Source organism: Tachyglossus aculeatus, chromosome 11, assembly GCF_015852505.1.
Source record: "Tachyglossus aculeatus isolate mTacAcu1 chromosome 11, mTacAcu1.pri, whole genome shotgun sequence".
In the NCBI taxonomy this organism is placed as follows: domain Eukaryota; kingdom Metazoa; phylum Chordata; class Mammalia; order Monotremata; family Tachyglossidae; genus Tachyglossus; species Tachyglossus aculeatus.
In genome coordinates, this window is record NC_052076.1 from 5,827,981 (window position 1) to 5,972,159 (window position 144,179).

Below are 144,179 nucleotides of genomic sequence, written 5' to 3' on the forward strand. Positions count from 1 at the left end.
ACACAGAGCCCACTGGGAAAATTCATTCCTTACAGCAGGCTGCCCAGAGAGAATATCTATCAACCCCACACAAGCAGGTCTTCTTGGGTGTGTGGGGACAGTTGTGGGTGTGTTCCTCTTTGCCTTTAAATCGTTTCCACAACTGTTCCCCATTAGCCAGAACGATTAGCGGCTTCTACATCTCCAGCTGCTCAGAGGACTGGAGGGAAAGGAGAGGTCTTTTGTGATTTCAAAGGCTGCTTTCTGGCCCGAGTTGGATTTCACTCACAGATGATCATACACTTACAATGGGTTACAGGTGATTATACTTCTTGTCCCAGGGCTCTGGTCAGGTTCCTGACAAAGCTTCAGTTTAAAAGCTTTCTCTTTCCATGAAGTTTGTTCCTAAAGAGTCCTGGCCCACCACCTGGAGAAGGAAGGCTACGTAATAATGGAGTCTATATGGTTTGGAACAGTCTTTTGGTTCACTTTTGGTTTACTCCACCTTCAGAGAGACTTCCTACACTGGACAAGAGATGCTGTGTGTTTAAAAAACACCCACCGAGAAGCAGTATAGGCTGGGAGTTGGAGGATCTGGGTTCTAATCCTGGCTCTGTTGCTTGCCTGCTGTGGGACTTGGGGCACAACTTCTCTGAGTCAGTTTTCTCACCTGAAAATGGGGCTCTGATATATCTTCTCCCTCCTACTTAGAAGTATGAGGCTCATAAGGGACAGGGGCTGTGTCTAAATGTGATTATCTACACCAGAGCTTAGTATGGTGTTTGACACCTATTAAACACCTTAGCAAATACCACAGCTATTATTATTTTTCCCATGCTGCAAAACCAACTCAAGTATGTGTCCTATTTGAGATAGGACAAACTTTCTCTTAACTATTGGGGTCTGAGCAATGCATCCTTGAGTGTCAAGGAGTCTGAAATATGCCTGACTATATTTGCAAGGACCAAGTATTCAAGAGATTCTCTCTCTCAAAAACTTAAAGATGTAGAATAATTTACAAATAGGTGGAACAGCCAATTTCTGGGACCTAGTTTGCAGTGGGTTGTTGGGGAGAGATGCCACCCCATCCTTATGTCATTGGAAGTCACTGCCAAGTGATGGCTGGAGGATGCAGGGAGGTTAAGAGAAGGCCTTTTTTGATATGGGAGAGACTTGAGCACAATAATAATAATAATTATGGCATTTGTTAAGTGCTTACTATGTGCCGCCCACTGTTCAAAGCACTGCGGTAGATACAAGCAAATCAGGTTGGACATAGTCCCTGTCCCATATGGGGTTCACAGTCTCAATCCCCATTTTACAGATGAGGTAACTGGGGCCCAGATAAGTGAAGTGACTTACCCAAGGTCACACAGCAGACAAGTGGAAAAATGAGATTAGAACCCATGATCTTCTGACTCCCGGGCTAATGCTCTATCCACAACACTATGACCAGGGCTCACAGTCTTAATCTCTATTTTAAAGGTGATGTAATTGAGGCATAGAGAAGTGAAACGACTTGCCCAAGGTCCCACAGCAGATAAGTGGCAGAACCGGGGTTAGAACCCAGATTATCTGATTCCCAGATCTGTGTCTTGTCCACCAGACCACACTGATGACTAGTGAGCTCCACTCACTGCTAATGATTTCCATTTTTTTTTAAATGCCTTTTTTGAGCGCTTACTATGGGCCAGGCACCATACAAAGCACTGGGGAAGATACAAGTTAATCGGGTTGGTCATGAGGCTCACAAAACTGCCATTTTACAGATGAGGTGACTGAGACACAGAGAAGTGAAATGGCTTGATTTTGTCAACAAACTAGCCTGTGAGATTGTGTGAGAAAGAGTAGAGGAGTGGAAGGGTTCTGGGGCTTCAGGAGGACGTTAACAGGCTGGAATAATTGGTGGGGCAGGGGCCATGAGAGTCCACAAGGGAGGAGAAATAATATTGCTGAGCGGAAGCCAGAACAGAGTTCTAGCAAGGAAGGTTGAATCGGAAAAGGCCAAACTGGGCCTGGTGCCTGGATTTCTGCGAACAGCTCTGGGCCAGAGGAGTGTAGGAAAAGAGGAAGAGTCCTTTTGGAGGATCCAGGGCTGGGGCATAGCTGGTACTAAATGGGCAGAGTGGCAGAAGGAATGGTACTCAGTAGAGAAGGTGGAGTACAGGCAAGGGTTTGTGCAAAGTCAGAAGGGAGGTTTGAAAAAAACACATTTTCTTTCCATCTCAGCTCTCAGGGAAAAATCCTGAGGGCTTAAGTGGGTGTCAATGCCTGCTGCTTGTGTTTACCAGAACACTGTTCTTTGGAAACAATTAAAGCACAAAGTTTGTGTTTTAATTATCTCTCTCTAATTTGGGGGGGGGGGGGGGGGGAGGTGGCTTTCCTGAGAGCAAGTTGTCAATCAGATGGTAAAGATCCAAAGAGATTAGATGAAGTTTGAGAAGGTTCATTTCATTAAACCTTTCTCCCTGAAGCAAAATACATTGGGGAACACTTTAAAAGGAAAATGCATTCAGCAAAATCCCTCCAGGGAAAAAAGAGTTAGAAGTCAGTGGCTTGGGTTCAGATCGCTTTGGAATGGATTTACTTCATCAATTCTCGCCTTAAGTCTTTGCTAAAGTAGAATGTGTTTTCCAGTTGACTTCTCTCTGAGCGAACCACACCCCGATTCCTTTCTCCCCCCTTTCCCAAAAGAGAGTTGTCTCCAAACTACGTGGGATTCCAGCCTGGGCGCGTTCAGTCAGTTGCCACGTTAAGGAACAAGATGTTTCAGGAAGATTTCCAGAGCTTCAGCTCGTGTGCCTGTAGTTTGAACGAGGATAATCAAGCAATGGTATTTACTGAGCGCCTACTGTGTGCAGAGCACTCTACTAAGTGCTTGTAGTCAGAGTTGCTTCTGCAGTTGCCCTGGTCAGCATCCTGGAGCTATAGATCGTCCCCTCTAGAAACTGTAAGCTCCTTGAAGGCAGGGATCAGATCTACCAACTTTATTGTATTTGCGTTCTTAACACTTTTCATCACCTATAATATTAATAATAATTATGGTATTTGTTAAGCACTTATTATGTGCCAAGCACTGTTCTAAGCATTGGGATAGACACAAGGTAATCAGGTTGTCCCATGTGGGGCTCCCAGTCTTAATCCTCATTTTACAGATGAGGTAACTGAGGCACAGAGAAGTTAAGTGACTTGCCCAAGGTCACACAGCAGACAAGTGGCAGAGTCAGGATTAGAGCCCACATCCACTGGCTCCTGAGCCTGTGTTCTTTCCACTAAGCCATGCTGCTTCTCCCTATGCACCTATGCACTAAAATCCTCACCTCAAGCATTCAGTTTCCCACTACAACCCTCTCCCCCATCATTATATTTATGTATGGCCCTTTCAGTTCTGCGACTTGCCCCTTCCTCTAATTTATTTTGGTGTTGGTCTCCCCTATTCGATTATGGATACAAATAAATTGGGTTGGACACAGCCCCTGTCCCACGTGGGACTCAATGTCTCAATATTCATTTTACAGATGAGGTAACTGAGGCACAGAGAACTGATTTGCCCGTCACATGGCAGACAAGTGGCGGAAGAGGGATTAGAACCCAAGACCTTCGGACTCCCAGGCCTGTGCTCAATCCTCTACGTCATGCTGCTGTGAAGGAGCACGCTCTCCACCCAGATTCTCCTGCTGCCACACCCCACCTTCATTTATTATTATTATTGTTAATAATAATAATAACAATAACAATGGTATTTGTGAAGCGCTTACTATATGCCAAACCCTATACTAAGAGCTGGAGTCGATAAAAGATAATCAGGTCCCACATGGAGCTGTCAAAGAAAACCTCACAGACTCCGCATTACATTTAAGGGAGAGGGCAGAGACAAGTTTATTTCAACTAGCGCTAGTAGGGAGCAGTGGTTGACGGTTTCCTCTGTATTGCCAAAACCAGCTCAATTCACATAAAACAGAGTTCTTTTATATACAGCTGGTACAAAATCCGAGCTTTGCACATGATCGGAAAGCACGATGCAAGGTGTATACTCCTAAGACAGCCGGTGGTAAAGTTTTTCTTGGGGTAGCTGGCCAGGAGTCCTGACCTCTCTAAGGGAGGAACGACTCCTTCCTGTCTCCAGACCTTGGCACGCCAAGCCCCCAGATAAGGCAGGCGTTTGGACAGGATGAAAGAAAGGAGAGGAGGATATGTGATGTGCCTGCTTTGAGGAAATGGCGGTGTGGCCAGACAAAATGGAGTCCAGGCCTACAGGCCCATCACATTCCATCTGTTGGTATTCTACCACTCCTAGGGACTCTAGTCACTAGAGTTACTCTAGTTCGCTTAAACCAGATTGTTAGGAGACAATCAAGTAGGCCTAGAGGCCAAACAGCTCAGAGGGGACGGTCCGAAAAGAGGAGAGGCAAATTCAAGGCCCAGACCACTGCCTTTCCAAAAGGCTCAAAGTCTAAGTTGGAGGGAAGACAGGTATCGAATCCTCATTTTGCAGATGGGGGAACTCAAGCACAGAGCAGTGAAGTGGCTTGCCCAAGTTCACACAGCTGACACGTGGCAGAGCCAGGAAGTCAATCGTGTTTATTGAGTGTTTATGCAGAGCACTGTCCTAAGTACGTGGGAGAGTACGATATAACAATAAACAGACACATTCCCTGCCCACAATGAGCTTACGGTCTAGAGGGAGAGACAGACATTAATATAAATAGATTACAGAGCTAGTATTAGAACCCAAGTCCTCTGTTTTCCAAGTTCGGGCTCTATCTACTAGGCACGCTGCTTCCCCCACGCTCCCCTCACCCCCACATCTAGAACTATTTTCTCACTGCAACCCCCAGCTTGAGCTAGAAAGATAATACCAGTGACCGATCGCTCCACAGATACTTAGTCCAGAAGCCTCAGCCATCTGAACTGAGAAGCAGTGTGGTTCAGCGGGTAGAGCACAGGCCTGGGACTCAGAAGGACCTGGGTTCTAATCCTGGCTCCGCCACATGTCTGCGATGAGGGGGAGTCCTCTCCCCCTCGTCCCCCTCTCCATCCCCCCATCTTACCTCCTTCCCTTCCCCACAGCACCTGTATATATGTACGTTTGTACATATTTATTACTCTATTTATTTATTTATTTATTTTACTTGTACATATCTATTCTATTTGTTTTATTTTGTTAGTATGTTTGGTTTTGATCTCTGTCTCCCCCTTTTAGACTGTGAGCCCACTGTTGGGTAGGGACTGTCTCTATATGTTGCCAATTTGTACTTCCCAAGCGCTTAGTACAGTGCTCTGCACATAGTAAGCACTCAATAAATACGATTGATGATGATGATGCTCTGTGACCTCTCATTCAATCGTCTTTATTGAGCACTTACTGTGTGCAGAACACTCTACTAAGCACTTGGGAAAGTACAACACAGCAGTAATGGGCAAGTCACTTCACTTCTCTGTGCCTTGGTTACCTCATCTGTAAAATGGGGATGAAGAGTGTGAGCCGTATGCGGGAAAGGGACTGTGCCCACCTGATTAATTTGTACCTACCACAATGTGCCCACCTGATTAATTTGTATCTACCACTCTATGGATACACTACCAGAATGATTGCAGATGGAGGTGGGGTGTTCTGGGAGAGATGTGCCCAGGGAGTTGCTAGGGGTCAGAGACGGCGACAGCATAAGACAAGACCCCAGTGCTTAGAACAGTGCTTGGCACACAGTAAGTGCTTAACAAGTACCATAATTCATGAATTAACTGTGTCTAGATGGGAGCAGCTGGGTAACAGGAATCTGAATCACCAAGTGTTTCTGTGGGCGTTAGGCTGACGAGGAGAGTCTCGGTTGCCCAGTAGGCCGCTGTAAATGCTGATGGCGGGTTGCCCTGCATGGCATTTGGCCAGTCTCTCTGAGGGAGGGAGCCACATATTCTTTGTACAATGATCCAATACAGAGGCAGCCATGCCACAGCCTTGCTCTCTGTTGTTCAAACCACCCTCCCTGTGTCTCTCCAGACCCAGAGTCTATTCCTACTCTAGCCTGACTTCAGGGCCGCTCTCGGGTCGCCCAGGGCCGCCCAAGGTGGTTGAAGACCCCCTCTTCCTCTGGTCTGGCCCTGGGAGCCCAATCCCTTCCAAGAACTCTACTCGTTCCCACTGCCAAGGCCTTGCCTGGGAACAGCCAGGCTGTGGCCCCTCCCTCCATCTCTCACTAATTCATTCATTATTTCATTCATTCAATTGTATTTATCGAGTGCTTACTGTGTGCAAAGCACTGTAGTAAGCACTTGGGGGAGTACAATATAACAATAAACACATTCCCTGCCCAGAATGAACTTACAATTCTGCACCATGGTTACCCTCCCGGGAGAGGAGGAGAAGCCCTGCGTTGAGAAGCAGCTTGGCGTAGTGGACAGAGCACAGTCATGGGTCTAGGATCATCATCATCAATCGTATTTATTGAGGGCTTACTATGTGCAGAGCACTGTACTAAGCGCTTGGGAAGTACAAATTGGCAACATATAGAGACAGTCCCTACCCAACAGTGGGCTCACAGTCTAAAAAGGGAAGACAGAGAACAAAACCAAACATACCAACAAAATAAAATAAATAGAATAGATATGTACAAGTAAAATAAATAAATAGAGTAATAAATATGTACAAACATATATCCATATATACAGGTGCTGTGGGGAAGGGAAGGAGGTAAGAAGGGGGGGATGGAGAGGGGGACGAGGGGGAGAGGAAGGAAGGGGCTCAAGGATCCGTTCTGTCTCCAGCAGTGGTATCCAACGATCTCCTGATGGAGTCTCCTATCTAGAACAGAGGACAAGTTTTGGTAAAAATGATGGGAGCTTCTTGTTGTCATTGTTCCAGGCCATTTCTGATGGTCCAGTGCAAAAGATTTCTGTTTCTCAGGATTCTGCAGATTTGGGAGTGAGGACAAAACCCTTGTGATGCCCCTGTCATAGATTGCCATCCAGTGCCCCCTAGAGGCTAGAAGAGAAAAATGCTTCCACAATGTCTCGTGTACCCCAGAAGTGACTCATTCATTCATTCATTCATTCACTCATTCACTCATTCATTCAATCATCATCATCATCAATCGTATTTATTGAGCGCTTACTATGTGCAGAGCACTGTACTAAGCGCTTGGGAAGTACAAATTGGCAACATATAGAGACAGTCCCTACCCAACAACAGGCTCACAGTCTAGAAGGGGGAGACAGGCAACAAAACAAGTAGACAGATGTCAATACCATCAGAATAAATCGAATTATAGCTATATATACATCATTAATAAAATAGAGTAATAAATATGTACAAATTAGAGTAGTAAATATGTACAATCAATCAATCGTATTTATTGAGCGCTAACTGTGTGCAGAGCACTGTACTAAGCGCTTGGGAAGTACAAGTTGGCAACATAGAGACAGTCCCATCAATCAATCGATCAATCAATCGTATTTATTGAGTGCTTACTGTGTGCAGAGCACTGTACTAAGAGCTTGGGACAAGTTGGCAACATACAGAGACAGTCCCTACCCAACAGTGGGCTCACAGTCTAAAAGGGGGAGACGGAGAACAAAACCAAACATACTAACAAAATAAAATAAATAGAATAGATATGTACAAGTAAAATAGAGTAATAAATATGTACAAACATATATACATATATACAGGTGCTGTGGGGAAGGGAAGGAGGTAAGATGAGGGGGATGGAGAGGGGGACCAGGGGGAGAGGGAGGAAGGGGCTCGGTGTGGGAAGGCCTCCTGGAGGAGGTGAGCTCTCAGTAGGGCTCTGAAGGGAGGATGAGAGCTAGTTCGGCGGATGTGTGGAGGGAGGGCATTCCAGGCCAGGGGAAGGACGTGGGCCGGGAGTCGACGGCAGGACAGGCGAGAACGAGGTTCAGTGAGGAGGTTAGCGGCAGAGGAGCAGAGGGTGCGGGCTGGGCTGTAGAAGGAGAAAAGGGAGGTGAGGTAGGAGGGGTGGAGAGCATGGAGAGCCTTGAAGCCGAGAGTGAGGAGTGTTTGCTTGATGCATAGGTTGACTGGTAGCCACTGGAGATTTTTGAGGAGGGGAGTAACATGCCCAGAGCGCTTCTGCACAAAGATGATCCAGGCAGCAGCGTGAAGTATAGACTGAAGTGGGGAGAGACAGGAGGATGGGAGATCAGAAAGGAGGCTGATGCAAATATCATACTTATTGAGTGGTTACTGTGTGCAGATCACTATAATAAGTGCCTTGGGAGAGTACAATATAACAGAGTTGGTAGACAAGTTCCCTGTCCATCAAGAGCTTACAGTCTAGAGGGGGAGACAAACATTAATATGAATAAATTACAGATATGTACATAAGTGCTCTGGGGCTGAGTCGGGGTGGGAATAAAGGATGCAAATCCAAGTGCAAGGGAGACGCAGAAGGGAATGGGAGAAAAAGGAAATGAGGTCTTAGGGAAGGCATCTTGGAGGAGATGTGTCTTCAATAAGGCTTTGAAGGTGAGGAATTAGGTGGATGAACCCTACCTAATTGTCAATCACTCATATTTACTGAGTGCTATGTGCTAAGCACTGTACGAAGCACGTGAAAGAGTACAACAGAGTAAGCAGACACATTCCCTGCCCACAACAAGCTTACAGTGTAGTACTGCAGTTGGTCATGAACTGATTAACCTCCCTTTCACAACCATCCAGATCCACTCGGGAGGTGTATGTTTCTATGTGCGTAAATATATTATATAATATTATAGCTGTTTATCGGATTCAAATATAAGATCACTGAGGGTGAAGGTGACAAGCTTTGCTCCAGCAAATCAGTCCATCATCAATGGTATTTATTGAGTGCTGTGTGTAGAGGACTGTACTACACGCTTGGGAATGTACAACACATGCGAGTTGATAGAGGTGGTCCCTTCCCACAAGGAGCTTATAGCCTACCGACAAATCAACGCCGATCCTCTTGTAGCTTCAGAGTTTCTATCACTCAACCAATGATATTTATTGAGCACATACTATGTGCAGAGCATTGTACTAAGTGCTTGGGAGAGCACAATAAAACATTTTGTCTCATGAGTTTGTCAACTCCCTGAGAGGAGCAAGGGTAAAGGTTATCGGATGATCAGATAACACTCGGGAATCCTTGATCTTTGGTATCTCCACAGTGGCAGTTCTGGTTGGATACTGGAATACTGTCTTTGTGGGCAGAGAACGTGCCGAGCACCTCTATTGTACTGCACTTTCCCAAGTTCTTAGTTGAGTGTTCTGTCCTCAGTAAGCACTCAAATACCACTGATTTACTGATAGTAACATTCAACATTCACACTACAAATAAAGGGTTTTTTTTTTTTACTTCGCTATGCTTGAATTTTTTGGTTTAGATATCTTCAGAGCTCATATATTCCTCTACACTGTAAGCTCCTCCTCTAGACTGTAAACTCATTGAGGCAGGAAACGCACTAGACATACAGTTCAGTGCACACCATACGCATTTAATAAATATGACTGATCATAAACAGTAACTTATTCCTCCTCAAACTGTTTTTAAAAACATTGTACATTTAGCTGGTTTTAATGAAATTTAACTCCTAATTTTGGATACTGTGGTGGGGAGGAGAAAGTCTTGGAGAAATCTGTTAAAACTGCTAAAAAAAAAATGAATCTCCGATCTTGTAAGGATCCTGATGGATCACAACTCGCTATGCAATCATACTAGCAGAGAGGAAACTTTGGGATTAATTACTGCTTGCATTTCATTAGAATAAAATCATTTTTGACATATCATAAAGGCTGAAATGCAAACAAAAAAATGATTCATCACATGTACAAATACACAACACTTATTCTGACCAACACGTTGAAGAGGCATATTAAATTTCAAGACAAATGGAGAAAGTGGAATTACAAAAAAACACTCACACAATGATTTCATATAGCAAGCGTGTTTATTCAGTAACAGAATAATAAAATGGCAACATGAAAATCCCACTGACAGGTGATTAAAGGAACTAAATAGCATAAGTATTGTTTTGTAAAAAGAGGACACCAATTGCACAAAACCCAGAAAATCCATGCTCTGCAATAGCTTCAATTAAAAAATCTTCAATCCTTCAGGATTTATAAGACTAATAGTTAAGTTTTATGAGATAAACGAAAACAATTACTGGATCTGAGTAAATCGAATAATTTTCAGCTGCTCATGGCAGACGCTCTTATGAGAATCTACTCTCTTAATTACTCAAATGATGAATTTCAGCTCATTTAATGGTTTTGTCCAAATACCTTGGAGGAGGGAAAAATCCAATGATGACTAATTTTTTAAGGATGACAGTTTCGGATATTCATTATCCAAATGTGCATTTAATTATGTGGGAAATGAGGACATTTACGACTTAATGTGTAAAATTAGCTTAAAAATCGCTCTCACTTGCCAAAAAAAAAAAATCCTATCGGCATCATGAATGTGCCTCTTTTCCCTCAGGATGGCCTACATGTTGAATGCTGCGTTAAGCGGCTCTCTCTAGTGCAAACTGTCATTATCTTCTGAATAAAGGGAAAGGATTTATTCAATAGTTCAAAAGTTAGAACTTTGCTCTATACAACAGAAAGTGCCCTTTCAAATTTTGAAATATGCAGGGCTCTGAAGTAAGCTGTATATACTGAGAGACCAAATTCTGCTGAATTTAAGAGCAAGATTGCTGATTAAAGGGAAAGGACCACAGTTTCTTTATCACCCTCCTCCTCCTCCTGGACCACTGAACTAGTCACCATTGGACTGTGTGGTCGGACGTGTTGCATGATGAGATGGACCTTCTTCCCCAGAGATGAGTGCGTGGGGTGTTCGGTCTAGGGAGTTCTCTCACTTGCTGCCCTAAAGTTTCCTCGTCAGGGGTGCGGCCTGCCTTCCATCTCAAGTGTGTGACAGCTAAAACAGGGCCTGCTCTTACCCCCCTGCCCTGGAGCCCGTGACGGGCAAGTATCCCTTTGGCTCTCTGCTGCTGTTGCTGATGGTGAGCAAAACCAACAGCACCGCCTCCGTGACGTTCAGTCCATCACCACCCAGGATGGGTAAAAATGGCTCCCGAAACATAGCCTTTTTCCCCACTTCTGTGAGTCCCTGAGTTTTTGAGGTCTCGATATTTTGATCACAGTTTTGGAGCCCCGTGCTTCTTTTTAAGACGTTAATCTCTGATCACCTTCAACTTCAAAAGGTCGGTCGTTTATGCCTTCAATTTGGAGAGCACTTATTTTTTTTCCAAAGCATCGCCCCGTCAATGACCTCAAAGCGAAATCCCATTTGGATAGCTGGCTTAGGGGAGAACAGGTGAGTGTTACATTGTACTCTCCCAAGTGCGGTGTTTAGTACAGTGCTTTGCACACAGTAAGCACTCAATAAATATGATTGAAGGAATTAATATTTTGATTGGGTTTTTGATTAACCGCTTTGGCCATTTGGCAATCACCCCACCCACAGCGTCACAGTTATTAAATTCACATCTATAAATTATTTATTTATATTAATGACTGTCTTCCCCTCTATACTGTAAGCTTGTTGTGGGCAAGGAACATGTCTACCAACTCTGTTGTATTGGACTCTCCCAAGCACTTAATAGAGCGCTCGGCACACAGCAAGCACTCAGTAAATACCACTGATGGATTAATCTCTTGCACCTCTATTGTCTTATTTAAATAAAACTCAGCTCTTCTGGATGCAACCCGTCACTGATTTTGCCATTCCCAGCCGGCCTTAAGTGAGGGCGTTATATTCACAAAATTCTGCCAGCTTGGTAGGTTTGATGATTTCTTATCTAAAAAATGGAGCTGTTTTTGCCGATACACTAAAGTTGCCCTTCCCAGGCAATGTCTATCACCCACAAAGCCCACAGATAGTAACACAGTAAACTCCGGGTTTCTGCAGGCAGGTTCAGACCTGGCTCGGCACTCCATACTTTGCAAATTTTGGAGTTCAGAACCCACCCCTTCCCTTCCCCCCACAAATAAAATTAGCAAGGTGACGCCAAAAGTCATTTCTAGCTTTGTCAATAGTTATATTTTTACATCTACAAACACAGTGGTCTTCCCCGCGGTAACAAACGAAGCCACAAAACAGCAGGAAGCTTAGAGAGGAAAACAGTTTGCCGCATGCAGATTCAAAAGTCATAAAGCCCAGGGATGCCTTCTTCCCTCATAGCTCCATAGTGCGGAACAACCTGGAGAGGAGAATGAGTTTCCTTAATACCCTCCGGGATTCTCCATACAAGCCATGATCATGCCCAGTTCAAGAGGGATGCACCCACTACCAATCTCCCTTGGGCAGTTCCTGGAGGTGGGCAGGGGAGCCGTGCGTGGTTTGCCCATGCCTGGGGCCTTGGCCCTGACACTACCATCGTTTGGATACCCAGATGACGATGATGGCATTTGTTAAGCGCTTACTATGTGCCAAGGACTGTTCTAAGTGCTGGGGTAGATACAAGGTAATCAGGTTGTCCCACGAGGGGCTCACAGTCTTAACCCCCATTTTACAGATGAGGTAACTGAGGCACGGAGAAGTTAAGTGACTTGCCCAAAGTCACACAGCTGATAAGTGGCAGGGCCAGAATTAGAATCCATGACCTCTGACTCCCAAGCCTGTGCTCTTTCCACTAAGCCATGCTGCTTCTACTATGACGTATCGTTTCTCCAGCGAGATCCCTTATGGGCTTCCGCCTCTCTGCTCCGAGGCCTGGAGAGTCAGGCCGAGCCCTCCTTACCCAAGCAAAGCGTGTTAAATCTGAAGTTTCCTCAGGTCTCTGCAAGCACACTTTTACTACTACCGATAAATGCCTACGTTGCTTAAATGAAAGCTGAATTTTGTCCCAGTGGAAGCAATTGCTTTCAGGCGTCCTTTTTGCCCGTGGCAGAGTCTTCGGTATTTTCAGGGCTCACTTGATTAGTTGCCACTGGGAAGGTTTCTTCAACGTCTTTGGGCATTGAAAACACATGGCACGCCTGGAGCTCGAGGTACGCTGTGAACAACTTGGCGTATTCTGGATGTTGTAAGGCAAAACTCTTAAACTCCTCTAGAAGAAGAAAAACAGAAAACAAAACACCTTCCAAGTTTTACTAAGCTCAAGATGAATACCCCACAGGGAGACGATAACGGATCCGATTTCTAGGACTGCGGGTTGCTGCTTGGTGACTTTGCTGTCTGACACGGGGACCGAAACTCAACAGAAGTATAATTTCATTTTGAGTGTGGCAATTTTAGGGGGATGAGGATTGAAAGTGGATGGGCTTGTCTCCCCACTTCTAGAGTGTGAGCCTGTGGTTGGGAAGGGATCGTCTCTGCTGCCGAATTGTACTTTTCGAGCACTTAGTACAGTGCTCTGCACATAGCAAGCGCTCAATAAATACGATCGAATGAATGAATGAATTCCAAGAGTCATCAATAATAATAGCAATGAAAACTGTGGCATTTGTTAAGCGTTTACCAGATGCCAAGCATCATGCTGAGGTAGATACAAGATCATCAGGTCAGACACAGTCCCTGTCTGACATGGGGCTCGCACTCTAAGTAGGAGGGAGGAGAGGCTTTGAATCCTCATTTTACGGATGAGGAAACGGGGGCCCAAAGAAGTGACTCGCTTCTAAGATCACACAAGAGGCGAGTGGCAGATCTGGTCACCACTTTCGGCCCTGACTGGAAACTCTCAGGCCTGGACACAGACCTGGGATGAGTAAAGTCTGAAAAGTCCAGCTCAAAATGCCGCAGGGCCCACCGCCCCCAACCAGGCGGGGCTCCAGCCTCCAAAGTGAATTTCCTACCCATTAGAGACTCTTGAGAAGGACTGAGATGGCGTGAGCCCTGCTTTCTATGACAGATGTTAAGCTCCCAGACTCTGGTGCATAATAATCACATCACAAAGTTCCCTGATGGGAAATAACCGACCACCCCTTTCACATCCAGACTGAGACTCGTGGCAGAGGGGATGGAAGTCTGGCTCTATTAAGCATTCGTGTTTGAGTGTTCACACTCTGCCATCCACACTCTGCCAAGCCGGGCTTCCAAGCTCAGCAGATGGGCATGGCCCAGCCCGCCGCTGTCAGCCTCTATTTGACTGGTGGGATGCTAAGGATCCCCAGAAGCAGAGGGGTGAGCTAGCCCCACCTCTACTTAAACATGGAGATTTCTTCCAATGCCCTTGGCCACAAACTTCCTGGAAGGAATTGTATGATAAAGTCTGGGAGAGCCACGACTATTTGGGCCTCGCTGCCACTTCTGAGTGGCACTGAAGTTGGGGGATAGGAGCTCAGTCAATCAGATTTAGTGAATGATTACTTGGTGCAGAGCACTGTACTAATCGCTTGGGAGAATATGACAGAGTAAGCAGACAAAATTCCTGCTCCCCACCTGTGAAACAGGGACCGTGCCTGACTCCAGGATTCTTGTTTCTACCCCAACATTTAGTATGGTCCTTGGTACATAGTAAATGCTTAGCAAACGCCACAGTTATTAGTTATTATTACTGCCTTCCACAAGCATAAAGATATGCACGCAAGTGCTGTGGGGCTGGAAGGTGAGGGAACTAAGTGCTTGGCAGATGGGGATATGGGGTTTGTGTGACTTCTGCAGCAGAGCTAAAAGTTGTTTCTTGGCAATCTTTCATTGGTCTGTGGGAAGAATCTCCGAGAAACAACTTTAACAAGAAAAAGGCTCTCAGAACCCTGGGCTTTTCCTGCTGGATGAACCGATCGCATTCCATGAATGCAGATGGTGCGCGTTGGATTTTCCACATGGCTTTTCCACCTGTTCCCCCCCTAAAATGGGCCTCTAGCCCTTTACTACATCCTTTATCTGTAATCTATTTTATTGTCTGTCTCCCCGCTGTAGACTGTAAGCTCCTTCTGGGCAGGGATCACGTTTAGCACTTCTACTATATTGTATGTTCTTTCCTAAGAGCTTAGTGCAGTGATCTGCACAGAGTAAGCACTCAATAAATACCACTGAATGACTCTCATGAAACAGACTGGTGTCCCCCCGCCTCCCCACCCCACCCCACCCCCTCTGCAGTCAATCAATCATATTTAGTAAACAGTTACTGTGTGCAGAGCACTGTACTAAGCACTTGGGAGAATACAATGTAGGCGATATAAACTACACATTCCCTGCCCACAATGAGCTTACAGTCTAGAGTGGGAGACAGACATTAAAACAGATTATGGATAAAGGATATATTAAGCCCTAAGCCCTTCTCCTCTCTTCTCCCACTCCCTTCTGCGCTGCTCTTACTTGCTCCTTCATTCGCCCTCCTTCCCATCCCCACAGCTCATATGTATATATGCTATTTTTTTATTTACTTATTTGTCTATTTGTTTATATTAATTGTCTGTCTCCTCCTCTAGATTGTAAGCTTGTGTGGGCAGGAATGTGACTGTTGTTATAGTGTACCAAGCGCTTTGCACACAGTAAATTCTCAATGAATATGATTGAATGAATGAATATGGACATATTATGTAGATATGGACATAAGAGCTGTGGGGCTGGGAGGGAGGATAAATAAAAGGAGCAAGTCAGGGTGACGTGAAAGGGAGTGGGAGGGTGAAGCCTCCCAGTTTTGCCACCCAAAAGTGGCAGCGAGGCCCAAATAGTCGTGGCTCTCCCAGACTTTATCAGACAATTCTTTCCAGGAAGTTTGTGGCCAAGGGCATTGGAACAAATCTCCACGCTTAAGTAGAGGTGGGGCTAGCAACGTGCTCACCCCTCTGCTCTGGGGATCCTTAGCGTCCCACCAATCAAACAGAGGCTGAGGGTCGGGGTAGTACCCCAACCCACCATTCATTTATTCATTCTTATTTAGTGAGTACTCACTGTGTGCAAAGCACTGTACTAAGTGCTTGGGAGAATACAATATAACAATGAACAGGCATATTCCCTGCCCACAGTGATGATTTGAACAACTCTGGGTTTGGCTGTGGGGCCGAACCTCCCGGGGACGATCTCTTTGGGGTCCCTCCAGGCCCACTCACCGTAGGAGACGTGCTCTGAGTCCCCTTTGGCTATTTCTTGGAAGAGGCTGCAGACATCCAGGTCTGGCACGCCAAGGGAAGACCGCAGGATCGATGTGAACTCATCCTCTGTGATGTAGCCGTCCTCGTCCACATCAAAAAGCTGAAGAGGGAAGTCGGGGGGTGTCAGTCTCAGAGAGCAACCTCCAGGGACCACTGTGGTGCTTGTTAAGTGCTCACTATGTCAGAAGGATCTGGGTTCTACTTTCAGCTCTGCCACTTGTCTGCTGTGTGACCCTGGGCAAGTCACTTAACTTCTCTGTGCTTCGGTTACCCCATCCGTAAAACGGGGATTAAGACTGTGAGCCACATGTGGGACAGGGGCCATGAATAATCTGACAAACTTGTATCTACCCCAGCGCTTAGACCAGCGCTTGGCACATAGTAAGTACATAATAAACACCACAATTATGCACTGTATGATCAGGTCAGAGATTGTCCCTGGCCCACTCAGGGCTCACAGTCTAAGGAGGAGGGAGAATAGGGAGACGCAGCATGGCTTAGTGGAAAGAGCATGGCCCTGGGAGTCAGAGGATCTGGGTTCTTGTCCTGGTTCTGTCAAATGTTTGCTGTGTGATCTTTGGCAAGTTACTTAGCTTGTCTGTGCCTTACTTCTCCTGTTCTCCCTCCTATTTACTCTGTGAGCCCTATGTGGGACAGGGAACCGTGTCCAACTTAATTAAAGTGTACTTACCCCAGTGCTTAAAACAGTGTTTGACACATTAGTAAGTGCTTAACAAATATCATAACCCCCCCTAACCCCAGAAAAACAAAAAAAAAAAAACCCAGGTCTATTGAGTTCCCCATTTTACAGATGAGGAAACTGAGGCACGGGGAAGTTAAGTGACTTGCCTAAGGTCACACAACCCTCAAGTGGCAGAGCCAAGACTAGAACTAATATTTGCTGTCTCCCAGGATGGTGTTCTTTCCCCTAAGTTAAATTGAGCCATTTTAGAGATGCTTAGAAATGCTCCCTTCTATTCAAGGAAATAGAGACATTTTTCAAACAAGAAGAGTATAAGAGTTAAAGAGCTGATTGTAATTCCCCAGACAGGTAGACAAATACTCTAACTGGGGTTAGAGTAACCCTACGCTATGATGAGAAAAATGGAATCGAAATCCACTCTCTCCAACGTCCAAAGAAAGCCCCAACTCTGCTGAAGTGTTTAGACTTAGCCAGTCCAGGAGCGCCAAGATGTGATGAATCCCTATGGGAGAGAGTGTATTCCTTCTGATGACCTGTACATCATCAGTTTGGAAAAGATGACTTTTCCTGATCTCATCCTCAGGGAAGGAGGATTTTCTTTCAGGTCTGCTTACTCAACCATGGCTCTTGGCTGAAACTGCTTGGCAAGCACTGAATCTGTGTGTGTAAGCCACTGACCCCTGCGAACCTGAGGCTGGGATCCATGAGAGAGACAGAGAGAGAGAGAAAGAGAGAGGGAGAGAGAGAGAGATATTTTGTGAGTGAGATATTTTTTGTGTGTAGAGAGTGTGTGTTTGTACTTCCCAAGCGCTTAGTACAGTGCTCTGCACACAGTAAGTGCTCAATAAATATGATTGAATGAATGAATATATATATATAAACCATGGATCCCTGCAATCTTGAGGCTGGGAATCCATGGCTCCCTCAAACCAACTTGAATACCACCAATGATAACAATAATAATAATAATGGCATTTATTAAGCGCTTACTATGTGCAAAGCACTGTTCTAAGCGCTGGGGAGGTTACAAGGTGATCAGGTTGTCCCATTTGGGGCTCACAGTCTTCATCCCTATTTTCCAGATGAGGTAACTGAGGCCCAGAGAAGTTAAGTGACTTGCCCAAAGTCACAGAGCTGACAATTGGCAGAGCTGGGATTTGAACCCATGACCTCTGACTCCAAAGCCCGAGCTCTTTCCACTGAGCCACGCTGCACCCATGCGTCACTGCGTCTTCCTTGCTCTTAGGTGGTTGCCTGTCAAGGATACCTCACTGCTCCACCTACTACCCCCAAAACCCACATCACTCTACATGTTCATTCATAAATCATATTTTGGATTCTCCAGATGAGGGGGCAACTGGCAGCTGGACAGTGAAGTAGTTTTCCCTATGAATTTTACTTGCTCTTGGGTTGTGACTGTCGCTGTGTTGCCATCAAAGAGCTGCCTGACAAAACTGACACCTGCAAGTTCTCCCTTCTAAATGTCAACAAAGCTAATGGCATTATTCCTTCATTACTTGTCGCAATGGATCTACAAACTCACGAAGCAGGTTGATGGATTTCAAAATAACAAATGGACGGTCAAAACTAATTTGTGAGGCTAGCAAATCTTACTGTACCTTAAATGCCACCTGTATAATTTCTTCAGTGTTGGCAGGGTTACAAAGGACGGCTAGACCGATTACATACTCCCTGAAGTCTATGGTGCCATCATTATTCTGTGGAAGAGGCAAAAATCAATGATTAGATTGAATAGTTGAATCGTTGCTCGCGGCGTTTTGTGTGACCAAAGAGATTGAGCTAGGCCATGCAGATTAACAATGACTTCATGCACTTGGGTTATTGTGGACGAAGAGGGTTTACATTGTGTTAGAACAGCAAACAACCTTTCTGTTCCCAATCCTGGAGGAAGAAAGCAATCAGCTAGAAGTTTATGTCTTTTTCTTGCAAATACGGGAAATCAGACAGATTCCTTCTGTGTTGAGTGACTTTCCTGTTCTTTGTTTACAGGAACAGTCCAAAAATCAGTGAGCGACAGAATTGCTTTGTGCCAGGCAGTCTCTGGGGTCCTGTCTTGGTGCATATTTGTGTTGGGGAGTGCAGGGGCAGGAAGGATGGTCCAATGGCAAAAACCTGAAGCCAGGAAATAGCAAAATTCAGGGCATAGCCCATTCAGGCTCTTATTCCTTTGGAGTTCTGTTGTGGCTGGGCCTGCATTTTTACAGCTATACACATGGTACTCCATGGAATCTCCCAACAGCGAACAGTTTTGGTATGCAAGGAAACCTCCCCTAGGCTCTCATTTCCTCTTCTCCCACTCCCTTCTGCATCGCCCTTGCACTTGGATTTGCTCCCATTATCCACTCCTCCTTTAATCCCACATCACTTATGTCCATAGTTGTAATTTATGTACTTATCCTAATGTCTGTCTCCCCCTCCTGACTGGAAGCTCCTTGTGGGCACGGAATGTGTCTAGCAACTGTTATATTGTACCCTCTCAAGTGCTTAGTACGGTGCTCTGAACACAGAAAGCTCTCAATAAATAATAATAATAATGATGGCATTTATTAAGCCCTTACTATGTGCAAAGCACTGTTCTAAGCGCTGGGGAGGTTACAAGGTGATCAGGTTGTCCCATGGGGGGCTCACAGTCTTAATCCCCATTTTACAGATGAGGTACCAGGCACAGAGAAGTGAAGTGACTTGCCCAAAGTCACACAGCTGACAGTTGGTGGAGTCGGAATTTGAATCCATGACCTCTGACTCCAAAGCCCATGCTCTTTCCACTGAGCCACGCTGTTTTTCTATGACTGATTGATTGAGGGTTGCAGGGGTCCGTGGTGGAAAGCTAAGTGCAGATTTCACTGTTTTCTCCTGTTTTGTTTTTAATCCCAAAGAGGCTTGGAACGTCAAAAGAGAAAAGATATTTAATAGGCATTTGACCCCCTTCGTCCGGATGAACGTCCAGCCTGCAGCAGAAACCTGGCAGCAGTCGATTGGAAGCCGTCAGAAGTTGTCCAAACCTGGCTGGCTTGGTGCCGGTCCCATTGTAGGGGTTGACATCTCCTCCAAGAGGCCTTCCCTGACTAAGCCCTCATTTCCTCTTTTCCCACTCCCTTCTACACCACCCTGACTTGCTCCCTTTATTCAACCCTCCCTCCCCAAACCCACAGCACTTATGTACATAACCACAATTTATTTATATTGTCTGTCTCTCCCTTTAGACTGCAAGTTCGTTGTGGACAGGGAGTGTGTCTGTTATATTGTTGTGTTGTCCTCACCCAAGCGCTTAGTACAGTGCCCTGAACACAGTATGCACTCAGTAAATATGACTGATTGATAGTAATGGAGCCCCGTCTCCATATCTGACAGATCGCCACTCTCCCCACTTTCAAATCACATTTCCTCCAAGAGACCTTCCCTAAGTTCTTATTTCAATCAGTCAATCAATCAATCGTATTTATTGAGAGCTTACTGTGTGCAAAGCACTGTACTAAGCGCTTGGGAAGTACAAGTTGGCAACATATAGAGACAGTCCCTACCCAACAGTGGGCTCACAGTCTAAACGGGGGAGACCGAGAACAAAACCAAACATATTAACAAAATGAAATAAATAAATAGAATAGATATGTAGATAGATAGATTTCCCCCATTTACCTTCCCTCTTGCATCACCTAAGCACTCAGATCTGTACCCCTTAAGCACCTGGAATTCACTCTATGTCCAACCCCATAGCACTCATGTACATAGCCCTATAGTCTTCCATTTCCCCCGTCCGTAATTTATTTTAATTTCTGTCTCCTCCTCCTGACTGAAACCTCCTTGAGGTTAGGGATGAGGGTCTACTGGACTCTCCCAAGCGTTAGCATAGCGCTCTGCACACTGCCAGTGTTCAATAGGCTTTCTACATCTTTACTCTGGGTCTCTCTCCTTCAGGCAACTTGGAGAGGAGACCTGGGGCAAGAGTAGAGACACAACACTCCAACCTAGGGGCCTGGCCTTCCCGTTCTGTTAACGGGAGTTTCCCTGTTGTATCTCGTGACCCAGGATACAGGTCCTGATGCGGTCTGATTCAACCCGGCTCTTAGGACCCCCATGCAACTCCTTCAGGTAACTAGAAGCTTTTACTGGAAGCAACCCTTGGAAATGGCCTGGAAACCTACTATCAATCAATCACTACTTTTGCATGGGGATGATACACACCCAACAGAAATTCCTCACAGTTGGCTTTAAATCACCTTGTCCCCTCCTGTTACAACCCAGCCCGCACACTTCACTCTAATGCCAATCTTCTCACTTACCTCGATTTCATCTATCTCGCCCCTGACTTCTCACCCACATCCTGCTCCTGGCCCGGAATGCTCTCCCTCTTCATATCCGACAGATGATCACTCTCCCTCTTCATATCCAACAGATGATCACTCTCCCAACCTTCAAACCCTTATTAAAAGAATACCTCCTCCTAGAGGTCTTCCCTGATGCGCCCCTCATTTCCTCTTCTCCCACTCCCTTCTGTTTAGTCTTGACTTGCTCCCTTTATTCACCCCCTCCCCTAGACTCAGAGCATTTATGTGCTCATCCATAAAACATTTATTTACATTAATTGTACATATTTACTATTCTATTTATTTCGTTAATGATGTGCATTTTTAGCTTTAATTCTATTTGTTCTGACAACCTGACACCTGTCCACATGTTTCGTTTTGCTGTCTGCCTCCCCTTTCTAGACTGTGAGCCCAATGTTGGGTAGGGACCACTGTATATGTTGCCAACTTATACTTTCCAAGCACTTGGTACAGTGCTCTGCACACAGTAAGCACTCAATATGATTGAATGAATGAATGAATTAATTAATGTCTGACTCCCCCTCTAGACTGTAAGCTCATTGTGGTCAGGGAATGTGTCTGTTCACTGTCATATTGTGCTTTCCCAAGCACTTAGTACAGTGCTCTGCATACAGTAAGCACTCAATCAATACAATTGACTGAGGATTTAATTTTTAACTTTTTTTTTCAAATCTATCTATCACTTTGGGCACTTAGGGAATGACAGCTACATAAATCCCAATTTGCTTTGACAGCATACCTCCATGATGAATTCCTAGGCTCACCCTGAAATACGATCAATGAAATGCGTATGGTATTTGAAAAACTACCAGTCAAAGCTTGGCAATCAATCTACCCAGGATTTCTCCAGTGCCCACAGGGTACAGCTGAGTGAGCCAGGAATTGGAGAAATTACTGTGAACTGTAGCAGACCCAATCCTTGCACCCTCTCCACCTGCTCTATTAGGGGTAGAGGGAGAAGCAGCATGGCTTAATGGAAAGAGCATGGGCTTGGGAGTTGGAGGTCACGGGTTCTAATCCAAGCACCACCACTTGTCAGCTGGGTGACTTTGGGCAAGTCACTTCACTTCTTTGGCCTCAGTTACCTCATCTGGAAAATGGGGATTAAGACTGTGAGCCCCACCTGGGGCAACCTGATTACCTTGTATCTACCCCACCACTTAGAACAGTGCTTGGCACATAGTCAGTGCTTAACAAATAACACCATCATTATTACTACTCCCCATTCCAAGACGTGGGCCAGGGCTAAGGACTTTCTTCAGGGGTATCCAGGGAAGGGCTCTGCCGAGGCTTCCTACAAGGTAAAGACCCTGGAGCCAGAGTTGCTGTTCGGGCACCACAGGGATCACAAGGGAAGCAGCATGACCTAATGGAAAGAGTCAGGGCCTGAAAGTCAGAAGGACATGGGTTCTAATCCTGGCTCCGCTGCTTATCCATTGCATGACCATGGGCAAGTTCATGCTCTGTGCCAGAGTTCCCTCATCTGCAAAATGGGGATGCAGTACCTGTTCTCCCTCCTACTTAGGTTGTGAGCCCCATATGCTCACATGATTATCTTGCATCTATCCCAGTGCTTAGTATGGCGCTTGGCATAGTAAAGCACTTAAATACACAATTACAATCAATCAATCAATCGTATTTATTGAGCGCTTACTGTGTGCAGAGCACTGTACAAGGAAGGGGGGGACTAGATAAGGACCCTCCCATCATAGAGAAGCCCGCGTGGCTCAGTGGAAAGAGCATGGGCTTTGGAGTCAGAGGTCAGGGGTTCAAATCCCGGCTCCACCAGTTGCCAGCTGTGTGACTTTAGGCAAGTCACTTAACTTCTCTGTGCCTCAGTTACCTCATCTGTAAAATGGGGATGAAGACTGTGAGCCCCCCGTGGGACAATCTGATCACCTTGTAACCTCCCCAGTGCTTAGAACAGTGCTTTGTACATAGTAAGCGCTTAATAAATGCCATCATCATCATCATTATTATTATTATTATTATTATTACAGAGCCGGTAGGCCTGAAGGGCAAGCAAACCACTAAGCCAAGGTAGAGCTTAACTTTTACTAACAGCTCCCCTCACTTCTGATCTCTCAACTCCTAAATGACTTTTCCATAGGAGATTAAGCAGAAAGGGGGTAAACTCTAGTGGGAAACATTGGTGACTTTCTCTGTATAGGGTCCTCCGATTGTGTCGCTGACTTTCCCCCCTCCCACACGGGCTTATGATAAATGATTCCATTTACCCATCTCACATGGAATCTGACTCTCTAACATGAAAAGAGAAGTTCTGGAAATGCCTAGAGAGAGCTGGATCACACATGGGTCATGGGAGAAGAGGGGATGTGTACTGGGGAGGGAAGTGGTCCTTAGGTGTAGTGAATAGAGCCCAGGCCTAGGAGTCATGGTCATGGGTTCTAATCCCACCTCCACCACTTGTCTGCTGTGTGACCTTAGGCAAGTCACTTCACTTCTCTGAGCCTCAGTTACCTCATCTGTAATAGGAGGATTGAGACTGTGAGCCCCATGTGGGACAAGGACTGTGTCCAACTCAAATTGCTTGTATCCCTGTCAGAGCTTAGTACGGTGCCTGGAACATAGTAAGTGCTTAACAAATTCCCTTATTATTATTATTATTACTTCCAGAGATAGAAGGACTCAGGAGTCTCCTCCGTCCCGGCAATGCAAAACTGTCTTCAAACCCAAGATGTCAGGGTCCTGTGATTCACGACCCTTAACTGCACCCCAACTGACTCCCTTCCTAGCTAGCGCACACGTAATTCAATCCTGGAACAAGGCCAACCACTCAGTTAGGTAAATGGAACCCTGCTGTCATTTTAGACAGATGTACAACTTCCTGTTCATTTACAGCTTTGAGACACCACCTATCATCATCCTAATATAGTCGAGGCTGGGGTGGCGTCCCTTGAGTAAAATCCTAGAATGAGCCTACCCATCCCCTGGTTATTTTAACCCCTTCCCAGCAGATCGCATGCCTTTCTGAGGGAGGTCCGGTGCCTCATATGGAAGGAAGGGGCTGTCACCTCCACTGTCTTGACTCCCATTCAATCAATCAATTAATCAATCATATTTATTGAGTTATTGCGTGCAGAACACTGTATTAAGGGCTTGGGAAAATACAATATAACAATTAAACAGACACATTCCTTGCCCACAATGAGCTCACCGGAAAGGCCAACCTGGAAGGCTCTGACCGGCCCCTTGCTAATTGCCACATCTCATCAAGGTATTCTGCCAAGGTGGCACAGCAGAAGCACTGCTGGTGTGACAAACAATAGAAAACTCTGCCCATTCTGTGGACACTTGTGCCTATATTCTCTCAGGATTTAGACTGAGATAACCCTTGGTGATGGAAAAAAATCCCTTCATTTTCCTTGAAAAATATAAAGTGATCCCGCAAATAAATGTCCTTCAAAAGTAAAGGGAAGGTAATAATAATTTTAACAATTACCATACTTGTTAAGTGCTTAATATGAGCCAAGAACTGTTCTAAGCACTGGGGTAGATACAAGTTGGTAGATACAAGTTAATCAGGTTGGACACAGTCCCTGTCCCACAAGGGGCTCACACTCTTAATCCCCATTTTACAGATGAGGAAACTGAGGCCCACAGAAGTCAAGTGACTTGCCTATGGTCACAGTGCTGACCTGTGGCAGAGCAGGGATTAGAACTCAGGTCCTTCTGACCTCCAGGCCTGGCCTCTATCCGCTAAGCCACGTCATTTCTCTAGAACAGCCCACTAGAGCAGAAAGTTATAGTTCTGAAAGCCGTTAAAGCAGCTTCCTAAGGAGACCGATTCGAGCTGTCCTGCAGATGGCCTGGCCTTGTCCATGCAGAATAAGGGAGCTTCCAAAGCAGATTTGGGGCACACCTCCCCATCCCCTAGAGGAAATGAAGCCAGGAATGCCGCCAAAGAACAGCTACATGTTTTCCCACATCGGTTTTTCTCTCTCCCCGCCCAGCCCTCCAGGTTGAAGTGTGAGAAGAAAGAATGCAGGCTCCATGCTACACTACGAGCTAAGTGGTTCCATGAGGAAAAATTCTCCTTTTCTCCTGCTTCCTCTCGAGAGCTGGAGAGGAGCAAGCTGTGAGTTACATCCTTGCAGACTAACCTCAGCCAACTTTTACAGACTCCCCAAGGCACTGACGAGATCCTCACGGGAGAGAACCAGGCTGGTTTCTGACACTGTGTTTGGCTCTTCCCCGCCTCCTTTCTCCTTGTAGTCTACAGAGGAACAAAAATATTTTCTCTGCTCTGAGGCAGGACAAGACCTAACAAGTGCTATAATCAACTAGGCAAACCTGGTTTTGTATGAAGAACTTGTAAGAGTGATCATTTTGATTCATTAAGACAGCCAGGAACATTCTATTCCTTGCCACTTCTGACCCTTTTAAAAATCAAAACAAACATAAACCACCTGTTTGATGCTTTTCTCCTGAGGTGAACAAAGGTAAAGAACTGAGAACGACAAATGCAAAAGATGCGACAAATCCTCAATATGTAATTCCTGATTTTTACATACAGCTCACTCTCTGACCAGCCTCCATTTCACTATTCACTGTGTGTCCCTCCATACTCCAATACTGCTTCCTTGAAACTCTTCACTTTCAGACGGTTCTGGCTACCTGACAGAAAGATCATACGGGAAATAAAAGAGGAAGAGACGCGAATCTTCCCTCTCTCCTGTCTTTTAAAAAGAAGAAAAATTCATCTGATATTTAACTGATCTTTTAGATTTTCTCATGGCACAATTTTAATACTTGACACTATTACACACAAACTATAATATACTATCTATATACTATCTCCAGCATTATTAAAATGTATATATGATAAATTATATACATTTATGTAATAAACCAAGAAATTGCTGCAAACTCCTTTTAAGCCTTCCCCACAAACACATTCTTCTGCTTCCCTTAGGCAGACCATCGCAAAGTGCACACTTAAAAAGTCTCACAGAAGTGAAAAACTCATGACACAGCCCAAAGAGAAACTACTCAAAACACCGTGCCGCAAAAACCCATTTTAATGAAGAAGTAAAGACCCGATTAAGCTTGCAGAAACTCACAGGCCCGACAGAGCCCGCCCGGAAAACCACAATCGTCCCTGCGGGTCATCCTACGTCGTCGGCCTGGAGGCCAAAGCGGTCCCCGTCTTTCCCGGGGAACCGCGGGGTTTCCGATTTCTCCTCGGCCCCGTTCCTTAGGAGTACATGGTCAGCTGCAGCCACTCCTGAATGTTCACCCGAACCTGTCCATTGGCATCTTGGTCCAGAGCCTTGAAGGCACGGAACATGGCATCCAGGCGCACGAGGCAGCTGATGAAGTTGTTGAAATCCATGCTCCCATCTTCGTCGGAATACCTGCGGATGATCATCAGATAGAGCTGCTCGTTCAGCTGGAAGCCAGCGGCCTGCAGCGCCCCGGGTAGCTGGGTCCTTCCCAGGGTCCCCACGTGGTCAACGTCATATTGCTTGTACACGCACTGCCACTTTTTGATGTTGTTCCACAGATACTTGAATTCTTCAAAGCCCAGCTTGCCGGTGGTGTCACTGTCCATGACGGACACTATGCTCCGGCACGTGTCGAGGCTAAAGCCGTCGGTCTTCAGGTCTTTATGCTTGGAGAGAACCTTGTTCAGAATGTTCATCAGGTCGGTGGCCCCCACCTCCATGCCATCTCCGGCCAGCTGGGCAAAGAGGTGCCGGAACTGCCGAACCTCTTCGCTCTCGTTGGCATCCGCGTTCGCCAGGTGGCTGTGCTGCGGGGGCGGAGGTTCGGGAGTATACTGAGCCGCGGCTGCCTCGCTGATAAGGTTCACGATGCCTCCGACGATCCCGCCGAGGTTTCCCCCTCCCCTGTGTCCTCCTCCGCCAAGGAGTCCTCCCAGTGCTTCTCCGAGACCCCCTCTCTCCGCGCCTTCCAACAGAGCCTTTGCCAGAAACATCCTGTCCTCCTGAGGCGAGGGAAGCGAAAATGGCCAGAGCCTTGGAGGAAAGTCTACCAGCCGAAATGGAGTTTGAGCAGGACTGGAGGTGGAAAAACCGGCTTATCTGTGTCTGCTTTGACTTCACCACACCCAGTCATGTCTCACCAAGCCTGTGTGTGGGTCTAGCTGACTGAATTCCATGAAGTTCTAGCACCTGCCATCTTGCATGGTGGGTTTCATACATCTTTTCCCATCCCTCTGGCCAAGGCATTATTCTGTAGAAGTTTCATTAGCTTTTCGCTGGGTGAGAAAGAGTAATCTACAACTGTGGAGTGCCAAGGGCACTCTGATATTCACTGAAAGATTGCCTCTCTGGAGAAATTTCAGGAGGACATGAACGTTCTTGACAGGCCTGCGAGAGCTGGCGGTGGCGGTATTTTCTTCTCTGAAGCTACAATGGGCCATGAGAGTCTCTTTCTCACTACAAAGCCAACGATCAAAGTTTTCCAAAGAAAATTCCCCAATCTCCCTCGATTCTCATCTTTTGAGGAAGATGTCTAGCTTGGAGGCAGGAAGTTGGCCTAAGTAGCAACTTGACCTGGCCACCAAGAGGGCTCCATGGTTAATCGGCCTCAAACTTCCCTTTCCTCTATCTTGCCACCAACCTCTCGCCCACGTCCTGTCTCCAGGACTTCAAAGCCTTATTGAAGGCGCATCTCCTCCAAAAGGCCTTCCTTTACTAAGCCCTCCCTCCCTCTCTTCTCCCACTCCTTTATGTGTTGCCCTGACTTGCTCCCTTTATTCATCCCCCTCCCAGCCCCACAGCACTTATGTGCATATCTATCATTTATTTATATTAATGTCTGCCTCCCCCTCTAGGTGGTAAGCTCAATGTGGACAAGGAATGTGTCTGTTATATTTTACTCTTTCAAAGTGCTTAGTACAGGGCTCTGCACACACTAAGCACTCAATAGATAATAATAGTAATAATGATGATGGCATTTATTAAGCACTTACTATGTGCAAAGCACTGTTCTAAGCACTGGGGAGGTTACAAGGTGATCAGGTTGTCCCACGGGGGCTCACAGTCTTAATCTCCATTTTACAGATGAGGTCACTGAGGCCCAGAGAAGTTAAGTGACTTGCCCAAAGTCACACAGCTGACACCTGGCGGAGCCGGGATTTGAACCCATGACCTCTGACTCCAAAGCCCGTGCTCTTTTCACTGAGCCACGCTGCTTCTCAGATGTGATTGACTGACTGAGATCCAAATGTTTGGCAATACTGCTTGACTGATGTTACCTTCCTCGCATTGCTTCCTCATGGCTTGTTGACAGGGAGGTGGGAGACGAAAAGTAGCAGCAAGGGCACTACCAATCCCCTGAGAAGCAACGTTGCCTGGTGGATAGAGCACGGGTCTGGGTTTCAGAAGGACCTGGGTTCTAATCCTGGCTCTGCCACTTGTCTGCTGTGTGGCCTTGAGCAAGTTGCTTAACTTCTCTGGGCCTCAGTTACCTCATCTGTAAAATGGGGATTAAGACTGTGAGCCCCATGCAAGACAGGGGCTGTGTCCACCCCATTTGTGTGTATCCACCTCAGTGCTTAATACAGTGCTGGCACAAAGCAAGCACTTTGTAAATACCATAATAATAATTATTACTATTCATGACGTACCCCAGTGCTTAGAACAGTGCCTGGCACAAAGCAAGCACTTTATAAATACCATAATAATAATTATTATTATTCATTACCTACGCTGCTGCTTAGAAAAGTGCCTGGTATATAGTAAGCGCTTAACAAATATTATAAAAAGAAAAAAAATATGGTAGAGTCGACTGGACACCGCTTGCTACGGAGCTCCTGGCTCAACCCTTCCCCACAAAGTCAATGTGCTCTACATTTCCACCACTGGTACTTTCCACTTTTCCAGTGTACAGACAACCGGAGGTCCTAAACATGAAGACCAAATTATTTTTACCTAGTCCCCCAAAGCCGGACAGTGATGGCTCTCCACTCACCTACCTCAGAGAAGCAGCATGGCCTAGTGGAAAGAGCACAGGCCTGGGACACAGAGGACCTGGGTTCTAATCCTGACTCTGCCATTCGCCTGCCGGGTGGCCTTGAACAAGTCACTTCACTTCTTGGGGCCCCAGCTGCCTCATCTGCAAAAATGGGAATTAAGACTGGCAGCCCCATGTGAGACGGGGGCTGTGTCCAACCTGATCAGTTTGTATCGACCTCAGTCCTCAGTGCTTAGTTCATTTTCTGGCACATAGTAAGCACTTCAATACCATTGAGAAGCAGCGTGGCTCAGTGAAAAGAGCCCGGGCTTTGGAGTCAGAGGTCATGGGTTCAAATCCTGGCTCCGCCAATTGTCAGCTGTGTGACTTTGGGTAAGTCACTTCACTTCTCTGGGCCTCAGTTACTTCATCTGTAAAATGGGGATTAAGACTGTGAGCCCCCTGTGGGACAACCTGATCACCTTGTAACCTCCCCAGTGCTTAGAACAGTGCTTTGCACATAGTAAGCACTTAATAAATGCCATCATTATTATTATTATTTAAAAAACCCAACAAAAAACAAAGGTCTTGCCAGCTTCCAAAGTTCCTGTCACTGAACTACCTATTACAAATGACTGCGGATCCAATTATTAAAGATCACCAGGAAGACAGATTCCAGACGCTCCCTTGGTTAACTGTCCATTATGTTCATATTCTTTCAGTAAGGAGGAATTTTTTTTATGAAACTTAAACAAGTTCTCTCCCTGCAAAGAAAACCTAATGCCTCATGTCCTGACCTCTGTGGGAGAGTGAACAACTAGTTAGGGCTTCCTTCAAAGATTTATGGGAAGCAGGGAGGCCTGGTGGAAAGGAGCTGGGAGTCAGAGGACCTGGGTTCTAATCACGGCTCCACCCCATGCCTGCTTGTGGTGACACTGGGCAAGTCACTGAACATCTGTCTCTGTTACCTCATCTGTAAAATGAGGGTAAAATATCTGTTCTCCCTCCCTCTTGGACAGTGAGACAGGATCTTTGTGTAATCTACTTTTCAATCAATCAAACATTCTACCTACCCCAGTGAGCTTAGCACATAAGCGTTTAAATACTAAAGATGATATTCTATGCACTAAATTCTCCCCTATGAATTGACACCTTATCGTGGCAGGAGAGTTTGTGAACACTGATGAAGCTTAGAGTTCTGCCATAGGGCTAACAGCATTTATTTATTAATCGCTAAGTGCAAAGCACTGTTCTAAGTGCTGGGGAGGTTACAAGGTGATCAGGTTGTCCCACGGGGGGCTCAGAGTCTTAATCCCCAATTTACAGATGAGGTAACTGAGGTGCAGAGAAGTTAAGTGACTTGCCCAGGGTCACACAGCTGACAAGCGGCAGAGTCGGGATTTGAACCCATGGCCTCTGACTCCAAAGCCTGGGCTCTTTCCACTGAGCCACGCTACTAACCATAATGGAAAAGTCTAAGACCAAGCACTAAAGTCAATTCAACTCTGCTGGACTGCAGAGGCCTGGGAAAGAGTCAAAGGCAGATGTTCAAGTGATTGAAACATTGATCAAACACAACGGCAGGGACTCAAGTTTTTACCGCGTGGAAGAAGGCAATGTATCTTTACCACTGAGCTGGTATTTTTTTATGGTATTTGTTGAACACTTGCTATGTGTCAGACACATTTCTAGGCACTGGGATAGATACTCGTGTCCTCCCTCTGGCCTGAAATACCCTCCCTCTTCACATCTGACAGACGATCACTCTCCCCACCTTCCAAGCACATCTCCTCCAAGAGACTTTCCATCTAGACTGTAAGCTCATTGTTGGCAAGGAACATGTCTACCAACACTGTTATGTTGAACTCGCCCAAGCACTCAGTACAGTGCTTTGCACGTAGTGTCTAATAAATATACCTGAGTATTTGATTGATTCTATGTAAATTCACCAACATACCACAACTGAACTAAACTCTCTCAAAAGGACCGATTTGATTGTATTGCATCTATCCCAGTGCTTGGCACATAGTAAGCACTCAGCAAACAGGACTATTGTTATTAGTCTAATCCCGGCTCTGCCACTTGTGTGACTTTGGGCAAGTCACTTAACTTCTCTGTGCCTCAGTTACCTCATCTGTAAAATGGGGATTAAGAATGTGAGCCCCACATGGGACAACCTGATAACCTTGTACCCTCCCCAGCGCTTAGAACAGTGCTTTGCACACAGTAAGCGCTTAACAAACACCAAAATTATTATTATTACTTTGAGACTCTGAAAGTATGGCAGCTCAGCAAGATCCACCTAGACTGTGAGCCTATTGTTGGGTAGGGAGCGTCTCTATAGGTTGACAACTTGTACTTCCCAAGCGCTTAGTACAGTGCTCTGCACACAGTAAGCACTCAATAAATACGATTGAATGAATGAATGAATCCACCACACTGCGCAATCTGCGTCTTTCAAATTCAAACTTTCGCACTACTTGGTCTACAGACCAGAAGGAAGCAAGCCAGAAGAGCAGACTGTTTTTGAAAGAGAGAATGGATTAAATGGCCAAGATACAGAACAGGCAGCTATCCGATCTTCTGTCTCTACTCCATCAAATCCTCCCCCTGCAAATCACAGAGTTAAGCCATATATCATAGGCGGACATGCGTATCTGATGTGCTAACAGGCCTCTCTGTTGTATTATTCAGACTTCACGAGCAGAGCAAACTTTCACATGCCATGCTCAGGTATGGAAAAACAACAGCCTCCCCAGTCATAAATAAGCAGAGCTGCCCGGGCCAGCCAGAAGGGTGAATGACTGAATTGTTCAAAGACTCACCAAGCGCTGTACCCTAGGGGCAGTTCTGTTTCTCTAGAGGAGAATGAAGCCAACAGGCTGGAGAGAGAGGTTTGCTATTGCCACATCCCTTGGTGTAGCTAGTACGTGAAATTGAGGACTTCAGTCTTCAAAAGGCAACCCAGCTGGGACGTCTGAGTTCTCATCCAGAGCATTTCATAGAGCTTTGAGGGACGGGTGATCTGAATTTCCAAACCTGCAGACGTTTCCCGAACTTATTTATGCACGGTCTTGATCGCCTTGTAGATTTCCATTGCTCTCTGGGATACTGTCATTGGGGTTAAGAATTTATGCAAAGAAACGGAGGTCACCAGATTCCCCATCAAGTTGGGGAATCACGTACGGAATCCTCAAACACTTTCCCTCTGATTTCAGAGCTGGTTGCGAACTGAGGCAACTAGTGATGCCAACACACCCTCTGCTTCTGGTAAGAATTTCTAGCAAACTTTGGCTACATGCTTGGAGGATCTGCTAGAATGTCAGTTTCCTTCCCTCAGATGTGTATTCTAGCTTCACGTCAAAGCTTTATATCACGGGAAGGAACTGAGCCCCAGAACCCAGTTCCGATGCTGTTAGTGTATTTATGCTCTAACTCAAATGTTAACTTCCGCTTTAAGCTGGCATTCTTATTCAGTTTAGTCAAACAATTGTTGGGCACTGTAGCTGTGCCCTGAAAAGCATGCTGGGAGAGCACAGGGATAAAGACTGCATTTCAGCAGCTTTAGAAAAATTAATATTTATACTGTCTATATTCACTAAGGTATCTTCCTAGACACATTAGGGTGTACTTAGCTACAACAACCCTCTGAAGTATGTAGTTTCTGCCCTCAGGACCTGAAAGAATGCCATTTCTCAAAATATTTTTCTTGGCTAAGAAAAGAGTGAACAAAAGTCTTCTGATGTAATTTTGAATATGGAACCTCTTTAGAATACAACTTTGCACTGTAGCCAATTGAAGGTACAAAAATAACTCAACTCACATCTGATCTTTTGTCCTTTTTTATCTATGTAATAGAGAACATTTTAAATGCTATGGTTAGTTTCGCAATTTTGTGCCTTCCCTAAATGGATTCTGAGACAGAGAGCGTCTTTATGAAAATCATTTTTGGAAGTTCTCAACTTCCAGAAAGTGGATAAGACTGTCCAAGAAAAGATTAGACACTGAACTGCAAAACTATGGATTGTCGGTTATTTTGATGAACATTTCAAAACCCTAGCCCTTTTTATCTATTGGTCATAAACTGTTGTCCAAATTCTATTTTAACATATTACCAGTTTCTTTAATTCAAAAATACAAATGACAGTACGTTAAACATCTTTCAGTCCTGGTATGTTGTAGATGGTAAAATATATTTTTAAAAATAAGTAGGTTTGTGCTCGTTATGGGCAGGGAACATGTCTGCTAATTCTGTTGCATTGTACTCTCCCAAGTTCTGAGTACAGTGCTCTGCACAAAGTAAAGGACTGCTAATTCCATTGTATTGTACTCCCCAAATGCTTAGTGCAGTGCTCTGCACATAGTAACCACTCAATAAAAAATACTGACTGATTGATTGATCACAATTCAGAGAATAAAACGGCAGCTTACCCTGTCAAAGAGGGCGAAAAGATCCTTGAGGACATCTGAAATGGGCAGTTTTAAATAATCGGCAAACTCTTCGATTCCGATCCTTCCTCCTTTGGAGGAGGATGCAATGGCAGCGTAGGCGTCCAAATGTTTTCGGACCCCATCCCAATTTAATCTGAACAAACAAGAGGAGACTGAGATTAGAAAATTAAACCAGAGGGAGTGAAGAAGGGAAAGAGGATTCACAAAGATTTGCAAAGCAAAATGTGTTAATGGGCGTGAGTTCGTTTTCATTTTAAAAGAACGGGCATTTGAATGCAGCGACCAGTTACAGCACAAACCAGTTACAACACGTGAATGGAAGAGAAGTAAGGGAAGGCAATTAACTGTTCACTGGGAATCCTGGTGTGAAGTGTTTTTTTAATGATATTTGTTAAGTGCTTACTATGTGCCAGGCACTGAACTAAGTGCTGGGGTGGATACAAGTTAATCAGGTTGGACAAAGTCCCTCTCTGACATAGAGCTCACAGTCTTAATCTCCATTTTACAGGTGAGGTCACTGAGGCACAGAGATGTTAAGAGACTTGCCCAAGGTCACACAGCAGCAGGTGACAGAGCTGGGATTAGAAACCAGGTCCTTCAGACTCCCAGGCCTGTGTTCGTTCCACTAGGTCTTGCTGCTTCTCTATCATGCAAGTAAAACAGAATTCAGACAACAGGACCAAATTAGAACTTAGGCCCATTAGAAGGCATTTACTCTCCCAAAAGTTGGTTGATGGAACCCTGCTTCTCTCCTTTCCCTCCCCCACAAAACACCACTAGGACAATGTAATAGTCAAGAGTAATAATGATAGCATTTATTAAGCGCTTACTATGTGCAAAGCACTGTTCTAAGCGCTGGGGAGGTTACAAGGTGATCAGGTTGTCCCACGGGGGGCTCACAGTCTTAATCTCCATTTTACAGATGAGGTAACTGAGGCACAGAGAAGTTAAGCGACTTGCCCAAAGTCACACAGCTGGCAAGAGTGCAACTGAAGGACAAATTCTGCCTTTGTCTCAAACAGGAATAATAATTGGGGTATGTATTAAGCACTTTCTGTTTGCCAAGCACTGTACTAAACAATGGGATCAATACAAGGTGATCCGGTCAGACACAGTCCATGTCCCTCATCGGGCTCAGAGTCTAAGTAGAGGGGAGAACAAGTACTTCATCCCCATTTTACAGATGAAGAAATTGAGTCATTGAGAAGTTAACTGACTTGCCCAAGATCATACAGCAGGCAAGTGGCAGTACAATGCTCTGCACACAGTAGGCACTCAATAAATATGAATGAATGAATGAAGTGGCAGTGTGGGGATTAGAAGCCAGGTCCTCTGACTTCTCAGCCTGTGCTCTTTCTTCTAGATTACACTACTTCTCTTGAAGCAATGAAACATACGCTCCAATGTGGTTTTTTCATAATTCTATAATTCTCTGACCTTTCCAAGCCTACATGAGTGCTATGAACTTGAACATCAAAATACTCTCCAGCTAGGTTTGTTCCTAGCTGGGAAGCCCAAGTTCCCAGCTAGGAGCTAACACTGTAAGCCCCATGTGGGGCACAGACTGTATCTAATCTGATTATCTTGTATCTGGCCCTACAGTTTAGTACAGTTCTGGGCACATAGTAAGTACTTAACTACCACAACTATTGTAATTACTATTATTAAGACCCTGGGTAAAAATTATAGTCCAAGCGCTCTTTGATAATACAGCTGCCCTAGGGAGGACACCCAATGCTTTTTAAATCAGCGTTGTTTATCTTCTTTTTGTGGGTCAGGGTAAACCTCTTGCTTCTCTTTAATTGCGGTATTTGTTAGGCAATTTATTGTACTTTCCCAAGCACTTAGTAGGGTGATCTGCACACAGTAAGTGCTCAATAAATATGATTGAATGAACGAATGAATAAGCACTTTCTTTGTGTTAAGCACTACAGTAAGCACTGGGGTAAGTACAGGATAATTAAGTCCCAATTAGGGCTCACAGCATAAGTAGGAGGGAGAGCAGGTACTGAATCCCCAGTTTGCAGAGATCAAAATGAGTAAAGCAAAGGAAATAAAAGGATTCCACCTAACTTTCCCGAAGCAGCTCTTCCAGTTTCTACCAGACCTTTCGTCTTTTAAAGTGTGGGGCCGGCCCTTTAAAATTGCACTTACTTCAATTTCTGGCTGATTTTGGTAAATTCCACCAAGCCAGCCTCCATGGGCAATGTCAGCTTCCCTGCTGAGATCATCAGCCTGCAGTCTTCATAAGTATGGTCCGTAACGGGCACGTTCAGAACACTAACGAAAAGAAAAATAAGTGAATGAAAACACTTTGAAACCTCATTAAAAAAAATGCTCCTATTTGGTTATACTAGATTAAGTGGCCCAGCTACAACTATGAGTGGAAAAAGCTTCTATCTTCATCTGTGCCTCTCCCACAAAGACCATGCCTCAGTTCCAAATGCCACAGCAGGTCATGCACCAATCTTAAAACATGATTGAGAGAAGAGTTAAAAGGTTGTCCCTGCCTCCAGGGACAAGGAAGTTGTCCAGGGAAGTCATCCTTACTTCCTCTGCTGCTTTATGACTGACAGAATTGAGTCATTTGCTTTACACAAACTTTTGAAGAGGACGATTTTTCAGGAACTCTGTTATTTGAATCCAGCAGGTATGAACCCAACAATGTCAAATCTATGGAGGAAGCCAAGAAGTGGGCAGCAGGGTTCTGATCCATTAGATTGTAAGTTCTACAATGGCAGGAATCGGATCTGCCAACCCTACTGCACTTCCCCATGTGCTCAGTACAGTATTCTGTGTACAGTAATGCTCGATAAATACCTTTGATTGATGGATTGACCTGGATCTTCCTAGGAGAGTGGCAAACTAAATTCTAAAATAATAATAATAATGGCATTTATTAAGCACTTACTACGTGCAAAGCACTATTCTAAGCACTGGGGCGGTTACAAAGTGCTCAGGTTGTCCCACCGGGGGCACACAGTCTTAATCCCCATTTTCCAGATGAGGGAACTGAGGCACAGAGAAGTTAAGTGACTTGCCCAAAGTCACACAGCGAACAATTGGCAGAGTCAGGATTTGAACCCATGACCTCTGACTCTACAGCCCGTGCTCTTTCCACTGAGTCACGCTGCTTCTCATTCAGTCCCACCTGGCCTTAGGGAACTGAATGAACCGTTAGGAAAATAAAATCACAAAAAAAATACAGAGCACTGGTTCTCAGAAGACTTAAGGCTACATGAAAAGTTATTTTCATCAAATGATGTATTATTGCTGTGGCTCTTATCATGGGAAAGGAATTCTTGTTCTAAGTCTGACTTCCTTCCCCATCTTCCATTTCACAAAAATAAATATTTAGTGGATTAAAAAACTGCTGCAAGAATATAAATGACATCACTATTTGGGGAGCTGATATTTTACAACATAGAGAATAAAATCTACGAAACATAAGGGTAAGCTCCCTTCTCTACTATGAAAGAAAATGAGAAATGGAAAGATAATAGACAGGTGGTAAATTTTCCACTCAGATTATAGGATTAGATCAACTTCATCGATTACCTCCAAATTTTGTATGTCAAAGTTTGGGCGCATAGAGGCAAGTGAAAAGAAAATTGATATCAATTCAACAAGACTATCAGAATGGAGCCACAACAAAAGAGTATCAGAATGGAGCCAGCTTGGCATGGTCTTCGTCACTGTAGAACAAAGGATGTTTGAAGATGCCTGGTGTCTGGTCACCTAGAAAGCCATTAGCAATGTGAGCGGTTAACTTTCTCTTCTCCTAATCCATCTTGGGTTTTATATACTGAACGCTTCCTGAGTCTCCTAACAACTCCAACTTCTTCTCACAATATATTTCAATCTTTAGTTAATGACGCCATCCAAATCCTTTCTGACTCTTCAAATGCAGGACCAAATGCTCTCCCAGGTGCAAGTTATTATTATTGTACATCAATCAATTATATTTATTGAATGATTACTATGTGCAGAATGCTACATGGAGAGCTAGGGAAAGTACAATACAACCATATGACAGACACATTTCATGCTCACCATGAGTTTATAGTCTTATTAAGCACTATGTGTCAAGCACTGTCCTAAGAACTGGGCTAGATGCAAGATATTTGGGTTGGATACAGTCCCTGCCGCACATGGGGCTCACAGTCTAAGCAGGAGGAGTAGGATTGAATCCCCATTTTACAGAAGGGGAAACTGAAGCACAGAAATATTAAGTGACTTGCCCAATGTCTCATAGCAGAAAAGTGGTGGAGCTGAGACTTGATTATTTATTTTTATTAATAATGTGTTTAGATCTATAATTCTATTTATTTATAATAATGTTACTGATGCCTGTTTACTTGTTTTGATGTCTGTTTCCCCCCTTCTAGACTGTGAGCCCATTGTGGGCAGGGATTGTTTCTATCTGTTGGTGAACTGTACTTCCCAAGGGCTAAGCACAGTGCTCTGCACACAGTAAGCACTCAATAAATATGGTTGAATGAATTGAATGAGTGAACCCAAGTCACCTGACTCCACTCCCACAAGTTACTCCGCCAGGTTGGTGATGCTCTCTCTGCTGGGAGGAATTATCCCTGTGTCACTAGCCGGTATGTGACGGACAATGAAACTGCAGAAAGCGTTAAAAATATCTGAAGAAAGAGAAACACTGCAATCTGTCTGCAAGACTGACGTCCCCTCTTCCCTCATAATATAAAGAGGGTAGATAATATAAAGTTTAAGTGGCAGAGAAGCGATAAAACTGCAATTTATCATTACTTCACAAGTCCTCCAGAGTTCACAGCCCCTGTGAATACTTACGTTGCCATGGTGTTCCGGACTCCGTTGGCAAAGAGTATGGGGTCACTTTTTTCTTCATCAGTAGGGACGTAGACAGGTAGAAACTGAAAGACGGACTATATCTCAGTAATGAAATTCCATAGGCATAAACCCAATCACTGCAAACCATCCAGTTCTTTCCCATTTTGCCTTGAGAGATGGGGCTACTTCAATACGTTTTCCACTCCTTCTGAGTTGCTGATATTTTTACCTCTCTACTACTCTTCTCTCTAGCCTACCGACCCTATATTTTTTGGTATTCAAATGTTAATCTTCCTCTAGTCCTCTAACTCCTGGTCTGGCATCACATAACTTCGCTCCTTTCATCAATGATGATGATGATTAACATAATAATAGTAGCAATATTGTGGTATTTGTTAATCAATTTGTTAAGTGCTTTCTATGGGCCGAGTCATGGGCAATAAAAGCAGATTGGACACAGCCCCTGTCCCATATGGAACTCACAGTCTAAGTGGGAGGGGTATTTAATCCCCATTTTACAGATCAGGAAACTGAGGCACCAAAAGGGAAGTGGCTTGTCCAAAGTCACACAGTAGGCAAGTGGCAGAGCAGGAATTAGAATCCATATCTCTTGACTCTCATGCCCATGCTCTTTCTGTTAGGCCATACCTCCTATGCTGTGTGGCTCAATGGAAAGAGCCCGGGCTTTGGAGTCCAAGGTCATGAGTTCAAATCCCGGCTCTGCCACTTGTCAGCTGTGTGACTTTGGGCAAGTCACTTCACTTCTCTGGACCTCAGTTCCCTCATCTGTAAAATGGGGATTAAGACTGTGAGCCCCACATGGGACAACCCGATCACCTTGTATCCCCCCAGTGCTTAGAACAGTGCTTTGCACATAGTAAGCGCTTAACAAATACCATTATTATTATTATTATTATTATTATTATGTCCATACCGGTTTTACTGTTTTTCTTTTAGTACTCGCAGTGGTGATCACAGTTTAACAATCTCTTGCTTTTCATTCCTTTTCTACCTCTTCTGTTGTTTTCACCTTCTCTCAGTGTGGTAACATATTGTACTATGACTATTTTATGTTTGTGCTGGTCTAGAGAAGCAGCGTGGCTCAGTGGAAAGAGCCCAGGCTTTGGAATCAGAGGGCATGGGTTCGAATCCCGACTCCGCCACATGTCTGCTGTGTGATCTTGGGCAAGTCACTTAACTTCTCTGGGCCTCAGTTACCTCATCTGTAAAATGGGGATTAAGACTGTGAGCCCCACGTGGGACAACCTGATCACCCTGTATCCTCCCCAGCGCTTAGAACAGTGCTTTGCACATAGTAAGCGCTTAATAAATGCCAATTATTATTATTATTATTATTATTAGAACACTTCCCCATTTTCACCTAGGGCAAGAGGCTCTAAGATATATTAGCACTGCACTTGGGTTTTTATTTTCCGATTTTTTAAAGCCTATCTCTATTCTACTGAATTGATAATACATCTCCAAGTCTTTCTGTGTTCTGAGTCTGATCTGATTATCTTGTATCCACCCGAGTGCTTAGTACCTTACCTGGCACATAATAAGTGCTTAACAAGTGCTACTATTATTATGGCATAGTGGATGGAGCCTGGGCTTGGGAGTCAGAATGTCATGGGGTCTAATCTCAGGACTGCTGTGTGACTTTAGGCAAGTCACTTCACCACTCTGTGCCTCAGTAACCTCATCTGTAAAATGGGGAATGAAAAACTGTGAACCCTATGCGGGACAGGGACTGGGTCCACCCCAGCACTTGGTACAGTGCCTGGCACACAGTAAGCGCTTAACAAATTCCCAGTGGAAGGAGCACGGGCTTTGGAGTCAGAAGTCATGGGTTCGGATCCCGCCTCCACCACATGTCTGCTGTGTGACCTTGGGCAAGTCACTTAACTTCTCGGAGCCTCAGTTACCTCATCTGTAAAATGGGGATTAAGACTGTGAGCCCCACGTGGGACAACCTGATCACTTTGTATCCCCTCAGCGCTTAGAACAGTGCTTTGCACATAGTAAGCGCTTAACAAATGCCAACATTATTATTATTATTATTATTATGTGGCATTACTGCCCAGTGTTGTGCTGTACTTTACTTCCAGAGTAGAAAAATACACTGAGCCACTAGAGGTCTCCGTATCCTCAATATACAGTAACAAGTTTTACTTTGAATTTTTCCTAGCCACCCTAGCACTATTTTCTTATGACTGAAACAGTCAGATCTGCCCATCCCATCACTGTGAAACCCTATGCTTCAGTTTCCTCAGCTATAGAAGTGGGGATAAAATACTCACTCTTTCTCCCGCTCACCCTGTGAGCTACATGTGGGACAGAAACTGTGCCCAATCTGCTTATTTTGTATCTACCCAACGCTTAGTACAGTGCTTGGCACACGGCAAGCGCTCACCACTTAGCACGACATTTTTATGGTATCTCTTAAGCACTTTACTATGTGTCAAGCACTGTTCTAAGCACTGGGATAGACATAAGTGTATTGGATTGGTCACAGCCCTTTCCCACATAGGGCTCCCAGTCTAAGTTGGAGGGAGTAAAGAATTAATCCCCATTTTACAGTTGAGGAAACGGAGGAAAAGATAAGTTAAGTTACTGGCCCATGGTTAAGCAATTGGCAGAGCCGGGATTAGAACCCAGGTCCTCTGACACTCAGGCCCATGCTCTTTCCACTAGGCCACGCTGCTTCTCTGTTATAATTATCCACTTATTAACAATTAGAATTATTACACTAGTTACCCAGCTGTCCATATATATATATATATATACCCAGCTGCATTTATTCATTCATTCACTAATATTTATTGAGTGTTTACTGTGTGTAGAGCTCTGAACTGAGTGCTTGGGAGAGTACAGTAAAACAAGAAACAGACCTTCCCTGCCCACAGCGAGCTTATGGTTGGGTAGCTAGAGTAGCAATATATAAGATGTGGTGATTATATATTATCTATTTCTCTCTCTGTAGAGTACAGTGCTCTGCACACAGGAAGAGCTCAATAAATACGAGTGATTGATTGATATTTACTCAGATTTTGGCACCCTCCCCTGGGGACAGAGGCAGTGCCTAATTCCCACCTTTGTATTTTCTCTCAATGCTTAGCATATTGCTCTGCACAGAGTAAGCACTTAATAAATTCCATTACTTCTGCACCCTGTAACCTAGCTGTTCAGTTACTTGAACTCACCTTTTTTTGTCCCTGGCTCTGCACTTTGGTTTAATTTTATGTGCATCTGTATTTATCCTGTCTCTCTTGTTTGATTCTAAATCCCTTGAGAGCAGAAACCATAGCTAATTCTCTTGTAATCCTGCTCTGCTCAAAGTAGGTTCTTAATAAATATTCTTCCAAACCATCTGTATGGGTAATGTTTTCCCCATGCTTGCCTAGTATTTTATTCATGGAAGAAAAACCCATTCTCTCGAGCTTATAAAAATAATTACCAACTGGATTTGTGTTTATCTGCCTTCCTGCATTCAGTGCTCCTCTGATGAGAAAATACAGTCAAGTCTTAAGCCAACCAAACAATGGTACTTATTGAAACCGCTTACTATGTACAGAGGACTGAACTAAGCACCTGGGTGAGTCCAATATAGTTGACAGATGTGGCTGCCCACAAGGAGATTATTATCTATCTAATGGCCATGAGAAAATCCATGCTGGATTAATTAGACTGATGATCTGTCTGGTCCCATGTTGCCAGGTTTCCTATGATATGTGTCAAGTGCTTACCTTGCATTAAGTGCTTACTAAGTGCTGGGGAAGGTAAAAGTTAATTAGATTGGAAACAGTCCCTGTCCCATATGGAGCTCACGGTCTATGTAGGAGAGAACAGTTATCCCCATTTCACTGTAGAGGAAACTGAGGCAAAAACTTGCCTAAAGTCACACAGCAAGCAATTGGAAGAGCCAGGATTAGAACCCAGGTCATTCTGACTCCCAGGGCCATGCTCTCTCTATTAGGCCACGGTGTTTCTCCTAGAATGCGTTCCTGCGAAATACCATTTTAAGAAAAACTTTCTTTGCACTTTAATTTATATTTTCTGGTGATAATCTCCATCTCCCTCTCTCTTCTCTCCCTTTCCCCCTCCCAATAGAAGTTAACCAGACATCTATGCAGCTCTTGCTTTCCCAAAGACTGTAGCTGTGAGAAAGTCAGCTAGAATGATACCCTTGGCAACTGCCTCTCTCTTCCCCCAAAGACAGATCAATCCGTCCACTAGCACATTCCCACTCTTAGCTCACACAACAGAGGGTTCTACCTTGAGGGCATTTAAATAAAATACTTGTTGACTGATTCACAATGTCCTTCAAGACCGGTACAAAATTCTGCCATCTTTCAGAAGAGGTAAGAGTTCAACCCAACCAATCTCTGGGTTCGTGATGGAAGGGCTATCATGAGATCAGGTCTAGGTCATAAAGCAATACTGAATTCTGGAAGTCACACTGCACTAAAGAAAGACCAGTTGAAGAACTTGAGCCACCCCTAAGTAATTAGCACTTTAAGGATTTTCAAAGTATAGCATTTTTGAAGTTGGTTATTCAATATTCCCCTCCCTAAGCCATAAATTCTTGGGTCTGGTTGAGAGAACAGTCACTCAATGACAAAATGCTTGTATTTCTTCAGGTGATGAAAGGTCCCTTTCCCTGCCCTCCAAACATCTTAGCCCTATTATCTCCCACATTATTAAACACACACTGTTCCCTTTGTTAGGGGGCAGCTGAGAGGATTTGAGTCTACATTTACGCATAAACAGATGAGTCCAAAATACATTTAAACTAAATTGAGCTTTGAAGACAATGGGCCTTGGATGCCATCTAAACAGAAAATAAAAACAGTTGTAGACTAAGCCCCCCTTTTTTAATCAATCGTATTTATTGAGTGCACACTGTGTGCAGAATGCTGTACTAAGCACTTGAGAGAGCACCACACATTACGAAAGACATAATCCCTGCCCACAATGAGCCTATGGTCTTTCCCCGTCTGCCCTCCCCCTGGGGTCAACTATGAATTGGCTGTGTACCCCTTAAGCACTTTAATACTCACCCCAGTCATAATACTTAAGTAAATATTCTTATACTTTACTATTTCCCCTCTCCTTAATCCACTTTAATGTCTGTCTCCCCGGTTAGACCGTAAGGTTTCTGTGGGTAGGGGATGTGTCTACCAACTCTGTTGTTCTGTACTCTCCCAAATGCTTAGTACAGTGTTCTGCCCACAGTAAGTGCTTAATAAATACCACTGACTGACTGATTGGGTTCTAATCCCCAGATTCACGCTTGCCTGCTGTGTGACCTCGGGCAAGTCACTTTACTTCTCAGTGCTTCCGTTTCCTCATCTCTAAAATGGGAATTAAATACCAGTTCTCCCTCCCTCTTTGACTGTGATCCTTTCTTGGGGTGGTGACTGTGACAGTCAGCAGTATTTACTGAGTGCTTACAGTGTGCAGAGCACTGTACTGGGCACTAGGAAGCGTACAATATAACAGAAAACAGACACATTCCCAGACCACAAGGAGTCCAGAGAACGAGTTGTGTCTGATCTGATGGCACCTACAGCAGCACTTAGCACAGTGCTTGGCACATACTGAGCACTTAATATTAATAATAACAATAATAGTTGTGGTATTTGCTATGATTGACTGGCAGAACTGGATCTTCCAATACCAAAGCCCAATTTCTATTCACATTTTATAATAATAATACTAATAATGATGGCATTTATTAAGCGCTTACTATGTGCAAAGCACTGTTCTAAGCGCTGGGGGGGGGGATACAGGATGATCAGGCTGTCCCACATGGGGCTCACAGTCTTCATCCCCATTTTACAGATGAGGTAACTGAGGCTCCAAGAAGTTAAGTGACTTTCATTCATTCATTCAATCGTATTTATTGAGCGCTTACTGTGTGCAAAGCACTGTACTAAGTGCTTGGGAAGTACAAGTTGGCAACATATAGAGACAGCCCCTACCCAACAGCGGGTTCACAGTCTAGAGGGGGACATGTGGCGGAGCCAGAATTCGAACCCATGACCTCTGACTCCAAAGCCCGTGCTCTTTCCACTGAGCCACACTGCTTCTCTAAAGCTGCCTCTGCCCTCTCTTCCCCTCTGCCTCTTGAAAGCTGCCTCTGCCTCTCTTCCCCTTCCACTCTGCTGCGTCTGGATCTCCCTTCCTCCTCCACTGCCAGCAGTCCCCACTTCCAGCCCACCCCTTCGGTCCCCTTTCCCACTGCCAACAATAACCCCTGCAAACACAACCATAATACTGATCCAAAAAGGGCTTGGATAAAACTGGAGCTCTCTACAGGCGGGAACCGACAAAATACAGCTGTGCTGCAAAAAGGGCTTAAAAACGGAATCGGAAACTTTTAAAAATTCATCCGGAGAATGAGACTAAAGGGAAAACATAATGGAAAATGAGGTGCAAGAATCAAGTGGATCTAAGAAATTCATCTTTCACCAAGAAAACCTGAACTGCTAGACCACCTCAGCAAATCACCAAGATGGAGGCATAGAAACAGCCTGTAGTAATCTCCCTCCAGCAAACCCCATTGATGGAAGACAACTTACAGGGAATGTGTCTGTTTATTGTTATACTGTACTCTCCCAAGTGCTTCGTACAGTGCTTTGCACACAGTGTGTGCTCAATAATATGAATGAACAAATGCCATGTGCCTCTCCATCGGGCCCCATCTTTCTCTCCAACGAGACGGAGAGCGAAGAAGTGGCAAACTGAGGCCTTCTGAAATTTTACAATGTTGGGGTTGGAGTTCTTGGGCAGAGCCAGGATACCACAGGAGTGGAGTTGGGGGCTGGGAAGGTGCAAATAATAGCAACCATGGTAATTATTAAAACTTACTAAGTACTGAGGAGCAGCATGGTCTAGTGGATAGAGCATAAATTTGGGAGTCAGAAGGTCCTGGGTTCCAATCCCTATTCTGCCACTGGTCTGCTGTGACCTTCTCTGTGCCTCAGTTACCTCATCTATAAAATGGGGATTAAGACCCATGTGAGCCCCATGTGGGACATGGACTGCGTCCAACCTGATTAGCTCATATCTACTCCAGAATTTAGTACAGCATTTGGCCCGTAGTTGGTTCTAAAATACTATGAAAAAGAAAGAAAATTAAACAAACAAAAAGGTCCTGCTTAGGTGGTGAAAAACATGAAACAAATTCCCACGATATACATTCTTATCTTTGTCTTTATAGGTTGTTTTTTCTTGTTATTTCACAACTTCTGGTGAGTCTATCACCAGTCCCCCCTGCCCGCTGACTCAGACTGCAAGTGCTTTAAGGTCAGGGAGCTTGCCTAATTTTCAGCTGTGAAATTTTTCCCACCGCATAGCACAACATTTTTGCCCACAGTAGATGCTTAATAAATACTATTACTAATAATTAAGCCAGGACCTGGCAAGCTGGACTGAGGCTACTAGGAACTTTAATAATGAGCAAGATTTAACATTCAACCTGAGGCGCTGATGCCAAACGTCACTGGTGACACAGAAAGGAAGGAAAACTCGGTGGGGAGATGAGAGATTAGTCAGGGAAGGTTTCCTGGAAGAGATATGATTTCACCAGGGCTTTGAAGATGGGGAGATGGGTGGTCTGTCAGATATGAAGGGGGAGGGAGTTTAAGCGAAGAGAGGTGGTGCCAAGAGGCTGATGCTGAGAGAGATGGGAGGAAGGCACAGTGATTAGGCTGGCACAGTGATTAGGTTGGCACAGTGATTAGGTTGGCACAGTGAGGGGAGGAATTGTGTCTACCAACTCTATTGTTTTGTAACCCACCCGGTGCTTCATACAGTGCCCTACTCACAGTAAGCTCAAGAAATAGAATTGATAAGTGCTCAATAAATAAGGTTGACTGAAAATGAAATGTGTGAGTTGGGTTGTAGAGGGAGGGGGCAAGGATGGCTTGGGGGAAAGAGCTGATTGTCTGCCTTAAGGCCACTGGCCAAGCTTCTGCCTGTTGCTAAGGTGGTTGGGCAACCACTGGAGGTTTATTGAGGAGTGGGGAGACATGTGTAGAATGACTATCTTAGTTGCTCCATCCTCTGCCTCCACATTCCAATATGGTCTGTCAGATTACAATGGTCGAGATCCATCCAGATTGGCAGAAACCAATTTGCCATGAATGGATGGGGAAATCATTTTCTGCTCCAAAAAATATGACCCAAGAAGCAATGTAGTCTGGGTCCAGCTTGAGGATGCAAATATTTTAATGTAAAAAAAAAAAGAAAAGAAAAAAATGGCTATGACACAGAGGAAATGTGGTAAGAATGGTTAGTGCAAGAAATGAGGAATTTGCTTACTTCTCTTACTTTCCCGGCTCCTCCACTCACATGCGTCCTGAGTCACTACTGGCCAAGACTCTCCCATTTCTCCACTGGTTCCCGGAGGGTTTTCATAAGAACACCAGCAGGGCCACTACTGGGTCAGGCCACAGGCCCACCTGGCCCAAAATTCTGTCTCTGACAGTGGCACTAGGGAGGCCTGAAGGAACTGCGTTTTGCTTAAGGATTTAGTGGCCTCTGCCGACTCCAACCCCATTTCCCCACTGCCATGTGGCTAAACACTGGCCCTGGAGGAGTGGCTGCCAATAAAACACTGCCCCCATTTTAAATCCTGTAGTCCCAACTCCATATTATGGACTGTGAGCCCACTGTTGGGTAGGGACTGTCTCTATGTGTTGCCAACTTGTACTTCCCAAGCGCTTGGTACAGTGCTCTGCACACAGTAAGCGCTCAATAAATACGATTGATGATGATATTATCCCCAGAGGAGTGGGAGGAAGTGAAAGAAAATGTTGGGGAAAGTTTTCTGCTGAACTGGAGGGAAGGGATGAGGATAAGAGATGATCAATCTGGCTAAGCAGAACTTATTTAACTGTTTCTCTCCACTAGCTTGTAAACCCCTTGTGGACAGTCTGTTTCTTTGATTTTCTACATATCTCACAAGCACCTAGTTCAACTTCACCCATGTCCTTTGCCCTCGCCAGTTGTTCCAGATGCTTAACTCCCTCCTCAAACCCCCTGTCTCCCCTCTTCCCCCATCTCTTGGCACCACTGACCTGGTCACCTACTTTATTGAGAAAATTGAAACTATCAAGCGTGATCTCCCTAAAATCTCCCCTGCTCCCTCTGTCCCTCCCTCCTCCTGCCCCTTCTTCAACTCTCCCATCTTTTGCAGTGGTATCTCAAGAGATCACCTGCCTTCTCTCACAATCCACCCCCTTAACCTGAGCATTCGACCTCATCCCTTGGCACCTTATCAAAGCGACTGCTCCTCCCTTCTCCCCTCCCTAACCATCATCTTCAACTGTTCACTCTCCAATGGCTTCTTCCCCTCTGCTTTCAAACATGCCCATGTTTCCCCATCCTAAAAAAACCCTCCCTAGATCCCACAGCTCCTTCCAGTTATTGCCCCACTTTGCTCCCATCATTCCTCTCCAAACTCCTTGAGCGAGTTGTCTACACCCACTGTCTCAAATTCCTCACCTCCAATTCTCTCCTTGACCCCCTTCAATCTGGCTTCTGCCCCTTTCACTCCCCAGAAACTGCCCTCTCAAACTGATCTCCTTCTTGCCAAATCCAAGGGCCTCTACTCCATCCTAATCCTTCTCGGCCTCTCAGCTGCCTTAAACACTGTAGACCATCCCCTTTTCCTGGAAACACAGCTCAACCTCAGCCTGACACTGTCCTCTCCTGGTTCTCCTTCTATCTCTCTGGCAGCTCATTCTTGGTCTCTTTCATGGACTCTTCCTCTGCCTCCTCACCCTACCTGTGAGTGTCCCTCAAGTTCAGTTCTGGGTCCCCTTCTATTCTCCATCTACACCACTCCCTTGGAGAACTCATTCGCTCCCATGGTTTCAACTACTGCTTCTATGCAGATGATTCCCAAATCTACATTTCCAGCCCTGATCTTTCTCCCTCTCTGCAGTCTCACATTTCCTCCTGTCTTCAAGACATCTCTACTTGGATGTCCTGCTGTCACCTGAAAATTATGTGAAAAGCAGGACTCCTTATCTTCCCACCCAAACCCTGTTCTTCCCCTGACTTTCCCATCACTGTAGATAGCACCACCATCCATCCTTCCCATTTTACAATCCCGTAAACTTGGCATTATCCTGGATTTTTCTCTCATTCAACCCACATAATCAGTCCTTCACTACATCCTGTCAGTTCAACCTTCGCAACATTGCTAAAATTCACCCTTTTCTCTACAGCCAAACTGCTACCATGTTAATCCAAGCACTTATCCTATCCGGCTTTGATTACCGAACTGGCCTCCTTGCCTATCTCCCTGACTCCTGTCTCTTCCCACTACAGTCCATACTTCACTCTGCTGCCTGATTCACTTTTCTACAAAAACATTCAGGCCATCTTTCCCCACTTCTCAAGAACTTCCAGTGGTTACCCATCCACATCTGCATCAAACAGAAACTCCTTCCCATTGACTTTAAAGCCGTCAATAGCCTTGCTAATCTCCTCCCGCAACCCAGAAGGTACATTTCGCACCTCTGATGCCTACCTACTCACTCCATCTCGATTTCATCTACCTCGCCACTAACCTCTCACCCACATCCTGCCTCTGCCCTGGAACGCCCTTCCTCTTCATATCCAACAATTACTCTCCCCATCTTTAAAGCCTTACTGAAAACATCTTCCAGAGGCCTTCCCTGACTAAGCTCTCTTTTCCTTTTCTTCCACTCCCTTCTGCATTGCCCTGACTCGCTCCTCTTTTTCATCCCCTCTCCCAGCTCCACAGCACTTACATCCATCTCCGTAATTTATTTATTTACATTAATGTCTGTCTCCCCCTCTAGATTGTAAACTCGATGTGGGCAGGGGCTGTGTCTGTGATGGTTATTCTGTACTCTCCCAAGCGCTTAGTACAATGCTCTGCACACAGTAAGTGCTCAATAAATAAGACTGACTGGTCACCTTAAATAATAATAATTTGGCATTTAAGTGCTTAATATGTGCCAAGCACTGGGGTAGACACAAGGTAATCAGGTTGGACACAGCCCTGTCTCGCATGGGGCTCATTTACCCCACCAATATTTCAGACACAGTCAAGCCATGGTTTTACATAGTGGTAAAACTACACCTTTCCCCCCCCCCCCCACCCCGATCCTCTTCCTGATGATGCTCAACTTTTGTCTGTTTTTGTTGGCTACTGCTGTACAACAGACCAGCGATTTACCAAACATGCAGTGCTGACGTCGGCTGAGGGTCAAGGACCTTTAAGTGCCTCCACCCCAGTCTGAGATTTGAAAGGCAATTCCCATGCATGCACCCTCCTTGCCCAAGAGAGTTCAACTCTGTTGCAATTATCTTCTCAACTTACAACTGGAGGTGGACTTTAAAGAGATGAATGGGGAAGGAGGGTCAGACCCCTAAGCATGCTATCATCCTCATCAATGGTATTTATTTAGCCCGAGCTTGGGAGACTACAATGCAATAACACTGCAGATACGTTCTCTGCCTACAAGCTATTACACACTATTATGAGAGTCAGTATTCTCCACGGTGGAAAGTGCTTAGCTGATAGTCTGGAAAGTCCGAGTTTCACTTCCATCAGTCACTGACCCTGGACAAGTCACTTAACCTCTCAGTGCTTTTATTTCCCAAGGTGTCAAATGGCAACCGCTTCCTGATCCGACCTCCCTTAGATGTTAAGAGGTTGGCCTGGCAGAAGCCAACATTCACAAGGACAAAAGCTGAGCCCTTTCACAGCATGGTATATAGAGAGAAGTGTCAATAAAGGCCAGTTTCAACCTGCTAGTTCCAATTCTACACTGTCCCCACTCTTATGAGCCGGGAACGTGTCTGCTAATTCTGCTGTATCGTACTCTCCCAAGCACTTAGTACAGTACTACAGCTCTGGAGTAGATATAAGCCAATCAGGTTGGACACAGTCCCTGTCTCAAATGGGGCTCACAGTCTTAATCCCCATTTTCCAGATGAGGTAACTGAGGCACGGAGAAGTTATTATTATCAATAATAATAATAATGACATTTGTTAAGCGCTTAATACATGCAAAGCACTGTTCTAAGCGCTGGGGAGGTTACAAGGTAATCAGGTTGTCCCTCGTGGGACTCACAGTGTTAATCCCCATTTTCCAGATGAGGTAACTGAGGCACAGAGAAGTTAAGGGACTTGCCAAGGACACACAGCAGACAAGCGAAGGAGCTGGGATTAGAACCCAGGTCCTTCTGACTCCCCGGCCCATGCTCTATCCACTAGGCCACACTTCTTAACATCTGGATTAATTTCTAGGGAAATACACAAAAAGACAAAATATTTTATGGCTAAGTTCTGGTCGAGCCTCACCTCAATTTCCACCTTTGTGAAGACCTGGCAAAAAGTCATCGTGCAAAGCTGAATGCTGGAGAAAAAAAAAAGACAATGGCAAATTTAAATAAAGCTGCAGAAATACAATGTTAGTCATAATTCCTTTAATTTCGACTGTATCAATGCTTTAAATTTCAACATATATCATTTTTTGCCAAAATTCTCATAGTGCAACTACCCCACATGTAGGTTGGTATAAGCTAGACTGTAAGCTCCTTGTGGGCAGGGACCTTTGCCTACTAACTCTAGTGTACTGTACTCTCCCAAGCATTTAGTACAGCACTTTGCACACAGTGAGTGATCCATAAATATTACGGAATTACAGTTATTGCTAAATAAAGATTAAATATCAAATTAGAAAACTGACAATACCTATAAAGATTCAAATTATTTTCTGCTCAACATTAAAAAAAAAAAAACAAACCCATGGATTTTTTAACCAAAAGAAGAGCCTGCTTTGGTCTGTATCTACCACATCATCATTACTTACCCAGTAAAACTAGTAAACAGCCTGGGGGTGGGCAAGTAAATCATGTGACTACTGATAAGGCTTTTTTAAAAAAAGAACTCTTGGGAAAGCAAACTTGCCAAAACCACGTAATGCTAGACTTTCGGAGCCCAGTTGATTCCTCGAGCAATGTGTGGAGGGGTTATTCCTTCTTTTTTTATATATAAAAAAGGTATTTGTGAGGTGCTTAATACGTGCCAGACTCTGTACTAAGTCTTGGGGTTGATATAAGCTAATCAGGTTGGACACAGTCCATATCCCACATGAGGCTCACGGTCGGAATCCCCATTTTTACAAGGAATGAGGAAACTGAGGTCAAGACAAGTGACTTGCCTAAGGTCACAGAGCAGACAAGTGTTGGAGCCAGGATTAAAATTTAGGTCATTCTGAGACTCTCCACTGTACTTTTGCTAATGCAAATTTGATTATGAGAGGCTATTAAATTCTACCCTCAACTGAACGCTCTTCCCAATGGATGATTTACTAGAAGGCAGGACTAAAAAAAGATCTGAAACAAGAACTTCAGTGTCTGTACTCTAGAACATGTAACTCCAGGCCAAATATAGTTCAGATTTGTTCCTTTCCTGAAATGAATCATCACCAATCGAATGAAGAAGTGGGGAGCATAAGAGAAGTAGAGGGCTATTCCAGGCTGTGGCCAACCAGATGCTATCGATTACTTCCTGTGATTCCTTTTTGTTAATAGTTTCATATCAGTCTCCCCCATTAGACCGGAAGCTCCATGAGGGCAGGAAATGCTTCCCTTGATGGGTTCCAGCATGGTCTAGTGGATAAAACCTGGGCCTGGAGTCAGAAGTGCCTGCCACTTGTCTGCTGTGTGACCTTGGGGAAATCACTTCTCTGGGCCTCAGTTAACTCATTGGTAAAATGGGGATTAAATCCTACTCCCTCCTATTTAGACTATAAGCCCCATGTGGGACCAGGAATGGGTCCAACCTGATTAACCTGTATCTACCCCAGTGCTTAGTACAGTATTCGGCACATAGTAAGTGCTTAAACAAGTACCATAATTATATTATTTTACTATATTTCTTAAGTGCTAACTATGTGGCAAGCACTGTACTAAGCCCTGGGGTAGATACAAGATCATCAGGTCCCACACGGTGTTCACAGTCCAGTCAGGGGGAAGAACAGTTATTGAATACCTGTTTTTGCAGTTATTAAATATCTGAATTTTGCAGATAAGGGAAATGAGGCACCGAGAAGTTAAGTGATTTGCCTTAGTTCTCACAGCAGATAAGTAGCAGAGCCGAGATTAGTATGTACCCACATGAGCACCTTTTCAATCTTTCATGCTGCTCTGGAGAAATAGCACAGCCTAACAGAAAGAGCCCAGGCCTCCGAGTCAGAAAACCTGGGTTCTAGTTCTGGCTCTGTTGTCTGCCTGCTGGGTGATCTGAGGCAGCTTGTTTAATGTCTCTGGGCCTTCGTTTCCTTATCTGTAAAATGGGGAATCAATACCCGTTGTCCCTCTTAGTCTGCGAGCCCCATATGCACAGGGACCGTGCCCAATCTGATTGCATGGTAAGGGACAAGGCACATAGTAAGCACTTTACAAATTCCACAGTAAAATTCAATCAATCAAGATTTTCGGACAAGAATTGCCATTGATACCAAGTGTCTGGATGTATGTGTGTGTGTACCTCCTTTTTTATTTGAAGATAATGCTACTGACAGTGTGCTGGTGAGGCTGAAATAGCTGATGGGAGAGTGATCATTGGTGTCTCCGCAAAGTTCTCCTCATGGCACCCTGATTTTCCTTAAGCCATTGTTCAGAGAGCCGCCTGTCTCTCCTGACATTTGCATCCTCAGGCTGCTGAAAGTGCATCTGGCACTTTAAAACAGAGAGAACTCACACCCTCAAACCTTCATTCACTCCCTTGTCCTTTCCACTCCTCTAAAAAATGCAATGCTCCTGAAACCTTTTAGAAGCTTTTCATTGAGATGCAGGTTATGTGAAGATTTACACCCCTGCCCTCCACCTCCATTCTACTAATTAAAAGGCAGTTTGAGTTACAGGAAGATTTTTTTCCCTCCAATATAGCTTATGGCACAAACAACCTTGATAGCATTATATAGATGAAGGGGGAGTTTATTTCCTCAGTCATCTGCCGTGTGCAATACCTGAAGATGTCTCGGTAAATCATTCGTATTTGTGGGAATTAGTGTAACCTAGTGGATAGTGTGTGAGCCCGGGAGTCCGAGGAGCTGGGTTTTAATCTTAAAGCCACCACTTCTCTGCTGTGTGACCTTGGGCAATCAGTCATATTCATTAAGCACTTAATGTGTGTCACGCACCGTACTAAGTGCTTGGGAGAGTACAATACAACAATATAACAGACACAATCCCTGCCCACAATGAGTTTACAGTCTAGCCACTTAATTCCCCTGTGCCTCAGTTCCCTCATCTGAAAAAGTGGGGATTCAACACCTGTTCTCCCTCCTAGACTGTGAGCCCCATGTAGCTCTATCCCAGTATTTGGAACAGTGCTTGGCACTTAGTAAGCCCTTAAATACCACAATTAACACTATTATTATGGAATGAGCCTCTTGGGACCACCAGAAAAAGAATAATGTTTCAAATGTTTCAAGGAGCTTCATAAGGGTTATAATCCAGAAACATAATCAACTATTTTCCAAATGCTGACTAAAGGGGAAAAGGTACCTACTGAAGAAACTACTGTTTTTTGGTCTAAAGACTTATTTCAGAGGGAAACTGGGGATGGTTAAGCAAGACAACTGTTCAAGGAAGGAAGTGAGAACATGGAAATTAACTGCTTCCATACTGAAGTAGTGCAATGGATTTGCTAATTCCCTTAGCTTCCTGCTAAAAGTAATAAGAATGCATTTTTCACCATTAGCCCAATAATACTGCCTTTTTATAATATAAATAAAATATTTCCTTTATTTAATCTTCTTCAGTGGAGGGCAAGTTTTCCTTCCCTTTGTGAATCTAGACCAATCCCATTTCTTGCATGAGCACAACAGAGTTTCTTCACCTTTGCCCAATAAGGTAACAAACGATTTAGCTTTCCTCTAACAAGAGGGCATTCTTGAGGGTTTCTGACAGAAAAGTACAAGGAGCCTGTTCTAGTTCCTGAGGACCTTACTGGAAAAAAAAAAAAAAAAGATATGATGATAATAGAAGAGCAGCATGGCCTAGTGAAAAGAACATGGGCTGGGGGGTCGGAGGACCTGGGTTCTAATCTTGTCTCCACCACACACCTGCTGGTGTCTTTGGGCAAGTTACTTACCTTCTCTGTACCTGTTATTTCATCTACAAAATGGATTCAATACCTGGTCTCCCTCCTACTTAGACAGGGTCCCTACCCGATTATTTTATATCTTCCCCAGCATGCAGAATAGTGCTTGAAACATAGTAAGAGCTTAACAAATACCACAATTAATGACATTTTCAAGCATTTTCTATGTGCTGAACACTTAGGTAGATATTAAGTTGTGAGACACGCAGTCCCTGAACCACATAGGGTTCAAAAATATTTTCTGACAAAGGTTTAATTTTGTTTTTAAATGGTATTTGTTAAGCACTGACTATGTGCCAGGCACTGTACTAAGCCCTGGGATAGATACAAGATAATCAGGTTGGACGCAGTCCCCGTTCCACATGTATCTTACAATCTTAATCCCCATTCTATAGATGAGGTAACTGAGACACGGAAGAGTGAAGTGACTTGCTCAAGACCACACAGTAGACAAATGGCCAAACTGGGATTAGAATCCAGGTCCTCTGATGCCCAGGCCCGCACTCTTTCCACTAGGCAACACTGCTGCACAAGTCCATGCTGTAATGCGGAGAGTACTCTTCTGAAACAGGTGGTCTGACTATGCCCGAGGATCTCAATCAATTAATCAAATTTATTAAACGCTTACTGGGTGTGGAGCACTGTACTGTGTGCTTGGAAGAGGACAACGGAACAGAGTTGGTAGATATTTCCTGCCCAAAAGGAGCTTCTGGTCTACAATCTTTCCCTCCATCTGATTTGGAGCAATTTCAGGCTACCATGGGGGGAAAGGAGGCATCATCTGTCTCAGGCTAACATCATGAAAGACACATTTCTTAACATCCTTCTCTAATAATAACAACAACATTTGTTACATACGTACTATGTGCCAAACACTATTCTAAGCATTAGGGTAGACACAGTTTATGTAAACTGGACAGAGTCTCTGCTCCACATGAAGTTTACTGCCTTAGTAGGAGGGAGAACAGATATTATTGATAATAATAATAATAATTGTAGTGTTTGTTAAGCACATACTGTGTGCCAGGCACTGTACTAAGTGCTGGGGTGGATACTAGCAAATCGGGTTGGACACAGTCCCTGCCCCACATGGGGCTCCAAGTCTCAATCCCCATTTTACAGATGAGGTAACAGAGGCCCAGAGAAGTGAAGTGACTTGCTCAAGGTCACAGAGCAGACAAGTGATGGAGCTGGGATTAGAACCAGGACCTTCTGACTCTCAGACCCACACTCTACTCACTTCTCCATGCTGTTTCTCCCATTTTACAGATGAGGGAACTGAGGCACAAAGAAGTTAAGAGACTTGCCCAAGATCACACAACAGGCACACGGCAGGGCCAGGGTTAGAATGCGGGTCCTCTAACTCTCAAGCCTGTGCTCTTTCCACTAGGCCATGTGGCTTCTCTCTGATTATTTTCAGAATCTAGTAAGAAAGTAACACAAATTTAGGCTAATCTTCTGATCATCTACTACATTACTCAGTGCTAACAATTAACTGCACATTTTCTAATTTTCTACATTGCTGAGAGGAGTAATTCAGCCACAAAAGATAAATCAGTGGTAAATCTGATTAAGCTTCACATAATCAGAGCCTGAGTGTGAATTCAAAAATTGCAAATATGAAATGTAAGTGCCGTAACTGGAGCCATTTGGAGTATTTGTTCGTTCAGAACTGGTGAAAGTACGATAGGACCATAATGAATAAGACCATTATGAACAAGACAGAAGCACTGCAAGAGCTTTACAATGGACTACTGCAAACAGGAACAGAAAACAAACTAGGGACAAAGGGATTCCAAGCTTTTGACTATTATGTTAAGATCAGACAAGGAAGGGGCCCTGAAGACTCGATTGGCACATAGTAAGCGCTTAAAAATATCATTATTACTATTATTATTAAGTGCTGTCCCCTTTACTGATATTTTATTCCAAGCCCTCATAGATTGGGAGCTACAAGAGGAACCAGGTCTAACCTCTCACTGTGGATTCTCACCCAGCACTTAGTACTAGATAAATACTATTACTACTACTATTTCTTCACTCTGCCCTCCCTTCAAATCTTTACTGAAGGCACATCTCCTGCAAGGGGCCTTCCTTACTGATCCCTCCTCTCCTTTTCTCCCACTCCCTACTGTGTTGCCCTGACTTGCTCCCTTTATTCATCATACCCTTCCAGCCTCAAAGCACCTATATATATCTGTAATTTATTTATTTATACTGCTGTCTCCCCATGTTGGCTTAATGTGGGCAGGGAATGCGTCTGTTTACTGTTGCATTGTACTCTCCCAGGTGCTTAGTACTGTGCTCTGCACACAGTAAGCCCTTGATAAATATGATTAACTGACCATTCCCAGCACTTAGTACTTGATAAACATTATTAATATTTATTTCCACCAGTAGTAAAGCATGCAACTTACAATGTGTATCCCTGCCATGTCCAGGTCACAGTGTCCTAAGGAGAGAGAGCATTGAAATGTCAGCCCATAGAGGAAAGCACAGAAGTAATAAATTGCTAGTCAAGTTTCAAATCTATTGGTAAAATTAACTCTACTCCCCACCTTCCACGTGCGCACACACCCACACAAATCCCTTTTAAGAGCTATAGTCTTTTAGCCATTTGCTTCTGTTTGGGAGGGAATAAATTCAATTTCAAATGGGATTATGTCACTGTGGGCTGAAGTCCTCCCCGTCCTCCCCATCCCCCCCACCTTACCTCCTTCCCCTCCCCACAGCACCTGTATATATGTATATATGTTTGTACATATTTATTACTCTACTTATTTTATTTGTACATATTTACTCTATTTTATTTTGTTAATATGTTCTGTCTTTGTCTCCCCCTTCTAGACTGTGAGCCCGCTGTTAGGTAGGGACCGTCTCTATATGTTGCCAACTTGTACTTCCCAAGTGCTTAGTACAGTGCTCTGCATACAGTAAGTGCTCAATAAATACGATTGAATGAATGAATGAAGTTTAAAAACAATTAAAAAAAGAGACATTCTTTAAATGGTCTGGGAGAAAGGTGGAAAGAGATAGAGTGAAAATTTTTGGAAAATATCATCTACTTTGAGAAGCAGCATGGCCTAATGGAAAGTGTACAGGCCTGGGAGCTGGAGGACCTTGGGCACATTACTTCACTTCTCTAGGCCTCAATTCCCTCATCTGTAAAATGGGGATTAAGATTGTGAGCCCCATGTGGGACAGGGGCTGTGTCCAACCTGATTAGCTTGTCTCTAACCCAAGGCTTAGTACAGTGCCTGGCACATAGAAGTGCTTGACAAATGCCATTAACAAAAACCATACATTAAAAAAAAAAACTTTTAACCCAGAGACATATACCAGTAAATGTAATGAAATTCCAATCCTCTGATACTGAGGTCTTGGAGGGAATGGGAATCTAATCACTGAATCCTGATTATCTTGTATCTACTCCAGCACTTAATACAATGCCTGGCACATAGCAAGCACTTAACAAATACCATTAAAAAAAAGCCAAGTCAATCCTTTATGCAAGTTGAATGCTAGGAGGGGCCCTTTGTCCTAAAGTGAACACAACTAGGAATACAACTTTCACATGATTGATTCTTGGGAAGCAGCTTGGAGTAGTGAAGACAGCAAGAGCCTGGGAGTTGGAATGTAATGGGTTCTAATCCTGTCTCCGCCACTTGTCTGTTGCGTGACCTTGGGCACACCATTTCCCTTCTCTGGGCCTCAGTTACCTCATTGGTAAAATAGGGATTGCGACTATGAGCCCCACCTGGGACATGGACCATGTCCAACCTGATTTTCTTGCATCCACTCCACCATTTAGTACAGTGCCTGGCACATAGTAAGTGCTTAAAAATACCACAATTATCATATTATTATTATTACAGTGCCTGGCACATAGTCAGCACTTAACAAATACTATAATTATTATTATTTCAGACAAGACATGCTCTTAGTCACGTTCTCTGATTTTTTTTTTTTGTTTAAAGAATCCCCCATACCATATCATCCTTCTCAATGCCACACAGTCCTCAAATCTAGCCTCCTTGGAAAGATAAAGTGGTGGTCTAACTGATGGGTTCTTCCAACTCCTACAGCCAATAATACCCTGGATCTGATTTCCCTTGGAAATAGTTGCCTAATAAGGTACTGTTCTCTATGCTTCATACCAATCTGAAATTTATGTCGAGTCCTGCAGCTTGTCAACTGGTGACTCTGTTACACTGAAAGAGCACGAATGGACCTCAGAGGTGAAGAATACTTGCCTCGTTTTGACCCTCACTGATTTGAATCAAAATTATTTTACATCAATGAACGTCAGCTTATCATTTAAAGAAAAATGCTTCTTTAAGTAATGAAACAAACATCAAACTATAACCTGGTTTTATAATTTCTGGCAATAACCAACCAAATTCTGGAGAGGACCCCAGAAATCTATGCTAAACTGCTTTTTTTTTAAGCTTTGGAGGGTTTTCTTTCCCTTCCTTGGTGATATAATGGGCTTACCAGTTTGTTTGGATATCTTAACAGGACTGGCTGTACCGGAACTCCTGGAATGAATGCGCCTAGAAAAGAAATTTGGCAATTCAACTTTTGGGCCAATAAAAAAATTATTGGAAGGAAAACTAAGTAGATAAAAATAACAATAAAATGCCATTAATAAAACCTCAAATCCCCCCCAAACAGTGCTCTGCACACAGCAGATGCTCAATGAATGCAACTGAATGAATGATAAAAATATCCAGGGTCAAACTGAGTTTTTTGGCTTGTCACCTTTTATTAGTATCCATTCATTAACAACAATAGCACTAGATTGTAAGCTCCTTGTGGGCAGGGACTGCGTCTATCAACTAGATTCCACCAAACTCTCCCAAGCCCTTAGTACAGTGTTCTGCACATCGTAAGCATTCAATAAATACCACGGATTAATTGATAAACACATAAAATATTTAAAAATTTTCCAGTAAGATTTCCAACTTTCCATTCTGAAGCATTGGATTTTATCTTAAACCATGATTTGACTTAGCTCTGCAGCGGTATTTTAATCAGCAAGGCCCAACATATAAAGCCAATAGCTACCCAAGGTAAAAGTCAGAGTGTGCCTTTAGGAAACTGCTGTTCTAAGTAACAAAGTTTTAAAAAACATTTAACCATTCAGGGAATTAAGTATCTCGAATTGAATTTTAATTCCCATACATGCAAATATCAAATAATTGCCCTATCTATATAAAGTTGAAAACAGCTTAACGTTTTAAGCTTTTCTAAGAAATAAGAGTAGGTATTGTGGCCTTAAGTTTCTTAGGATTCGTGAGTGGGTTGCTGGGAAACATCGTAACAGTCTTGTTAGAAACCTAATTGTCTAACCTCTCACCTGCACTCTACAATTATCCTACCACTCCACTGCACGAAGGGTAAAAGCTAAAGCAATACCAAAGGAAGGGTTACACAACTTCAAAAACAATTCAGTAAATTTATTCCGTGAATAAATCAATTTCTCAGGGTAACGTTATTTCATAATTGTTTCTTGCAGCATTTCCAAATCCATCCCCCTGCAAAAGACTAGATCATTAAATAATCTTACCTGGTTTAAAAGTGATCAGACATGAACGATTAGTACAGGTGCCTTCTGGGAAAATCAGCATCTGGGAAAAGCAAGAAATAAATCAGAATGTCAGGATTAGCAGCACATTAATTCACTTTCATTCCTGTTTTCTGGTTCATAGGCTAATGAAAAGAAGTCTAAATGAAAGTGTACCCCATGATACATCTCTCTATAAATGATACATCTGCATTTTCGAGGAACAAATTACAGACACATCAAGGGTTATCCCAGTAGTTTAGTTATGCACTCACTTTTCGCAGGTCAAATTATTGCAAAATCTTATGTTTAGGAAAACGTGTGCTTTAATACTACGTGTCTGTTCCAGTACTGTGCACACAAAGGGATTCTTCCGAATCCCTTGTCAACAGAAAGGTCCTTAATTCCCTTACCATGCTCAAACCAAACTGCAGAGTGAAAACACACATTATGGCAGAACTACACTTGGGAATGGTTCATGAGGCCTACTGGATACAGCACGAACCTGGGAGTCAGAAGGACCCGAGTTCTTATCCTGACTCGGCCGCTTATCTGCTGAGAGACCTTGGGCAAGTCTATGGCTCAGCTAAGAAATGGGGATTAAGATTGTGAGCCCCATGTGGGACAGGAACCGTGTCCAACCTAATTCGCTTGTACCCACCTCCAAGGTTATTACAGTGCCTGGCACATAGTAAGTGCTTAACAGATGCCACAAATATTATTATTTTTATTCATACCTTGAGGGTAGGGACACTTTCTATCAACTGTATGGTATTCCCCCAAGCACTCAGTACAGTGCTCAGCGCAGAGTAGGCACTCAGTAAGCTTCCCCAATTGATTGATTATTCATCACTTTGTGGCAATTGCCTGGGCCGAGGGTCCGCCCCATCTTCTCAGAGCTTGTTTCAGGTGGAGTTGGTGAAGTTGCTCACTGCAGAATCCTATCAATCAGCCCCCTCCGACTTCCTCCTCCCCCATCCTCCCCAGCTTCTACAAACCCCAGGAAGACAAGTTTCCACCCACAGCATCAATTTGTCCTGGCACCATTAATCACTGCAGCCTGTGTCTATTAATTCCACTGATTAGCTGCAGAGGAGCAGAATGTAATTTTTGCCTTGTAAATTGAGTAATATCACTTTAAGCTTTGGGAGACAAATGCTAACACAAACAAATACGATTGCAGATGTTTTTCCTTTACTGAGTTATCCTTTGGTTCAAGGAAACACTTCATTGAGGACTGCATCCATGGGAAGAGTGACCTAGTGGAAAGAACACGGGCCTGGACCTGGATTCTAATCCAGGGTCTGCCACCTCCCTGCTGTGTAACCTTGGGCAAATCGCTTAACTTCTCTGTGACTCAGTTTCCTTGTCTATAAAATGGAGACTTCCTCCTACTTAGAATGTGAGCCCCATGAGGGGCAGGGATTATGTCCAATCTGATTATTCTGTAACTACCTGAGCTCTCAGTATAGTGCTTTGTTCGTAATAAGTGCTTAACAACATCACAATTATTATTATTGTGTCACTCAGAGAGTCTCTTGCACATTTTGTCCATGGAAATACAGTTGTACACCTTTGCTGTTCCTTTGCCATTACTCGGACATCAATGGTTGAGGAGATAGGTATGTTTTACCACCAGCAAGCAGCGTGGCTTAATTGAAAGAGCACAGGTTTGGGAGTTAGAGGTCGTGGGTTCTAACCCCGGCTTCGCCATTTATCAGCTGTGTGACTTTGGGCAAGTCACTTCACTTTTCTGTGCCACAGTTACCTCATCTGGAAAATGGGGATTAAGACTGTGAGCCCCATGTGGGACAACCTGATTACCTTGTATCTACCCCAGTGCCTAGAATGGTGCTTGGCACACAGTAAGCGCTTAACAAATAACAAAATTATTATTAATTATTATTATATTATTTGTGCCTCAGTTACCTCATCTGTAAAATGGGGATTAAGACTGTGAGCCCCACGTGGGGCAACCTGATTAGCTGGTATCTACCCCTGTGCTTAGAACAGTGCTTGGCACATAGTAAGCGCTTAAGAAATACCATCATCATTATTATTATTATCATCAGCAGGGCATTCTGGTTTTCACTTAGTGCACCTTAGTACAGTGCTCTGCACACAGTAAGCACTCAATAAAAAACAATGAGTGATTGATAATCTTTACTGTTTATATAAAGATGGCTGAAAACCTTTTACCTGTGGCCATTTCCCTCCTGAAGTTGCTCTTTTTATTATTTCATTTATTGTGGTCCTTCGAGAATCTGGATCAACTCGGGACACCAACACTGGTTGAAGAGCCCGGAGTAGTCCTTTAAAAGAAGAAAGCAAGCAAAGATAAAACAAAACCACAAATCATTTTCATGGTTCAGGTTATTCATCCTGTAACAACTGGTAAGTTTAAACATGGGAAGATGTAAAAAAAAATTGTATGACAAAACAGAAAGCAACAACACTCCCCCAGAGCATCAAAACAACACCGGGCAAAATGACAACAGAGTCGTTACTAAGGAAACAGGTGCCATAGGAATAAAGCAAAGCTTCCTGTGGAAAAACTATTGCATTGTGGGGTAATTATTTCTTATGGCAGGAAGTCTTTAATGTTTAGAGTTAAACACATTTAAAAAGAAACCCACACTGATTTCTAATTGGGATGTTTGGAACAATAGCTGAAAAAAGGGTGACAAGAAGGTCTGACACTTGGGATGGTGATTCAATTTACCGGTCGCTCCATATCCATAACGTAATAGTTTTTAAAACATTTTGGGCTGCCTCCCACTGTCAGTTCCACTCACGCTTTCAAACTAAGCCCACTTATACTTCCGGCCAGATGACAGAAAGGGAATGAAACAGATGAAAACACAAGCCATCCTTGTCCCCTCCAAAATAGCCGAGGCCAGAATCTGTGAGGAATTTCAGATGTCGGCTTTCCCGCCTTCGCTCTACCCACCCATGTGCCACTAGAATTCTGTTTTCTGCTCCTGCTGGTTTCTTCTTCCCCCCTTTCCCAGGGGTCTTCATGACCACCAGGAATCCCCTTCCCCAGAGGCTGGCCCCCTTTCTCCACCTTTCTGGCCCCTTGGAGTCTCCTCTTTCTGTTCTCATTTAGCTCCGAGTGCTTTCTTCCGGCCAGAAATGCTCCATTCGGCTAGTTTTTCCCCCACTCTTCACCCTCCCGACTGTCAGTACGGAATGTGAGTGAGCGTCAAAGAGGCCTGGGATTCTTCTCCAGATACTTACTGCCAAACAGGAGGGTGTTTGCATTCTCGACCCGGGAGACCATGGATGGTAACCCGGCCACAACACAGGCAATGCCATCGAAGAAGCTCGAGTGAGGGGCAACCACAAAGATCGGTGCCTCCAATGGGCTCGCTATTTTTCCCTTCACCGAAACCATGAATCCCATTGTGAAAAACATGGCCCGCCCCAGAAACTTCAGGACACGTTGAGAAAATTTCCTTTCAAAAGAAAGAGAGATGAAACAGCTTTTACTAGTTGAAGGTCATCCTCAAAAAAAGCCTGCCACTTACAGCAAGTCCGCAGCATGGAGCAGAGTGCTGAAACGGGCCCTGGGAAGCTTTGGCTCCCAGCTTCAAACAGGTCTGAACTAAAACCACCCCAGAGAGATAATCATCTACCTTTTGCTTTGAAATCTCGCCTGGTAAATCTCCCTCAAAGCAAAGCATGAAGGAGACCTGTTATCGTAAGGGTTCAACAATGCTCAGTGAAGTGGGCTTTCTGAAATAGTCCCCCACTAAAGACTTCTCCAACATTCTTGTACAGTTACGGGCTGGGGACTAAGAAAAAAGTGACTTTTCTAGAGATGCTAAAATGAGAGTGAATCATGGGAGCGGCATATGGGTCTCAGTCCTGAGACTTCAGAGAAACTGGGTAGAGCGTTAGTGGCTTGCATAATGTCATTCACATGCTCTCAACCCTGCTGGTCGTGTCCTCTGAGGTTAGAAGGTGGGGTAGAGGGGTGGGGTGCATGTTACAATCAAATCAATATTTACCCAGTGCTTACTGTGAGTGCAGAGCACTGTATTAGATACTTGCGAGAACTCAGTGCAGATTTGGTAGACATGACCCCTGCCCTCAAAGACCTTGGTGGGGGAGACTGACATTGAAATGAATTAGAGAGGGGGGGCATTAAAAAACACTTTTTTTCCTTCCCTTTGCTGTTTAGATGGCAGTCAGCCCTGTGTGCTTTCTGAGTATCCTGGGGGCACTGCACTGGGAGCACAATTTAGGTCAGACTGTGAACAGTGACTTCAAAATGTGAGTCTTTTGATATTCTGAAACAGTTCTTCTACAGTCTACTTCATTGCAGAAGGATGTCCTGGAGGTAAATGACAAATACTTTTGAATCAATTTGAATGGATTTAAATACCTAAAATCATTCAATTCTGATGTTTTTGAAAAATGGTATGTGTTAAGCACTTACTATGTGCCAAGCACTGTACTTAACGTCTCTGTGCCTCAGTCACCTCATCTGTAAAATGGGGGTGAACACTGAGCCCCACATGGGACAACCTGGTTACCTTGCATCTACCCCAGCACTTAGAACAGTGCTTGGCACATAGTAAGCACTTAATACCATTAATATTATTATTATTATTACTAAGTGTGGGACTAGATACTAGTACAGTGCTCTGCACACAGTAAGCGCTCAATAAATACGATTGAATGAATGGATTTACCAGCTTGTTTGGATATCTTAATCTTGGGTGGATACAAGATAATTAGGTTGGACACAGACCCTGTCCCTCACTGGACTCACAGGATAAGTAGGAGGGAGGACAGGTTTTTGATCCCCATTTTTCAGGTGAGGAAACTGAGGCACTAAGTTAAGTGACCTGCCCAAGGTCACACAACAGACAGGTGGTGGAGAGAGGATTAGAACCCAGGTCTTTCTGACTCCCAGGGCCCTTGCTCTTTTCACTAAGCCGCGCGGCTTCCCCCAGATGATCTAACTGGGGAAGAGCACTAATGATGTCATTTTGACAATAATAACTCCATACCTCCTCCATCCCAAAATCGGCTGGGTTGCTTTTTCAGGGGAGCAGAGAGTTGAAATCGCTGCAAACGGCCACGCCAATAGCAAAATCAATCCAACGCATAAGACCCGAATTGGAAATAGAATAACTCCAAGCAGGATAATCTGCAAGTCAAAAGTAATGGCAAATGAATAGCTAAGAACTGTTTAAATTTATCAGGTTATTCTTGTAAAATGGTAATCTGTACACTGCCGTCAAGAAGAAAACACGATACCTCTTGGTAGGAACTTTAAAGATTATAACACAGATTGGTTACTTTCAAGTAGCTTTAAAAATAGATTTATCTACAAACCGCAAGGGGCTAAGATTTCCTTATCCTACAGGCAAAGGGCAGCGGAGGAGGGGTTGCCCAGGCTAAAGATTGGAAAATAACAGCTGCTGAGTATTGATGTCTATGATGACATCCCTGGTCTACCGAACTCATCTTAAATCAAAAGTCTAAAAATATCACATCCACATGAAAAGCCAATTCTCCCAGTTCAAGAAAGATGGACTTCAAAAGAGGGCATCTCTTCGTTCATTTAATCAATCAGTCGACGTTATTTGAGGCTTAAAATCCCATGTAGATGCATTCTGGATGATCTGCTTGGTTAAGATGGTACCAAGGGCAAGCGTATTTCTCTCACTGGCCCAAGTCTTAAACTTCACTGGGCTTCATCACAGATGAATAGGACAATTTCTTTCTTTCTTTTTCTCTCTTTCTCCCTCTCCCCCTCCCTCCCTCCCTTCCTTATTTCCCTCCCTCCCTCCCTCTCTTTCCTTCCTTTCTCTCTCAAGCAAAGGAAGCAACTGGGTATAAGGATACGTACATAAATGCAATAGGGTTGGGGAGATGAACCTAAGTGCTTGGGGGCAAGATTAAGTGCATGGGAGAGGTTAGAGGGAAAATAAACTTGGGGGGAATGAGAGTTTATTCTGGGAAGGCTTCCTGGAGGAGACATTATTTCAGTAGAGCTTTGAAGAAGGGGAGAATGTAGGTCTGTCAGATTTTTTTAAATGGAATTTTTTAAAGCGCTTACTCTGTGTCAGGCACTATTCTAAGCACGGGGGAGATACAGGGTAATCAGGTTGAACACAGTTCACACAGTCCCACATGGGGCTCTTAATCCCCGCTTCATGGATGAGGTAACTGAGGCCCAGAGAAGTGAAGTGACTTGCTCAAGGTCACCCAGCAGACACGTGGTGTTGTCAGGAATAGAACCTATGTCCTTCTGACTCCCGGGCCTGGGCTCTAACCACTAGACAACGTTGCCTCTTCTAGGTAGAGGGAGGGAGTTCTGGCGGTGCCGGATGTGTGTGGGGCAGGGTGGTGAGGGGAGGGGAAGTTGAGAACTCTGCACAAAGACCACAGCCAGGAGAGAAAGAGTTGAAGAGTTGACTGACCCCATTAGGCAGTGTTTTGACCACCTAAACATCCAAAGCAGTAGACAAATCATTTATCAGATACACATTTCAAATCATTAAATGTGAAATAATGCATTTTCCAAGGCACTCAAACCAACTCACTAACCTAAAACAAACCCCTTACCCCAGCCTCTGCAACTTCTACTGCCACTGAGTAACCCTGGATTTCTGATATTGATTTTCTGTGGTTGGCAGTTCAGAAATACATTTTTGATGATGTGACAGAAAGTTTTGGAATTGAGGCTGCCTCCTGAACTTGAAAATATTAAGCAAGCAAGCAATTTTATTTATTCTTTATCCTGTGCAGGGCACTGTTCTAAGCACTTGGGAGAGTACATATAATACAGTTGGTAGATGCATTCCCTGACAACAATGAGCTTACAGTTTAGAAATGGAACAGACATTAATATAAACAAATTATGGATATGTACATAAGTGCTATGGGACTGAGGAAGGGGTGAATAGAAGGTATGAACATAAATTCTGTGGGATTTTAATCCCACAATTTCAAGTAGGAATTAATTATTTCAAGGTAATTACCACCACTACACCTTCAGCGTGTGGATATTCGAAACGGACGTACTTAGTATATTGAAAAGGCATCACTTTGATTTATTCCAATTTATGAAGCCAAATGGATCTCCCAATTTTCTCTACATCAGAAAGAATGGATTAATATAGTTCAATTAATGATGCTCCAGATCCTGTGCAATCTCAGGCAATGGTTTATGCGACAGTTCATACGCACTTGCTAAGATTTCAAAGGCGTTATTACAAAAAGCCCTACCTCATCTATCTCGCTGCCAATTTCTTACTCACCCTTCCTGTGGTCTGGTACTCCCTTCCCTTTCATATCCTACACACTTCCACTCTCCCTCATCTTCAAAGCCCTACTAAAATCATACCTCCTCCAAGACACCTTCTCTAAGCTCACATTTCCCCATCATATTTGCCCTCCTTTCTGTGTCATATGGATATGAAATCCCTAAGGACTTTGATATTCATCCATTTCCAGTCCAAAGCACTTAAATACATATTCCTCCCTCTACTTAGCCATTTCCTCTATTTGTAATTGATTTTAATGCCTGTTTCCTCCTCTAGACTATAAAATCGTTATGGGCAGGGAACATGTCTACTAATTCTGTGGTATTCTCCCAAGTGCTTAGTACAGTGCTCTACACATAGTAAGCACTCAATAACGCTGATTGGTTGACTGACTATAATCTAATGAACAAATGTCCATAAGCTCCTTTTGCAACACATCAAATTTGACATGGCCAAAGAACCACTCAACCCATATGTTTTCATACTCATCTTTGGCACTTTATATATACACATATACACATATGTATATACATTCATACATGTATGTACACATATACACATGCATTCAGATATTTCATCCTGGCATTTGTGCTACTAGCTGTTTCATTTTCATTTCTCCTACTCTCGCTATTAGTAAATGCTTCTTTAATGCCTTCCCCATTAGACTGAAGTTTTCATGAGGGTAGGATCATGCATCTTGCAACTTGGTGTACTTTCTCAAGTCATATCTATTAACTCTGATTTGCTTTCCGAAGAGCTTCGTATAGTGCTCTGCAAAGAGTAAGCACATAATAAATGGGTAGCAGCATGGCCTAATGGAAAGATCACAGGCTTGGGAGGAAGAGGACCTGGGCTCTAATACCAGCTCTGCCATTGCTTGCTGTGTAATGAAGGGCAAATTGCTTAACTTGCCCTTGCTTAACTCGAGAAGCAGCGTGGCTCAGAGCACGGGCTTGGGAGTCGGAGATCATGGGTTCTAATCCTGGCTCCGCCGCTTGTCAGCAATGTGACTTTGGGCAAATCACTTAACTTCTCCGTGCCTTAGTGACCTCATCTGTAAAATGGGGATTAAGACTGTGAGCCCCACAAGGGACAACCTGATCACCTTGTATCCGCCCCAGCGTTTAGAACAGTGCTTGGCACATAATAAGTGCTTAACAATACCAAAATTATTATTATTATCATTTCTAACTTCTCTGTGCCTCAACTGTAAAATTGGGGATTAAATTCTACTCCCTATAGCCTACTTGGACTGTGAGCCCCAAATGGGACAGGGATTGTGTCCAAACAGATTAACTTGCATCTACCCCAGCACTGAGAACAGTGCTTGACACACAGTAAGCACTTAAATACCTTTTTGATAGTAGTAGTAATAATAATAGCAACATACCGATTAATACAGTTCTTCACAATCCATAGGTGCTCTGTTAATACTACCTAGTCAGAACACCAATCAGCAGGGCAATGATAGGGAAATAGGAAAAGAGAATCAAGATGGTCAACACACCCTTTGGGAGACTTTCAAACAAGAGTATGGCAGCAACACTGTATTAGGTTCCAGATCAAACAAAGTCTCCAGAGCTGGAGTGTTGTCCACTCTTCTCTGTGGCTGAGATCTGGACCTCAGATGAACATCTGGGCCCTTGAGAGGTGCCACCAGCATCACTTTCTAACCAGACCCAATATCAAATGAAAAAATAAATAAGATCTGGAGCAATGAAATTCTGGAACACAGTCTCCTAGTGTTGAAGTTATGCTCACTTTAAGACACCTGAGCTTGCTGGAATGTCTAAGGAGAACGAGCAAGCTATTTGGAGAGCTGAAAACTGGGAAACTGAAAGCTCTTAAGAAGGGCGGAGGGAGGATTTAAGAACATGGTAAAAACAGTCTCAGATGATGCTGCACCCCAGCTGAAAATTGGGAGTCATTTTCTGGGGACAGATTAGCATGGCACACTGCCACTGAGAAGGGTGCAGCTCCCTTTGAGCAAAAGCTTTGTATGAACAGCGTTAAGGAGGCAAAAGAGAAAACAGTGACGTTAAGTATAATAACACAACAAGGGACAAACATTTTGTGTACCCAATCTGGCTGGGTATGTGGATCCCACAATGGCCTTTTCAGTCACACATGCACGCCATTGGTGAACTTCATATCAGGGGTATATTAATAATAATAATGATGGCATTTATTAAGCACTTACTATGTGCAAAGCACTGTTCTAAGCACTGGGGAGGTTACAAGGTGATCAGGTTGTCTCACAGGGGGCTCACAGTCTTAATCCCCATTTTACAGATGAGGTAACGGAGGCACAGAGAAGTTGGCAGAGGCGGAATTTGAACCCATGAACTCTGACTCCAAATCAATCAATCAACCGTATTTATTGAGCGCTTACTGTCTGCAGAGCACTGTACTTAGCGCTTGGGAAGTACAAGTTGGCAACATATAGAGACAATCCCTACCCAACAGTGGGTTCACAGTCTAAAAGGGGGAGACAGAGAACAAAACCAAACACACTAACAAAATAAAATAGAATAGATATGCACAAGTAAAATAAATACATAAATAAATAGAGTAATAAATATGTACAAACATCCAAAGGATAACTATAATCAATCGATTATTGAGTGTGTATTATGCATAAAACAGTGAATTAAGGGCTTGGGAGTACAATTCGACTATAAATACATATTATTGGTGGGCTGATTAATTGAAGTGTTTGGCCTAGTGGAGAGGGAGCAGGGATCTGAGTGTCAGGTGGAACTGGGTTGTAATCCCAGCTCCTCCACCTGCCCACTGGTGAGACTTTGTACAGATTACCGCTTTCCTGTGCCTCCATTTCCACACTGGTAAAATGGGGATTAAATACCTGTTCTCCACCACGTTTAGACTGTGAGCCCCCTCCCCCCCCCCCCCCCCCCCCCCCCCCCCCGCTGGGACAGGGACTATGTCCAAACTGATTAACTTACTGTATTCATTTATTTATTTATTTTACTTGTACCTATCTAATCCATTTATTTTATTTTATTTTGTTAGTATGTTTGGTTTTGTTCTCTGTCTCCCCCTTCTAGCCTGTGAGCCCACTGTTGGGTAGGGACTGTCTCTATATGTTGCCAGCTTGTACTTCCCAAGCACTTAGTACAGTGCTCTGCACACAGTAAGCGCTCAATAAATACGATTGATTGATTGATTGATTAACTTGCATCTACTCCAGCGCAAAGTGCAGTGCTTGGCACAGAATAAGCGTTTAACAAATGCCACAATTTTGAGGCCAATTGTCCGCGGCACCTCTTCCTCCTCACTCATTCCCTCTAGTCTCTTGTGAACTGCACCAGGAAGGTCTTTTGGCAGGGCGCCTTATTGCGTAAAACCCCAGCGGGGGTAATAAGGGGGTCGCTGAGGAGAACAGGAAAAGAAGGACGAAAATGCGGAACCTGCTGCAGTTTAAACATCACCCGGCTTTTCTCCGAAAAGGAAGTCGGATGTCAAAAGTAAGGTTTGGCAAGAAGAGACAGAAAAAGCACTTCTCATCTGCCCCATCTATGGCCCCGGGTGGATCTCGATCTTGCTAAACACGGAGCAGCCTTTTTTGTTTAATAGTTAAGAGCTTACTACATTCCAAAGCTTGTTTTTAGACCGTGAGCCCACTGTTGGGTAGGGACTGTCTCTATATGTTGCCAATTTGTACTTCCCAAGCGCTTAGTACAGTGCTCTGCACATAGTAAGCGCTCAATAAATACGATTGATTGATGGATTGATTTTAAGCGCTGGGGTGGATACAACTAATCAGGTTAGAAACAGTCCATATCCCACAAGAGACTCACAGTCTATATAGGAGGGAGAAGGACCTCAAGATGCTCTTCTCCTACTCACTTAGGTACATTTTATATACTAAATATCCGTCTCCCCCTCTATACTATAAGCTCGTTGTAGGCACGGAATGTGCCTGCTAACTCTGTTGACTGTACTCTCCCAAGCGCTTAGTACAGTGCTCTGTACCCAATAAGCACTCAATAAATATGACTAAATGAATGAATGTTATATCACACTCTCCCAAGCGCTTAGTGCAGTTCTCTGCACGCAGTAAGCGCTCAAGAAATACAATTTCTTTCAATGAATGCTTTTGTTAGAGCGCACTCTCAAACGGTTAGTACAGCGCTCTGCACACAGTAAGCGCTCAAGAAATACTATTGAAAGAATGAATGCGTTTGTTAGAGCGCACTCTCAAACGGTTAGTACAGCGCTCTGCACACAGTAAGCGCTCAAGAAATACAATTTCTTTCAATGAATGCGTTTGTTAGAGCGCACTCTCAAACAGTTAGTACAGTGCTCTGCACACAGTAAGCGCTCAAGAAATACAATTGAAAGAATGAATGTGTTTGGTAGATCGCACTCGCAAGCGGTTAGTACAGTGCTCTGCACACAGTAAGCGCTCAAGAAATACAATTTCTTTCAATGAATGCGTTTGTTAGAGCACACTCTCAAACGGTTAGTACAGTGCTCTGCACACAGTAAGCGCTCAAGAAATACAATTTCTTTCAATGAATGCGTTCGTTAGAGCGCACTCTCAAACGGTTAGTACAGTGCTCTGCACACAGTAAGCGCTCAAGAAATACAATTTCTTTCAATGAATGTGTTTGTTAGAGCGCACTCTCAAACGGTTAGTACAGCGCTCTGCACACAGTAAGCGCTCAAGAAATACAATTTCTTTCAATGAATGTGTTTGTTAGGGCGCACTCTCAAACGGTTAGTACAGTGCTCTGCACACAGTAAGCGCTCAAGAAATACAATTTCTTTCAATGAATGTGTTTGTTACAGCGCACTCTCAAATGGTTAGTACAGTGCTCTGCACACAGTAAGCGCTCAAGAAATACGATTGAAAGAATGAATGTGTTTGTTAGATCGCACTCTCAAGCGGTTAGTACAGTGCTCTGCACACAGTAAGCGCTCAAGAAATACGATTGAAAGAATGAATGTGTTTGTTAGATCGCACTCGCAAGTGGTTAGTACAGTGCTCTGCACACAGTAAGCGCTCAAGAAATACAATTTCTTTCAATGAATGCGTTTGTTAGAGCGCACTCTCAAACGGTTAGTACAGTGCTCTGCACACAGTAAGCGCTCAAGAAATACAATTTCTTTCAATGAATGTGTTTGTTAGGGCGCACTCTCAAACGGTTAGTACAGTGCTCTGCACACAGTAAGCGCTCAAGAAATACAATTTCTTTCAATGAATGCGTTTGTTAGAGCGCACTCTCAAACGGTTAGTACAGCGCTCTGCACACAGTAAGCGCTCAAGAAATTCAATTTCTTTCAATGAATGTGTTTGTTAGGGCGCACTCTCAAACGGTTAGTACAGTGCTCTGCACACAGTAAGCGCTCAAGAAATACAATTTCTTTCAATGAATGCGTTTGTTAGAGCGCACTCTCAAACGGTTAGTACAGTGCTCTGCACACAGTAAGCGCTCAAGAAATACGATTGAAAGAATGAATGTGTTTGGTAGATCGCACTCGCAAGCGGTTAGTACAGTGCTCTGCACACAGTAAGCGCTCAAGAAATACAATTTCTTTCAATGAATGCGTTTGTTAGAGCGCACTCTCAAACGGTTAGTACAGTGCTCTGCACACAGTAAGCGCTCAAGAAATACGATTGAAAGAATGAATGTGTTTGGTAGATCGCACTCGCAAGCGGTTAGTACAGTGCTCTGCACACAGTAAGCGCTCAAGAAATACAATTTCTTTCAATGAATGCGTTTGTTAGAGAGCACTCTCAAACGGTTAGTACAGTGCTCTGCACACAGTAAGCGCTCAAGAAATACGATTGAAAGAATGAATGTGTTTGTTAGATCGCACTCGCAAGCGGTTAGTACAGTGCTCTGCACACAGTAAGCGCTCAAGAAATACAATTTCTTTCAATGAATGCGTTTGTTAGAGCGCACTCTCAAACGGTTAGTACAGTGCTCTGCACACAGTAAGCGCTCAAGAAATACGATTGAAAGAATGAATGTGTTTGTTAGATCGCACTCGCAAGTGGTTAGTACAGTGCTCTGCACACAGTAAGTGTTCAAGAAATACAATTTCTTCCAATGAATGCGTTTGTTAGAGCGCACTCTCAAACGGTTAGTACAGTGCTCTGTACACAGTAAGCGCTCAAGAAATACGATTGAAAGAATGAATGTGTTTGTTAGATCACACTCGCAAGCGGTTAGTACAGTGCTCTGCACACAGTAAGCGCTCAAGAAATACAATTTCTTTCAATGAATGCATTTGTTAGAGCGCACTCTCAAACGGTTAGTACAGTGCTCTGCACACAGTAAGCGCTCAAGAAATACAATTTCTTTCAATGAATGCGTTTGTTAGAGCGCACTCTCAAACGGTTAGTACAGTGCTCTGCACACAGTAAGCGCTCAAGAAATACGATTGAAAGAATGAATGTGTTTGGTAGATCGCACTCGCAAGCGGTTAGTACAGTGCTATGCACACAGTAAGCGCTCAATCAATCCGACTGAATCCGTAACTGTGTTTATTGTTAAATAGCACTCTCCCAAGCGCTTAGGACAGCGCTCTGCATACAGTAAGCGCTCAATCAATACGACTGAATGAATCGATGAGTGTTATATCCCAAGACTTTGGTAGAGTGCTCTGTACACATGAAGCGCTTAGTAAATATGACTGAATGAGTCAATTTAATGGGCACTTTCTGGGTGCGGACCACTGTACTAAGCACTTGGGAGAGTGCAATGAGAAGCAGTGTGGTTCAGTGGAAAGAGCCTGGGCTTGGGCGTCAGAGGTCATGGGTTCTAATCCTGACTCCGCCACTTGTCAGCTGTGTGACTTTGGGCAAATCCCTTCACTGTGCCTCAGTTACCTCATCTGTAAAACGGGGTTTAAGACTGTGAGCCCCCCGTGGGACACCCTGATCACCCTGTAACCTCCCCAGTGCTTAGAACATTGCTTTGCACATAGTAAGCGCTTAATAAATGCCATCATTATTATTATGTCACTTCACTTCTCTGGGCCTCAGTTCCCTCATCTGTGAAATGGGGATTAGGACTGTGAGCCCCCCGTGGGGCAACCCGATCACCCTGTAACCTCCCCAGCGCTTAGAAGAGTGCTCTGCACATAGTAAGCGCTTAATAAATGCCACCATTATTATTACCTCGTATCCCCCCCGGAGCTTAGAACAGTGCTTGGCACATAGTAAGCACTTAACAAATGCCACCATTATTATTATCATTATTACCTTGTAACCCCCAGCGCTTAGAACAGTGTTGGCACATAGTAAGCGCTTAACAAATGCCACCGTTATTATTATTATTATTATTATTACCTTGTATCCCCCAGCGCTTAGAACAGTGCTGGCACATAGTAACCACTTAACAAATGCCACCGTTATTATTATTATTACTACCTTGTATCCCCCAGCGCTTAGAACAGTGTTGGCACATAGTAAGCGCTTAACAAATTCCACCGATATAATTATTATTACCTTGTATCCCCCAGCGTTTAGAACAGTGTTGGCACATAGTAAGCGCTTAACAAATACCACCGTTATTATTATTATCATTATTACCTTGTATCCCCCAGCGCTTAGACCATTATTATTATTATCATTATTACCTTGTATCCCCCAGCGCTTAGAACAGTGTTGGAACATAGTAAGCGCTTAACAAATACCACCGTTATTATTATTATCATTATTCCCTTGTATCCCCCAGCGCTTAGAACAGTGTTGGCACATAGTAAGCGCTTAACAAATGCCATCATTATTATTATCATTATCACCTTGTATCCCCCAGCGTTTAGAACAGTGTTGGCACATAGTAAGCGCTTAACAAATACCACCGTTATTATTATTATCATTACTACCTTGTATCCCCCAGCGCTTAGAACAGTGTTGGCACAGAGTACGCGCTTAACAAATACCACCGTTATTATTATTATCATTATCACCTTGTATCCCCCAGCGCTTAGAACAGTGTTGGCACATAGTAAGCGCTTAACAAATACCACCGTTATTATTATTATCATTATCACCTTGTATCCCCCAGCGCTTAGAACAGTGTTGGCACAGAGTAAGCGCTTAACAAATGCCACCGTTATTATTATTATCATTATTCCCTTGCATCCCCCAGCGCTTAGAACAGTGCTGGCACATAGTAAACGCTTACCAAATACCCCCGTTATTATTATTATCATTATTCCCTTGCATCCCCCAGCGCTTAGAACAGTGTTGGCACATAGTAACCGCTTAACAAATACCACCGCTATTATTATTATCATTATTCCCTTGTATCCCCCAGCGCTTAGAACAGTGCTGGCACATAGTAACCGCTTAACAAATGCCACCGTTATTATTATTATTATTATTATTATTACCTTGTATCCCCCAGCGCTTAGAACAGTGCTGGCACATAGTAACCACTTAACAAATGCCACCGTTATTATTATTATTATTACTACCTTGCATCCCCCAGCGCTTAGAACAGTGTTGGCACATAGTAAGCGCTTAACAAATACCACCGTTATTATTATTATTATCACTCCCTTGTATCCCCCAGCGCTTAGAACAGTGTTGGCACATAGTAAGCGCTTACCAAATACCCCCGTTATTATTATTATTATCATTATTCCCTTGCATCCCCCAGCGCTTAGAACAGTGTTGGCACCTAGTAAGCGCTTAACAAATGCCATCATTATTATTATCATTATCACCTTGCATCCCCCAGCGCTTAGAACAGTGTTGGCACATAGTACGCGCTTAACAAATACCACCACTATTATTATTATCATCATTCCCTTGTATCCCCCAGCGCTTAGAACAGTGCTGGCACACAGTAACCGCTTAACAAATACCACCGTTATTATTATTATCATTATTCCCTTGTATCCCCCAGCGCTTAGAACAGTGTTGGCACATAGTAAGCGCTTAACAAATGCCACCGTTATTATTATCATCATTCCCTTGTATCCCCCAGCGCTTAGAACAGTGTTGGCACATAGTAAGCGCTTAACAAATGCCACCGTTATTATTATTATCATTATCACCTTGTATCCCCCAGCGCTTAGAACAGTGCTGGCACATAGTAACCGCTTAACAAATACCACCATTATTATTATTATCATTATTCCCTTGTATCCCCCAGCGCTCAGAACAGTGTTGGCACATAGTAAGCGCTTAACAAATGCCACCGTTATTATTATCATTATTCCCTTGTATCCCCCAGCGCTTAGAACAGTGCTGGCACATAGTAACCGCTTAACAAATACCACCATTATTATTATTATCATTATTCCCTTGTATCCCCCAGCGCTTAGAACAGTGCTGGCACATAGTAACCGCTTAACAAATACCACCATTATTATTATTATCATTATTCCCTTGTATCCCCCAGCGCTTAGAACAGTGTTGGCACATAGTAAGCGCTTAACAAATACCACCATTATTATTATTATCATCATTCCCTTGTATCCCCCAGCGCTTAGAACAGTGTTGGCACATAGTAAGCGCTTAACAAATGCCACCGTTATTATTATTATCATTATCACCTTGTATCCCCCAGCGCTCAGAACAGTGCTGGCACATAGTAAGCGCTTAACAAATACCACCGTTATTATTATTATCATTATTCCCTGTATCCCCCAGCGCTTAGAATAGTGTTGGCACATAGTAAGCGCTTAACAAATACCACCATTATTATTATTATCATCATTCCCTTGTATCCCCCAGCGCTTAGAACAGTGTTGGCACATAGTAAGCGCTTAACAAATACCACCATTATTATTATTATCATCATTCCCTTGTATCCCCCAGCGATTAGAACACTGTTGGCCCATAGTAAGCGCTTAACAAATACCACCGTTATTATTATTATCATTACTACCTTGTATCCCCCAGCGCTTAGAACAGTGTTGGCACACAGTAAGCGCTTAACAAATACCACCGTTATTATTATTATCATTATCACCTTGTATCCCCCAGCGCTTAGAACAGTGTTGGCACCTAGTAAGCGCTTAACAAATGCCATCATTATTATTATCATTATCACCTTGTATCCCCCAGCGCTTAGAACAGTGCTGGCACAGAGTAAGCGCTTAACGAATGCCATCACCACCATCATTATTATTATTATTAATGAATGATAGCACGGACTGATGGAGTGATGGAGTGATGGGGCGAGCGCCCCCCCGCGGATGTCGCTGACCTGCAGGCGCTGAGCGGCGCGGAGCCTTGAGCGCTGCACGAAGGGGTTGGGCACGGGCGGCGGGAAGAAGGAGGCCTGGCGGGGCACGCGGGGCGGGCGGGCGGGGCGCGGGACGGGCCCCGCACCCTCCTCCTCCTCCTCCTCCTCCGCGCCGCCCTCCTGCTGCTCCTCCTGCTTCTCCTCCGCGCCCCGCACCGCCACCGCCGCCGCCCCCGCGCAGCGGCTCATCTCCGCGCCCGGGTACCGCGCGCCGACACCCGGCGCCGCCGCCAGGGGCAGCAGCGGGACCGGCAGCGCCGCCGCCCGCACTGCGCACGCGCGGGTACCGGACGCAGGCCACGCCCCCTCCCCAGGCCACGCCCCCTGCGGGTCATTCCAATCAATCAATCAATCAATCAATCGTATTTATTGAGCGCTTACTATGTGCAGAGCACTGGACTAAGCGCTTGGGAAGTACAAATTGGCAACACGTAGAGACCGTCCCTACCCAACAGTAGGCTCACAGTCTAAAAGGGGGAGACGGAGAACAGAACCAAACATACCAACAAAATAAAATAAGTAGGATAGAAATGTACAAGTAAAATAAATAAATAAATAAATAGAGTAATAAATATGTACAACCATATATACATATATACAGGTGCTGTGGGGAAGGGAAGGAGGTAAGACGGGGGGGATGGAGAGGGGGACGAGGGGGAGAGGAAGGAAGGGGCTGAGTGTGGGAAGGCCTCCTGGAGGAGGTGAGCTCTCAGCAGGGCCTTGAAGGGAGGAAGACAGCTAGCTTGGCGGATGGGCAGAGGGATTGGGGGCATTCCAGGCCCGGGGGATGACGTGGGCCGGGGGTCGATGGCGGGATCAATCAATCAATCAATCAATCAATCGTATTTATTGAGCGCTTACTATGTGCAGAGCACTGGACTAAGCGCTTGGGAAGTACAAATTGGCAACACATAGAGACAGTCCCTACCCAACAGTGGGCTCACAGTCTAAAGGGGGGAGGCGGAGAACAAAGCCAAACATACCAAAAAAATAAAAGAAATAGGATAGAAATGTACAAGCAAAATAAATAAATAAATAGAGTACCTTTGGAGCCCCTATCAATCAATCAATCGTATCTATTGAGCGCTTACTGCGTGCAGAGCACTGTACTAAGCGCTTGGGAAGGACAAGTTGTTATATAGAAACAGTCCCTACCCAACACAGTGTAAAAGGGGGAGACAGAGAACAAGCGCTTCCTAGGTGCCAAGCACTGTTCTGACCGTTAGATCCTTACCAATCAATCAATCAATCGCATTTATTGAGCGCTTACTGCGTGCACAGCACTGTACTAAGCGCTTGGGAAGGACAAGTTGTTAACATATAGAAACAGTCCCTACCCAACACAGTCTAAAAGGGGGAGACAGAGAACAAGCGCTTCCTAGGTGCCAAGCACTGTTCTGAGCGTTAGATCCTTACCAGTCAATCAATCAATCGCATTTATTGAGCGCTTACTAAGTGCAGAGCACTGGACTAAGCGCTTGGGAAGTACAATTTGCTAACCTATAGAGACAGTCCCTACCCAACAGTGGGCTCACAGTCTAGAAGGGGGAGACGGAGAACAAGCGCTTCCTAGGTGCCAAGCACTGTTCTAAGCGTTGGATCCTTACCAATCAATCAATCATATTTATTGAGCACTTACTGCGTGCAGAACACTGGACTAAGCACTCGGGAAGCACAAGTTGGCAACACATAGAGACGGTTCCTATCCAACAACGGGCTCACAGTCTAAAAGGGGGAGACAGAGAACAAAACCAAACATACTAACAAAATAATGAGCCCCTATGGTGTGCGGAGCACTGGACTAAGACCTTAATAATATTCATTCATTCAGTCAGTCAGTCATTCAATCATTCATTCATATTTACTGAGCCCTTACATTCATTCATCCATTCCATCATATTTATTGAGCGCCTATGGTGGGCAGAGCACTGGACTAAGCCCTTAATAATATTCATTCATTCAGTCAGTCAGTCATTCAATCATTCATTCATATTTACTGAGCCCTTACATTCATTCATCCATTCCATCGTATTTATTGAGCGCCTACGGTGGGCAGAGCAATGGACTAAGACCTTAATAATATTCATTCATTCATTCATTCATTTGTATTTACTGAGCCCTTACATTAATTTATCCATTCCATCGTATTTATTGAGCGCCTACGGTGGGCAGAGCACTGGACTAAGACCTTAATAATATTCATTCATTCATTCATTCATTCATTCATTCATTCATTCATTCGTATTTACTGAGCCCTTACATTCATTCATCCATTCCATCGTATTTATTGAGCACCTACGGTGGGCAGAGCACTGGACTAAGACCTTAATAATATTCATTCATTCATTCATTCATTCATTCATTCAATCATTCATTCGTATTTACTGAGCCCTTACATTCATTCATCCATTCCATCGTATTTATTGAGTGCCTACGGTGGGCAGAGCACTGGACTAAGAACTTAATAATATTCATTCAGTCATTCATTCAGTCATTCAATCATTCATTCATATTTACTGAGCCCTTACATTCATTCATCCATTCCATCGTATTTATTGAGCACCTACGGTGGGCAGAGCACTGGACTAAGTCCTTAATAATATTCATCATCATCATCATCAATCGTATTTATTGAGCGCTTACTAGGTGCAGAGCACTGTACTAAGCACTTGGGAAGGACAAATTGGCAACATCTAGAGACAGTCCCTACCCAACAGTAGGCTCACAGTCTAAAAGGGGGAGACGGAGAACAAAACCAAACATACTAACAAATTAAAATCAATAGAATAGATAGGTACTAGTAAAATGAATAAATAAATAAATAGAATAATAAATATGTACAAACGTATATCCATATATACAGGTGCTGTGGGGAAGGGAAGGAGGTAAGATGGGGGGGATGGAGAGGGGGCCAGTCATTCCATCGTACCTTTGGAGCCCCTATGGTGTGCGGAGCACTGGACTAAGCCCTAAATAATATTCATTCATTCAGTCAGTCAGTCATTCATTCAATCATTCATTCATTCATATTTATTGAGCCCTTACATTCATTCATCCATTCCATCGTATTTATTGAGCGCCTACGGTGGGCAGAGCACTGGACTAAGTCCTTAATAATATTCATTCATTCATTCAGTCAGTCATTCGTATTTATTCAGCCCTTACATACATATCTATTCTACTTATTATTTTATTTTGTTAGTATGTTTGGTTTTGTTCTCTGTCTCCCCCTTTTAGACTGTGAGCCCACTGTTGGGTAGGGACTATATCATCATCATCATCAATCGTATTTATTGAGCGCTTACTATGTGCAGAGCACTGTACGAAGCGCTTGGAAAGTACAAGTTGGCAACATATAGAGACAGTCCCTACCCAACAGTGGGCTCACAGTCTGAAAGGGGGAGACAGAGAACAAAACCAAACACACTAACAAAATAAAATAAATAGAACAGATATGTACAAGTAAAATAAATAAATAAATAGAGTAATAAATATGTACAAACGTATATACATATATACAGGTGCTGTGGGGAAGGGAAGGAGGTAAGATGGGGGGGATGGAGAGGGGGCCAGTCATTCCATCGTACCTTTGGAGCCCCTATGGTGTGCGGAGCACTGGACTAAGCCCTTAATAATATTCATTCATTCATTCATTCATATTTATTGAGCCCTTACATTCATTCATCCATTCCATCGTATTTATTGAGCGTCTACAGTGTGCAGAGCACTGGATTAAGCCTTTAATAACATTCAATCATTCATCCATTCATATTTATTGAGCCTTTACATTCATTCATTCATTCATTCAATCGTATTTATTGAGCGTCTACGGTGGGCAGAGCACTGGACTAAGCCCCTAATAACATTCATTCATTCAGTTATTCATTCATTCGCATTTATTGAGTTCTTACATTCATTCATTCATCCATCCATTCAGTCGTATTTATTGAGTGTCTACAGTGTGCAGGGCACTGGACTAAGCCCTTAATAACATTCATTCATTCATTCTTTCGTATTTATTGAGCCCTTACATTCATTCATTCCATCGTATTTATTGAGCGCCTACAGTGGGCAGAGCACTGGACTAAGCCCTTAATAATATTCATTCATTCATTCATATTTATTGAGCCCTTACTGTATGCAGAGCACTGGACTAAGCCCTTAATAATATTTATTCATTCAATAATATTTATTGAGCTCTTACTGTGCGCAGAGCACTGGACTAAGCCCTTAATAATATTCATTCATTCATTCAATCGTATTTATTGAGCACTTACTGTGTGCAGAGCACAGGACTAAGCCCTTAATCATATTTATTTATTCACTCGTATTTATTGAGCCCTTAATGGTGTGCACAGCACTGGACTAAACCCCTAATAATGTTTATTCATTCATCAATTCAATCGTATTTATTGAGCACTTACTGTGTGAAAAGCACTGGACTAAGTTCTTAATAACATTCATTTATTCGTTCATTCAATCATATTTATTGAGCGCTTGCTGTGTGCAGAGCACTGGACTAAGCGCTTGGGAAGTACAAGTTGGTAACATATGCAGACGGTCCCTACCCAGCAAAGGGCTATAATAATTGTGGTATTAAGTGCTTACTATGTGCCAGGCATTGTATTAAGCGCTGGGGTGGACACTATTAAATAACAATAATAATTTGGGTATTTGTTTTCTGTCTCCCCCTTCTAGACTGTGAGCCCGTTGTTGGGTAGGGATTGTCTCTGTGTTGCCGAATTGTACTTTCCAAGTGCTTAGTACAGTGCTCTGCACACAATAAGTGCTCAGTAAATACGACTTTTAATTTTATTTAATTTTATTTTGTTAGTATGTTTGGTTTTGTTCTCTGTCTCCCCCTTTTAGACTGTGAGTCCAATGTTGTGTAGGGACTGTCTCTATATGTTGCAAATTTGTACTTCCCAAGCGCTTAATACAGTGCTCTGCACATAGTAAGCGCTCAATAAATACGATTGATGATGATGATGATTGACTGAATGAATGAATGTTAAGCGCTTACTATTCAATCACATTTATTGAGCACTTACTGTGTGCAGAGCACTGTGTACCAGGAAATCAGGTTGTCCTATGTGGGACTCACAGTCTTCATCCCCATTTTATGAAGGAGGTAACTGAGGCCCAGAGAAGTTAAGCGACTTGCCCAAGGTCACACAGCTGACAAGTGGCAGAGTCGGAATTAGAACCCACGACCTCTGACTCCCAAGCCCGTGCTCTTTCCACTAAGCCACAGTCCCTGTTCCATCTGGGGCTCACAGTCTTCATCTGTATTTTACAGATGAGGTAACAGGCACACAGAAGTTAAGTGACTTGCCCTAGGTCATGCAGGTGGTTATAATTATACTTATGTAAGTATGCTATTATATAATTATAATAATTGTTATAGTAAAATAGTACCCATTTTATGTATATGAGCTAAGTGACAAAATGAATGCTTTTGGAGCCACTAGACTCTGCTTCAGATACAGCAGAGGTAACATCACTAACTAATCTTCCCCGTCTGGACTGTGAGCCTGTTGGGTAGGGATTGTCTCTATTTGTTACCGAATTGTACTTCCCAAGCACTTAGTACAGTGCTGTGCACACAGTAAGAGCTCAATAAATACAATTGAATGAACAAATGAATACTCTAAAGAACTCTAAAGTTTTCATTCTTATCAATAGTGTATAGAATACTGTACTAGACCCTTAGAGGACCCACATAAGTAGGATAAGGGGCAATACTTGGCCTTGAAGGGCATACCCCCTAGTGAAGTAGCTTTCTTACCCCCATTCCTATTTTCCCTAGAAAAGGGAAATCTAAAGGTCACAAAGAACCCCAGTCAGCAGCGGTAAATCCAGAAGGCTTCCTGGACCAGTCAGGAGGCATGTGTGAGGACACTCTTTCTTAGCCAAAATAGTCTGCCTAAATGAGCTCAAGATAATTCTTTCAAGCCCAAATGCCAAGGGTTAGCTACCTAGCACATGGTCAATCTATCAATTAATAGCATTTATTAAGTACTTACAACATACATATCTGAATCCCTTGCACCCAAGTGGCTTAATCTAATATGGGGGAGGGGGAGGGAAGACAGATATAAAGGAAAATAACTAGACTAAACCTATACAAAAGGAAAAATGAATAAAGTTCACCTATATGCCATTTCATAGAGTGTGGAAACAGCTGTGGAAACTTTTTAACGTATGTACATAAAATGGCTCATTACTTTTGTTTGGGACAGTCCACAGACTCTTAAATGTTCACACCATGAAGACCCCTGTGGTTTCTTCACCTTGGGCTGACCAGATCAGGGTTTCCTTGATGCCGAGGATTCATCAGCTCCCTCTGCCCTGTGGCTAGGATCTGTTTCTCTCCTTCAATCAATCATCATCATCATCATCAATCGTATTTATTGAGCGCTTACTATGTGCAGAGCACTGTACTAAGCGCTTGGGAAGTACAAATTGGCAACATATAGAGACAGTCCCTACCCAACAGTGGGCTCACAGTCTAAAAAGTCAATCAGTAGTATTTTTTGAGTGCTTGCTATGTGCAGAGTGCTTGTACTAAGCTCTTGGGAGAGTACAATACAACAGATTAGTCCCTCACCTGGACAAACCTCCTGGATTGGGGGTGCTTGGGAGCTCACCCTCCATCCCATCCTACTCCCCCAGTGCTGTCTGCAATCAGGTGGCCAGTACGATTGAATGAATGAAAGGAGGTGGATTAGGGACTCTGGAAGGAACCCACTTTAGACCATCACCTGGCTCTGGCCCTCAGTTCCAGCTCTGGCACTGGCTGAGCTCCTCAAGCTACTCTACCTGCTGGGTTTCATTTGTCTCTGCTCTCCCCCCTGCCTGAAACTCCCTTCCCCATTACATCCAACAGACCACTGCTCTTCCCTTTGCCAGAGCCCTTCTGAGACCACACCTCTTCCAAGAGGCCTTCCCTGATTAATCTCTTATCTTCCCACTTTATATCCCCACGTTTCATCCCTCCAATGCTGTTAATGCTTTTTCAGTTCTCACTATCCGGTAGCACTTGAGTTCATTTATACTTCACGACTCCCCTGTCTATAATTTATTTGTCTGTCTCCCCTACTAGGTCATAAACCCTTTGAGGTCAGGGATTGTGCTTTCTAATTCTGTTGTGTTCTCCCAAGCACTTAGTACAGTGCTGTGCACACTGTAAGACACCCAATCAATCAATCAATTGCATTTATTGAGCGCTTACTGTGTGCAGAGCACTGTACTAAGCGCTTGGGAAGTACAAGTTGGCAACATATAGAGACAGTCCCTACCCAACAGTGGGCTCACAGTCTAAAAGACTGTGACCCAATAAAAGCTATTGACTGAGGTCTGCCGCAGCTAGACAGGAAGGATGGGGGAGTGGGCTAGTCAGCTCTCCTTTGAAGCACAGGTCATGTGATGTGATCTTGGGCAGATAAAGGCCCCTTGGGCTACCAGGCTTTCCCACCTTGGCCTCTTGGTTTTCAGTAATAATAATAATAATAATAATGGCATTTATTAAGCACTTACTATGTGCAAAGCACTGTTCTAAGCACTGGGGAAGTTACAAGGTGATCAGGTTGTCCCATGGGGGGCTCACAGTCTTAATCCCCATTTTACAGATGAGGTAACTGAGGCCCAGAGAAGTTAAGTGACTTGCCCAGAGTCACACAGCTGACAATTGGCAGAGCCGGGATTTGAACCCTTGACCTCTGACTCCGAAGCCCGTGATCGTTCCACTGAGCCACGCTGCTTCTCAACAGGCCACTTTAGCGTGGCTTCCGACTCCCAGGCTCCCCCAAACCAGTCCGGCCTCTCTGTCTCCGCTGACCTGTCCTGTTGACACTGGGTCCTGGGCTGATGCCCTCATCTCCTGGTTTCTTTGGACCTACAACAATCCAGAATGCTCAGCCTGGAGTTTATCTGCCCTTGTTCTCTGGACCCTTCCCCAAGACCACCTTCCGGGGTCACCCCAGGGCCAAATCTACAAGAGGCCTTGACCACCATCTGGGCAAGCTTCTCTGAATCAGGGGGCTGTGGCCACACAATGTAGTGGTTAGCAGGGCTGGAAGAATCTGCTTTAGACCATGTACCTTGGAGGTCCAGCCCCACATTGTCTGCCCCTAATCTCAAAAAGCAGTCTGCTTCTGGGAAAATACTACTAATATCCCAGAAATTTCAGAGCATGGAAGCCCTTCATTCTCTCAATCAGTGGTATTTATTGAGTGCTTACTATGTGCAGAGCATGTCACTAAGCACAACAGAGCTCTCCCAAGCACTTAGTGCAGTGCTTTGTAGACAATAAGCACTCAATAAATACAATCAAATACAATCAAATGAATAAGTGAACTTGCAAATACGTTCCCTGCCCATAACAACCTTAGTCAAGAGGGAGTTTTTTCTTGTCCTGTACCAGCCCCCACCCTCCCCTGGCAGCAACCTGACACCCCCTCTTTCTTGCAAAGCCTGCAGACTCCCCTCTCTTCTGTAATAAGTCAAAGATGGGGTCTGCCCTGACCCCTTCCCCACTACAAGCTCTGCTCTTCCCCAGAGTGAACTGGAGTCCTGCAGCGAGGTTGACTGGAAAGAGTTTGGCATAGGATGCTCCCTGCCCAGCTACTTCCTTCCTTCCACCCACCGACTAAACTCACTCCAGGACTGGTATGAAACCCATCTCCCATCTCACCCCCATCCACCCCAGCCTACCACACATTCCTAGATGGTATCCCTCTAGACTGTAAGCTTGTTGTGGGCAGGGAATGTGTCTACCAACTCAGTTTGTACTCTCCCAAGCACTTAGTCCAGTAAACACTCAATAAATATGACCATTTGGTATTAGATTGAAGCCTAAAGGGAAGACATTCCCTCCCTCCCACCCCCCACCCCCACCCCCACCCCTCTACACCCACTTGAGCGTACAAAGGATAACTGACTTTGGTGACACCAACCAGCTGTGAGGTCACATAAGGCCAAAGATCTAGCTGAAAGGAGCTTATTGTGCGGTTGCAATGAGGCTGGGACTTGGAACCAAATCCATGCTCCCCCTTTTCTGAAACTGCGTCATAATGGGCCAGACTTCCCCTTTCAATTGCCTACTTGGGTTTCAGAGCTGGAGCAGGAGAGGCACCGCCTCTGCCTGAGAGGAAGCTTCCTCTCAGCTCACAGCCTAAACAGAAGCCTTGTTCTCAAGGTTTTCTCCAATCCTCCACCCCTGACAACCCTCCTCTGAGGCGAGTAAGGAGGTTGGGGGTCCTAGGAGGAGGGAGAAAGTGATATACAGAAAGAGACAGGGAGGCAGGGAGAGAATCAGAGCTGGAAAGAGACAAAGAGAAAGTGTGTGTGTGTGAGAGAGAACCAGAGATAGAGAGTGAGACGAAGACAGAGAGGAAAAGAGAGAAAGAGAACCAGACATGGAGAGGGAGAGAAGGAGAAAGGGGAAGAGGGGGGAAAAGGGGAGAGGGAACAGGAGTGAGGGGGGAAAGAAAACATATACATAGGTGAATCTAATGATTCGGAATCACAATTATCTACAAGACAACCATTTTTGTATTGAAACCAGGCACCTGCATGGACAGGGGACAATGAGAACTCATGGTGTGAATGGAAAAATCTTGGCTCTTGGAACACTCTTGTCCCCTGAAATGATGAGGTCTGGCAGCCTAGATCTCGGTGAAAGTGGGACTCGTGTCTAAGAACAGATCATGTTGGTGGGAGGGTAGGACGGCAGATGGGAATCTCTGGACAGGGGCTTTGCTCAGCCTCTCCTCCAGACATCGTGGCTGCTCCCGGGGTCCTGTCAGAACTGCGGCTATTCCTCAGTGCTTAATGCCAGAGAGTATGTGTTCAGCTAGGTCCCACCCCGAAAGTACAGTCCATTCAACAGATTCCACAGGCCTTCAGAGGCCCAAGTCAGGTGCCCTCTTCCTCTGCTCTAGGCAGGGGCTATGAAGACTCTAGACCCAAGCCTGGCCCTGGTCACTCCCTCCCTCTTGTTTCTCTTCAGCATGGCTGGTAAACCCATCAAGCACACCAATCCTCCTTGGAGGACATTTTTATTCATGTCAGTTGACATTCCCCTTTATCTCTTCATGTCCAAATAATAATAATAACTGCAGTATTTGTTAAGAGCTTACTATGTTCCAGGTGCTGTCCCAAGCACTGGGAAAAACACGAGATAAGCAAGTTGGACCCAGTATGAAGCAAGGCAGATGGGCTACGGACCTAGATAAAACCATACAGGAATGCTAACAAGTAAAATCGCAATTTGGCTTGTAGGTAAATAGGACAATATTTGAAAACCCGAGTCCTTCAGTCCTGGAAAGAGATTTTGTGGGGTTTTTTTCTTGAAAAAAAGAAGTAACAAATTACATACAGCAAATCGACAGTTGAACCAAGGCATTGAAACGACCAGGAGTTGAGACAACGCAATTCTGCGACAACGTGCCAAGATTTCTCTGGGGTTGAGGGGCATCCAGAGAGGCCTCAAGTGTGGTGTAGTGGATAGAGCACAGGCCTGAGAGCCATAAAGACATGGGTTCTATTCCCGGCTCCGTCACTTGTTTGCTGTATGACCTTGGGAAAGTCAATTCACTTCTCTGTGCCTCAGTTACCTCACCTGTAAAATGGGAATTGAGACTATGAGCCCCACGTGGGACAGGGACAGTGTCCAACCTGATTTGCTTGTATCTACTCCAGCACTTAGTTCAGTGCCTGGCACATAGTAAGCGCTTAACAAATACCACAATTATTGGAGCCTCTATTGTGCTCGGTCGGTAACTAGAGATGGGGCGGAGGATTCCCACATGGGTTATAAGCACCAGGGCATGTATGGAATATCAAAGTGCAGACAGACTCTGTTCTCTGAGACATACTTGAGAGTACATACAATAGACATCTCTGGGTCCCCAGGCCGGGAACGAACTGTACAGTATTTTAAATTATCGGGCACGAGAACCTACAGAGTACTAGTATTTAGTGTTTTGACAACCGGTTCCAGACCGGTCCATTAATAAGCTTTGAGATCTAAATTCTAATTACAGAGAAGGCATAAAGTAAGAATAGAAGCAAATATTGGGTTATGAATCGTCCTTAGACCTCAGCAGCCCAGCCAGTCGGATTTGATGCTGCCAACTTTAACGATCTTCAAACTCTTGTCCTCCATTTTGAGATAATACCAGTCCTTGAAGAAGTAGCTGTGCCCTGTGAGGGGAAGAAAAGGAAGGGAGTTTCACGAGATCTATCAGCCTGCCCCTCTGGCCCGGGTTCCAAGTTCCACTGCTCGGAAGCGGTGCCCATGTTCACGGGGACCTGGGGACTGGGGTGGGGGCAATCACTGGTTCTGGAGTGAGGGGGATTGTCAGAGGTCAGAAGGCAGACGGAGGCTTACCGCTCCCCTGAAGGTCCAATGCCGCATCTGGGCTGTCGGGGACTCCGTTCCAAGAGTCGGCTATGAGCTTGGGAAAACCGGGATCCATTTTCTTCTTCACTTCGTTGTACCTGAAGGGCAGGGAGGGTTGCGGTGAGTCTGGGCCCCAAATATTGTTGGTAGAACCAGTTCCTCAGTTGGAAAGGGCCAGCCGTGGACTTAAAGCAGGGTGAGCCAGCTGTGGTATAACCCACAGGCTTTAACTGGGTCAAGGGAGGGAGTGTAGTCTAGTGGAAAGAGAGTCAAGAGACACAGGTTCTAACCCCTGCTCTGATGCTGGGGCTTTGGGCAAGTCACTTTTTACCTCTATACCTCAGTTTTCTCATTTGAAAATGGGGATGTTTCTTGCCCTCCTTACCCCTTAGACTGCACCCAATCACTCTAGTGCTTAGCATGGTGCTTGGCACAGAGTGAGCACTTAATGAATTCCATTGGGTGGTTTTAGTCAAAGCTGCTTGACCTGTGTTGTGAGAAATGTGATGTTGAAAGCTCGTTTGGCTTCATGGCTGAAGTTGGAGTTATTTATGCTTGGGGCCCTTCACTCTGCTTGGTGACTGAGTTGGCCTGTAAGTGCCAAAGCCTGCGGCATTTAAGATGGCCACCCTCCAGGAACACCAGGCCAATGGTGCCAACACTAATAGAGAGAGTCTTCCATCTGTAACTTCAATGACCCCTGTTTTTGCTCAGTCTCCTAGAAATATTAGATTATAAACTCCTTGAAGGCAGGAAACATGTCTTTTGCTGTTGTTGAATGCTCCCAAATATTTAACATGGAACTTGGCCCACAACAGGAGTTCAGCCAATGCCACTGATTAATTGATTGATCTCCTGCCTAACTCTTTGAGCCCCACTCTAAGGATCCCCCTTCTGTTCACCTCCTGGGTAGTAATAATAATAAGTATTATTGTTATGATAGTGATATTTACTACATGCCAGGCACTGTGCTTAAGCACTGAGGTAGATACAGGGTGATCAGCTCAGAAACAGTCTCGTCCCATATAGGGTTCATAGTCTAGCGGGGAGGAAGAATGGATATTTAATTCCCAGTCAACAGATGAAGAAACTGAGGCACATAGAAATTAAGAGACTAGCCCAAGGTCCAAAAGCAGGCAGACAATCAGTGGGATTTATAGAAAACTATACTAAGCACTTGAAAGAGTACAACAATCACTCATTGAACCCTTTCTGTGTACAGAGCACTGTACTACATTCTTGGGAGAAAGTTGGTAGACACATTCCCTGATCACAACAGGCTTACAGTCGAGAAGGAAGTGGCAGAATAGGGATTAGAACCCAGGTTTCCTAAGTCCCAGGCCCATGCTCTTTCCACTAGGCCATGGGTAGTATCTCTGGACCTGGAAAGGTCTTGGAAATAAGTTCTGGGGTTTCTGTTTTAGGCCTGGAAATTTCAGACTGTGTGTGATGTGTCCTGCTTCCTAACTGGCCATTATTTCTGTAAGAGCAGTGATAATGAACAGTGAAGCTGTTTCATTTCTTCAAAGGAAATGTGTTGGGCCCCAAAGAGGTTGAGCCACTGACGGGGGCAGCGGGCCCAATAGAAAGAATAGTGGCCTGGGAATCAGGAGACCTGGGTTCTAATCCCTACTCTGTGATCTTGGGCAAGTGACAACTTCTCGGTGACTTAGTTTCCTCCTGGGTAAAATGGGAGGTAAATACAAGTTCTCCTTCTACCTTAGACAGTGAGGCCCCTGGGGAACAGGGACTGTATCTGATCAGATTATCTTATATCTCCCCCAGTGCTTAGGGAGGTGTTTGGCAACTTCACAAAGCTCAACAAATACTACAATTATTGGGGGACTTCGGTGGGGGACAGGAACCAAAGGGGAGACACGTTAGGTCACCAAGGCAGGCTCTAGATTCAAGGGGGCCTACTTATTCGACACAATTTCACCTCTGACCTTTCCATTTGTGCCATCCCATCAGCCACCTCTGCCCTCATGGATCTGCCTATTAATTGATTTTTAGGAATTAATGTTATCCCTAGTGCCTACCATTTACATTTCTCTTCTCTGGTTTAAACTGCGGGCTGTACCACAGTTTGTAATCACTGCCTTCCCCATGAGGGATTGAGAAGCATTGTGGCTTTAGGAGAAAGAGTCCAGGACTGGGAGTCAAAAGATCTGCGTTTTAATCCAGACTCTGCCTCTTGCCTGCTGAGTGACCTTGGGCAAGTCACTTTACTTTGTGTGTCAGTTCCCTCATCTGTAGAATGGGAATTCAATACCTATTCTCCCTCCTAGGTATACTGTGAGTCCCGTGTGGGACAAGGGCGGTATATAAACTGATTATCTTGTATCAACCCCAGAGTTTCACACATCACAGGCACTCAACGAATACCACAGTTATTATAATGATGTGATTATTAGCTCTACTAGGGAAGGGACAGCATCTCTGATTTCTTTTGCAAGTTCCCCACTGTCCTTCACTTTCGAACAGCCCAAACCCAATCGACACTAATTCCAGTCTTACCCTCAGTAGGTGCCCATCCCAGTGTTCTGCACACAGAAGGTCCTCAGTACATAGGCTGTAAGCCTCATGTGGGTCAGGGACTGTAACTGATCTGATTATCTTTTATCTACTCCACCTCTTAGTGTGGTGCTTGGCATATAGTAAGTGCTTAATAAATACTACAATAATAATAATGATAATTATTAAATACCTGTTCTCCTTCTACCTTAGACTCTGTGTCCCTGCTCTGGGACAGGAACTATATCTGACCACCAACTCTGCTGCATTGTACTCTCCCAAGAGCTTAACACAATGCTCCGCACACAAGTGCTTAATACATACCAATGACTGATTGAACGATGGGTCTCTCTCTTACATACCCTCTACTCTCCCTTGTCCCGGGAACTTCTGGATCCTCCTAAACCCTGGCCTCCAGACCCCGTCAATTAATCAACCAATCAATGGTATTTATTGAGGGCATACTGTGTGCAGAGCACTGTATTCTAAGCACTGGGGAGAGTACAGTATAATAGGGTTCCCTGCCCACAACAAGCTTACAGCCTAGTCAGGCCCAAGACTGCTGTCCACATGGCAGCAGCCAGCAAGGCCAAGACCAGCCTGTCCCTTTCTCGAGAGGGTTTTCCCTCCACATGGACCGGAACAGGGTGAGGAGCAGGAGAAATCCCTGAGCATTCAGACACCTATCAGATTCCATACAAATGATATACGAAAAGAAGACAGCAGTGGACATTTCCTGCTTTAAAAGTGACGTGGTGATGGCTCAGCTCTAGGACAGTGGGTTCTATGGCAGAGAACACCAAGGAGTGCGATCTCTCAGCTCAGTCTGGGCCATCCGTTCCAAACGAGCCTAGCTCCATTCCAGCCATCCCCCAGCCTCTGGCTCCCACCTCTCTCAATCAATCAACATCGAGCCCTTAGTGTGTTCAGAGCGCTACATTAAGTGCTTGGGAGAATACGATGTTAGAAACGGTAGACACATTCCTTGCTCTCGGTGAGCTTACGGTCTAGGGGGATGTGCCCCCAACCCACCTCCCCTCCTCAGACCAGCTCCCAGCTTCAAGCAGCCAGCTCAGCCCCCTAATTCTGGCTCTTAAATCTAGGTCACATAGACAGCAGCGGCAGGACACACCCAGGACCCAGCCACCTGAGGTCAGCAAGAAAACCGCCAGCACCTCATCTTCCTGCACACTCTCAGGGGACCTTTAACCACCCCCAAGCCAGGCCTCCCCTCTGGACCATCTCATTCTGCCTTTCAGGAGCTCACTGAGCCCACACACATCCTGCCAGGAAACGGTCTTTCCCGGCCCCTGGCTCCACCTCAGCCGTCCTCTGGCTCTGTGACCTGGAGGTGGCCGGGCTGTGGCCTGGCTCTGGCCTAGCCGCCTCCCGCTTTGCCTGGGCTGAGGGCCCAGTTGTGGGCCCGGTTGTGGTCTGGGAGGGCCCTGGCTACACTCCAGCTCTCCTCCCGCTGTGTGACCTGGCCGAAGGCCGGGCTCTGGCCCTCTGGTGACCCGTCCTACCTCCAGAACTTCTCTCCCGAGAAGATGTATGTCTTCTTGTTTTTGCTCCAGTTAAACACAGCATCGACATGTGTCACGTCAGCAGGAAGACCCAGGCTGCTGAGTTTCTTTGGGTACCCCCTCTCCAGGGTGCTGGCTGCGTAGACCCAATACTCATCCCCTGGTGCGAGACAAAACCCATACACATACACACACTGTCACCAACCCTCCGGAGAGCCCCCAGCCTCCTGGCCACCCCCTCAGCTGAGGCATTTCACCCCGACCTATCTAGTTCTTGGGTTCAATACAGCAGCAACAGAAGCAGTAGTAATTGTGGTGGTAATAACAGTAGTAATAATAGTAATAATAATAATAATAATAATAACAATAATAATAATAATAACGAAGGCATTTGTTAAGCGCTTACTATGTGCGAAGCACTGTTCTAAGTGCTGGGGGATAAAAGATGACCAGGTTGTCCCACGCGGGGCTCACAGTCTTAATTCCTATTTTACGGATGAGGTAACTGAGGCTCAGAGAAGTTAAGTGACTTGCCCAAGGTCACACAGCAGACATGTGGTGGAGCTGGGATTAGAACCCATGACCTCTGACTCAGGCTCTTTCCACTGAGCCATGTTGCTGTGAAGCAGTATGGTCTAATAGATAAAGCCTGCATCTGAGAGTCAGAGGTCATGGGTTCTAATTCCGCCTCCACCACTTGTCTGCTGTGTCACCTTGGGCAAGTCACTTAAATTCTCTGGGCCTCAGCTACCTCATCTGTAAAATGGGGATTAAGACTGAGAGTCCCTGTGGGATATGGACTGTGCCCAACCTGATTAGCTTGTAACTACCCCAGTGCTTAATACAGTGCCTAGCACATAGTAAGTGCTTAACAAATACAATTAAAAAACAAAACAAAACAGACTAGTGTGGGAGGGAAATGTAGTGGAAAGGTCTTTCTGAAGTAGGGAGCATCCTCACTATGACCACCCTCCTTCCTCCTGGATTTCAGCTCATTGTGGGTAGGAATATGTCTGTTGTTATGTTATACTCTCCCATGCACTTAGTACAGTGCTTTGCACACAATAACTGCTCAATAAATACGATTGAATGAATGAATCTCTGCTTGGAGATGAGATGGAGTTGTTAATGCCCTCAGAAGAAGGTCTACTTCAGCCCCGGGCTCTACTCCCCCACATTCATTCACCGTACTCGTCAATCAATGGTATTTATTGAGCACTTACTATGTGCAGAGCACTGTATTAAGAGCTTGGGAGAGTACAACATCATTAGCAGACCTTTTCCCAGCCCATAATCAGCTCACAGTTTGGAGGGAGACATTACTATAGATAATTTCTAATATAAAGATACATAAACAAATGCTGTGAGATACAGCATGGGGTGAATTTCAAATGTCCAGAGGTCACAAATCCAAGTGCAAGAGAGGAGACTGGGAGGGGGCGAAGTGAAATTCTGAGACACCAGTGAGAGGGGATGGAGGGGAAGACTGAGGAAGACAGAAGACCTGCGTTCTAATTCCAGCTCCGCCACTTGCCTGCTGTGTGCTCTTGGACAAGTCATTTCTCTGTGCCTGCATTTCCTTATCTATAAAATGGGGATTCGATACCTAATTTCCCTCCCCCTTCGACTGTGACTCTCATGTGCGACAGTTACTGTATCTGATCTGATTATCTTGCTTCTACTCCTGCGCTTAGCACAGGACTTGGCTCATACTACGAGATAGCCTCTTACAGTGATTGACATCCAATAGGGGCACCACAGCATAGAAATCTGTCAGGATCACCATTCATTCAATTGTATTTATTGAGCGCTAACTGTGCACAAAGCACTGTACTAAGCACCAGAATGGGCAGCGCTCACTGTGCCTGGAGCAGAGTGGGTGAGTGGGGTGTTCCCGAACGCTTGTGTCAGCAGAGAAGGGAGGCCAGGCCCCATCCCTCTGCCTCTCCAGCCCCCCTTACCTGAAAAAAACACAGACTTCTCCTCCTGGGGGGCCTCGTAGACCGCGTCGATCTTCTCTGGCAAGTCAGGCCAGAACGTGGCAATGAGCAAGGGGCCCGTGATCTTGCTCTGGGGGCTCGTTTTCCGCCACAGGAATCTGGACAGATTAGAGCGGATGTCCAGGGGGGCTAAATTGGGATGATTCAGCCTCACAGCTGGCTCTCATCTCCCTGGGCAGGGCCTGCCCTGAAGGGCGGAGGGGAGGGCAGAGAAGGGAGGAAAGAGAAGGGGAGGGGAACAGGAAGAAGGGGGAAAGGAGACAGATGAGAGGTATGGGGGGGTGCACAGGCACTCACCTGTCCTTGAAGAAAAACGTCTCACCCCGAATCTGTGAAACGCCATCAAACACGATGTCCTGTTTGCAGATCTCCGGGGTGACAGGGCCCAGAGTAGGGCTGGGGCCAGGGACAAAGTCGGTAGATCCTCCTGGAATGAGCAGAGGTGACCTCTGACCCCAGGCTCCCTGACCAGGCCCTTCGTCTCCCAGCCTGGCCAGTGGTTGTGGGGATGAGGGGAAAGAGGGAGGCCTAGTGCTTTCCTGAGAAGTTTTACGTGACCAGCTACACTTCCCTAAACACAAAAAAGCAGCTTGGCCTAGTGGACAAAACACAGGCCTGGGACTCAGAAGAACCTGGGTTCTAATCCCAGCTTGTCTGCTGTGTGAGACCTTGGGCAAGTCACTTCATTTCTCTGTGCCTCTGTTCCCTCACCTGCAAAATAGGGATTGATTGTGAGCTTCATGTGGGTCAGGGACAGTGTTCAACCTAATTAGCTTGTATCTACTCCAGTGCTTAGAACAGTGCCTGGCACAGAGTTAGTGCTTAACAAATACCATCAAAGAGAAAAAACCTGCTGAGGGGGGGACTTAACAACTCTCTGGGGAGACCTATTGGGAAGGGGGCTCACAACAGGAACAACAATTGGCCGACAGCTAATAGGTGAGAAGAGAGGCATATGGGATTGGTTTATGTTGGTCACCTGTGGGGGTGTTTTGGAAGGGGCCTGGGTAGGACAGGAGGGAGAAACATGTAATGCAATTGGACAGGGAGAAGGGTATTTCAAGGAGCACCTTGAGGCTGCATAATAATAATAATCATGGTATTTGTTAAACCTTTACTTACTATGTATCAAGCACTGCACTAAGTGGTGGGGTAGATACAAGATACTCAGGCCGGACACAGTCCCTACTCCAACCACAATTCAAATTCTACATATGAGGGAGAACACGTTTTGAAGCCCCATTTTACAGATAAGGAAACTGGGGCACAGAGAAGTGAAGTGACTTGCCAGAGTTACACAGCAGGCAAGTGGCAGGGCCAAAATTATGATGATGAAGATGATGATGATAATAATAATAATAATAATAATAATAATTGTGGTATGTTTTAAGTGCTTACTGTGTGTCAAGCACTGTTTTAAGTGCTGGGGAAGATATAAGATAATCTGGTCAGACTCTGGCCCTGTTCCACAAAGTGTTCACAATCTAAATAGGAAGGAGAACAGGTATTGAATCTCCATTTTACAGATGAGATAACTGAGGCCCAGAGAAGTGAAGTGACTTGGCCAAGGTCACACAGCAGATATGTGGTGGAGCCAGAATTAGAACCCAGGTCCTCTGACCCCTCAGGTCCACACTCTTTCTATTTCTAAAAGAAGTGGATTCCTCTGAACCCAAGCCCCTCTCACAGATGACACCTCCCTGACCCACCGCCCCCGTGGTCTCCCCATGGGGCGGGGTGGGGTGGGGGGAATGTTTACCATAAAGTTCCTGGATGCCTTTGATGTCATCGTTGGACAGGCGGAAGCTCTTGGTGAAGGTGTAGATGGGGGCCATCAGGGCCCCAGGGTCCTCTGAGTGTTCCAGGCCCATGGCGTGACCGAACTCGTGGGCAGCCACCAGGAACAGGCTGTAACCTGTGCAGAACCCGGGTGGAAGGGCAGGGAGCGGTAAGCCTCTTGAGTTCCAGGCATCACTGGGAACCCCCCGGCGGCAAGGGGCAATACGAGGCTCTCCCGCGGGGACTCACCCTGGTCTGGGCAGAATCCCCACTTGCGATCGTCGTCGTAGTTGGCGGAGGTGGCACACCACATCTTGCCGTCACTGCGACCGGCGCTGGTGCAGGATTCGTGCTTGTTCCCCAGGAAGGTGAAGGGAAACACACAGGGGGCTCCCTCCGAGTTCCCCCCGACTGTCGACATGGCTGAGGGGTACAGGAGGATGAGGTTCACTTGGGGTGGGGTACGGGGGGAGGGGGAAGGGGCACGCACTGCAGACCCAGGGTGGAGGATTGCCAGCTTGTACTTACCAAGCGCTTAGTACAGTGCTCTGCACACAGTAAGCACTCAATAAATACAATTGATTGATTGATTGAGGGGAGGAGACGGGGACTTCCAGGGGATTAAGGGGGATGAGGGGGTCAGTGTCTTCCAGGAGTCTGGATGGGGGATCAGGAGAACAGCTATTGCCCCAGCCTGACTTTTGACCCCTGACTTCTGCCAATCAGTCAGTCCTTGGTACTTATTGAGAGCTTGACTGTGTGCAGAACACTGTACTGAGCACTGATGAGAGAAGAACAGAGTACCCTGCCAGGCCCCTGATTCTGAGGGGAGACACAGGAGGCAGCGGGACCTAGCGGAAAGAGCCAAAATTCTAGTGTCAGGTCTGCCCCTGGCCTGCTCTATGACCTTGGACAAATCACTTAGCCTCTTGGGCCTCAGTTTCCTCATCTGTAAAAGGGTCCTAATAGTTCCTGCCTGTCCCTACTCTTACCCAATGTGGGACATGGACTTTGTCCACTCTGATTATCTTTTATCTATCCCAGTGGTTAGTACTTTTTTAATGGAATTTGTTAAGCGCTTACTATTTCCCAGGCACTGTACTCAGCACTGGGGTAGATATAAATTAATCAAGTTGGACACAGTCCACGTCCCACATGGGGCTCACTGTCTAAATCCCCATTATACAGATGAGGTAACTGAGGCCCAGAGAAGGTCACAGCAGACAAGTGGCAGAGCAGGGATTAGAACCCAGGACCTTTTGGCTCCCAGGCCTGTGCTCTATCCACTAGCCCATGCTGCGCCTCAGTATTTAGTAAGGTTTAATAATTACCATGGTTATCATTATTTGCACCTTTCCAGCCCCCAACTCCACCCCTATGGTGTCCCGGCTCTGCCACTTGTCTGCTGTGCGACCTTGGGCAAGTCACTTCACTTCTCTGGGCCTCAGTTACCTCACCTGTAAAATGGGGATTGAGACTGTGAGCCCCACAAGGGACAGGGACTGCGTCCAACCCAACTTGCTTATATCCACTCCAGTGCTTAGAACAGTGCCTCGCACATAGTTAAGTGCTTAACAAATTCCATTCACAACACTGTAGCTAGACTCCTCTACACTGAACGCTAACTGTGGACAGGGAACGCATCTACCAACTAAGTTATATCATACTCTCCCAAGCACTTAGTACAGTGCTCTGCACATAGTAAGCGCTCAATAAATATGATCGAATGAATGCTCTGCACATAGTAATAATAATGATGGCATTTATTAAGCGCTTACTATGTGCAAAGCATTGTTCTAAGTGTTGGGGAGGTTACGAGGAGACCAGGTTGTCCCACGGGGGGCTCACAGTCTTAATCCCCATTTTACAGACGAGGTAGCAGGCACAGAGAAGTTAAGTGACTTGCCCAAAGTCACACAGCTGACAATTGGTGGAGCCGGGATTTGAACCTATGACCCCTGACTCCAAAGCCCGTGCTCTTTCCACTGAACCACGCTGCTTCTTCTCAATGAATACTATTGATTGATTAATTGATCGGCTCCTCTGGCTTTTGCTAGAGTAGTGGTAGTCGGCTGGGAGTTGGGGTTAGGGGGCAGTGAGATGGGTCAGGGCAGGGACTGGGGGCTGAGGGCGGGGTCACACGCACCAGTCTCCGGGCAGAAGCCGTACTTCTTGTCACGGTCATAATCCTCGGTGGTCCCGCACCAACGGTAGCCGTCTGTCCGGCCCTCTGTGGTGCAGCTGTCATAGGAGGAGCCCTGGAACTTGAAGGGGAACTTGCAGGGCTGCCCCTCCGCATTGCCCCCCATGGTGAACAGCGCTGCAGCCGCCCGGGGGATGCAGGAGGAGAAAGGGAAGGAGGAGGAGGAGGAGGTCAGCGCCACAGAGCTGGAGACGATGACCGATGCCTCACAGCCAGAGATGCGCAACTTGGGGCACACAGCCAGACACACAACCGGTGCCACACAGCCAGAGATGCACAACCAGTGCCACACAGCTAGACACACACAGCCAGAGACACACAGCCAGCGCCACACAGCCAGAGATGCACAACCAGTGCCACACAGCCAGACACACACAACTGGTGCTACCCAGCCAGAGACACAAATGGTGCCCCAGAACTAGTGCTGTCCAGCTTGAGATGTAGGAAGAGCCACACTGCCAGGGAGACCAAGGGAGCTCTCTGCCTCCTGGTTCTCTATCCCAGGCATTTCTGGGGGACTGGGACAACTGGGAAGGTTGGGCAGGGATGGGGGAGCTCCAGTATTTGGGGTTCTGCCCAACCCCTTGTAGAGACAGGCCGCAGGGGAGGGAGAGAAAAGGCAGAGACACCCCAGGCCTTAAGCCTGCTCCTCAGATGGAGGCTGTGGGAAGGAGGGGGCCCTGGGGAGATGGTCTGGGGCTGGTATGTGGGAAGGGTCCAGCTGCCCGGGGAAGACAGCCGGCCGAGCAGGCCGAGCTCCCAGAGAAGGACGACTCTACAAAATGGTGTTCTGGAATCCCGAACCGGCGGCTGACTGCAATGTGCTTAACAAGGACCATCTGTGAGCGAGCCGCCTCAGATCTGCCAGACGTGACGCCAGCCCCATCCATCCCCTTCCCGCCGCCCGCCCCTCCAGCTCTCCCTCCCTTGCCCCGCGGGCCCTTAGCCACAGCTTCTCTCTCTGCTAGGGGGACGTTTTGGGGGAGGAGGCCCCAGCCAGGCAGGGAGGACTCCGGGCGTCCTTCAGGGTTAACTCCTTGTACACCCAGAGGGAATACAGCACGCTTTGGCCAGGCAGGATCGAACAGCTGTATTCCGCTGCCCTCTGACCTTTGCCAGCTGGTATGTTTCCTATCAGCCCTTTCTCCAGGACAGCCCACCCACCCACCACCTTCCACCGCTTCCGATCTCGGTCTCCGAGGCCTGGTGGCCCCGGCAGTCCCAGCCCTGGAATTAGAGGAGCCTCGAGGAGCTGCAACAGGACTTGGCCTGGGCCTCATAATTCATGGTCTTCCAGGATTCAGCTCCATGCCTCTTCCAAGACCTCTCCGAGCCCCTGCCCCGCTGCCTTAGTAGCATCCTCCCTCTCCCCGGCCGGGGTGCCCCGCTCTGACAGAGGGGACTCACATTCATGGGGGCAGAAGCCGTACTTCCCCTCAGACTCAAAGTCGTAGGAGGTGGAGCACCAGAGGAAGCCATCGCTGCGGCCGGCATCGGTACAGCTGGTGTACTCCTTGCCGTTGAACAGGAACGGGAATCTGCAGTATTCGCCATCAGCATTCCCATACTTCACCCTGACCACTGCGGCGTGGGAGAGAGAACCGCACCCCTGAGTCACTGGTGGAGAGCGTCGGACCCCCCTCTTCACAGGACGCAGGGCCGCCTCAGGCCGGGGGCCACAGGGTGGCCCTCTCTGGCGTTGGCTCTCTGCTGACCTGTCCCACTGGGGCCCAGATTCCCCTGACCTGGAGACTCAGAAAGGCCCGCCCTGGACCAACTCCCTCCTGGGAGTGGAATTTCCCTAGACAGCAGTGGCGGTAAGGGATGCAGGCTCATAAAAATAATGATAATAATAATAATAAAGCTTTTTGTTGAGCGATTATTATATGCCTGACACTTTACTAAGCCCTGGGGTAGATATTAAATAATGGGTTAGACACAGTCCCTGTCCCCCATAGGGCTCACAGTCCTAATCTCCATTTTACAGATGAGGGAACTGAGCCACAGAGAAGTTAAGTGACTTGCCAAAGGTCACCCTACAGACAAATGGTGGAGCAGAGATTAGAGCTCTGGTCCTTCCGACTCCCAGGCCTGTTTTCTATCCACTAGGCAACTTTGCCTTGGGCCTGATACACAGTAGCTGGTGTACAATTGTGTAGCACAATTGGTTGACAAAATTGGTGTCATCAGACTTGGCAGGTGGGCACTGCCAGTGCCGGTCAAGATTTCATATGTTGCCTGCTCCCGGGTGCCCGCCTGCCTACCCCTCTGGTTACGGGAGAGGGACAGCAGTGTTGCCCAGACTAGGACAGGTGTTGGGGGAAGGGGTAACATCGGGACCCCTGTCTGTCTCTATGTCTCTGCCTAGCATCCCATCCCCTCCTCGTCCCAGCCCCCAACCCCCAGGTCTAGCCAGACTCATAATTCCAGTGGGCGCACAATGACCAGCTTGGAATCCTGGGATGGCTAGACCTGACTGACTCCCGGTGGTGTTTCTCGGCCTAGTTATGACAAGGCCTAGGGTGGTTTTCCCTTCCCTGGCATGGAGGGGCCAAGTTCCCTACCTTGTCCCTCGCCCAGAGTCCATAGCTCATCATCGTCGAAGTGGGAGTCTCCGCCTACCCCGGGTCCTGGGGCGAAGGCGTGAGCCAGCAAGCCATCTTTGCCGTCGAACGGGTAGCCATCCCCATGCTCTGAGAGAGAGAAAGAGAGAGAGAGAGAGAGAGAGAGAGAGAGAGAGAGAGAGAGAGAGAGAGAGAGAGAGAGAGAGAGAGAGAGAGAGAGGAGTTCAGCAGGCCGTGAGTGACTGTTGGCCGTGAGGAAGGACAGAAAAGAGCCCAACCAGGAGCCTTCCCTCTGAGGAAGACTTGCGCCCACCCACCTCACTGGCAACTCCATCCTCACCAAAGGAGACCTCCCCCCCTCCTCCCAGAGTTGATGCCCACTTCCAGGACCATCCTGTCTTCTGGCCACTGGCCCTGAGTTGAGCTGGCCCAGGCAGGACTCTGGGTCCAGGGGATTAGAGCCTCCAAGGAGGCAATCCCCAGCCCTTGGACCTCACTTGTGTCTGAACCTACCAGGAGCCGCACCTGGCAAGCCTGGAGTGCCTTGTGAGGAATCCCCAGGTCCCAGACGGAAGGGGTGGGAGGCTCAGACTGAGGCAGGGGATGGGTTGGACTTTCTCTCCCAGCCCCACAGGACTGACTGCATTAGGGTCACTCTCACCAACGGAGTCTAAAAACACAACACTGCCTGATCCATTGTCTATGTTGCTCACCCAATCCACCACCTCTTCTACCTTCACATCCACCCTAATCACCCCAGCATCCAATCTGCTCCGCCAACCACATTGCCCACCCTGCAGCCATGCTGACCACCTGCCCGCTGACTTGCTCAGCACGCCCTGGGCCCTAGCAGGAATGGAGGTGGCAGGGAGAGGACAGAGCAAGTGGCACTGGGCAAACCACTAGTGCTATCATTAATTCCTCTGGGCAGATGCTCGGGCCTGACATCTGTGTGATTGGACCAAAGCAACTCTGGGATTCTCCAGTCCATCCATCCACCCATCTACATCAGTGTCCACACTCCCAACTCCAGCATCTACAGACTCACCTGGGTCCCTACCACCCAGCCCTAAGTCTACTCTGTCCTACCCCGGGTCTTCCCTGCTCAGCCACATCCACCCTGCTTACCCCAGCGGCCAAAGTTGATCATGATGTCGGCCTCCCCATCGTGGAGCCGGGAGAACTTCAGTGGGGTGACGTCACTCCAGACCTGGAAAGCACGGGCGAAGGCATCGTCCACTGTCTCTGGGTCCAGGTCTGGGGTGTAGCCGATGATCCTGAGGGTGGGGAGGGGGGTTGTCACCGGAAACATATCCCAGAATGCACGGGCTCCCAACACCACCCCTTTCCCTGGCTTGGGCTGCCCTGGCCTAGTCCTGGCTGTGGTGTTCCTTTCAGCCATGGTGAGTTATTCTTCAGCTCGGACCAGTGTTTGGGCAGCACCTGGTCTTTGGCACCTGCATTGGTGAGGTGTGGCCCAGCCCCCAAGCCACCATGGAGTCCCCAGACCAGGGACTCAGCAGAAAGATTAAAATGCTTCAAAGTGTCTGCTCTGAAACAATTCCAACTGGAACGGTATTTATCTTAATGATGGTATTTGTTAAGCGCTTATATGTGCCATGCACCGTACTAAGCGCTGGGTTGGGTACAAACAAATTGGGTTGGACAGAGTCTCTGTCCCACGTGGGGCTCTCAGTTTCAAACCCCATTTTACAGAAGAGGTAACTGAGGCCAGGGAAGTGAAGTGACTTGCCCGAGGTTACAGAGCAGACAAGTGGTAGAATTGGGATTAGAATCCATGACCTGATTCTCAGGCCCGTGCTGTATCCACTGTGCCATGCTGCTATCTTATTAGCGATACCCTCTCCTGGACTCTCCTGCTACACTTTCATCCCCGCTGAGCCTATTATGTTTCCTTCAGTCTCTCTGCCTGATATCTTTAAGGCTTACATGGTGCTCAGTCTTGCCACTCTTCCCCTCCCCCTTACCAGGCTTTGCCTTTCCTCCTCTTTTGTGGGCTGTCTCTCCGCCCCCACCTTCCCACCACCCAGACATGCCAGCCCATCCCCAGCCCCTATTCTGCCCAAAGTGGACGATGGACAGACCTATATGAGATCTGGTTCTTATCCCACTTGGGCTTTCTGGGAAAGAAATTGTAATTGGCCACGTCTGGGTTCCCACAGCGTGGCTTCTTCATGGTGTCGATCGTGTTCTGGTCCAGCTCCCCAGTCTCTGGGAGCCCAAAGAACTTCTGCATCTTCTTTAAGGTGTCTTTCAGCACAAAGAGGTTGCATTTCTCCTTGGGGCAGCCGTAGAATGTGTTCAGATATTGCTGCAACACATAATAGCAAGAGTGTACCCCCAACCAAACACACTGACCGTTGTGGTTACGAGGAGGTACCGCTTAGAGCTCATGGTTACTAAGGTCCCTGGTTGGCCTGGCATCCTCTGACCAAATCACTGGCCCTGGGCAACCAGATCCCTTCACAAAATGTCTCTTCTCTGGGGGGGCCACCTCAATCTGACCCCAAATCCATCTGCCTTCTCCATGGCCCTCCATGTAATGACATCACTTCCTGTTCCATCTGGATTATAATATCGCTTCCTATTCTGCCTGAGATGTTCTGGCGTCTCTTTGGGGTGGCAGGGGACCAAGTGGGCAGATAATAATAATAATTGTGATAGTTGTTAAGTACTTACTATGTGCCAGATACTGTACTAAGTGTCGGGGAAGAAGATACAAGTAAATCAGGTTGGACACAGTCCCTGTCCCACATGGGGCTCACAGTTTTAACATGGGGCTCACAGATCCCTCTAGCTTGTGGGCAGGGAATATGTCTACCCACTCAGTTGTATTGTACTCTCCCAAGTGCTTAGTACAGTGCTTTGCACACCATAAGCAGTCAATAAATATCATCGATGGATTGAGATCCCAGCCGGGCGCTGCCTACCCTGCTTTCCCAAATTCACCCAGCCCTTCCCAGACTTGGGGACCAGGGAAGCCCAGGGTAGGACTTTAACTACGGGGGAACTCGGCCCCTGGAACTGGGCAGGGGGGTGGCAGGCATCGACTGGACCCCTGGCAAAGCTTGGCATAGGGGAAGCCTCCTTGTTTAGGTTGACTTGGCCTGTGTTCCCTGGTTACTGTCTGCTTCTGGCAGGGGCCATGGGGAGTAAAAGGGGAGGCCTCGGGTCCCCCCCACCCCAATCTAATCCCCCCTACCCCAGATTTGGGGGAGGGCAAGGCAGGCCGGGATGACTGGGGTGGCGGGGCAGGGGAAGTTGGGAGAAGTTTCCATAATGTACTCAGAAGTTCTGCAACAGTTAAAAACTCCACTCCTGGTCTCCTGCCAGGAGGCACGAGACTGATTTACTCGTCTGCGTCTCATTTCTCCTGCTCCTCCCCCGTCCACCCAACCCACCCTCCCCCACCCCTAAACCCGGAATCCGCCGGACCCGCAAAGCAGCCCCGGCCTGGCGGGGAGGGGATTGGAGGGGTACACTTAGTAGTGTCTGCTAAATCCACTAGACTCTCCCAAGCTCTTAATACAGAGCTCTGCACACCGTAAGCACTCAAGAAATTCCACTGATTGACTGAGTGTGAGTGAGTGTGTGAGTGACTGCACCCAGGGAAAAGACCAGAGACTCCAGCCTCTGGACAGTCCGAGTTGGTCATTACCTCCCTCCAACAGCCCGAGCCCCCCAGCCCATTGTAATTGTCTACAAAGCTCACTTAAAGCAAGAGGTTACCACGTAAACAATGTGACCCCAGCCTCTCTGAACGCCTCTAGGCCCCTCAGAATCAGGGCTAAGATTTGGGGGACAGGGGAGTTCCCTTCTACCTTCTTCCCCTAGAAAAGTTTCCCTCCCCAATCTTGCCAGCTTCCCTCTCCCCCGGCCCCGGGAGAGAATTCCGGGAGTCCTCTGGGACCAGATCAAACACCAATCATTTATTCCATCGTACTTATTGAGCGCTTACTGTGTGCAGAGCACTGTACCAAGTGCTTGGAAAGTACAATTTGGCAACAACAGTGGGCTCACAATCGGTGGGATTTACGAAGCACTCACTGTGTGAGCAACACTGTACTGAGCGCTTGGGAGAGACCAGTACAGTAGAGTTGGTAGAAGGGATCCCTGTCCTCCAGGAGTTTCCAGTCTAGCAGAGGAAGGCAGTTAAGGGAATCAGAGGGAGGGCAGAAGATGCTGCAATCTGCTGGCCCTGGGCAAAGACCCCCTCCACCCCCATCGCCACCCCCTTGACACAGGGAAAGACCCCTACCACAGCCAGTTCTTTGTCCGTGCGGGGAGAGACATCTCCTGGAAACTTGATGATAGGCGACGGGGCGGCTGCAGTAGGAGGCGAAACTCGAAGCACAAGAGTGTGTATAAAAAAGCAGATCACGGGAGAAGAAACTTGAGGTTTCATTTTGGTGCCCCCGACTCCTTCTCCTCTGTCTGCTCTTTGTCCTTTTCCTCCTCTTTCTCCCCTCCTCTTCCTCCTCCAGCCGCTGAGTTGTGAGATTCCTCCTGGAGATCTCCCGGCCCGCTTCCTAAAAGTGCATCTTGTCTGGTCAGTGCGGCCCTCTCGGGATGGGATTGTTCCCTGCTCCAGCAATTCCTTTGTATGTTTGAACGCCCAGATGCGCAATCTCCGGCTCCCCCCCGGCAAGGGGAAGTCTGAAACATGAGGAAAGGCCAATTGCCAGATGTGACCTACCGGGCTTTTAAGGTAGCAACGGGCAAATAAGAGGGGAGGGAAATTTCATTCCTGGAAGTTGGTTCGGCCATGGCTTACTCCTTTGACACCCTCTTCCCTGGCCAGGGGTCACAGACCAGGATCCCCATACATCCACCCCCAGTAATAATAATAATAATTAATAATTACGGTATTTGTTAAGCACCTACTGTACGTCAAGAACTGTTCTACGTGCTGGGGTAGGTACAAGGTAATCAGGTTGCTCCACATGGGGCTCACAGTTTTAATCCCCATTTTACAGATGAGGGAACTGAGGCACAGAGAAGTGAAGTGACTTGCCCAGGGTCACACAGCAGACAAGTGGCAGAACCGGGATTAGAACCCACATCCTGTGACTCCCAAGCCTGTGCTCTTTCCACTAAGCCACACTGCAACCCCTGACACAAATCCTGGCTTGCTCGGCCCAGGTGGTTGAGGGAGACGAGGGGGTCGTGGTTGGTGGCCCAGTTTGGCTGATGGACTAGTATACGGGCCAGCCCCATCTGGGGCTGTTTCTTGGTTCAGATCCAGCTCCAAGAGGTTCCTTTGGGCCGAGGATGGATGGAGCGCGAGAGGGGGGCAGGGACGGGAACTTTGACACCCACTAATCACTGGTCTCCAGCTCCCGATCTTAGAACCGAACCTGGTGTCAGTCCAGAAGAGGGTGTTGGGGGAAGAAAAGAGGACAGGGGAAGGGCTCTCGAGAGAGCGGGGAGCAATGGGAAATGAACATCCCAACCCTGTGGAAAGAGCACAGGCCTGGGAGTCAGGAGACCTGGGTTCTAATCCCGGCTCCTCCAAATGTCTGTCTCCCCTTCTCGACTGTAAACTCATTGTGGGCAGGGAACATGTCTGTTATATTGTTATTTTGTATTCACCCAAGCCCTCCGTATTCAGTGAGTGCTTAATAAGTATGATTGACTAACTGACCTTGGACAAATCACTTCATTTTTCTGAGCCTCAGTTTCCTCAACTGTAAAAAAGGTGGATTAAATACATATTCCCCTTCCCCCTTAGAGTAGGAACTCCAAGTGGGACAGGGGTTACATCCAATCTGATTATATTGTGTGTATCCCAGAGCTTGGCACATACTGAGATTTAATAAATGGCACAGTTATTATTATTATTATTATCATTATTATCATTATTATTGTATCCCAGTACTGGTGAAAAGCTGACCTTGTCTGGGGACAACTAGCAGGCCCCACCTTTCAGACCTAGGGCTGGGGACTGAACAGCTGAGAGGGAGATGGAGGTAAATTATTGATTTGTATTAATGTCTGTCTCCCCCTTTAGACTATAAGCTCTTTATGGGCAGGGACTGTATCTACCAACTCTGTTGTATTATACTTTCCCAAGTGCTTTGTATCAATCAGCCATATTTATTGGGTGCTCACTGTGTGCAGAGCACTGTACTAAGTGCTTGGATGAGTATAATACAAGAGAGTTGGTAAGACTGAAAACTCGCTGTGGGCAGGGAACATGCAAGTGTTCAATAAATACCTTTGATTGAGAAGCAGCCTGGCTTAGTGGAAAGGGCCCAGGCTTAGGAGTCAGAAGTCATGAGTTCTAATCCCGGCTCCACCACTTGTCAGCTATGTGACTTTGGGCAAGTCACTTAACTTCTCTGTGCCTCAGTTACTTTATCTGTAAAATGGGAATTAAGTCTGTGAGCCCCACGTGGGACAACCTGATTACCTTGTCTCTACCCAAGTGTTTAGAACAGTGCTTGGCAGATAGTAAGTGGTTAACAAATACCATTATGATGATGATGGCTCAGACAGTGGCAGTTGATTAGTTCTGACAGGTCCTTGGCATGATCATCATCAGTGGTATTTATTGAGGTTTTATTGTGGGCAGAGCACTGTACTAAGTGCTTGAGAGAGTATAGGCAGGCCCGTGGGGCTCATCTCCCTTTAGTTCCAAACTCCTTTTCTGTCTCCTCCCTTCCCAATAAGAACCACCATGAACTTCCTTCCCCATTCTACTATGGAGAGTCCACACAACCTTCCTCTTCCTCCCCTCACCCCCACCCATTTCCCAGGGAGACAAAGCTCCTTCCCCACCCCAACAGAGACTGTGGGGTGGGACACCCCTGCTAGTACTGTCCCCCTTCTAGACTGTGAGGCTATTGTTGTATAGGGATTGTGTCTATCTGTTGCTGAATTGTACTTTCCAAACGCTTAGCACAGTGCTCTGCACACAGTAAGTGCTCAATAAATAAGATTGAATGAATGAATAAATGAATTAGTCTAAAGGGAGGGGGAGTAAAGGGCTTAATCCCCATTTTACAGATGGGGATACTGAGCCACAGAGAAGCAAAGTGCGTTGCCCAAAATCACACAGCAGGCAAGTGGCGGAGCTGGGATTAGAACCCAGGGCTCCTGACTCCCAGCCCTGTGCTTTAAGCCATGCTACCTTTCACCAGGGGTATTGTCAGTAATTCAGTCAGTCAATTGTACTTATTGAGAGCCTATTGTGTGCTGAGCACTGTACTAAGCTCTTGGGAGAGTACAATATAATAATAATGATAGCATTTATTAAGCACTTACAATGTGCAAGGCAATGTTCTAAGCGCTAGGGTGGTTACAAGGTGATCAGGTTGTCCCACGGGGGGCTCACAGTCTTCATCCCCATTTTACAGATGAGGGAACTGAGGCCCAGAGAAGTGAAGTGACTTGCCCAATGTCACCCAGCTGCCAAGTGGTGGAGCCAGGATTTGAACCCATGACCTCTGACTCCAAAGCCCGGGCTCTTTCCGCTGAGCCACACTGCATAACAATATAATGGACACTCTTGCTTCTCTTCAGAGTGCATAAATCTTTCGTGAGCCCATTTCTAGACTGTGAGCCCATTGTTGGGTAGGGACCGTCTGTATATGTTGCCAATTTGTACTTCCCAAGTGCTTAGTACAGGGCTCTGCACACAGTAAGCGCTCAATAAATATGATTGAATGAATGACACATTCCCTGCCCACAAGGACTGTGAGCCCACTGTTAGGTAGGGACTGTCTCTATATGTTGCCAATTTGTACTTCCCAAGTGCTTAGTACAGTGCTCTGCACATAGTAAGCACTCAATAAATACAATTGATGATGATAAGGAGCTTACATTCTAGAGGGGGAGACCCAATCTAGAGGGGAAGACAGAGCAACGGGTGTTTCGAATGCAGCAAGAGGGATTCAGGCTAGACTCAATGAACAAGGAAGAACTTCCCTCTAGCCACAGTTGTTAGTCATCATCATCATCATCATCAATCGTATTTATTGAGCGCTTACTATGTGCAGAGCACTGTACTAAGCGCTTGGGAAGTACAAATTGGCAACATATAGAGACAGTCCCTACCCAACAGTGGGCTCACAGTCTAAAAATAGTCATAAGTCATAAGCAGGTACCAGAAGGAAGCCCTGAAAACACGCCCCCCACCCCCTTCCTCCCCTTCCCCTTATCCCACCCCCACGCCCCACCAGTTGGTTTGGGTTAAGGTCAGCCAAACCAGAGGTCTGCCCCAGGAATCCCGAAATCCTTTCAGCCCAGATTCCCCCCAAAGCCGGTCTGGGGGCGGAAGATCCTTGGATCCAGAAGGGGATTTCCGAACTTTTCGGACCCCCCTCCCACTTTTCCCCTGCCTCCGCCCCAGCCGGCCAGCAGTAGGCCGCCAGCCGAGGAGAACGTGGCATTTCCAGATGTGGCCGGCGGCGTTTCAGGCTGGCTGACTGCCTGGCTGCGGCTCTGGCCACTGGCCACTGGCCACTGGCCACTGGCTTTGTCCCCGGGGCGACCCGCTCCACCTGGATAGTTGGGGAGAGGGGGCGGGAGCACAGGGTGTGGATGACAGTTGCTGGGCTGGGGGCTGAACCCCCTCCCCTCATTTCAGATCATGAGAAACAGCATGCCTTCTTGGAAAGAGCACGGGTTTGGGGGTGAGAGGACGTGGGCTCTAATCCCGCCGCTTGTCTGCTGTGTGACCTCGGGCAAGCCACGTAACTTCTCTGGGCCTCAGTTACCTCGTCTGTAAAATGGGGATGAAGGCTGTGAGCCCCACGTGGAACAAAGTGATCACCTTGTATCTACCACAGCGTTTAGGGAAGCTTGGCACATACTAAGACTTAATAAATAGAGGAGCAGCGTGGCTCAGTGGAAAGAGCATGGGTTTTGGAGTCAGAGTTCATGGGTTCAAATCCCGGCTCAGCCAACTGTCAGCTGTGTGACTTTGGGCAAGGCACTTAACTTCTCTGTGCCTCAGTTACCTCATCTGTGAAATGGGGATTAAGACTGTGAGCCGCCTGTGGGGCAATCTGATCACTTTGTAACCTCCCCAGTGCTTAGAACAGTGCTTTGCACATAGTAAGTGCTTAATAAATGTTATTATTATTATAGAGCATGGAGTCAGAAGCTTGTGTGTTCTAATGCCGACTCTGCCACTTCCCTGTCGTATGACCTTGGGCAAGTCATTTCACTTCTCTGTGTCTCAGTCCTCTCATCTGTAAAATGGGGATTAAGACAGTGAGCCCCATGTGGGACAGGGACTGTGTCCAACACAATTTGCTTGTACCACTGCAGCACCTAGTACACAGTAAGCGCTTAACAAATACCAGAACTATTATTATTATTACTAGAATAGTGCTTGGCACATAGTAAGCGCTTAACAGAAGAGAAGCAGCTTGGCTCAGTGGAAAGAGCACGGGCTTTGGAGTCAGCGGTCATAGGTTCAAATCCCGGCTCCGCCAATTGTCAGCTGTGTGACTTTGGGCAAGTCACTTAATTTCTCTGCGCCTCAGTTACCTCATCTGTAAAATGGGGATTGACTGTGAGCCCCCTGTGGGACAACCTGATCACCTTGTAACCTCCCCATCGCTTAGAACAGTGCTTTGCACATAGTAAGCGCTTAATAAATGCCATTGTAAAAGCAGCATGGCTCAGTGGAAAGAGTGCGGGCTTGGGAGTCAGAGTTCATGGGTTCAAATTCCGCTCCACCAATTGTTAGCTGTTGTGACTTTGGGCAAGTCACTTACCTTCTCTGTACCTCAGTGACCTCATCTGTAAAATGGGGATTAAGACTTTGAGCCCCACGTGGGACAACCTGATCACCTTGTATCCTCCCCAGAGCTTAGAACAGTGCATTGCACATAGTAAGCTCTTTACAAATGCCATTATTATTACGAGAAGCAGCATGGCTCAGTGGAAAGAGCCCGGGTTTGGGAGTCAGAAGTCATGGGTTCTAATCCCGGCTCTGCCATTTCTCTGCAGTGTGACTTTGGACAAGTCACTTAACTTCTCTGTGCCTCAGTTACCTCATCTGTAAAATGGGGATTAAGACTGTAAGCCCCATGTGGGACAACCTGATCATCTTGTATCCACCCCAGCGCTTAGAACAGTGCTTTGCATATAGTAAGTGCTTAACAAATACTATATTATTATTATTATTAGGATCCAGACTCCGGGATGAGGTTGGGGTGGAGGGATAGGAAGAAGGGACCATAGGAGGAGACTCCCAGAGAGATGGAAGTAAAGATCCCAAAGAGGGGAGAAACCTGGGGTGATGAGTGGGGGTCTCTTGGGGTCATCATCATCAATCATCAATTGTATTTATTGAGCACTTACTGTGTGCAGAGCACTGTACTAAGCGCTTGGGAAGTACAAGTTGGCAACATATAGAGACAGTCCCTACCCAACAGTTCGGCTCACAGTCTAAAAGGGGGAGACAGAGAACAAAACCAAACATACTAACAAAATAAAATAAATAGAATAGATATGTACAAGTAAAATAAATAAATAAATAAATAAATAGAGTAACAAATATGTACAAACATATATACATACATACAGGTGCTGTGGGGAAGGGAAGGAGGTAAGATGGGGGGGATGGAGAGGGGGACGAGGGGGAGAGGGGGTCCTTTGGGAGGAGGAAGGTGGAGGCGGACAGCGGAGGAGTCTACATGATAGGGGTTGGGGTGGGACGGGGTGGAGGACTTCCTGGGGGCGGGGGCAGCGTGGTGGGGGTGAGGAGGAAGGTCACCCAGGAGACCCAGGCATCCGACCCTTTCTGGACATCATCCCTCCCGCAGTGTGGGAGCATCACCTGGTAGCCATTTGAAGGTCTGCAGCCTCCCCTATGCGCCTGCCCCCTTCTCTCCCCCACTTTTCCGACGACAAGCAGACATAATAATAATAATAATAACAATAATAATAATCGTGGCATTTGTTAAGCACTTATTATGTACAAGGCACTGCTCTAAGCACTGGGGGAGATACAAGGTAATCAGGTTGTCCCACTTGGGGCTCACAGTCTTCATCCCCATTTTATAGATGAGGTAACTGAGGCCCAGAGAAGTGAAGTGACTTGCCCAAAGTCACACACCTAAGTGGTGGAGCTGGGATTAAGCAGCATGGCTTAGTGGAAAAAGCACAGGTTTGGGAGTCAGACATGGTGGGTTCGAATCCCAACTCTGCCACTTGTCAGCTGTGTGACTTTGTGCAAGTCACTTAACTTCTCCGTGCCTCAGTTACCTCCTCTGTAAAATGGGGACTAAGACTGTGAGCCCCTCGTGGAACAACCTGATAACCTTTTATCTACCCCAGCACTTAGAACAGTGCTTGGCATATAGTAAGCACTTAACAAATACCATCATTGTTATTATTCCCCATCCCCTTCAGCGGCAGACTGACGGACAGCACTCTCTGCCCTCCGATCCCTCTTTTTCAAAATGGTATCTTTAAATAATAATAATGATGGCATTTGTTAAAAGCTTTCTATGTGCTAAGCACTATTCTAAGCGCCGGGGTAGATACAAGGTAATCGGGTTGTCCCACAGGCTTCATCCCCATTTTCCAGATGAGGTAACTGAGGCACAGAGAAGTCAAGTGACTTGCCTAGAGTCACACAGCTGATTGGTGGTGGAGCCGGAATTAGAACCCACAACCTCTGACTCACAAGCTCTCGCGCTTGCCACTAAGCCATGCTGCTTCTCTAAAACAGTATGGCAGGGATCGTGACTGTTAATTCTGCTGTACTCTGTCAAGCTCCTAGTAAAATTGCACTGCACTGCTCAATAAATACGATTGCTCGAGCCCCACGTGGGACAACCTGATTACTTTGTATCTACCCCAGTGCTTAGAACAGGGCTTAGCACATAGTAAGCGTTTAACAAATACCATTATTATTGTTAATAATAATTGACTATTCAGTGCTTACTATGTTGACAGACACTGGACTAAGCGCTGAGATACAAGATCATAATAATAATTAAGACTTACTATGTGCCAAGAGCTGCTCGAAGCGCTGGAGAAGTTACAAGGTAATCAGGTTGGACGCAGTCCCCATCCCACATAGGGATCACAGTCGTAACCCCCATTTTACATAGAAGGGAACTGAGACACAGAGAAGATAATAAGTGATTTGCCCAAGGTCACACACCAGACAAGTGGCGGAGTCGGGATTAGAACCCATGACCTTCTGACTCCCGGGCCCTTGGACACAGTCCCCATCCCACTTGGGGCTCAGTGTCTTCATCCCCATTTTTTTTTACGGACGAGGTAATTGAAGCAGTAGGAATAATAATAATAATGGCATTTATTAAGTGCTTACTATGTGCAAAACACTGCTCTAAGCTCGGGGAGGTTACAAGGTGATCAGGTTGTCCCACAGGGGGCTCACAGTCTTCATCCCCATTTTACAGATGAGTTAACTGAAGCCCAGAGAAGTGAAGTGACTTGCCCAAAGTCACACACCTAAGTGGCGGAGCTGGATTAAAGCAGCGTGGCTTAGTGGAAAGAGCACGGGCTTGGGAGTCAGAGGTGGTGGGTTCGAATCCCGACTCTGCCACTTAGCTGTGTGACATTGTGCAAGTCACTTAACTTCTCTGTGCCTCAGTTACCTCCTCTGTAAAATGGGGACTAAGACTGTGAGCCCCTCGTGGGACAATCTGATAACCTTGTATCTACCCCAGCACTTAGAACAGCGCTTGGCATATAGTAAGCACTTAACAAATACCATCATTGTTATTATTCCCCATCCCCTTCAGCGGCAGACTGACGGACAGCACTCTCTGCCCTCCGATCCCTCTTTTTCAAAATGGTATCTTTAAATAATAATAATGATGGCGTTTGTTAAACGCTTTCTATGTGCTAAGCACTATTCTAAGCGCCGGGGTAGATACAAGGTAATCGGGTTGTCCCACAGGCTTCATCCCCATTTTCCAGATGAGGTAACTGAGGCACAGAGAAGTCAAGTGACTTGCCTAGAGTCACACAGCTGATTGGTGGCGGAGCCGGGATTAGAACCCACGACTTCTGACTCACAAGCTCTCGCGCTTGCCACTAAGCCACGCTGCTTCTCTAAAACAGTATGGCAGGGAACGTGACTGCTAATTCTGCTGTACTCTGTCAAGCTCCTAGTAAAATTGCACTGCACTGCTCAATAAATACGATTGCACGAGCCCCACGTGGGACAACCTGATTACTTTGTATCTACCCCAGTGCTTAGAACAGGGCTTAGCACATAGTAAGCGTTTAACAAATACCGTTATTATTGTTAATAATAATTGACTATTCAGCGCTTACTATGTTGACAGACACTGGACTAAGCGCTGAGATACAAGATCATAATAATAATTAAGACTTACTATGTGCCAAGCGCTGCTCGAAGCCCTTGAGAAGTTACAAGGTAATCAGGTTGGACACAGTCCCCGTCCCACATAGGGATCACAGTCCTAACCCCCATTTTACATGGGAGGGAACCGAGATACAGAGAAGATAAGTGATTTGCCCAAGGTCACACACCAGACGAGTGGCGGAGACGGGATTAGAACAAATGACCTTCTGACTCCCGGGCCCTTGGACACAGTCCCCATCCCACTTGAGGCTCAGTGTCTTCATCCCCATTTTTTTTTTACAGATGAGGTAATTGAGGCAGTAGGAATAATAATAATAATAATAATGGCATTTATTAAGTGCTTACTATGTGCAAAACACTGTTCTAAGATTGGGGAGGTTACAAGGTGATCAGGTTGTCCCACGGGGGGCTCACAGTCTTCATCCCCATTTTACAGATGAGGTAACTGAGGCCCAGTAAAGTTGTGACTTGCCCAAAGTTACACAGCTGACAGTTGGCAGAGCCGGGATTTGAACCTCTGACTCTGACCTCTGACTCCAAAGCCCGGGCTCTTTCCACTGAGCCACACTGTGACTTGCCCGAAGTCACACAAAGTGGCGGAAGCGGGACTAGAACCCAGCTCCTTCTGACTCCCAGGCAAGGGCTCTGTCTACTAGACAACGCTACTTCTCAACTTTCCAAGCGCTTAGTACTGTGCTCTGCACACAGTACGCACTCAATAAATTCATTCATTCAATCGTATTTATTGAGCGCTTACTGTGTGCTGAGCGCTGTACTAAGCGCTTGGGGAGTACAAGTTGGCAACATATAGGGACGGTCCCTACCCAATAAATAGATAAGAAGACGACTTTCCAGATGATGCTTTCCACCAACAGAGAGAGAGAGAGAGAGAGAGAGAGAGAGAGAGGCGGCCTGTCCCGAAAGGGGATGGTCCCATTTCCCCTGGCCCACCTTAATCTTCCCTCTCTCCTCTGGTCATCATCATCAATCGTATTTATTGAGCGCTTACTATGTGCAGAGCACTGTACTAAGCGCTTAGCACTGTACTAAGCGCTTTCCTCTTTCCTTTCCTCTTCCCCATTTTCCTTTCCTTTTTTCTTTCCCCATTTTCCTTTCCCCATTTTCCTTTCCTCTTCCCCATCGCTAAGCTCCTTGCGCCCTCCAGTGGTCCACGAAAAGATGATCCCACCAGGGATCGAGTAATTGATAATAATAGTAAAAATAATAATAATATAATAACAACAATAATTATGGTATTTAACTATGGTATTTGTTAAGCGCTTACTATGTGCCAGGCCCTCTACTAAGCACCGGGGTAGAGACAAGCAAATAGGGTTGGACACAGTCCCTGTCCCACACGGGGCTCTCAGTCTCAATCCTCATTTTGCAGATGAGGTAACTGAGGCACGGGGAAGCGAAGTGACTTCCCCAAGGTCACACAGCAGACAAGTGGCGGAGCCGGGATTAGAACCCATGACCTTCTGACTTCCAGGCCTGTGCTCTATCCACTGTGTCAAGCGCTTACTGTGTGCCAGGCCCTTTACTTAATCATATTTATTGAGCGTTAACTGTGTGAAAAGTGCTGTACTAAACGCTTGGGAGAGTACAATATAATATCAAACACATTCCCTGCCCACATTGAGCTCACAGTGAGCTAAGCGCTGGGGTTGGGTACAAAGTAAATTGGGTTGGATAGAGTCCCTGCCCCATATTGGGCTCACAGTCTCAATCTCCATTTTACAGATGAGGTAACCAAGACACAGAGAAGTGAAGTGAAGGTAACCAAGACACAGAGAAGTGAAGTGACTTACCCAAGGTCACAGAGCAGTCAAGTGACCGAGCCTCCCTCAACCGGACCCTGGACTCTCCCCAAGCCAGGCTGGCTCGGATCCCGGGAAACAACTCAGGCACCAAGAGCAGCATGGCTCAGTGGAAAGAGCACAGGCTTGGGAGTCAGAGGTCATGGGTTCTAATCCTGCTGCACCACTTGTCAGCTGTGTGACTTCGGGCAAGTCACTTAACTTCTCTGAGCCTCAGTTACCTCATCTGTAAAATGGGGATTAAGTCTGTGAGCCCCACATGGGACAACCTGATTACCTTGTATCCCCCCTAGCACTTAGAACAGTGCTTGGCACATAGTAAGCACTTAAATACCAATGTTATTATTATTATTATTATTATTATTACCAAGGCCTGGAGTCCCAGCTGCCGCAGGGTGGGGTTGTGTGCAGAATGGAATCAGAAAATCAATCAGTCAATATCTCTGACTACTGTGTCAGATCTACACATCTTGTACTCATCCAGCACTTAGGTGCTTGGCCAATCTCCAAAAACCTCACTTTATAATAATTATGGTGTTTTTTTAAGAGCTTACATTGATACAGCATGGAACTAAGTACTGGTATAGATGCAATGCAATCAGTACAGGCACAATCCCTCTGCCACATGGGCTCACAGACTAAGAGGGAGAATAAGTATTAAATGCATTTTACAGATGGAAAAACTGAGGCTCAGAGAAGTTAAGTGGCTTGGGTCACATGGCAGTTAGGTAGCAGAATTGGGATTAGAACTCACGTCCTCTGACTCCCAGGCTTGGGTTCAGTCTAACAGGCCATGTTCCACCTCAGCCCTTCCTCTAAAATACTTTCCCAGGAGATCAGTACTTTGTAGGTGCTCAATAAATACTGTTGGTTGATTGAGACCTCAAGCAGCATCTGCCCCAGTTGGGCCACTGTGGCTGCAAGCCCCAGAGGAGGAGACGACTGCAAGTGGGTCCCTGATGTCACTTCCTCCATCAGCCCCAACCTCCGGGGAGCAGGATCCAGAACAGGGTGGGGTGCTGCTGAAGGGTGTGTGTGTATGGGGGCAAACCCTCAAAAATCAGTGGACTCAGCCCCACCCCCGGGGGAGCACATCACGCGCTGAGCAAAGAATGTAATTTGCTGTGTGTCAGCAGTCCTCTGTCAGGCCCAGCCTGAGCCTGCACAGCTGGGCCCAATCTGGGATTTGACACTATTTTCCCTAAGCTCTTTACCAAAACTGCCGTGTCTTGCCGGGCCCTGTGCCCACCTGATTAAGGAGCCTTTCCTGGAAGGAGAAAGACCTTTAATCTCCACTCCGGCGGGTACATGCATACTGGGTAGAGACCTGATTTAATACAAAGGGTTTGATTTCCTGTTCTTTATTAGCATCCAGGTTCTCAGGCCATAAGAAACAGGCACACACATCCTGGTCTTCATTAGAACCGGCAGGATATCAAAGTGAAAGGCACAAGGAACATAAATGCAGAGGAATTCGGGGATCAGCCTGTAATCTATACCGCCCGGCCGGGATGCACATGGCTTTTTTTTTTTCTGTATAGTATTTGTTTCTAAGGACCAAACACAGTACTAAGCACTGAGGTAGATACTGGCTAATCACTGGACACAGTCTCTATCCTACATGGGGCTCACAGTCTTAATCCCCATTTTATACATGAGGTAACTGAGGCCCAGAGATGTTAAATGATTTTCCCAAGGTTTCCCAGCAGACAAGCGGCAGAGCTGGGATTATCGCCCAGGTCCTTCTGACTCCCAGACTTGTGCTCTATTTGCTAGGCCACACTGCTTCTCTAAGGGTTCCTCTCTAAGGATCCCGGGGCAGGTCTGGGCAGACATAGGGGCTTTGCCCAAGCTCAGGTCCTGCCCATCTTTGGTTCTGGCTTGTCTGGGCTTCTCTGCACAGAGGCTGGCATGTAGAGGCCACTCCAGCAAGGGGTGATGAGATTCAAGGTTGTCAAGTTTGAACCGTCCAAGGGTAAGTGAGAGAGCCGTGGATGGTAACTGGGCCTGGGAAGACAGGGGGTCTTCCTGCTCCTCACTCCCCACACTCTCCTACCTCATAACATTGGGGTTTTTCTTTACATTACTTGTTAAGCACTTACTACGTGCCAAGCACTGTTATGAGCACTGGGGTAGATCCAAGGGGCTCACAGTCTTAATCCCCATTTTACAGAAGAGGTCACTAAGGCCCAGAGAAATTAAATGACTGGCCTAAATTCACACAGTAGACAAGTGGCAGAGCCGGGATTAGAACCCAGGTCCTTCTGACTCCCAGGCCTGTGGTCTTTCCACTAGGCCATGATGCTTCCCTTCAAGAGGCTTGAGGACTCTTCTGACCTAGTTGGTTGATGAGTTTATTCCAGGTGAAGCAAAACTCTGAGGGCCAAAGACCCAAATGTTTTTGCAGCCCAAATCCCTCCCTCCAGCAGCCTGGGGCCGGGAGCTGGGGAGATGGGGAGAGGACTGGGTAGTACAGCCCAGAATTCCTCACTCTGAGGACCAAACTCTGCCTGAAGTTGGCCGCCTCTCTTCCTGAGCTGTGGCAGTGAAGCCAAAAAGGCCAATGTGGGATGGACAGCCTCTGACACATTGAGCACAAAGACTGTCCCTTGTTACACTGTTCGTTTTCCCTGGGCAGTATGGTCTTATGGAAGGAGCCCAGGCTTGAGAGTCAGAGGACCTGGATTCTAATCCTGACTCTTCCTCCTAACTCCTTTGTCATTTTGGACAAGTCACTTCACTTATTCAAGCCTCAGTTTCCTCATCCGTGAAATGGGGATTCAATAACTTTTTTAAAAATCCTATTTGTTAAGCACTTACTATGTGCCAGGCACTGTTCTAAGCACTGAGGTAGATACAAAGTAATCAGGCTGGATACAGTCCATGTCCCACATAGGGCTCACAATCTTAATTCCCATTTTAAAGATGAGGTAACTGAGGCACAGAGAGGTGAAGTGACTTGCCCAAGGTCACACAGCAGGCAAGTGTAGGAATCAGGATTAGAACCCATGTCTTTCTGACTCACAGGCCTGTGCTCTATCTACTGTGCTTTTTCCCTGCCTCTGCTTTAGGTCATGAGCCTCATGTAGAACAGGGACTGTGAGGGACTTATCTTCTTATATCTACCCCTGTGTTTAGCACATTGTTTGGAGAAGCAGCGTGGCTCAGTGGAAAGAGCATGGGCTTTGGAGTCAGAGGTCATGTGTTCAAATCCCGACTCCATCAGCTGTGTGACTTTGGGCAAGTCACTTCACTTCTCTGTGCCTCAGTTACCTCATCAGTAAAATGGGGATTAAAACTGTGAGCCCCACGTGGGACAACCTGATCACCTTGTAATCTCCCCAGCACTTAGAACAGTGCTTTGCACATAGTAAGTGCTTAACAAATACCATTATTATTGTTTGGCCCATAGTAAATGCTTAACCACAACAGTGATTGTTTGCAGCCCTTGGAGCTGTTTTGGCTTTTGCCTCTTTGTCTCGGAATCCTGACAAAGTTCCTTTCTGGTTTGTAGTGTGCTTCTCTGGGCTCGCCCACAGAGCCGAGGGTCTGCTCTTCACAGAGTGCAGTGAGCACGTCCAGGACGGAGTTTTGCAAGGGGAGAGGGGGCCGGTCTTGTTAGGCTAGGGAAGACTTGTTGGGAATTCCTGACTAATTTCTTCCCAAACCTCGTGCTGCAGAGAGCGGGACCACAGAGAGGGGAGGAGAGTGTGTGGGCTGTTTGGACTCTGTTATGACCTCCCAAGCCTCCAGGGAGGGACTTCCCTCGGTGAGGGAGTGGCTTTCCCTGGAATTGGGGGGGAAGGAGTGGCTGATTTTGGAATAGGCAAGGCTTGGTTTTGCAGTAGGAAAAAAGGGAGGGACCAGGGAGAGGAAACATAATAATGATAATAATGATGGTACTTGTTTAGCACTTACTATGTACCAAGTACTGTTCTAAGTGGTGGGGTAGATACAAATCAATCAGGTTCTAGGCTTAGGCAAGTCAAGTTGAAGGAGAAGTTTTTCAAAGCAGCATGGCCTAGTGGAAAGAGCAAGGGCTTGGGAGTCAGAAGAACCTAGGTTCTAACCTGGCTGAGATGTCTCTTCCCTTGGTACATGGATATCCATGACTTGTCTAAGTCCCCCATATATCTCAGCTCTGGACTCCCTTCAGCCTCTGGACATTGTAGAGGAACCATTTCTTTTTTCAAGCAACTTTAAGCGTGAGATGTCAACTCAGGCCTCCCCTACAACACTGATAAAGAGAGTTCCTCAGTTTGGCTGCAGGCTGACATATTAACTAGATCAACTTACTGGTAGCATATGTTGATGGAGGAATGGGTTTATTTTATTTTGTATAAAAGGTGATGGGGAAATCAACAAGTTTTAAAGCCTCTGATTGTTTTCCTTTGACCCCAGTTTTGCCAGAATGGAGGAAGGGGGCCTGAAATTCTCTTTGTTGGCCATCCTCAGAGCTGGGGCATATGTCCAAGAAAATGCCAGCTCTCACTCCTTCTTCCTCCTCTCTGACTACAAGGAGGTCTGATGGGCAGCAAACTCCACCTGGGCTTCCCTACTGAATGACTTCTTGTTTGTGAAGTTAGTTTCCGCTCTTCTCCTGGGGCAGTGAAAGATTCCCTTTTCCAAGAGTCTCTCCCTTATCTTAGAGCTGCTCATTCCCTCAATCAGTCAATCAATCATATTTATCGAGGGCTTACTGTGTGTACTAAGTGCACTGTACTAAGCCCTTTGGTGAGTACAATAAACAGAGTTGATAGACTCCAGTGTTCTTACAGTTGGTGATGTGGCTGGCACCTACAGCCTCCTGTCTTGACCTGTGAATACAGATGGCACAGTGGAATACACAGGAAGGAGTGTTTTGTATGTGTGTGTCTTTGTGTCTGGGTACATGAGAGGGGTCTTCTCATGTACCTGAACCAACTTGGGTGTTTGATTGGGTACGTTAATATTAGTTTTTCTATTTATTAGATATTTACTATGTGCTGAGAACTGTGCTAAGCACTAGGGTAGATAATCAGATCAGACCACATAGTCTCGGTCCCACCCAGGACTCCCAGCCTAAAAGAAACACGGTGTGGCAGCATGAGAAACAGAGTGGCCTACTGGATAGAGCACAGGCCTGGGAATCAGAGAACCTGGGTTCTAATCCTAGCTCCACCAGTTGTCAGCTCTGTGGCCTTGAGCAAGTCACTTCATTTCTCGGTGCCTCATTTACCTCATCTGTAAAATGGGGATTAAAACTGTGAGCCCCATGTGGGACATGGACTGTGTCCAATCTGATTACGTTGTATCTACCCCAGCGCTTAGTTCGGTACTGGGCATATAGTAAGCGCTTAACAGATACTATAATAAAGATATGGAGAGCAGGTATCTTATCCCCAGTACAAACATGAGAAGATTTGAGGCACTGAGGAGTTAAGTGACTTGCCCACGATTCCACCAAAGGATTAACAGGGATGAAAATCCAGATCTCCTGAATCCCAATCCCGTGCAATTTTCCAGTGGGCTACACTGTGCATGTGCCCAGGTGGGTGACAGGCACAAACCAAAAAAGGATCATTCAAACATCTACTCGGTCGGTTTGAAGCTCCAATTTCCCCTCAAGGCAAATGAGGGCTTCTGTCAACTGTGATTAGTAACCTTGGGGGACTCTGGGCTCCAAGGGCCTCTACTACCTGAGGGAAACGGGACACACAGGTGGTCTGGACTGAGCTCTGCTGGTGACCTGAAGAAAACTGCTCAACCTCTCTGGGTCTGAACTTGCCCCTCTGGAGAAGCGCATTGGGGAGCATGGGGCTCTTTCTACCCTGTAAGCTTCACCACTAGACTGTATGCTCCTTTTGGGCAGGGGATGTTTCTACCCACTCTGTTATACGGAACTCTCCCAAGTGCTTAGTGCAGTCCTCTGTGCACCACAGTAAGCACTCTATAAATAGCACTCTATAAATCGATTGACTGATGGATTGATTGGGGGTTCGGGAATCATGGATGTGGTTTCTTCTACAGGTTTTGCCCCTGGTTTCCTGAGTCCAAGATCTTCAAGATCGTAGGCTTCGACCCCTTGCTCTTTTCTTTGAGAAGCAGCATGGACTAGTGGAATGAGCCCAGGACTGGGAGTCAGAAGACCTGGGTTCTCATCCTGGCTCTGCCTTTTGCCTGCTGGGAGTAACCTTGGGCAAGTCACTTAACTTTTCTGGACCTCAGTTGCCTCATCTGTCTTATGGGGATGCTGTACCTGTTCCCCTTCCCCCTCTGACTGTGAGCCCCGTGTGGTACGGGGACTGTGTCCGATCTGCTTATTTTATAACTACCCCAGTGTTTGGTACAGTGCCTGGTACAAAGTAAGTGCTTAACAAACACCACAAATCACACCTTGGCAGGCTGGGTCTGCGTTCAGACAATTCCTAGTCCTACGCCCTTACCCCTGTAAGGGCCATATGCAGACTTAAGATGTACCCTGAGTCCTCTGGCAACTTTTGCCAAACCCGATTTTGATGAGTCAAGTGCAAATTAACCAGAAACATATGAGCTCTGCGTCCCCAGGAACACACGGGACGTAAACACTGATCACAGAATGGTTTGGCCAACGCAGGCAGCTTGGGTTTTGCTGAGCTTGACACATGGCAGAGGAACCAGGACCAGCCCTGAACCCCAAACCCCACCAATCCCCGCCCCTCTCTGCCCAACCCAATCTCTGTTCATGTGATCTCTGCAGTGGAATGAGGTTGGGGGAGGGAGAGGCTTGTACTCTGGCCTGCTCTAAAAACAGACTGTGTTCCTGGGAAAGACGTAAGTGTCTGAAATGGCCGAACCCAATGAGAAAACGATCTGGAGTCCTGGTCTCTGAGCCATTCCCAGAAGCCCCGAGTCAATCAATCAATCACATTTATTGAGCACTTGCTCTATACAGAGCACTGTACTAAGTGCTTGATCTCCTCCAAGAGGCCTCCATGACTATGCCTCCCTTTTCTCTTCTCTTGCTCCCCTCTGCATCACCTTGACTTGCTCTCTTTATTCATCTCCCCTCCCCTCTCCACAGCACTTATGTACATAGCTGTAATTTATTATTTATAGTAATGTCTGACTCCCCCTCTAGACAGTAAACTCATTGTGTCTGTTTATTGTGATATTGTATTCTCCCAAGCACTTAGTACAATGCTCTGCACACAGTAAGCACTCACAAAATGCGACTGAATGAAAGCCCAGCCTGACACGTCCCTTCATCATTGAGAAGCAGTGTGGCCTAGTGAGTAGAGCACCGGCCTGGGTGTCAGAAGGACATGGGTTCTTATCCTGGCTCTGCCACTTGTCTGCTTTGAGATCTTGAACAAGTTGCTTTGCTTCTCTGGGACTTGGTTACCTCATCTGTAAAATGGGGATGAAGACTGTGAGCCCCATATGGGACACGGACTGTGCCCAACCTGTGTCCCACCCCAGTGCTTAGTACAATGCCTGAAAAATAGTAAGCGCCTAACAAATGCCACTAAAAAAAGTCACAAGTAGTAGTAATAGTATTATTAAGCACTTACTGTGCAGAGCACTGTAGTAAGCACTGGGAAAGAATATACAGGTGGGATTAGAAGTCACAAGGGGACAGAACTCTCCCCCGCTTCAAAGCCTTATTGAAGGCCCAACTCCTCCAAGAGGACTTCCCCAACTAAGCCTTCTTTTCCTCTTCTCCCACTCCCTTTTCCACCATCCTGATTTGCTCCCTTAATTTATCCCCCCTCCAACCCCAAAGCAATTATGTCCATATCTGCAGTTTATTTATTTATATTAATGTCTGTCTCCTCCCTCTAAATTGTACGCACGTTGTGGGCAGGGAATGTGTCTGTTTATTGTTTTATTGTACTTTCCCAAGCGCTTAGTACAGTACTCTGCACACAGTAAGTGCTCAATAAATATGACTGATTGACTGATTGAAGAACCCTCCCCTCTCTCACCAGTCCATTCATTTGGGAGGACTGGTGCCTGAGAATCATGGGAGGTAGTCATGCTCTTATGCTCAAACTACCCAGCGTGCCTGACCTGGGGAAAGATATTTGACTTTGTCATCTCCTTCCTCAAAAGGTATTTCTGCCTGCTTTATCATTAATCTCCTCTCCAGATGTATCTTCTTTCATTAATTTGATATGAAAGAAGGAATTTGAGAGCAGATGGGGGTGTGTATGCGCGAATGTGTGTGTGTGTGTTTGTGTGTGGTGAGTGTATTTCCACTTTCCAGGAATTAATTCACCAATAACTGGGAAAGCCGAGCTCTTGGGATGAGGCTTAGCCAGGGACCTGAGATACAGGAGTTCGGCAGATTCCTGAGCCTTGTCCATGGCGTCAGCGAGATCCAATATCGCCATTTTCTGGGAATGTCAACTGGGTTTTATGGGGTTTGTTTTTGTTGTTTTGTTTTAAAGATAAGGGATAATCTGTGTCTCCCCATTGGCCAGCTATTCCTGGGCCACTATAGATTCGAGTGCCCTGAGGGACAGGGACCATGTCTAACTGCCATTTGTTTATTCTTTCCCAGTGTTTAGCATAGTGCTTTGCACACAGTAAGCACTGAATAAATACTATTACTGTTTCTACTTGAGTGATCTGAGATGGTCATCAAGGTCTAGTCTGGACACTAGTGTGTTGGTTGGTTCCCTGACAAGGGCAGTCTCAGACGACACGTAAGTCTAAGTTCCCTCTCCTTAATCTATTTTAATATCTTTCTCACCCTTTAGACAGTAAGTTCCTTGTGGGTAAGGATCGCCTTTACCAACTCTGTTGTATTGTCCTTTTCCAAGCACTTAGTACGGTGCTCTGCACGTAGTAAGCATTCAATAATACCAATGATTGATTGAAAAAAAAAACTAGGCAGCATTCATTCACTCAGTCGTATTTATTGAGCGCTTACTGTGTGCAGAACACTGTACTAAACCCTTGGAAACTACAATTTGGCAACAGATTGAGACAAATCTTACCCAACAAAGGGCTCACAGTCTAAAAGCGGGAGACAGACAACAAAACAAAACAAGTAGACATGGCAGAAGAGCTGTGCTGTTTTTCGGTGTCTTATTCCCCAGATAGATTGTAAAGTCTTTGATGGCATAGGACACGTCTACTAACTCTGTCGTACTCTTCTAAGTGTTTGGTACAGTGCTCTACACAGAGTAACTGGTCAATAAATACCACTGATTGATGGATTGAATGTGTGTTTAAAATTAAAGAATACTAGATATAAAGGCATCCAGTGCAGTATCTAAACCAGGCAGGAGAAGCAGTGAGGCCTACTGGAAATAACCTGGGGCCTGGGAATCGAGACCTGAATTCCAATCTCTGCTCTGCCACTTTTTAAAAAATGGTATTTGTTTAGCGCTCATTATGTACCAGGCACTGTACTGAGCACTGGGGTAAGTACAAGCTAATCAGGTGGAACACAGTCCCTGTCCCACACAGGGCTCACAATCTTAATCCCCATTTTTCAGATGAGGTAACTGAGATGCAGAGAAGTTAAGTGATTTGTCCAAGGTCACGCAGCAGACATGTGGCATAGCTGGGCCTTGAACACAGGTCCTTCTGAACCCCAGGCCTCTGCTCTATCCACTGGGCAATGCTGCTTCTCACTTGTCTGCTCTGTGACCTTGGGCAGGCCCTTAACTTCTCTGGGCATCTGTTATTTCATCTGTAAAATTGGGATAAGACACTCATCCCCCTCGCCGCCCACTTAGACTGTGAGCCCCCAGGATGAAGGGTTCTATCCTAATGGATAGAACATGGACCTGAGAGTTAGAAGGACTTAGGTTCATTCATTCATTCATTCAATCAATCGTATTTATTGAGTGCTTACTATGTGCACAGCACTGTACTAAGCGCTTGAGAAGTACAAATTGGCAACATAGAGATGGTCCTTACCCAACAACGGCTCACAGTCTAGAAGGGGGAGACAGACAACAAAACATAACAATTGGGTTCTAATTCCAGCTCTGCCACTTGTCTGCTGTGTGACCTTGGGCAAGTCACTTCACTTCTCTGTGCCTCAGCTACCTCATCTGTAAAAATGGGGATTAAGACTGTGAGCCCCATGTGAGACAAGGATTAGTCCAACCTATTAGTTTATATCTACCCTAGCACTTAGTACAGGGCTTGGCACATAGCAAGCAGTTAACAAATGCCATAAAAAAGACCATGTCAAGTCTACTTATCTTGTAACTAACCCCAGTGCTTAGTACAGTGCTTAGGGCTTACTGAACACTTTAAAAAAAATCACAGACCACATATGCTCCTTGAGGGGCAGGAATGTGTCTACCAGTTCCATTGTATTGGAGTCTCCCAAGAATTTAGCACAGTTCTCTGCACACAGTAAGCACCTGATAAATACCACTGGTTGATTGAAAATCAGAGAGATAGCCACCTTAATCCTGATGAGTCCCCAGGATGGAAGCCCCCGAAGAATCATCCTTTCCTTAATTAAGCCCATCTCAGCCATCAGAACCACAGCCCAAGACAGTCCCAGCCAGAACCAGAGCTGAGCTGTACAGATTCGGCTGAGCTGAATTTGCCTCGGAAAGTCCGCTACATTAATCTCATAGGGTCACTGTTAACAGAGGGAACATGTTTGGGAAGCAGACTATGAGGGAGAAATAAATTACTCTAAAAACTCGTTAACTCTCGCTTTGATTTAGCATTGGAAGAACGATACGATTTGGAAAAGACAATGGATGACTCATGAAACCCCGCAAGTTTTCTCCATGAATCTTCTTTAGTGAGGTTAAAAGGCTAAAGTACCCATTGCATTAATTGGCTGCTTCCTCTTAATGGAAATCTGAATATTTATTAATGAAGGTCTGGTGATAAATAAGCACGTCAGGATGGTCTTATTTTAGAGTGTCAGGATGGCGTGGTCATGAGGATTATAGCAAGCAGCAAAATCCTAAAATCTATAATATTCTAAATCTGAACTGCAGAATTGGGGAGTTGATTGACAGGGAAAGATTTGGACAGGCATGTTGGATGACATATAAAAACCAAATTCTGGGGAAAAAGTCCGTAAAGAGACTTCAAATTAATCTGAATTCAATTTTTATAGGTTTTCCTTTATTATTAGCCCAAAATACAGATAACATTTCACCGGCTTAAGTTATTATATGCCAAGCACTGTACTAAAATGGCACGGTAGTTACAATATGAACAGATCAGACATAGTCCCTGTTCCATATAGGAGTTCACAGTCTAAGGGGGAGGGAAAATGGATATTTGATCCCTGTTTTTGCAAATGAGGAATCTGAGGCATAGACAAATTAAGTGACTTGCCCAAGTTCACAGATAAGGCAAGCCTGGAGCTAGGATTAAAATTCAGTTCTCTAGACCCCCAGGATATTGTGTTCTTTCCAGTAGGCTATGCTATTTCATATCACATATATAAATAAAACAGAACATCTATCTCATATATATATTGATTTTCAATCAGTCAATGACATTTATTGAGCATTTACTGTGTTCAGAGCACTGTACAATACAGCATTCATTCAGAGAAGCAGCGTGGCTCAGTGGAAAGAGCCCGGGCTTTGGAATCAGCGGTCATGGGTTCTAATCCCGACGCCACCACTTTTCAGCTGTGTGACTTTGGGCAAGTCACTTAAATTCTCTGGGTCTCAGTTCCCTCATCTGTAAACTGGAGATGAAGACTGTGAGCCCCACGTGGGACAACCTGATCACCTTGTAACCTCCCCAGCACTTAGAATAATGCTTTGCACATAGTAAGCACTTAATCAATGCCATCATCATCATCATCTGTCCTGAAGGAAGCTGGTCACTCCATGGGCTCAGCGCTCTACTTAATTTCAGAGGACCAAAAGAGTGCCCAGGTCTCCTTGAGAGTGAATCTTTCCTTTGGTCTCAATTAGAGCACCGATTCATCACACTGCAAAGTTTGTCTTCATTCAAGTGATGGGAGTTGATATAAATGAGTGCCGGGATAAATGGTGTGTCAGGGCAGATTTGGAGAGGGATGAGTTCAGTGGGGAATGAGTGTAATAAGTACAGTTGGTGTTGATGACCAACCAAGCACTGAGCTCTGGCCTGGTTGCCGACTTGTACTTCCCAAGTGCTTAGTACAGTGCTCTGCACACAGTAAGCGCTCAATAAATACGATTGATTGATTGATTGATTGAGGTGAAGGGGCTGTACCCCGGAGCTGACTGAGAGTAGTAAAACACTCCCCATTTCCCACCTGCCCTTCCTCCTTCTCCCCATCCCTGTGGATGAAAGCATCCATGTTTGCTCTCAATTTCCCCTTCTTCCTAGAAATGGCAGTGAACACTTCCCAATAAATTACTGGTAAATGGCTGTTTACTCCCCCCTTGGAGTCCAGGAGCATTTCTTTTATTTCCCATAACCATTTGAGGCCTCTGCCCCTGCACAGGTGTGCAAGGATTGGCTGTGATGACTTGAGAAACCTACCAGGTGGGCCTGTGGGTCACGGAGTAGTTTTGGACGGATGGTATGTATGATAATTTTTATGGTACTTATTAAATGTTTACTATGTGCCAAGCACTGTAAGAAGTGCTACGGTAGATACAAGATAATCATATTACACACAGTCTCTGCCCCACATGGGGCTCACAGTCTAAGTAGGAGGCAGTAGGATACAATCCCCATGATGAGGGAACTGAAGCTCAGAGAAGTTGTCTCAAAGTCTCCCAACCAACAAGTGGCAGAATCAGGATTAGAACCCAGGTCCTCTGACTCCTAGGCCACGTTGCCTCCTTAATAATAATAATAATGGTATTTGTTAAGCGCTTACTATGTCAAAAGCACTGTTCTAAGCACTGGGGGGATACAAGGTGATCAGGTTGTCCCACGTGGGGCTCACAGTCTTAATCCCCATTTTACAGATGAGGTCACTGAGGCACAGAGAAGTTACGTGACTTGCCCAAAGTCACACAGCTGACAATTGGTGGAGCCGGAATTTGAACCCATGACCTCTGACTCCAAAGCCCGGGCTCTTTCCACTGAGCCACGCTGCTTCTCTTTATAATAATAGTGGGGTTTTTAAAGCACTTACTATGTGCAAAGCACTGTTCTAAGCGCTCAAGGGGATACAAGGTGATCAATGTGATGTGATATGATGTGCTATGACACAAGGGCCCCATAAAGCCAAGACTTCCTGGCTAGAAGGTCATGTTGATGATTGACCAAAAGTCCAGTCACGGCTTCTGTCCTTTCTGAGACTACATGATGATACTTCTCAGGGAAATTTTTTTCTGGAAGCTCTCGGTCCCACAGGTACCACAGCAGGGAGAACTCCACAAATACCGTTCAATTCCATTCTCAGGGATAATCGTCATGTTTATAGATGAATGTAAATTTCTTAATCACTGTGCAGTCTGCATCTGGAAAAAAATACAAGTCCGTAAAGTGTTCTAAATTATTACTGTTCTGGGATCACAAGACAAAGATTAGTCATTTAAATCTGCCTCACAAACAAATTAACAGAGTGCCAGCTTTCTGTGCAAAATACGATTCTTGTCGAAAGGATTAAACATATTAAATCCAGCTAGAATATGCTGTGATCATGTTTTTTAGCAAAGCTGCAATAATCAGACATTTACAACTAATAAATCGCTCCTCTAATTCCTCTGCAATAAGGCTTTGAAATATAATCTGTCATTTCAGATTTATAGAACATGACTTTTCATAATTATAATTCTCAGGCATACATTACTACTTATAATTAAATTCACTTTCAAGAAATCTGAAGCATTTTTGTGGATTATCTGTTCATATTGTGTTCTAATGGTAAAACTAATGTATAATCTGTTGAATAAATTTGGTTAGTTCTTGGATGAAATACATACTCGGCTATTGATCAAAAGCTGGAAAGAGAGATTAGGAGAACAGAAATGTATATTATGTATCAGAAGAAGCTTGGAAGCTGATACACACACTCAATCGCGGAGCCCAGACGGGCAGGGCTGAGCCGCATGAAAGAAAGACGGAGAAGGTTAGAAGTGGGTTAAAAGATGTAAAAATATTAAATTACAGATGTATTAGGGAGCGGTGAAAGGTGGAACTTGGGAACAATAAAAAGGATCTGATGGATGACCTCTTCCCATGAGCAGAGGCACCGGTGCTTTTGAGGAAACATGGAGTGGGGTCAGATTGTGTCGTATGAGTGGCAGAAGTCAATCATAAGGGAGGTGACGCCATGTTGGGTGGTAGTTCAACCCCTTTGACTTTGGATTGATGGAACTGAGAGGAACTTACAGACAAACTTGTAAGCGAATCAGATGCTTCTTGGTCAACTCAAAGCAGCGTGGCCTAGTGGAAAGCGATCGGGCCTGGAAGTCGGAAGGGCTGGGCCCAGCTCCGCCACTTGTCAGCTGCGTCACCTTGGGCAAGCCACTTCTCTACTCTGAGCCTCAATTCCCTCACCTGTAAAATGAGGATAGAGACTGTGAAAACACCGTGGGACATGGATTGTGTCGAACTGTTTAGCAAGTGGTGAGAAGCAATGTGGCCTACTGAAAAGAGCATTGGACTGGGAATCAGAAGGACCTTGGTTCTAATCCACTTAACAATGATGGTATTTGTTAAGTGCTTATTATGTACCAAGCACTGTTCTAAGCTCTGGGGTAGACACAAGGTTATCAGTTTGTCCCACGTGGGGCTCACATTCCTAATCCCCATTTTACAGATGAGGGAACTGAGGCCCAGAGAAGTTAAGTGACAAAGTCACACAGCTGACAAGTGGCAGAGCCAGAATTAGAACCCATGGCCTCTGACTCCCAAGCCTGTGCTCTTTCCACTAAGCCACACTGCTTCTCATGCTTTCACTTGTCCGTCGTGTGATCTTGGGCAAGTCGCTTCACTTCTTTATGTCTCAGTTCCCTCATCTGTAAAATGGCAATTAAGAAGGAGAGCCCTGGGAGGGACAGGGATTAGCTTGTTTCTACCTCAGAGCTTCGTACAGTGCTCAACAAATACCATTAAAACAAAAAAGTGGTGGGTCTGGGGTTAGTCCTCTGATTCCCGGGCACAGGACCTTTCTACTAGGCTACACAGCTACCCCGTCCAGGGAGGCTGGCATTTGAGGCCTCTGCTGGATATTTTGGGCAAGATCCAGTCTGGTGGTGGGTGACAGGGTCTGTCCCTTGCTCCTCTGTGGAGCTGAGGCCAGAGGGCAGCTTATGGGCATGGAACATATGGGCTAATTCTGTTGTACTGTACTCTCCCAAGTGCTTAGTTCAGTGCTCTGCACGTAGTAAGTGCTCAATAAATAGCATTGATTGACGGGTTGATTGGGAGTCAGGGCTGGACTGGGTGATTTGGAGTCCATGATGCCAATAGGAGAAACAGCATGGCCTTAATTCATTCATTCAATCGTATATATTGAGCGCTTACTGTGTGCAGAGCACTGGACTAAGCCCTTAGCACTTAATGGAAAGAGCATAGGCCTTGTTAGTCAGAGGGAGTCAGAAGATCTGCATTCTAATCCTGATTCTGCCACTTGTCTGCTGGGAGACCTTGGGCAAATCACTTCACTTCTCAGTTCCTTCATGTAAAATGGGGATGTCCTCCTCCCTGTCCTCCCTCCCTTTTAGATTGTAAGCCCCACTGGGGACAGGAACTATGTCTGATCTGATTGATTTGTATCTATGCCTGCGTTCTTTGGTACAGTGCTCAGAACAAAGTCAGCGTTTAACAGATACGCTAATTATTTTTTGACAGTGCTTAGCGTGGTTTTGACCTGGAGTAAGCACTTGATAATTATGACTGGGCTACCTGAAGGACAGGCCGCTGACCTTAAGGAGGTCATCTGATGATTCTACACTCACTCTTAGAAGAAGTCTCTCCCCTGCCCCAGACTCCTAAATTCCTCACCCCTATCATCCCTGGTTATTTTTCTTCCTGTCTCCGAGAGGGGTCTGATAATCAGCACCGGACTCGGTGGTGTGTACCTCCCTCTCTTCTCAGACCACAAACTCCCAATGTAAAGACCCCAAAATATGCCCGCTGCAGGCACAGCGCTGTTCCATTAATGAAAACATTAGAAACTAATCATATAAATCTGGTCCTGCAAACTTGCCTCTGCTGCCCTAATTCAATTGAAGTCAGTAATTGGTTTTGTGTGTTTGGACTATTGTGATGGTAAAGCTGCTGGCAGAGGCTGGAGCCCAGGGAGAGCTGAGAAGGGAGAGACACTCTTTTTTTTATTTTATGGTATTGGTTAAGTGCTTACAATTTGTCAAGCCCCTTGTAAGTGTTGGGTGGATACAAGATAATCAGGTGGGACATAGTCTTTGTCCCATTAGGGGGTTCGCAGTCTAAAGGAGAGGGAGAACAGGTATAGAATCCCCACTGTACAAATGAGGAGATGGAGCCACAGGGAGGTTAAACTAATAATAATAATAATAGTATTTATTAAGTGCTTCCTATGTGCCAGGCACTTTATTAAGCACTGGGGAGATACAAAATAATCAGGTTGGACATAGTCCCTGTCCCACACAGGGCTCACAGTCTTAATCCCCATTTTATAGATTAGGGAACTGAGGCCTGGGGAAGTGAAGTGACTTTCCCATGATCACACAGCAGGCAAAATGATGTCCCTGTTCAAGCGTGGTCTTCTGAGTCTCTTCCTCCTATTTTAACAAGAGACTCAAGTAAGAAGTTATAAATAGGGGCTGCTATTTCCAACATAATAATGTGTTTGAGGGCCTAATTAGAAAAACCAAAATCATTCAGAGGTTCACTTTACTGGTGCAAAATCATCCCTGTCCAGGGACAAACTAGTTTCTGACCAGAGTCCTTCTGAGCGGAAAGAGGAGACCAGGTGGGAGGGGACTGCTTCCTTGGATGGCTCGGGAGAGACCCTGGGTGAGGTCTTCTGTTTCCTAACCCATAGCCAGGCCAGAGCCACGCCAGCTTTCTGGGTTTGGGCGAGTTTGTTTGAAACCAAATGAAGGACATTTTTTCTTTTTTATGATTTTTTTTTTAAGCACTGTGTGTCAAGCACTGATCCAAACTCCGGGGTACATATTCAGGTTGGACACAGTCCTTGTCCCACATGAAGCTCACAGTCTAAGTAAGCTCGTTGTAGGCAGGGAATGTCACTGTTTGGTGTTGTACTTACCCAAGCATTTAATATAGTGCTCTGCACACAGTAAGTGGTCACTAAATATCATTGACTGAATGAAGTAGGAGGGAGAACAAGTATTGAACTCCCATTTTGCAGTTGAGGGAACTGAGGCCCAGAGAAGTGAAATGACTCGCCCAATGTCATACAACAGGCACGTGGCAGAGCCGGGATTAGAACCCAGGTCCTCTGGCTCTGGGGTCTGTGTTTTTTCCACTGGGCCCTGCTGCTTCCCTGCTTCCTAAAATAACAATGGCGGTATTTGTTAAGTGCTTACTATGTGCCAAACACTGTTCTAAGCACTGGGGGAAATACAAGGTAATGAGGTTATCCCACATGGGGCTCACAGTCTTAATCCTCATTTTACAGATAAGGGAACTGAGGCACAGAGAAGTTAAGTGACTTGCCCAACGTTACACAGCAGACAAGTGGCAGAGCCAGGATTAGAACCCACAACCTCTGACTCCCAAGCCCGGGCTCTTTCCACTGAGCCACATTGCTTCCAAAGAACTGTCCCCCTAGACTCTAAGATACCCGTGGGTAGGGATCACTTCTACCAACTCTGTTCTATTGTACTTTGCTGAGCACTTAGTGTAGTATTCTGCTCATACGAAGTGCTCCAAAAATACCATTGATTGTTTGATTGATTAATTGGGCAGCAGCAAACCTGGGGGAACAGTCCAGTTCTTCCCCTGGCCAAAACTGATCACAATTTTGCTGCCTCAAAATAATAATTGTGGTATTTGTTAAGTGCTTACTGTGCATCAGGCACTGTACTAAGTGCTGGGGTAGATACAAGGTAATCGGGTTGGACACAGTCCCTCTCCCCCTCGTCCCCCTCTCCATCCCCCCCTTCTTACCTCCTTCCCTTCCCCACAGCACCTGTATATATGTATATATGCTTGTACATATTTATTACTCTATTTATTTATTTATTTTACTTGTACATATCTATTCTATTTATTTTATTTTGTTAGTATGTTTGGTTTTGTTCTCTTTCTCCCCCTTTTAGACTGTGAGCCCACTGTTGGGTAGGGACTGTCTCTATATGTTGCCAATTTGTACTTCCCAAGCGCTTAGTACAGTGCTCTGCACATAGTAAGCGCTCAATAAATACGATTGATGATGCTGATGATGTCCCAAATGGGGCTCACAATCTTAATCCCCATGTTTACAGATGAGGTAACTGAGGCTCAGAGAAATTACGAGACTTGCTCAATGTTATACAGCAGACAAGTGATGGAGCCAATATTAGAACCTAGGTCCTTTTAACTCCCAGGCCCGTCCTCTATCCATTAGGTTATTTTCCTCCATCTCAAGGTTTCTGGCATCCTTGCGGGTGGGGCCTAGCACATTTTCACTCAGTTTACGATTGTGATTCTAATCCTGGTTTCGCCACTTAACTGCTGTGTGACCTTGGGCAGGTCTATTTGCTCCTCTGTGCCTCAGTTACTTCATCTGTAAAATGGGGATTAAGACTGTGAGCCCTATGAGGGACTGTTCCAACCCGACTAGTTTATACTTTCTGTGCCTCAGTTTCCTCATCTGTAAAATAAGGATTGAGACTGTGAGCCCCATGTGGGACAGGGATTGTGTCCAACCCTATTTGCTTGTATCCACCCCAGTGCTTAATACGGTTCCTAGTACATAGTAAGCGCATAACAAATACCAGAATTATTGTTATTTCTACAGTTCCTGGCACATAGTAAGCCCATAACAAGTACCGTTAAACACACACACACACACCACACACACACAAACTCATAGGTGAACCTGACTGTCAATGGTTTCGTCTTTAAGTAGGAAGGATAACTAGATTTTTACTGAGTACCTACAGAATGTGAAGCCTTTTATACTAAGCTCTTGGTAGACTACGAAAGAACCAAGACACATGTTCCTACCTTCAAGGAAATTGCCATGTCTGCGTTGTCCTGGCACCCTCAAGGAATGGACAGTGTTATGAGGGAAGCAGTCGTATAAAATATATTTAGATGTAGTGGGAGTAGGATGAAGAAGAAGGACATAGTTGGAAGTCATAAGATCGTATGAGGATGAAAAATCCAAATAAATAATAGAATATTCAAATAGCAGTACACATATGCAGCAGGTACTAGAAATTAAGATGCTCTCGGAGGGGAAGCAGGAACTGGAGCAGAGGCTGAGTGCCACGATGGAGGAGAATGACCTGCTGCAGGGGATGGTGGAGAAGATGCAGGAACGCGTGGTGGCCCTGGAGAGGCAGACCCAGCAGCAGGACCTGCAGGTGAGGGTGGGGCCCACCCGACAGGGTGGGCAGGGAGGCGGAATCCCCGTCGGAGAAAGGGGTTGGCATCAGAGCACTTAGTACAGTGCTCTGCACACAGTAAGCGCTCAATAAATATGATTGAATGAATGAATCAGAGAGAAGCAGCATGGCTCAGTGGAAAGAGCACGGGCTTTGGAGTCAGAGGTCATGGGTTTGAATCCCAGCTCCACCTCGAGTCTGCTGTGTGACCTTGGGCAAGTCACTTCACTTCTCTGAGCCTCAGTTAGCTCATCTGTAAAATGGGGATTAATAATAATAATAATAATAATAATAATAGCATTTATTAAGCACTTACTATGTGCAAAGCACTGTTCTAAGTGCTGGGGGTTACAAGGTGATCAGGTTGTCCCACGGGGGGCTCACAGTCTTTATCCCATTTTGCAGATGAGGGAACTGAGGCCCAGAGAAGTGAAGTGACCTGCCCAAAGTCACACAGCTGACAGTTGGCAGAGCCGGGATTTGAACCCATGACCTCTCACTCCAAAGCCCGGGCTCTTTCCACTGATCCATGCTGTGAGCCCCACGTTGGACAACTTGATCACCTCATATTCCTCCAGCTCTTAGAACAGTGCTTTGCACATAGTAAGCGCTTAACAAATGCCATCGTTATTATATTATTATTATATGCACGTAAGTGCTGAGGGTAGTAATAAAAAACAGAATTTCTACCACTGCCTGCTGGGTCGATGAGACTAAGGTGTTGAGAATTTGTTGAGGAAGGCCTTCTGTCACTGTTACTTCCTCTTAAGCTAACCCAATCGCCGAATTTCTCTCTAGTCTCTCCCGCCTGGAGAACTTGCTCACGTCCTCCCCTCCCAGGGCAAGGGCATTCGATTCCACCCTGGCTGGGGGAGCAGGGCAGGAGTTAGGGGTGTCTGTCTCTGGTGGGGGAGAGGGATTAAGGCAGAACTCAGTTTGCTGAGAAGCAGAATGGCCTTAGTGATAGAATATGGGCCTGAGAGTCAGAAGGACCTGGGTTCTAATTCTGGCTCTGCCACTTGTCTGCTGTGTGACCTTGGGCAAGTCATTTCACTTCCCTGTGCCTCAGCTACCTCATCTGTAAAATGTGAGCCCCATGTGAGACAGGGACTGTGTCCAACCTGATTAGTTTGTATCTACTCCAGTGCTTAGAAGAGTGCCTGGCACATAGTAAGTGCTTAACAAGTTCCATTAAAGAAAAAGAAGGACTGCAGTGCTTAGAAAAGTTCCTGGCACATAGTAAGCGCATAACAAATACCATTAAAAAAAAAAAAGGACTCCCTGAAGCCCCTGGGAAATGGCCATTTCGTTAGCAAGAAGCAGCTGAGAAGTGTTAAAATGATTCCAGAAGATGTCCCTTTTGCATGCTAGAATTTTATTGACATTTTAATTAAGACTGGAGCACTCCGGGGATTTCGGCTCTGAAGTAGAAATCACTTTAATATGCTATCCGGGCAAAGAATAGATGAATGGAGATCTGCCGTCCCCTATGTTGTATGGTACTTAGTGATTCCTTCTCACCGTGTATTAGGATGTTAAGACATTTTATGAGTTTCCATTGGCTGGATGTACCCCTATCGAATTATAATTTTGCTCAGAGGATTTTACTGAATAAAGGCTAAAGGTGCCCACTCCTTTTTCAGAGAGCACTTGCATCTCTGTGGGCATCGGCAAGCTCCTCTGCCCCAGCAGTGTCTTTCTGGAGTTTGGTTTGAGGAGGGGGTAGATGTAGGAGGAGTGAGGAGGAGCTTGCAAAGAGCCGATCTTTCCAGGAATGGTGTCAATGGTCTGAGATCATCATGCTCTCCTGCCTTGTCACGTGGAGCTGGGTCTGCTGGGAGCTACTGGGATTTCAGTGGGTGGAGGGGAATGGGGTGGATAGATATGTCCCCGCTGGGGAATTTGAGTCGAAATGTCGATCTGAGTCTTGGGCAGAGTCAATCAATCAGTGAGTCAGTCAGTTGTATTTATTGAATACTTATTGTGTGCAGAGCTCCGTAGTAAACACTTGGGAGAGCTCAATAATAATAATAATAATAATGACATTTATTAAGCGCTTACTATGTGCAAAGCACTGTTCTAAGCGCTGGGGAGTTTACAAGGTGATCAGGTTGTCCCACGCGGGGCTCACAGTCTTAATCCCCATTTTACAGATGAGGTAACTGAGGCCCAGAGAAGTGAAGTGACTTGCCCAAAGTCACACAGCCGACAAGTGGCGGAGCCGGGATTTGAACCCATGACCTCTGACTCCAAAGCCCGGGCTCTTTCCACTGAGCCATGCCGCATATTTGTTAGGTGCCTACTATGTGGCAGGCACTGTAGTAAGCTCTGGAGTGGATGCAAGCAAATCGGGTTGGACACAATCCCTGTCCCGCATAGGACTCACAGTCTTAATCCCCATTTTACAGATGAGGTAACTGAGGCACAAAGAGGTGAAATGACTTGCCCAAGATCACACAGCAGACAAGTAGCAGAGCCGGAATTAGAACCCATGACCTTCTGATTCCCAGGCCCGTCCTCTATCCACTATGCCATGCTGCTCTTCTGTTGTTATATGATAACAATATAATAGACACATTCACTGTTCACAACGAGCTTATAGTCTCTACCCCATGCTTCTTCCCGGCATCACGCTTAAGCACACAGGAAGAGCTTAATAAATGCTATTATTACTACTACTACCCTCAGTGGCCAGGAGATACTGCTTCCCTTCATCACGCTTCCATTTTCAGCTCCTGGAGACAAGCTCACTGCTTCCCAGGTATCCAAGACTCACTGAGTGGCCAAGCCCAGACTGAGGGACTGGATTTGGGGGGAATGCTCCCTGCGATCAATCCATCAATCAATGGCATTTATTGAGCACTTACTGAGCACTGTACTAAGCCCTTAGGGGAGAATTTATCTAGTGGCACACACTCCTGCCCCAGGAACCACCTTCAACTCTTTTATAAAGTGGCCACTCTTGTGCAAGTCCAGATGTGCTTTGTTTTCCTGGGAGGAAAAGATGATTAAATGATCAGAAACCAAGATAACAACTGGCTTCCTGAGCTTTCTCTCTTCCCTCCCTAGTGTACTCCTCACAGCTCCTCCTCCTCCTGCCCTGGCTTCTCCTGCTTATCAGCAGGGCACACTTTATATCTCCGAGCTTTAGTTTAAATGTCCAACACCGCTTATTAATGAAAGTTATAAGCTTTTGTTTATTATATGTAATAATGGTGAATATGACTATTTAATATAAAGCTGACATTTAAATTCCATTTAGTTCCGAGATACAGATGATATAAATGAATAACTCTTTACCCTAGAGTAAAAACTCCCTCAGCCTGCATTTTAAAGCATTGAAGTTTTCAAAGTAATCAGTTTTTTTTTCCAGAGGAACCAAATTGTGAAGACATCTGTTATGTTATTAATTTCACATAAATCTTAAGCTCCTCAAGGCCTGAAATGAGGCTTCATTCAAGCCGAATTAATGAAACATGATTGTAAGTCCCCTGCTTGGAAATGCTGTCACACAGTATTGAGTTGCTTATAATCACTGAGTAATCTCACCCTCTGCCAAGGGAGAGCTACTTTAGATCCCTCCATAAAACAATATCTGGAAATATCAGCACACTAACTCTATCCTGAAAGATTAATAGCAGATGAGAATTTCTGTGAAATGAATCATACTTTCTCAGCAAAGGATACAAATGTCTCCGGCAAATGCAGATCGCACCTTGTAAGCTTTCGGTGGGTACAGTTTAATAACAACACCAGGGTGCGGTTGGAGAAACTGAAGATCTAGGACAGTAAAACAGAGGAATTCTCTTCAGACACTTTGATTCCTGATGTATGATTGATTATCAGAGGAAATGTTTTAAGTTTGTAGGTTTGTAATTTAAATATGATCAGTAAAGATGAAATATGCATCTACATGTGTGTCAGGGGAGGGACATGTAGTCCTTTTTTTTTTTTTAAAAAAAAGGTATTTGTTAAGCATAGCTTATTATGTGCCAGGTATTTTACTAAGTGCTGGGATAGATTCAAGCTAGTCAGGTTGGACAGAGTCCATATCCTTCGTGGGGCTCATAGACTGTGCCTCAGTTTCTTCATCTGTAAAATGGGGATTAAGACTGTGAGCCCCATGTGGGACAGAGACTGTGTCCATCCAGATTAGTTTATATGCAGCCCAGCACATAGGACAGTGTCTGGCACATAGTAAAAGCTTAACAAATGCCATGGGGAAAAAAAATCTCCATTTTACAGATGAAGTAACTGAGGCACAGAGAAGTGAAGTGTCTTGCCCAAGGTCACACAGCAGACAAGTGGAATGTAGAATGTGTGCTGGAGAGGGATTGTCTATGGATGGGCCTGAAAAAGGGTCCCAGGACAACATTTAAAAAAATATCTCAATGGCTATATTGAGCCTGGGCTTCCATGAGCACCTATGAAACTTACTTTTGGAGTTTTAGTTGGGTGGTGATTGCTTTGTAAAATAACTTCTTTGCTAAGAGAAACCTTGGTTGGCTAGAGGGGAGAAGGGGCTGAGAGGCCTTCAGTCAAGTTTGGAAGTGCTATTTTGGGTCTGAAGTTGAACTAGAATATAAATGCTGCATATGACTTTTACCCCTCAAATCTACTGAACCTTGCTTGCTTTGGAAACGCTTTATTTAGTTTGCCCTCAACCAAAAAGAAACAGCAAATTGAATATAAAAGAGAGTCTTTGAATGTGTTGTTTAAAGTTAGTTTCAAAAGACAGCAGTCACTACTGTATGAAAATATGATCAGACAGAATTGAGCACTCTGGCAGGTGATATTTCTGTTATGAAAATCCCAAATAAGTATTTTGAAATCACCGTCTAAATAATTCATGAAAAGCATTGACATTTTATCAGATTTTTTTGATGTTTCTAACTATGTTTTCTTAGAGATTTTCATTTTGAAATGGATTAAGCATTTTAACTACTCAAGGATATCATATGTATTTGGGAGATTTTTGAAAACATTGCCTTACAGCCAGTCTAAAGGCACAAGACCAAGTATTTTAGATTTGATTTTTGTGTCACAAGGTGTCACAGACAAGACACCATAGTAGATATGACTCATCAGCTTTGATGGCATTTAAAATTTGAGTGTGTGAGAAGGAAATTATAAACAAGTCAGGCCAAGAAGGTATCATTCCAGGAAAGAATTCTGTGTTTTTTAGTCAAGTGAGTAGGATTTGGAGTTTTAGGTTACATTTAGACTCTGGTGGATGTAACATCACCCAGGCTAAACTACCCATTTAGATATTTTGAACTTCTTTAATTTGTGGGAAATGATGTTTTGCTGGCTCCCAGGCAAAACCACTGAGAAGCGGTGTGACTACAAGTCCTCTCTGGTGAGGTGGACACCGTGGAAAGTCAAAAACCATGCATAAGCGCTCTTGGGCGTGAGCATGGAGCTGTTGGTGAAGGCTCAGTTTGGACCTTGAGACAGCTTTTCTGGGGGTTAGCAGCTTTGAAGTGATGACAACCTCTGTGTGTTCAGAGGGGAAGGGGCCACCTTTCTATAGTTAGGCTCAATATTGGCTTCAAAGGCAATCTGAGCCCGGGTTTGAGAGCCATATGCTGTTCCTGGGAGGAGCTCACTGGAGATTACGTGGACTAGCCCGGGCTTTAATAACACTTATTCTTTTAGTAATCCTCCTCTTCAGAGCGCTGCTGAGGAGATATACACGCACACACACAAGCACATGCATGCACTGGATTTGTTATCTCTCCCTGCTGTTTGATTTCCTCACACCTTTCTGGATCCACGTCCGAATAAACTGTGATTTTTGTAGAAACGCCACATACTTTGAAGTGCAGGAATCCGACCCAGATCTCATCCCTCCAGAGACGATGAAGAAGAAATTAGCAGCATCCTGGGATGGCTTTGAAGTTCCTGAAAGGGCTCCATATAAGGTGTTTTCCTATATAAATCCCATGGTAGTGATTCAGATGGAAATGCTGCAGTGATGGTTTACTTGCAAATCTCATGGTTTGGAGGCACCTGACTTTTGGGTCAGTTGTTATTTATTAGAAGACTTTGGCCTCTTCAAAAGAAAACCATTTTTTAATTAAGGGTTGAAGATCCAGGGCTCTCAGATTCTCTACACATGTGTGAGAAATTAAACCAGGGGCATGCATTAAATTATTTGTCTCTGATAGTGTTTCAAGCATCATGATTTACAAATGCCGATAGATGTGGAACTCTCGGCTTCCAGGCTTGACTAATGATTTTTAATCCTAGAGTAGATATGAAGTGGTCCGTCCTGGTGGTCTTCCCTGAACAGCTAATGGAAAATTAGAGAGGAGGTTAAAGGAAAGGGCTTCAATAGTATGGTGGGTTTTTTTTAACCCCCTTCCATTTCTGTTGTGCCTTTTTCCTGGAGGCTCTCAGAACACAATTGCGAATCTTAATTAAAAATATGTTGGTGTGGGGGAAAATCTGTTCTCATCAATTCTGTGGTTCAATTACTGGGGCCGAGGGATTCCAGGGAGAATTTTCTTTTTCTTCTTTTCATGTGTCCCTTATGTACACAAGAGGAAATGCCCAGGGATGAATCTAAACTAGGCTTTCAGAAAATAGAAATTCTCCCCCCTCCCCGCAAACCCTGTCTCTTTCTCCCTGAATGCCAGGAAAGAGTACAACAAAATTTGTGAAAGACCCAGTTAGGCAAAAATTATTGGGTTCCAAAGCCCCGGGCACTAATTAGACCCTTCAGTTAGGGTTGGAACCCCTTCTCGGAATGCAGATATGGCCCAGACAGAACAGTCTAGGTACAGAGTCCAGTTCTATACCTGGCTGTTTGGAGGAACTCAGTCTTTTGTTTGGCTCAGAATTCCTTTCCCAAACTGGTCTCCAATGAACTCACAGAAATGCTCTCTCAGAGGGAAGAGAAGAGCTATAGAACAGCAAGTTTACAAGGAAATGTGCAAGTAAATTGAGTCGGAGTGTGTGTGGGTGGGGGGAGAAAGAGAGAGAGAGAGAGAGAGAGAGAGAGAGAGAGAGAGAGAGAGAGAGAGAGAGAGAGAGAGAGAGAGAGAGAGAGAGAAATGGCTGGCCCCTGGGCACTTAGAACAGTGCTTTGGAAATAGTAAGCACTTAACAAATACCATAATTATTATTATTCACACAATGATGATTCTTGAGCCAACTGCCTATGAGTCCCTCAAACTGTGAAAGATTGCCAGTAAGTGCTCACTAAAAAACATTGATTGATTGATTAGTATAAACAGCCATTTTAGACTGGGAGTCCCACATGGGACAGGGAATCTGGTTGCTCTAACTGTAGTGAAATCTACTCCAGCACTTGGTCCAGTGTTTGTCACAGAGTAAGCACTTAATCAATATTATTATTATTATTATTTCTGCATCACTAGATTGTTACCAAAGCCCTGGGGGGTGGCGGAACAAAATTGGCAGGATCAAGAGAGAGGAAGGACTGTCCTAAGGATGAATGTGGTATTTTATAAGCTTTGCTATGAAAAGCAGCATGACAGAGGACAGGGCCGGGAGTTGGAGGACCTGGGTTCTAATCCTAGTTGCTCCACTTCTCTGCCATGTGATCTTGGGCAAGTCACTTAACATTTCTGTGCCTCAGTTTCCTCATTTGTAATATGAGGTTTCAATACCAATTCTACCTCCCTGTTTAGACTGTGAGCCCCATGTGGGACAAGGGGCAAGGGACAAGACTATGCCTGATCTGCTTATACTGTGACCAAGCCCCCTGTATAGTCACTGGATGAGAGGAGGAGAAGGCAAAAGAGGAAGAGGAGGAGAAGAAGGAGGAGGAGAAGAAAGAGAAGGAGGATGAGAAAGAAGAGGAGGAGGAAGAAGACTATAATCAGCTATGTGGTGGTATTGGAAAATGCCTCAAGAGATTGAAGCGGGCAAATGGAGTATCATGTTTTAACCAGTGTCTAACACAGTGCCTTGACACAAAATAAGCACTTAAAAACCATTCCTTTAACAATCACTATCATTAATAGTATATTATTATTGGATTGTTAATAATAAAAACAGTAATAATACAAGGAAAAGATTCCCAGGGCTCATAACTGTGTGCTGCCTCTCTGCCAGAGAAATATGAGC

The 144,179-nt window shown here is 45.6% G+C and overlaps 3 protein-coding genes across 3 annotated transcripts; all 3 read right to left on the bottom strand.

Annotated features, from left to right (window-relative positions):
• Positions 1-12,549: 12,549 nt before the first annotated feature.
• LPCAT2 (lysophosphatidylcholine acyltransferase 2) lies at positions 12,550-88,004 on the bottom strand. Its single transcript, XM_038754221.1, has 17 exons — positions 87,902-88,004; positions 85,365-85,421; positions 77,681-77,793; positions 77,486-77,626; positions 65,022-65,161; positions 63,241-63,458; positions 62,200-62,312; positions 60,004-60,064; positions 58,929-58,987; positions 56,852-56,886; positions 50,622-50,676; positions 38,270-38,352; positions 35,606-35,731; positions 33,431-33,584; positions 18,329-18,427; positions 15,965-16,106; positions 12,550-13,017 (listed from the first exon to the last, which is right to left on the bottom strand). The coding sequence occupies exons 1-17, from the start codon at positions 88,002-88,004 to the stop codon at positions 12,833-12,835; spliced, it is 1,884 nt and encodes a 627-aa protein (XP_038610149.1). The 3' UTR covers positions 12,550-12,832.
• Positions 26,199-27,017, bottom strand: CAPNS2 (calpain small subunit 2). The gene has a single exon (XM_038753636.1). The coding sequence runs from the start codon at positions 27,015-27,017 to the stop codon at positions 26,274-26,276; it is 744 nt and encodes a 247-aa protein (XP_038609564.1). The 3' UTR covers positions 26,199-26,273.
• Positions 88,005-88,442: 438 nt separating the features above from the next.
• Positions 88,443-106,125, bottom strand: MMP2 (matrix metallopeptidase 2). The gene is made up of 13 exons (XM_038754690.1): positions 105,794-106,125; positions 103,620-103,846; positions 102,643-102,791; positions 101,515-101,643; positions 100,358-100,531; positions 98,894-99,067; positions 96,997-97,170; positions 96,728-96,883; positions 95,266-95,395; positions 94,930-95,066; positions 92,969-93,128; positions 88,920-89,029; positions 88,443-88,732 (listed from the first exon to the last, which is right to left on the bottom strand). The coding sequence occupies exons 1-13, from the start codon at positions 105,938-105,940 to the stop codon at positions 88,629-88,631; spliced, it is 1,971 nt and encodes a 656-aa protein (XP_038610618.1). The 5' UTR covers positions 105,941-106,125; the 3' UTR covers positions 88,443-88,628.
• Positions 106,126-144,179: the final 38,054 nt, after the last annotated feature.

What these genes read in the sequence shown, in the direction of transcription:
- MMP2 (XM_038754690.1), bottom strand. Translation starts at nt 105,940, where the DNA reads ATGAAACCTCAAGTTTCTTCTCCCGTGATCTGCTTTTTTATACACACT. An exon ending in CGGCTTCTGCCCCCATGAAT is followed by an intron (nt 99,068 to 100,357) that starts GTGAGTCCCCTC and finishes GGGCGGCTGCAG; the next exon opens with CGCTGTTCACCATGGGGGGC. An exon ending in AGGCATCCAGGAACTTTATG is followed by an intron (nt 95,396 to 96,727) that starts GTAAACATTCCC and finishes TGCTCATTCCAG; the next exon opens with GAGGATCTACCGACTTTGTC.
- CAPNS2 (XM_038753636.1), bottom strand. Translation starts at nt 27,017, where the DNA reads ATGTTTCTGGCAAAGGCTCTGTTGGAAGGCGCGGAGAGAGGGGGTCTC.
- LPCAT2 (XM_038754221.1), bottom strand. Translation starts at nt 88,004, where the DNA reads ATGCCCCTCAACCCCAGAGAAATCTTGGCACGTTGTCGCAGAATTGCG. An exon ending in ACCCAGTGTCAACAGGACAG is followed by an intron (nt 77,794 to 85,364) that starts GTCAGCGGAGAC and finishes GCGCGTGCGCAG; the next exon opens with TGCGGGCGGCGGCGCTGCCG. An exon ending in TCTGATCACTTTTAAACCAG is followed by an intron (nt 58,988 to 60,003) that starts GTAAGATTATTT and finishes TTTCTTTTCTAG; the next exon opens with GCGCATTCATTCCAGGAGTT.